This window comes from Balaenoptera ricei, chromosome 13 (assembly GCF_028023285.1).
Source record: "Balaenoptera ricei isolate mBalRic1 chromosome 13, mBalRic1.hap2, whole genome shotgun sequence".
In the NCBI taxonomy this organism is placed as follows: Eukaryota; Metazoa; Chordata; class Mammalia; order Artiodactyla; family Balaenopteridae; genus Balaenoptera; species Balaenoptera ricei.
The window spans coordinates 71,362,272-71,506,450 of NC_082651.1; the positions used below are offsets into that span (position 1 = coordinate 71,362,272).

At 39.2% G+C, this 144,179-nt stretch overlaps 3 protein-coding genes across 9 annotated transcripts; 1 reads left to right on the top strand and 2 right to left on the bottom strand.

Annotated features, from left to right (window-relative positions):
• Positions 1 to 30,159: 30,159 nt before the first annotated feature.
• On the bottom strand, positions 30,160 to 35,490 carry MORN2 (MORN repeat containing 2; the record flags this gene model as incomplete). The annotated part of the gene is made up of 5 exons (XM_059943551.1): positions 30,160 to 30,394; positions 31,791 to 31,927; positions 32,658 to 32,764; positions 33,192 to 33,242; positions 35,358 to 35,490. Coding segments are annotated over 5 exons (531 nt in total), but the record flags the coding sequence as incomplete, so codon positions are not given.
• A 37-nt stretch (positions 35,491 to 35,527) lies between these two features.
• DHX57 (DExH-box helicase 57) lies at positions 35,528 to 94,956 on the top strand. Of its 7 annotated transcripts, none has more exons than XM_059943554.1 (24): positions 35,528 to 35,586; positions 47,875 to 48,092; positions 53,560 to 53,718; positions 54,726 to 54,911; positions 55,513 to 56,351; positions 57,905 to 58,083; positions 59,875 to 59,996; positions 60,976 to 61,171; positions 61,714 to 61,838; positions 65,893 to 66,026; positions 66,940 to 66,994; positions 68,666 to 68,871; positions 72,762 to 72,878; positions 75,524 to 75,620; positions 76,682 to 76,855; positions 77,479 to 77,679; positions 78,807 to 79,083; positions 83,787 to 83,882; positions 83,968 to 84,051; positions 86,743 to 86,880; positions 87,561 to 87,635; positions 89,204 to 89,338; positions 92,604 to 92,804; positions 94,481 to 94,956. In XM_059943554.1, the coding sequence occupies exons 2-24, from the start codon at positions 47,881 to 47,883 to the stop codon at positions 94,622 to 94,624; spliced, it is 4,152 nt and encodes a 1,383-aa protein (XP_059799537.1). In that variant the 5' UTR covers positions 35,528 to 35,586; positions 47,875 to 47,880; the 3' UTR covers positions 94,625 to 94,956. The 7 variants fall into 7 exon arrangements, with proteins under 7 accessions (XP_059799537.1, XP_059799542.1, XP_059799539.1 ...); XM_059943559.1 differs by having other exon boundaries at positions 35,567 to 35,586; positions 47,875 to 47,905; XM_059943556.1 differs by lacking the exon at positions 35,528 to 35,586 and adding an exon at positions 35,603 to 35,701.
• A 37,868-nt stretch (positions 94,957 to 132,824) lies between these two features.
• On the bottom strand, positions 132,825 to 137,591 carry GEMIN6 (gem nuclear organelle associated protein 6). Its single transcript, XM_059942897.1, has 3 exons — positions 137,485 to 137,591; positions 136,783 to 136,926; positions 132,825 to 133,603 (listed from the first exon to the last, which is right to left on the bottom strand). The coding sequence occupies exons 2-3, from the start codon at positions 136,905 to 136,907 to the stop codon at positions 133,228 to 133,230; spliced, it is 501 nt and encodes a 166-aa protein (XP_059798880.1). The 5' UTR covers positions 136,908 to 136,926; positions 137,485 to 137,591; the 3' UTR covers positions 132,825 to 133,227.
• Positions 137,592 to 144,179: the final 6,588 nt, after the last annotated feature.

The following is a 144,179-nucleotide window of genomic DNA, read 5'->3' on the forward strand; positions in this document are numbered from 1 at the left end:
CATTCCCCTTATTTCCATTATTTTGTCGCTGAAACAATGCTACAACAAACATCTTGGTACATAGAGCCATATATATTGGTGCTTTTATGTATGTAGGGGTTTAATAGATATGACTAGGTTACTTTCCAAAAAAAGCATTTCTCATTTCCTCCAAGAATACTGCATGAGTACCTTTTCTCCTGCAACCCAGCCAATAGTGGATGTTAATGCTTTTTAGTTCTTGCTAGTCAGATGGGTGACAAGTGATATTTCATCTTACTTTACTAATTTCTAGTACTATTAAGCATATCTACATATACTTACTGGACATTTAGATTTACTCTTTTGTGATTATCTATTCCTCTGCTTTGCATATTTTTCTATAGGGTCATCTGCCTTTTCCTTATCAATTAATGAGGGCTTTCATATAATATAGATTAAATATTTATTTGTCACATGATTTATGAATATTTATCCCATCTATCTTTTTGTCTTTTGACTTTGTGGACACTTTTGCTATTGACACATTTTTTTATTTATGAAGTCAAATTTTTTCCTTAATTGCTTCTTGGTTTCTTGAGTTGGTTTTAAAAGCTCTCCTCAGCCCCAAAGTTTTATATATATTTTTTTCCTAAATTTTCTTCTAAGGTTTTTATTATTGTTAAGTATTTAATTCATCTGGAATTTGTTTTTATATATGGGGTGAGGGAGTGTTCAATTTCCTTATCTTCCAGATAGCTAGCCACTTGTAGCTACACCAGTTGTTACATAAATCATCATTTTCCTCCATGGACTTGAAATACCATTTCTCGTATACACTGAGATCTATTATTTTTCTATCGACTCTCTATTCCATCCTGATCTATCTAACTATTCCTATTCCAAAATCACAAATTATATGGCTCTTCAGTGTTTTAAAAATATTTGATGAGGCGAGTCAACTATTATTCTTTTTATAATTTGCTTTTCCTGACATTTATTTTTCCATATGAATAAATGTACTACATGATGATTTTACCCATTACAAAAAAATGTTGAAATTTTCATTGGAATTGCATAGATTTATATATTAATGTGGGAGAATTGGCATTTTTCTTACATCAAATCTTGTCATCCAAGAGCAATATAGTTCTTCCCATTTGTCTGAATCTTGTTTTAGCTTTTTCAATCAGATTTTTTAGTTTTCTCTTAAAGTTCCTGTACTTTTATTGTTAAATTCATTCTTAAATAATTTATACTTTTTATTGCTACTGTGAATGGCATTTTTTCCATTTCCAGTTCTCTCTAGCTGGTTTTCATATTCTCTCTCTCTTTTTTTTTAATATTTATTTTATACACAGCCACATTACTAAATTGTTTTATTAATTATGGAAGATTTTTAAAGTAAGTATTTCTAGGTGACTTTTATCCTTATTTTCAAATTTTATACTGGTTATTTCATTGTTGTATTTTATTATATTTGCTAGAGCTTCTAGAATAATGTTTACTAATAATAGTGACAGTGGATATCATTATCCATCTTCTTATTTTAATGTAAATGGCTTTAAAGTCACTTAGAATCATATTTATTTTCTACCTTTGGTAAATAATCTATATCATATTTAAGTAATTTCTCTTTAGTCTTATTTTACTAAAATTCCTTATTAGGAATTTATCAGTCCTTTTAGCAGCTATTGATAGAATTGCCTTTTTCTCCTTTAATTTATTATTACAGTGAATTATACCGATTCCCTGATGTTGAATCATCCTTACATTCCTGGAATATTTGCTTGGTCATAGGATATAGTTTTGTTGATACTCTGCTGGATTCTATTTGTTAATATTTAGACATTTTTGCATCTATATTCATGAGTGATTTTGATCTGTGGAGGATTAATTGCTTTTTTGTTTTTTATTCTATGGGGCGGGGAATTAACGTTATCCTAGCTTCTTAAAGTGAATTAAAGAGTTTTTTAATCTTTTTCTATAATCTAGAAATTTTTAAATTAAGTTGCAATTATCTGTTCATTGAAAGAGAGTAGAGCGTAGCTATGAAAACATTTGGTCTTAGTGCCTTTTTAAAAAAGTAGATCCTCTAGAGATTGTCATACAGAGTGAAGTAAGTCAGAAAGAGAAAAACAAATATTGTTTATTAACGCATATATGTGGAACCTAGAAAAATAGTACAGATGAACCAGTTTGCAGGGCAGAAATTGAGACACAGATGTAGAGAACAAACGTATGGACACCAAGGTGGTAAAGTGGCGGGGGTGGTGGTGGTGGTATGATGAATTGGGAGATTGGGATTGACAAGTATACACTGATGTGTATAAAATGGATGACTAATAAGAACCTGCTGTATAAAAAATAAGTAAAATAAAATTCAAAAAAAGTAGATCCTTAAACCCTATTCAATTTCTTCAAAAGTAATTGGTCTTTTCGAATTTTTAACTTAATTTTATAATTTATATTTTCCTAGGAAATAATTTCCTTAAGTTTGTCAACAAATCTGTAGATAGAGAATAAACATCTAACTTTTATTGAACAGCTGCTATGTGCCAAGCACTATGCTTCATGTTTTATTTATATTGTCACCTCTAACTGAATCCTCATATTGGTCCTGTTTAGTTTGGGTCATTATCTTCATTTTTCAGATGAGCATATTGAGGCTTGGGAAAAGGAGGTAATGACGTACCCAGGATCACAGATAAGAAGTGGCGGAGGGAGCCAGAATTGGAACTCAGGTCTCTGTGATTTCAGAACTGGTGGATTCAACTCCTAAATTTCTCCAAATAGTTTCACAATCATTATATTTAATTACTGAAAAATAGTCATTTGAGGAATTATATCATTGTTTTCTTTCCCTCTCCCCATTACTGAATATTAGGCTCATTCTCTATTTTTCATTATAATTAATGAATATAAAAAAGAATATAGCTTTTTTTCCCCTTTATTTAAGACCTTTTTTAGGCTAAGTTTACAGAAGAGAATTACTAGTTTGAAGAGGATGATCATATTATTGAGTAATATATTTTGAAAAGTACATCTTAAAAGGGAAAATAACAGGATTGCCTGGACAAGTACTATGACTTTTTCTGGAAAGAGCTATACTACATTATGAAATTCCCTTTGAGATTTACTTGTCATCTGCTTCATTGCCTATGGGCATCCCTCACGCTCTGGGCCCAGTAATTCTTTACTCTGCCCTTCACAGTCCTTGAATCACTGCCTACCTTTGAATAAATCAGATACTGCCATGTTCTTCTCACCAAGTTAGCATGCTTCTACTCCTCCCCAGCCTTCCTCCTTTCTTTCCATCTCTGCAATAGCAATTCTAGCCTCTAATAACATCCATCTGGGCCTTGGCAGACTCTTGAAAAAATACTGATAAGTTTTTAGAAAAAGTCTGTTTGTCTCTAAACCATGTCTGATCATTATATAGAGCAATGGTTTTTAGTCTGTTCTTTGAAGCCCTCAGGTTTTCTTGAGCCTGCCTTGGGAGGAGAGAGAAAGCCACCAAGCTGGTGGAGTCTTGGGCCCCCCTTCCCATCCCCTTCAACCAGAGTCTCTCTGTTCTCATGTAATTCACATACTATAGCTTTGGGGAAGAATTTTCTTTTAAAATGGGTTTCTGCTGTTTTAAAAAGGTTCTAAAATGATCACAATAGAGAAATAAGAATGTTGAAACATTAACCCAAAAAGTTATAGCCAGATTTTTATGAAATTAATTCAAGTAATAAAATTAGTAATATTAATAAAGTTAATAGAAGCCTAAAGAATACCGAAAAATCTCCTGACCCTCCCCCAGACTGACCTAGAATGTATACCCCACACACAAATGCAGGCATAAGACCACAAAAATTTAGGATTGTCTATTACTTTCCAATTACTGCTGTGACAGAAAAGGAAAGTTTGGCACTTTGGGGAATTGAAATTAATTGAAAACAGACTTGAGTTAATTTCCATTCCAGTGTCCTTTATTGAATGGGTCTTGAGCGCACATTTCTAATTTAGTAGAATGAGAACTTTTTATGTTAGGGGGAGGGTGATGAGGAAATATTTTCCCTTGAAACTAAAATAATTCATCAGGACAAATCTTGCAAATGGTTCCAAAGAGGAAAGTCTACATGATCTTTGTGATATAGAAAAGTACTTGGAAAAAAATTATGAAAGGTGTTGCTTGTTTTTTCCATATAGCCTAAAAGCAACGTATGTTTCATGAAATGATGTGCTTCATGACCTTGCTTGTACCTGCGTCATAGTTTCCAAAGCACTCTCGCATACATGATCTCACCTGATGATTGTAGCAATGCTGTGCAGTGGGCAGCACGCTTTACCATCCATTTTATACAAAGGGAAACGGTAGCTCTGAACAATTAAGGAAGTAGCTCCGAGTAGAACCATTATTCTTTCTATTAGTTTCTATCTTTAAGTAAACCTCTTCATGTCACAGGATTCCAAAGCACTGTAGTATCAAAAGCCACTTTTACTGTCATTAAAAACATATCAGTCCCTATGTGGGGTCTGATAGCTATTTGAAAAAGCAGATTGAATAAATTGTAAAATGAGGAAAGTTTTGACAAGTCTAATGACATACATGGAGATTGAGAGAAAGAGAAAGAATACGAAGTAGAACAAAAAAATAGGATGTAACCACCGATTCAGAGGCTATGAAATATTGTTATTTAAATTCTATGTGCATTTTATTGCCAATAACTTTTAAAGTGAAATGAAATGGACAATTTTTTAGGAAAACATAGGTTGTTGAACTTTGTTTTAAAAACTATAAAGTCAATTACAACTCTCTATAGAAGATATTGAAAGGGGGAGGTCAAATATCTACCACCAAATAAGAAATAACCCAGGATAATATAACAGGAAATTTGTATAAATAACAATGACTGTGTTATTTAATCCATACCCCAAAATAAGATATATATGTCACTAAATCCATTCTATGAGGTTCTGATACCAAATCTACTCTAGGATAGCCTAAATAAATATACAAATATTCTAAATAAAATATCAGAAAACAAAAATACAACACTATGATCAGTGGTTTGTTCTAGGTTATAAAAAGGTCTTGATGCTTAGAAATCTATTCATATAATTCATTAATCAATATAATGCAAAAAAAAACCAAAAACAAAAGCAAAGAGCACAGTGTGACCCTAAGAAGCAAAATAATGAGATTAGACAAATTTCACAATACATAAGTATATATGCAGGTGTTTAAAATGAGGATGCCTCAGTGATAATGTAACATTTTATACCCACTTCCCCCAAATATATATAATAAAATCATCCTTGAATACATAGCAATTTATGATGGTAAAGGCAATAAATTAAAGAATTAAAGAATTAAAATAGGGATCTCACCAGATGACTCAAACAATAAATAGTCTTATTTTGAAAATAGTTCTTGGTCCTCAAGTCAGCCTCTTACTTGACCTTTTCTCAAATATAAGTGTTGCTAGAAACAGGATGGCCCCTGCCACTGAGTCAGATCACAAGGCCATTGTCACATCCTTGGTTAACTGCCTGAATGCTAGTTCCCTCACCAAAGAGTGTGTTTTATTCATCTTTGTATCCCCTGCCCCTTGCCCCATTCTGAGCTTGTGCCCAACAAATGTTTATGGAAGTGAGTTGAATTCTCATCTAATAGCCTACAGAGAAACGTGATTTTTACCATGCATGCTTCACATAAGCAAAAAATAATCAGTGGTAAATACAGAAAGAGGTTAGCCTAGAGGTGATTTTTGTTAGAAAAAAGAATTTGTTTTATTTTATCAAGCAAAGTTTCACCAGCAGAAATATATCCCCCGCGCCCACCATTGGGCTTGACAAACCAAGAGAGAATAAATAGGATTTCCTAACAAATGGTCCAGCACCAAAACTATAACTGATACTCCATGGTTGCCAGCAACCTCAAAGTGCCCAGAGCCAATGAGAAGAGGGGCAAAGCACAGAGAGTGGGCAGTTCTGTAGCTCATAAAGCACATAGAGGTTCTTTACATCTGAATATGGAATAGCAGAGGTCCTCTCACCGCCACTCCACAGGCACGTTAATTTTTTTGTTTTGTCTACCAAATATCAGTCAAGATATATGCTTGAGTTGCTATGTGTCAACTCAATAAGAAAAAAAAGCAATGCCAGCATGCTATTATACATACAAAAAAATCCAATGGCCAGAGATAATTATTTTAAGTTTAAGAATGCCTCATTTAAGACATCAAAACTTACCAAAAGTTTCAGACCATATTACTTCCAGAAGCTCTTCTGACTCATTAATTGGCATACATAAAGGTATTAGAACCTGATTTTGCAAGCCTGGACACTTCAGGGGCTACGGGTCTGGTGAGGAAGATGTGCACTATCTCTTTTCTTATCCTGGTTTGACTCGCTTTAATTTCAACCTTTTAAACAGGTTCTCTCCTTGGATTTTCTGAGTAGAAGTTAAGAGCCTCCCGACACTCTGTGCAAGAGGCAGAGGGCACAGTGTTACCTGAATACAAGGTAAATACCTACTTCAAAAGAAAATTGACTGTTGCTATATTTTCACTAGGTCAGTCCTGCTTGGAAGAGAGGGAAGATGGTGAAGGGCAGGAGAGACTCCTGGGAGAATTTTGCAGGGAAGGAGCCCTGAGCCCCAGAGAAAGCTCCCTCCAGCCCTAGGGGTGACCCTAATTTGCAGAGGGTAAACCCTTAACTAGTCCTCAGGAAGTATTCTTCCGGCTGAAGCACAGGCAGTGGCCGGACTCACAAGATCTGAATCACGTAGCTGAGTTAGTAGTACTTTGTGAAATAGAGCATCAGTTACCACTAACAGCCTATTTTAGGTGAGAGGGGAAACAAGGTTACTGCTGACACTCCTGGGAGCATATTTTTCATAGTTCAGATGAAATGACATCCAGTTTGGATCTGCCTTTAGCACTTTTAGAACTGCTAAAAAGGAAACTAGAGTAAAATACAATCTTCATAATGGCTAATTTCTTACCACCTCCCAGTGAACTCCAGGACTTGGAAATCATAGACAAATCCTGCAAATCTATGATCTCAGTTAGAATAGCCCACAGCCCGTGCACCGTTTACAGGGGTCAGAAATGTTCTCTTGAAACTACAGCATTCTCCCTGCAGAACTAGTCCCCCCACAGGCCTTACATATTCCTACCTGAGGATCTCAGTCCCCACGGTTCCCCTGCCTAAAACCCTCTGCCCTCTGCCAACCCAAGTCCTGCTCACCCTTCAAAGGGCAGAGCATGACTCATACCCTTCATAAGCCTTGACTTGGCCATTCTCCTCAACTGTCATCTGTCTTCACTAGGGCAAGGATCATCTAATAACCCATTATTATTAGAGTCAAACAGCATAGTAACCCAGGTATAAGAAATATTCAACATTTTTACTGATTGATAACAAATGTAAATTCATCATTAGTTTGATAATTTCTTTTTTAATTTATCCTATTTCATACATGTCCTCCTTAGAGCTAAGGTATACTGAACCCAATCAATGGGTAATTTCTTACTACATCTGGTAAGTTTGGCACAAGGATAAAAGGCCTAGGGAATTCCCTGGTGGGCCAGTGGTTAGGACTCTGTGCTTTCACTGCTGAGGGTGCGGGTTCAATCCCTGGTCAGGGAACTAAGATTCTCCAAGCCGCTCAGCAGCACAGCCAAAAAAGAAAAGAAAAGGCCTAAAAACATTCCATAAAGAGACCAGAACACATTGGACACACTGGGTCTGGTTTTGCTAAGAAGCTATATTCTGATTCCTAAATCTCATATTGCACTATTTCAATTTCCTTTTTGGAAAAAGTTGGGACAGGAATAACGAAATAAAATATAGAATAGAAGTACTCCATCCTCCTGCCTCCAAACTGAATTACATACTTCTCCCATACCAGATAGTTGGATAGCAATCCTATTCTTCAGAACCTTTAAAAATATGTATGGAAAGACACTGAACAACCTCACTTGAAATTTATCTAGGGCTACTTAAACGTACTATAACAAATCATTCCCTGTGTAGATCATGCCCATTTCATCTTGTTCTGATGTCATTTGAAAATGGCTCCCTTAATTGAAGGCAAGTTGATCTAACAGGGCACACACATGCTGCCCCACATCATTTCTTGCCTTCGTTGCTATGTACTTAGCGCTCTTGTTAGGCCATCCATTTTGCTTTCTGATGATGCAGTCTGTGAACATTTTCCTCAGGCTTCCTACCATAGAACTATGTAAAAATGCTCCCTAAAGAGTCAGGAAGGTAGTGCACCTCATGACCAGCAGTATTGGGGAAAGGAAGGAATACTGGACTGAGATCCAACCCTGACTTCTCACTCACTGTGGGGCTGTGGGAAAGCCAGGCACCCTCTCCAGGCTTCCATTTCCTCATATCTAGTATGCGGAGTCTCTCAAAGTCCTTGCAGCTCTGAAATGCTGAGGCTAAAACCCTAGCAGGGCATCTCCAAATATTACTCAGCAATATGGTGATATGGCAACCAATGGCCTTCCTTCCCAGCCCTCAGTCCAGAGCCTTCCATAACTGTCCCTTTGTTCAATTTAAAAAACAAAAACCAGGGACTTCCCTGGTGGTCCAGTGGCTAAGACTCTGTGCTCCCAATGCAGAGGGCCTGGGTTCGATCCCTGGTCAGAGAACCAGATCCCACATGCCGCAACTAAGAGTTCTCATGCTGCAACTAAAGATACCGCGTGTCACAACTAAGACCTGGCACAGCCAAAATAAATAAATAAATGTTAAAAAAAAAAAAAGAAAGATCCACTCTACCCCAAACCAAAATGATGCTAAACAGTTCACAATTTCCTAATCCCTGTTTCTTCTGCTATGTCATTTTAGCTATCTTTTAGTATTTAGGTCTTTATTTTGAGAGAAGGAAACAAAACTGTCTGTTCTTCTGATCTTTTTCTTCTGCTAAATGAATATCCCTTGTTGGACTTATATTTCTTTCCAATGAAGATTTTCTTTTTTTTTTTAACATCTTTATTGGAGTATAATTGCTTTACAATGGTATGTTAATTTCTGCTTTATAACAAAGTGAATCAGCTATACATATACATATATCCCCATATCTCCTCCCTCTTGCATCTCCTTCCCACCCTCCCTATCCCACCCCTCTAGGTGGTCACAAAGCACCGAGCTGATCTCCCTATGCTATGAGGCTGCTTCCCACTAGCTGTCTACTTTACATTTGGTAGTGTATATATGTCCATGCCACTCTCTCACTCCAATGAAGATTTTCACTTGGCTGTTCCATGGTCACCTCAAATTCAACCTGTTTAAATCACATCAGTCACCTTCAGCCTATCCAGGTACCCCCTTCAGATTTCATTTCCCAGGCTCTGTCACTAACACCACTGTTGACCCAGACTTAAGACCTTGGAATGATTTTCCTCTCATCCTATGAGCCACCATTAGTGAAATCCTTCTGAGTCTTCCTTTATATGGTTTCTTACATTTTCTCCTTCCTTTTTTTTTTTAAAATTTATTTATTTTATTTATTTATTTTTTTGGCTGCATTGGGTCTTCATTGCTGCGCACAGGCTTTCTGTAGTTGCATCGAGCGGGGGCTACTCTTCATTGTGGTGCACGGGCTTCTCATTGTGGTGGCTTCTCTTGTTGCGGAGCACAGGCTCTAGAGCGCAGGCTCAGTACTTGTGGCACATGGGCTTAGTTGCTCCGTGGCATGTGGGATCTTCCTGGACCAGGGATCGAAACTGTGTCCCCTGCATTGGCAGGCAGATTCTTAACCACTGCGCCACCAGGGAAGTCCCTCTGCTTCCTTTTCGTTGTCACTTCTTTGGTTCAACCTGACGGCTTTGTTCCTAAACATCTATAGGAACATCCTAACTAGTTTATCAACACTCTATGCTGCTACAGTACTAGATTATTTTCCTTTAAATATCACTTTTATCATCTTTTGCCCTTGTTCATGCTCTTGAATAGCTCTCTCCTTATTAAAATATACAACAAACCTCAAGGTCCTCCACAATGTCCCTGACCTTCCTCTCCAACCTTGTTTCTGATATTTAGGAGGTATTCCAGCCCCCTAACTCTCATTCACCACTTGCATTCCTACCTTATCTCTCCTCTTCCCTGCAGCCTAGTCTGCCCTCCTCATCCTACTCCAATTGTCAAATCCTTACTCATTCCCCAAAGTCTAGCTCAGGTTCCTTCACTCTCTGGGACTTTCACCTTCAGTCCAATAGGAAATTATCCCTGTCATGGAATATCTGTAGAACTCAATTGGAACCAAAACCATGATTTTCTGCTGTATGTATCTCATGTTACGGTCTCATTTTCTAAACAGACTTCTTGAGAAAAGAGGCTATTTTTTCCAACTCCTCGTATTCTTGGTGCCTGTTTTATATTCTTACATAGAATAGAAGCTCAATAAAAATTTGTTGACTGAGATGGTAAACCTGCTAAACATTGTCAATAGTAACTATTTAGCACATAATCCTCCCCTAATTAATTAGGTGTTAATTACTTACTAATAATTACTTGTTAAGTGTTCTCTTACCTAACAATCTGGCAATCAATAGTCGTGGACATAGAGACAAAGGGAGAAAGAATTTGGCTGCAGGAAATCCAGGCCAGGAGAGTAGAACAAAGGTGGGCCTCATAAATAAGTGGAATAAAAAGGCTGTCAGGTGAAGCCCTTTGCCCAAATCAACCAACCTCACTGTCACCAACACTATGACTCTATTCCTTTGGATCTTGAGAGATTTTTTTAAAACATACTTTACTTACTCTGTCGTCAGCTAACACTTTAACTCGTTGAGGGCAACACTGAGAGCCAAGCTAGGTAGGGGGTGGGGACGGGGAGTCAGAGCTTTGAAGTATGTAACGTCTGGACTCCAGTCCTAGCTGCATGATTTAAATAGTTGATGGACCCTGGGAAAATTACTTAATCTCTCTGAGAGTCTGATTAGCTCAGTCTGTGGTATGATTATATGTCTCTGGTAGTGATTATTACTATCCTTTGCAGTTTTGCCTAGCACAAAGCTGGAGGCTCTAGCCTAAGATCGATAGAGGTGAAAGAAAAAGCAAACTTTGGATCCTCCTGAGGAGTCTAGACTCAACGGTCTTCAAAGGTAGGAACCATGTGTTAAGCTTCGTCTGTGGTCTCGAGCACTAGCTCACAGGTAAGCGCTGTGCAGGCACTGGTTACCACTTCGGGAGCCAGAATCGAGAGCTTGCATCCAAGGCAGCAGCCTCAGCCCAGCTGTGGGGAGGAAGGGAGCCCTCCCCCCAGCAATCAATTGCTTGGCAAGCTCAGGCCTGAAAATGGGGCTAGAGATAGACTAAGGAGCTGTGCATGCACCTATCTTTCAGAGGTGCTGAAGGGGCCTGGAAATGTGAGAGGGAGAAAACCATACTTACGAGGAATTCTCTCAAGGAAAGTATCTTGTGTGATCGAAAGGAATGCTTCAATAAGCATCTTGAGGGTGTGTATGTATGTGTGTGTGTTTGGGGTGGGTGATGGGGTATCCTAGATGCAGGCTTGAATAGCAACAAATGGTTGCCAGAAAGCCTTCTTGGAAGGGTGAGTCTGGTTTTCTTGTAGGACTTTTGTTTTGCTGAGCGGTGTAGCCAGTGTGAGGCCAGAGTTGAACCGCTCTTGATCCTGAACAGGAGACTGAGTACTGCCCTTGGGAGTCCTCCTTTTCCACTCTACCTCCGTGGAGGAATCAGCCTCTTTTCTATTCAAATGTTGAGTAATGAAAGAAAATCTGTTTGAATGAGTGTCAGATTTTAAGCCTGCCTCATGTCTCTTGATGAAGCTCTGCCTATGGGACCTTAATTTTATGCCTGAGTGTGGCTCCCGATATATCCCTGTAGCCAGTTAGACATTAGTTCATATGATTTTGCTACTTGTAACAGCTCATGACTGGACTAGCTGAACTTACTTGATTTGTTTCTCTGTTTCATAATGTTTCAAATAAAACTTCATAGCAGTTAGTGTATATGATACAGATGTGTAGATGATCGCAGCTCATGCATTTCATCAAATCCTTGCCTGTGTACCTTTGTTCCTTCCATCCTCTATGCCTCAAATATCTTTCCTTACCTAATGAAATATTTCTCATCCATCAAGGCTCAATTTAAGCCCCTCTTTCTCTATGAAGCCTGCCCTGGTCCTCCAAGTCATCATTAGTTGATCCCTCTTCTACTACATTCTCATACCATATTATTAGTGTCTCTCTCTGTTGGGATTTATAGGCAACAGGCCCTGCCTGTGTCCCACACGACACTATAAGCTACACTGAGACAGGGACTATTTCATATTCATATCCATTGCACCTGGTGAGTATCTGGTTCTTATCAAACTAGACTGCTAGACTTTAAGCCTCAGGATAAACATAGATTATCTCTTTATAATAGCAATTTTACTCAATGGTAAGCAATTTTTAAAAGTATTATGTATTTTAAATGTTCAGATAGTTCACAGAGAGGCATGCAAAATTAGCCTGAGTTTTAAAGGTAAATACATTTATATCATTTGTTCACATTCCTCTGATATGAAAAGTTTGAGAACTTTTTGTGGTGGGCACTCAACACAAATTTGAGTTGAATTTACTTAAATTCCAGAGGATGTTTATAGTTAATGATTTCTTTCCCTAAAGAAAACAATAGGGAGAGGCTGGTAAAAGGGTACAAACTCTCACTTATAAGAAGAATAAGGTCTGAGGATCTAATGTATAACATGGTGACTATAGTTGTTAAGATTGAATTGTAAATATAATTGAAATTTGCTAAAAGAGTAGAACTTAAATGTCCCCACCAAAGAAGGGGGGGAAATCCTTTCACAATGAATACATATATCAAATCATCACATTGCACACTTTAAATATCTTATAATTTTATTTGTCAGTTATACCTCAATAAATCTGGGGAAAAAAGAAAACAACATGGAATCTTATTTATTTTTATTAATAGCAAGGAGATGCATTTTTTTAAAAATAATGAGCTAGAAAAGCAAGCTGGAAAAATCAATGCTATATCACCTAAACTGTAAATTTTTTGTTAACAAAAGTTCACTATCTATACATGTAGACTGAGAAACCTGTCAGAGCACTACCCTTCGGCAAAGACCAAATGCTGCTTGTATTTTAAAAAGCTCTTATGATACATCATACACACAAAATAGCATATATAATATATGTACAAGTTTAGTCTTCAAAGCCTTTATAGCATCTGATAAGTAAAATTTTTAATGAACAATAAATATTTATCAAGGGAAATATCTTTGAGACTTTATAGTCTTACCTCATTTATGAAGTCACTGCCAAGAAGTAGGAGGTGAGACTAATATTGCCTTTTTAGATAGGTATATCAGGTGAAGTACAGCCAAATAGAAATGAACTAGCTATGACATTATTTGTAAGCCTGGCTTTATACCACATTACTTTAAAACAAAATTAGAAAAATAACTATAAAAGCAGTACATGCTCAGTGTAAAAAAGTTGATAACCTTACCCATTTTACCCTCTTTCTCTTTCCTACTCTTTGCAAAGTCAATAGGAAACCAAATGGTCCATCCGGAGTTACTGTAGGACAGTGGAAGGCAAGATGGTGTGGCAGACCAGGAGTGATACAGACACCCCGAGCGACTGACACTAGCTTGACTGTACATGGGACTCAGTGTGGTGAGGGGGCAGATGTACTGCCCAAATTTTAAGTTTTATCTTACAAATACAGTCTCAGAGCTTCAGTCTCCCAATCTCCTTTGTGAAAGCAGTGACCTTCCACTCAATTCCATTTGATTTTAGCAACATATCTTTTTAATAGCATATTATTTCATCAATGATCCCCCAACAAATCTGAATCAAATGGTCTTATCTCCTTTTTATATCTTATTCTATCATCCACATTACTATTCCCGTGATCATTTATTTAGTCATGCATTAATTGTAGACTTCTTACCTACCAATGAAAATCTTGATCACAATCCTTCAGTGACTACTAAAGTTCAAACATCCTAACACAATGGACAAAACCCTTCATGATCTGGCCTCTACCTAGCTCTGCAAACTCTTTAATCACTTTCATATACATACTGGGCTCCTAACACAAAGACAGTCTTGTGGTTCCCTGTCCTTTCTAGCCTCTAGGATTTATAAATGTTGTTTCCTCAGTGGACATCCTTCCCCTACCCTGGGCTAGCTGTCAAACTCCTTGTGTTCTTCAAGATTTCTGTGCAAGTATCACTCTTCCCTTTCTTGACATGTCTCAGTAAAGTCCTTGCTTTTCTGTGCTGCCATAGCATCTTGTCCACACTTCTATTATAGTATTTATGTTAAATTACTAATTTAAAAATCTTACTTCTACAAGATCAGGGGTCCGTATACTCTCAGAGTATCCATGAATCCCCTGAATTATAGGCAGAATTTTATACAAATTTATTTTCTTCTGGGGAGAAGGTTCAGAGCTCACATCAGAGTCTCAAAAGAGTCCATATTTACTCTCTCAAAACCAAATTAAGAACCACTGCACTAGATTATGAGTCCCTAGGAAAGAAAGAGTGAATTCTATTCTTTGAGTCTCGATAGTTAGATGCCTAATGTTAGCTGAATGAGCTTTTCAGTTATTATTTAAAGATAGATATTTATACTAGTACAGATATATGGTAAATTCAACCTCCTCTATTCATTGATGTTTTTAAGCAGACAGGAAGTGTGATGCAATGAAAAGCATATTGGACAAAAGGAAAGATATGGAAGGGTTTATACCAAACTACTAACAGTGGTTATGCTTGAAAAGAGGGATGGGGTAGGGGTGGGATGGGCTTAAACATTTTACTTACACTCTTCTATCTTGAACAAGTGTTTGTTTTATAATGTGCACTTTTTAGATCTGAAATTTTAAAATATTGCTTTGAACTATGAGACTTTTCTCTTAAGTGCATTAAACATGTAGCTTCAAATTCCAGCTCTGTTACTTATTTAGTTTTGTGAGCCTGGAACCTTACTTAATCTTCATAAACCTACTTCAATTGTAAAATGAGGGTAAGACTTACCAATCCCACATAGTTATTATGTCGCAAAGCCTAGCATAAGTAGGAACTCAGTAAATATTAGTTGAATGTAAAGTAAATGTTGTCATTCTTAAGGTTTTTTTGCAATCCCCGAAGACATCTAAAATATAACTCAAAACATGGTCATTATTGTCTCAATACTGTGAGTAGACATAAATGCAGTAAAAGTTTGATGTAACATGACTGGTTTATTAGGTGGCTGTTAGCTCTGACTACTAACTAATAAAGGAATCCCACAGTATGTCCATTTGTTTTTGTTTTTAAACAAAGAAGCGTTACAGAACTCTTCAAAACAATTTGTAGTTCAAGAATGAAGTACAAGTACTGATTTAAACTAAGTAAAGTACAAGTACATTGTTTTAAACTAGGCTCTCAGTTTCTGTGTTCTTACTAGTAATAAGTTCTTTGCAATTTTCACTCACCTCATGGCCTGTTTCCACCTGTAGACATCACACCATGTTTTGTGAAGCTTTCTTGATTTCTTTAGAGGTTCTATAAAAAATAAAATGCCATTGATAATGACAGGTACCTTGTAATGTATACCATCCTTTTTTCCTATAATTTCATAACTAAAAGTTTTTATTATATATGCAATTGATTGTTTAAAATTTCTAATAGTTAAAATACATAATGTAAAATGTAGAAGTTCTTGTTTCTCTTAGTCTTTTAATTTTTAAGTCACTTGGTGCTGAGTAGGCACAATGATTTGTATCTTTGGGGTGACTAATAAAAATAAATTCTTATGTATTTAGAAGTATAGCTGGAATACACTAACATGGCTTAGGGGGCTTTGCTGAATCAGAAGAATTCAAAGCAGTTCATCTGACCTGAAAATAATGAAAGCCAAAAATCTAGAGGTTTTCCTAAGTATCCCACATTAAATGAAATCACCTACATCAAGTGACAAATGAAGTAGGTTTATAAGAGGTTTTTCTTTAGGGGCTAACTGAGGTGATCTCCAGTCAAAAGTAAGTACAAATCCTTTTGGAGAACGCTCTATGAATTATATGGTTTTGTGAGCAGTACAGCAGTTACCAAGCCAGCTGTGTGTTTTATTTATTTTTTCGTTATCTGAAACCTCTTGGGCAGTTTGGCCAAGTCTCCGAATCTCTGGGCTTTCAGTTTCTTGATCTGTATAATAGGCACAGTAGTAATAATAGGCACCTCACAGTACAGAAGTGAGGATTAAGGGAGATGAAAGCTGAGGGTCAGGGGCCAGGATGCAGGAGTGTGCAGTGGGGGGACCAAAGGCTTACTCAGTCACCTTTGTCATTTTGTCACGTCCCTGTCCTTTATCCTAAGTGAATCTGTGCTTATTCCCAGCTTGGCTTGTTCTTTTTTTCCCCTTAACTTTACAGAAAATTTTCCTTAAAAGATTCTTTTTTGTGCAAATGCTGTTCTTTGTCCTAAAGGAATATGAGAATCAACGGATGGCCTTACTGGCTCTGTCAGTCACTGCCAGTTGCCACCCAATATCCATTTTCCCTGTTTCCTGTAGTAACCCAGTTAAAAAAACTATATTCCCCCTTCTCCTTCACAGGTACGTGTAACCATGGAGATAGATTCTACCCATGAGTTACATGTAGAAATAGTGTGAGTGACTTTTGGGAAGTTTCCTTAAAAGAGGAAACACATCTTTTTCTTCCCTTTCCTCCTTCTTGCTGGCTGAACACCAGTGAGATAGGTGGAGTCCTAGCAACCTTCTTGGACCAAGAGGTGAGACACCAAGGATGGCAGAAGAGCAGGATAGAAGGAACCTTGGTCTCTCACACCAGGGAGCTGCTTGAATAGCTCTAGATTGCCTATGGACTTTTTTTTTTTAAATATAAGAGAGAAATAACCTTCTAGCTTATGTAAGCCACTATTATTTTGGTTTTTCCAACATATACAGATGAGCCCAACCTTAATGATATGCTGGTCCTCTAGGAAGTTGTCTCGAACCAAGAACCATTTTTAATTCTTAGAAGTGTTCTTACACTTCCTTTGATCCTATGTGTGCTTTCTACATATCAACAGTAGATTTTCTACTCTTCAGAAGCCTCTAGTGTAGCTCTCCAGTCCTTGTTTTTACCCTTTCTCTCTTGCATCACCCATATTTTGGATATTATATGCTCATTTGAGCTCCTCAGATAGGAACTTGGAAAATGGGGCCACTCTATTGGGGAAGAAAGAGGGAATTTTGGCTAAAATTAAGTTTTTAGTTTTTTTGTGGATTATAGGAAAAGCAGAGTTCATTTCAACTCAGCAAACATTTATTAAGCACATACCATGTAAAAGGCATTGTGCCGGGAGGAAATATAAAGATGATGTTGTTCTGGCTTCAAGGAGCTTACAGTCTAGTAGGAAAGATGAGACACACAAATAACTACAGTATATGATGGATTGGGAAAAAATGCAATAGGAAAAGTATAAAGTGCCTAAAACTTTCAGAGGAGAAAAGATGAGTTCCAGTTGTGGGGATTAGAGAAAATGTCATGAAGAAGATAGGATTTGAGCTGGGCTTTGAACAATATGTAGAAATGGTTAAAAAAAAAAAAAAAAAGTGGGGGCGAAGCTCAGCAAAGGACCAGAGGTAGACAGTTACAATGCATCAGTGGATTTAGGGATCCCAGGCAGCATCGAGGATAGAGTAGAAGGTAAGGCTAGACAGGTGGATTAGAGACAGATAAAGGGTGGTGAATATCTTCTTGGGAGCCTGCTCTGAAGTGGAGAGAATAAGGAGTCACTGAAAGATTTTAAGCAAGGGAATAACCAGACCACATGTCTTCAGTCAGAAGATGACTCTTGTGACTGTAGAGGAAAGACCAGCTGCAGAGAGGCCGGGAGTGGGCACTTTTAATAATCCATGTAAAATGTAATGATGGCCTGAATTAGGGAAGCGACTATTAGAAAGGAAAGGAGGGCACAGATAGAAGCAATATTTCAAAGGTTACTACATGAGCTAAATGTATGCTTTGCTGAGGAAAAAGAGTCGGACTGTAGTTCCCTGATCCAGAAGTGGAAAATCTATCCATAAAAGAATTTTTAAAATTACTCTACAGTTACATAAACTGGAAAACTTAAAGGAGGCTGAATATGCTGTAATAATGAATTTATTGGTTCTACAATTTTAGCAGAGCCTTAACATTTATCTTCCCGAGACGTCATTTGGGGGTTGACTGACTGACCCTGCTAGGAGATGGGGAAAGAATATTGAAAAGCATCTCAGGAAAGAAATGGAACCATCACTTCTATCCCGTTGTTCATCCTTTGCTCAGGTGTTATGGTAAATAGCAGGTGGCAGGGTATTTTACAAGGTAAGGTTCTTTCACTTCTCCTTAGTTACCCCTTTACCCACCCTTATGCACCCTCTCTATTCACCCTCCCCCCACACACACACTCCGTAAGGAATCCAGTGAAAATTTAAGAGAAGGAAGTGGCTTTCTAAAGAGCATAAGAATTTTCTAATATTTGCCTCTTCATCGCTCACTAAAACCATGCCAGCATAGCCCCCCAGAAATGGAAAGGGCTGGCATAGACCCATATAAGGGCATTGCGTTCTCAAATAGTTTTCAGGTAAATAACACCCCCCTCCCCCAAATCCTAAATAGCTACTTCCTCATTCTCAGGGGATACATTCTAGAGATTTCCTCCAATGGACAAATTTGAGCATCTAATCAGCTGCCACTTTGTCTTTTTATTTTTCTGATTATTGAGGAAGATTTAAATAGGTGTTAATACCTAATAATCTCTCTTTTCTCAATAAGGGCAGGAGCTGACAACAAAATAATCATGAACCTACGAATCAGAATAGTGTCCTGTGTAATATTTTGCAATTTATGATTTAGTTCATGTTATGTGGGGCACTGAGAGCAATAAGTGAAATAAAATAATGAGGATTTTTTTCTTCCGTGATTCCCAAGGTGATTCCTGGCATTCTTGAAAGCAGAAGTGATTAATCAAGTCACTGGGGACAAACAGCAGAAATGTGATTGTCAAAACTATGGATATTGGTTAAACTGTGTTTCACTCATGTAAGTTGTGTGTGTGTGTGTGTGTGTGTGTGTGTGTTGGGAGCTGGTCAGTGGGAGAATCAGCATCTTCGACATTGTCTCTGAGAGAAGATTAGCAGGAATTATTAATTTAAAAGTTTCTTACATTTAATAAAAACCCAAAAGCTAAGAAAAATATTGAGCAACTTATACTCCAGTCCTAAAATTCAAAATCAAATTCCTTAACCTGGGGTCCACAGATTGTGTTTCAGGCCATCTGTAAATCTCCTGAAATGATATGCAAAATTTGGTGTGATTTTACATTTTTTTGCAGAGAGGGTGGGCTGGTTTCTAAAAATTCTTAGAGTGATCCTTGACCCTCAAAAAGGTGAACTCCAGTCATTAAAGAAAAGAGGAGGGAGGAAGAGGGAGAGAGAGAGAGGAAAGAGGGGAATAAAGAGAATTCAGGAGTCTCATCAATTCTGTCCCAAATCAAATCAATCAAATATATGTGAAATTTGTACAAGACACTTATCTATTAAGCTTTATATTTGTATTAAAAATTAACAACAGTATGATCATCTTCCTTTCAAAAGCCTCTGAGGTTTCAAGCTGGTTTAGATTGCATTTCAGAGCCCATGATATTAGCAAAAACATAGATATTAATTAAATTCATGGAAACTAGAAGAAACGTGTGTCAAAAAAGTTATTTCTTTAGTATGAACTTCTGATTGTTTATGCTAAATCCTTCAGAAGTGCCTTTAGTTAAATGACTATACCATTTGCAACAAATATAATTTCATATTAAAAGGAGCTATAAAAAGGACAAAAGGTTTATACAAAGGCAAATTTCTATATTTTTCAGAATACTATTGTTTCAGCATATAAAATACTAATTATAGTGGATTCCTATTCTCACTTAAGAATAGAAAGCTTTCAAGTGAAACCTAATTCTTCTCATCATGCTCCCAAAACCCCTGCAAAGGATTTAGAATTCTCACTAATGTTCCTATGTAATTAATTAGCACATATTTTTCTGTACATAGAGGAGTAAACTCTGATAGAATCCTCTATCCCTTTTCTGTGTTACAAAAGTCATAAATTAACCTCCCTACATTCCTAATCTTTTCCATTCTTTATTCTTAATCCCAAAGAGGCATACACATATTGGATTTATCTGCCATGTAAAACAAGCATTCAGTCATCCTTTCTTTAAGATTACTCTCAAATTTTAATTCAGCTTCAACTAAATACGTAAATATGCAAAACTCTTCAGTCTAAATGTTTCATTAGTTGACAACCTGCAAAGACAGATTATTACATCATACAAAAATTAAACAAGAAAATGAATGAATATTTTACAAATGGTTTTAACTTTGAATAAAAAGTAATTTCTTTAAATGACTTCCTTAAATAAAAGTTAGCATATTTTGAATCTAAATTAGTAAGGATTTATGGGATCTCTTCTCTTATGAAAATATTTGCCCTCTCAATGCCTCTCAAAGTACATAAGAGCACATACTTACCCCATGTTGCTTGCCGTGGTTATATCATCCTCAGATCAAGGCTTATCTGGATTCTGAATTAACTTAAATGTTATAAAAAGAAGCAGTAGAGGTTTGACTTCCCCGGAAACGAGACTGTCATATGCTAACTAGGCTTTTAAATGAGGAAAACTAGTGTCTCTTCCAATTATATAAGCTCCAGGTCAAATTCTAGCATCAACTAATCAAATAACTGAACTGCATTTAGTTTCAAGGAGTAAAAGAAAGAAAACTGTTTAAGAGGAATGACTTAGTGTCTTAGAAAGCTGGAGACTTGAGCATTGAAAAGTTACTTATATATCAATAAAAGTTAAATAGTTTAAAAGCAAAGTATATATCTTGCTACCTTAAATAATTTGAAGAAAAATATTGGGGAAAATTTAGTTTGCAGTAAAGCAGATATTTCTATATTTTCCAGAAGTTTTGAATTTGCATTCTATGTCCTGGTCTCTGAAAACATCCTCTCACCTTACCTTAACTTGTCCAGTATTTATCTCCTTAGAAATTCCAGTACAATAAAAGTATTTAATTGTAAAGCCATACCAGTTAATGCTAAGCAACATATCCAAAATGTCTAATTTTTAAAATGTATCTTTGAACACATATGAATAGGGTCTTTTGAAATTAATACAAAGTTATTATCATGAGAGGCTATAAAAAATACCATTTTAATTTCAACGTTTTAAAAGACATCTCAACCCAAATTTATAGTAGTATAACAAAAAATAAAAATAAAAAAGGATTTGGCAATGATATATTGAGAAATACAAATTTTCACAAGATTTTGAGGGAAGAAATATTATATAATATGGAAGTTATCTATTGCACGCACCATCTTGCGGGGGGTCAGTTTTGGAGAAATAGTTTCAGTAAAAACACTAGGGTTAGGGTCTTTATTGTAATTTTTAATATGTAGCTGTCACGTACTGCTTTGGTAATTTCAAAATTATGTTATCTAAAAGGTAAAGAAGCTTTCTAGGCATAGAATATATGAGCACACACTGATCTACTTTTTAAATATTGAGATATAATTCACCTATGTCAGAGAGAAATTTTCCTCTACCCTTCTAGATTCTTCTGGCTGGTCTAAGAATTACAATGAATTTGACATGAGACAGATTAACAGCAGAAAATCAAACAAAAGTTTAATAATGTGGGAGAGAATCAGGAAAACTGAACAGCTCACTAAGATGGCCAAAGCTCTCCCTTAAAAACCGTATCAGCTAAAGACACAAGAGGTTGTTGAGGGTAGTGGTTTGGGACTTCAAAGGAGGGCAGTTCAAGTGGAGATGGAAACACAAATGCAAACCCTTGGTAAACAACCATTTGTTGGGCCCTGTGGAGACAATGCTACAGAGTGCACTCTGATCTCTAGGCCCTGCTCAGCTTCCCTGGCCACACCTAGCCTAAATTCTTTGCAGATACCTCTGGTGATACCTCTATTCTGGGAAGAGGTCCTTTATCTAAACTCTTTAGGCAGCTCAGGGGGGGAGGTAAAAAGAAAGACTTCAGGAGTCTTCTGTTTCTTAAAAATAATCTCCCTAAATTAATCCTCATGCCAGAGAGACACATTTTGGGGTGGCAAATTTTGCTCCCCTACACATAATATACATAAAATTTGCCCTTTTAATATGAACAATGCAGTGGTTTTTCATGTTCACAAGTTGTGCAACCACTAATTCTAGAACGTTTGCATCACCCCAAAGAGAAGCCCCATGCCTCCGAATTCCTCCTCCCTGGCAACCACTAATCTACTTCCTGTCTCTATGGATTTGCCTATTCTGGACATTTCACATAAAAGGCCGTATAATATGGGGCCTTTTGTGACTGGCTTCTTTCACTTAGTACAATGTTTTCAAGGTTGATTTATGTTAGAGCATGTGTCAATACTTCATTCCTTTTTATGGCTGAATAACATTCCATTGTACAGATATATCACATTTTATTTATCCATTTGTCAGTCGATGGACATCTGGGTTTTCAGTATTGGGCTGGTATGAATAGTGCTGTTATAAACATTTGTATACAAGTCAATTTTCTTGGGTGCATACTTAGGAATTGCTGGGACATATGGTAATTATATGTCAACTTTTTTTTTTAAAGATTTATTTATTCATTTTATATTTTATTATTGCTGCGTTGGGTCTTTGTTGCTGCACACGGGCTTTCTCTGGTTGCGGCGAGCGGGGGCTACTCTTCGTTGCAGTGTGTGGACTTCACATCGCGGTGGCTTCTCTTGTTGCAGAGCACAGGCTCTAGGCGCACGGGCTTCAGTAGTTGTGGCTTCTGGGCTCTAGAGCGCAGGCTCAGTAGTTGTGCACGGGCTTAGTTGCTCCACGGGATGTGGGATCTTCCCGGACCAGGGCTTGAACCCGTGTCCCCTGCATTGGCAGGCGGATTCTTAACCACTGCACCACCAGGGAAGTCCTATGTCAACTTTTTGAGAAACTGTTTTTGTTTTTTTTAATCAGTCATCAATTTTATACACATCATTGTATACATGTCAATCCCAATCTCCCAATTGAGCACACCACCATCCCCACCCCACCGCGGTTTTCCCCCTTGGTGTCCATACGTTTGTTCTCTACATCTGTGTCTCAACTTCTGCCCTGCAAACTGGTTCATCTGTACCATTTTTCTAGGTTCCACATACATGCGTTAATATACGATATTTGTTTTTCTCTTTCTGACTTACTTCACTCTGTATGACAGTCTCTAGATCCATCCACGTCTCAACAAATGACTCAATTTCGTTCCTTTTTATGGCTGAGTAATATTCCATTGTATATATGTACCACTTCTTCTTTATCCATTCGTCTGTCGATGGGCATTTAGGTTGCTTCCATGACCTGGCTATTGTAAATAGTGCTGCAAAGAACATTGGGGTGCATGTGTCTTTTTGAATTACGGTTTCCTGAGGGTATATGCCCAGTAGTGGGATTGCTGGATCATATGGTAATTCTATTTTTAGTTTTTTAAGGACCCTCCATATTGTTCTCCATAGTGGCTGTATCAATTTACATTCCCACCAACAGTGCAAGAGGGTTCCCTTTTCTCCATACCCTCTCCAGCATTTGTTGTTTGTAGATTTTCTGATGATGCCCATTCTAACTGGTGTGAGGTGATACCTCATTGTAGTTTTGATTTGCATCTGTCTAATAATTAGTGATGTTGAGCATCTTTTCATGTGCTTCTTGGCCATCTGTATGTCTTCTTTGGAGAAATGTCTATTTAGGTCTTCTGCCCATTTTTGGATTGGGTTGTTTGTTTCTTTAATATTGAGCTGCATAGGCTGTTTATATATTTTGGAGATTAATCCTTTGTCCGTTGATTCGTTTGCAACTATTCTCTCCCATTCTGAGGGTTGTCTTTTCGTCTTGTTTATGGTTTCCTTTGCTGTGCAAAAGCTTTGAAGTTTCATTAGGTCCCATTTGTTTATTTTTGTTTTTATTTCCATTACTCTAGGAGGTGGATCAAAAAAGATCTTGCTGTGATTTATGTCAAAGAGTGTTCTTCCTATGTTTTCCTGTAAGAGTTTTATAGTGTCCGGTCTTACATTTAGGTCTCGAATCCATTTTGAGTTTGTTTTTGTGTATGGTGTTAGGGAGTATTCTAATTTCATTCTTTTACATGTAGCTGTCCAGTTTTCCCAGCACCACTTATTGAAGAGACTGTCTTTTCTCCATTGTATATCTTTGCCTCCTTTGTCATAGATTAGTTGACCATAGGTGCGTGGGTTTATCTCTGGGCTTTCTATCTTGTTCCATTGATCTATGTTTCTGTTTTTGTGCCAGTACCATATTGTCTTGATTACTGTAGCTTTGTAGTATAGTCTGAAGTCAGGGAGTCTGATTCCTCCAGCTCTGTTTTTTTTCCCTCAAGACTGCTTTGGCTATTCGGGGTCTTTTGTGTCTCCATACAAAGTTTAAGATGATTTGTTCTAGTTCCGTAAAAAATGCCATTGGTAATTTGATAGGGATTGCATTGAATCTGTAGATTGCTTTGGGTAGTAGAGTCATTTTCACAATATTGATTCTTCCAATCCAAGAACATGGTATATCTCTCCATCTGTTGGTATCATCTTTAATTTCTTTCATCAGTGTCTTACAGTTTTCTGCATACAGGTCTTTTGTCTCCCTAGGTAGGTTTATTCCTAGGTGTTTTATTCTTTTTGTTACAATGGTAAATGGGAGTGTTTCCATAATTTCTCTTTCAGATTTTTCATCATTAGTGTATAGGAATGCAAGAGATTTCTGTGCATTAATTTTGTATCCTGCAACTTTACTAAATTCATTGATCAGCTCTAGTAGTTTTCTGGTGGCATTTTTAGGATTCTCTATGTATAGTATCATGTCATCTGCAAACAGTGACAGTTTTACTTCTTTTCCAATTTGGATTCCTTTTATTTCTTTTCCTTCTCTGATTGCCGTGACTAAGACTTCCAAGACTATGTTGAATAATAGTGGTGAGAGTGGACATCCTTGTCTCGTTCCTGATCTTAGAGGAAATGCTTTCAGTTTTTCACCGTTGAGAATGATGTTTGCTGTGGGTTTGTCGTACATGGCCTTTATTATGTTGAGGTAGGTTCCCTCTATGCCCACTTTCTGGAGAGTTTTTATCGTAAATGGGTGTTGAATTTTGTCAAAAGCTTTTTCTACATCTATTGAGATGATCATATGGTTTTTATTCTTCAATTTGTTAATATGGTGTATCACATTGATTGATTTGCATATATTGAAGAATCCTTGCATCCCTGGGATAAATCCCACTTGATCGTGGTGTATGATCCTTTTAATGTGTCATTGGATTCTGTTTGCTAGTATTTTGTTGAGGATTTTTGCATCTATGTTCATCAGTGATATTGGCCTGTAGTTTTCTTTCTTTGTGACATCTTTGTCTGGTTTTGGTATCAGGGTGATGGTGGCCTCGTAGAATGAGTTGGAGAGTGTTCCTCCCTCTGCAGTATTTTGGAAGAGTTTGAGAAGGATAGGTGTTAGCTCTTCTCTAAATGTTTGATAGAATTCGCCTGTGAAGCCATCTGGTCCTGGGCTTTTGTTTTTTGGAAGATTTTTAATCACAGTTTCAATTTCAGTGCTTGTGATTGGTCTGTTCATATTTTCTATTTCTTCCTGGTTCAGTCTCGGTAGGTTGTGCATTTCTAAGAATCTGTCCATTTCTTCCAGGTTGTCCATTTTATTGGCATAGAGTTGCTTGTAGTAATCTCTCATGATCGTTTGTATTTCTGCAGTGTCAGTGGTTACTTCTCCTTTTTCATTTCTAATTTTATTGATTTGAGTCCTCTCCCTCTTTTTCTTGATGAGTCTGGCTAATGGCTTATCAATTTTGTCTATCTTCTCAAAGAACCAGCTTTTACTTTTATTGATCTTTGCTATTGTTTTCTTTGTTTCTATTTCATTTATTTCCGCTCTGATCTTTATGATTTCTTTCCTTCTGCTAACTTTGGGTTTTGTTTGTTCTTCTTTCTCTAGTTCCTTTAGGTGTAAGGTTAGATTGTTTGCTAGAGATTTTTCTTTTTTCTTTAGGTAGGCTTGTATAGCTGTAAACTTCCCTCTTAGAACTGCTTTTGCTGCATCCCATAGGTTTTGGATCGTCGTGTTTTCATTGTCATTTGTCTCTAGGTATTTTTTGATTTCCTCTTTGATTTCTTCAGTGATCTCTTGGTTATTTAGTAATGTATTGTTTAGCCTCCATGTGTTTGTGCTTTTCACATTTTTTTCCCTGTAATTCATTTCTAATCTCATAGCATTATGGTCGGAAAAGATGCTTGATATGATTTCAATTTTCTTAAATTTACTGAGGCTTGATTTGTGACCCAAGATGTGATCTATCCTGGAGAATGTTCCGTGCGCACTTGAGAAGAAAGTGTAATCTGCTGTTTTTAGATGGAATGTCCTATAAATATCAATCAAATCTATCTGGTCTATTGTGCCATTTAAAACTTGTGTTTCCTTATTTATTTTCATTTTGGATGATCTGTCCATTGGTGTAAGTGAGGTGTTAAAGTCCCCCACTATGATTGTGTTACTGTCGATTTCCTCTTTTATAGCTGTTAGCAGTTGTCTTATGTATTGAGGTGCTCCTATGTTGGGTGCATATATATTTATAATTGTTATATCTTCTTCTTGGATTGATCCCTTGATCATTACGTAGTGTCCTTCCTTGTCTCTTGTAACATTCTTTACTTTAAAGTCTATTTTATCTGATATGAGTATTGCTACTCCAGCTTTCTTTTGATTTCCATTTGCATGGAATATCTTTTTCCATCCCCTCACTTTCAGTCTGTATGTGTCCCTAGGTCTGAAGTGGGTGTCTTGTAGACAGCATATGTATGGGTCTTGTTTTTGTATCCATTCAGCAAGCCTATGTCTTTTGGTTGGAGCATTTAATCCATTCACGTTTAAGGTAATTATCAATATGTATGTTCCTATGACCATTTTCTTAATTGTTTTGAGTTTGTTTTTGTAGGTCCTTTTCTTCTCTTGTGTTTCCCACTTAGAGAAGTTCCTTTAGCATTTGTTGTCGAGCTGGTTTGGTGGTGCTGAATTCTCTTAGCTTTTGCTTGTCTGTAAAGCTTTTGATTTCTCCATCAAATCTAAATGAGATCCTTGCCAGGTAGAGTAATCTTGGTTGTAGGTTCTTCCCTTTCATCACTTTAAGTATATCATGCCACTCCCTTCTGGCTTGTAGAGTTTCTGCTGAGAAATCAGCTGTTAACCTTATGGGAGTTCCCTTGTATGTTATTTGTCGTTTTTCCCTTGCTGCTTTCAGTAATTTTTCTTTGTCTTTAATTTTTGCCACTTTGATTACTATGTGTCTCAGCGTGTTTCTCCTTGGGTTTCTCCTGTATGGGACTCTCTGCGCTTCCTGGACTTGGGTGGCTATTTCCTTTCCCATGTTAGGGAAGTTTTCGATTATAATCTCTTCAAATATTTTCTCTGGTCCTTTCTCTCTCTCTTCTCCTTCTGGGACCCCTATAATGCGAATGTTGTTGTGTTTAATGTTGTCCCAGAGGTCTCGTAGGCTGTCTTCATTTCTTTTCATTCTTTTTTCTTTATTCTGTTCCACAGCAGTGAATTCCACCATTCTGTCTTCCAGGTCAGTTATCCGTTCTTCTGCCTCAGTTATTCTGCTATTGATTCCTTCTAGTGTAGTTTTCATTTCAGTTATTGTATTGTTCATCTCTGTTTGTTTGTTCTTTAATTCTTCTAGGTCTTTGTTAAACATTTCTTGCATCTTCTCTATCTTTGCCTCCATTCTTATTCCGAGGTCCTGGATCATCTTCACTATCATTATTCTGAATTCTTTTTCTGGAAGGTTGCCTATCTCCACTTCATTTAGTTGTTTTTCTGGGGTTTTATCTTGTTCCTTCATCTGGTATGTAGCCCTCTGCCTTTTCATCTTGTCTGTCTTTCTGTCAATGTGGTTTTTGTTCCACAGGCTGCAGGATTGTAGTTTTTCTTGCTTCTGCTGGCTGCCCTCTGGTGTTTCAGGCTATCTAAGAGACTTGATGGGAGGCTCTGGTGGTGGGTAGAGCTGACTGTTGCTGTGGTGGTCAGAGCTCCGTAAAACTTTAATCCACTTGACTGTTGATGGGTGGGGCTTGGTTCCCTCCCTGTTGGTTGTTTTGCCTGAGGCAACCCAACACTGGAGCCTACCTGGGCTCTTTGGTGGGGCTAATGACAGACTCTGGGAGAGGTCACGCCAAGGAGTACTTCCCAGAACTTCTGCTGCCAGTGTCCTTGTCCCCACGGTGAAATAGAGCCACCCCCCGCCTCTTTAGGAGACCTTCCAACACTAGCAGGTAGGTCTGGTTCAGTCTCCCCTGGGGTCACTGTTCCTTCCCCTGGGTCCCAGTGCGCACGCTATTTTGTGTGCGCCCTCCAAGAGTGGGGTCTCTGTTTCCCCCAGTCCTGTCGGAGTCCTGCAATCAATTCCCGCTAGGCTTCAAAGTCATTCTCTAGGAATTCCTCCTCCCGTTGCCAGACCCCCAGGTTGGGAAGCCTGACATGGGGCTCAGAACCTTCACTCCAGTGGGTAGACTTCTGTGGTATAAGTGTTCGCCAGTCTGTGAGTCACCCACCCAGCAGTTATGGGATTTGATTTTACTCTGATTGCACCCCTCCTACCGTCTCATTGTGGCTTCTCCTTTGCCTTTGGATGTGCGGTATCTTTTTTGGTGAGTTCCAGTGTCTTCCTGTCGATGATTGTCCAGCAGCTAGTTGTGATTCTGGTGTTCTCACAAGAGGGAGTGAGAGCACATCCTTCTACTCCACCATCTTGGTTAATCCTCGAGAAACTGTTTTCCTCAGTGGCTGTACCATTTTTCATTCCCACCAGAAATATTTGAGGTTTCCAATTTCTCCACATCCTTGCCAATCTTTATTATATCTTTTTAAATATAGCCATCCTAGAGATTGGGAAGTGGTATCTTTTTTTTTTTTTAGTATTTATTTGGTTGTGCCAGGTCTTAGTTGTGGCAGGCAGGCTCCTTAGTTGTGGCACATGGGCTCCTTAGTTGTGGTAGGCAGGATCCTTAGTTGTGGCATGTGAACTCTTAGTTGCAGCATGCACATGGGATCTAGTTCTCTGACCAGGGATCAAACCCAGGCCCCCTGCATTGGAAGCACGGAGTCTTAACCACTACGCCACCAGGGAAGTCCCGGGAAGTGGTATCTTATTGTGGGTTTAATTTGCATTTCCCTAAAGAGTAATGATGTCTTTCATTTGCTTATCAGACATTTGTATATCTTCTTTGAAGAAATGTCTATGCAAATCCTTTGTCCATATTTAAACTGGGTTGTCTTTTTATTTATATATATTTATATATGAGTTCTGTATACTGAAAACTAAACCTTTACGTGATATATGATTTGCAAATATTTTCTCCCATTCTGTGGATTGTTCTTTCATTTTCTTGATAGTTTCCTTTAACACATAAGATATACTTTTTTTATATATATAAATTTATTTCATTTTTGGCTGCGTTGGGTCTTCATTGCTGCACGTGGGCTTTCTCTAGTTGCGGTGAGCAGGGGCTACTCTTCATTGTGGTGCGCGGGCTTCTCATCGCAGTGGCTTCTCTTGCTGTAGAGCATAGGCTCTAGGTGCGCGGGCTTCAATAGTTGTGGCTCACGGGCTGTAGAGTGCAGGCTCAGTAGTTGGGGTGCACGGGCTTAGCTGCTCCGCGGCATGTGGGATTTTCCCAGAACAGGGCTCAAACCCTTGTCCCCTGCGTTGGCAGGCGGATTCTTAACCACTGCACCACTAGGGAAGCCCAGATATACTCTTTAAAGATGACAAAACTCAGGCACAGGATTGGAAATTGACTTTGTCAAGATCTGCATAGTTTTTCTTAAAATGAGCAAACTCTCAATTGAATCACGTAATTTACTTTCTTTATTTTCTTTATTTTCTTTCTTTTTTTCCCCCCCTCTTTTTTGGCCACACTGTGTGGCATGCAGGATCTTAGTTCCTGGATCAGGTATCGAACCTGCGCCCCCTGCAGTGGAAGCACGGAGTCTTAACCACTGGACCGCCAGGGCAGTCCCTACATAATTTATTTTAAACTAATTATAAGATGATCAAAAGAAAGTTCAAAAAAGCATAAATGAGTGATGGTTTTATTGGCAAAATTACAATATATAGGCAGTGTATGAAGTTACTGCAGATGACATTTAGTTGTTTTCCTTACAACTAAAAGCTTCAACTACCACATTAAAACTTCAATGCAGAGTATCTACATGTGGAGCTTTAGCCTCAGGCCTGGAGCAGCTGTGAAATGAAAGTTACCACACCATTCTAGTCCTTGGATATCAGTATATTGTCCTTCACCTTCCACCCTGCAATAGTAAAAAATAAGTGTGTTCATTAACCAAGACCCAAAATTTATGGTCCAGATATGATTGTCCAGTATATTAGATACAATGTCTGAAGAATTATATCTTTCCACTATCAAATTTTGGCTTAAAACCTGACATCCTGCTTTCATATCCTACAAAAAAAAAATTACTATTCCAAACAAATTTTGTCATTATACAAATTTTGGTGTCTAAGATTTTAGGATTACATATGCTTAGTTTAGACCAAAACAGTCAAAAAGTGAAAAGTTTATATTGGTTATCTGGCTTAATTAGTTCATTCATTTATTCAACAAATGTTTATTGACCTTCAACTATGTTTGAGGTGCTATGCTCTATGCTGGTGTTTTCTGGACTCTTCAGAGTGGTGAAAATGCACTTCACATAACCAAACAGACCTTTATCCCATGGGTTAGAGTTTTCTCCCTTTATTAACATCAGTGGGAAAAGTTTATATGCTGTCATCACAGACTTGGCATCAGAATAGGTGAACACTTTCTACCCTCCTCAATATGTATCAACCACTGCATAACAATTAGGTTGCATTTTCAATTCTGGAAATAATAAAGGGGTAGTTATAAATGAACCATGAACCTCTGGATGACACGGCATGGTATTTGGTGTGAGGATTAAGCTTGTAAAGATACATGGTGGAGGGTAGGGGTAGGGATTTGGATGAAGGTGGTCAAAAGGTACAAACTTCCAGTTACAAGATAAATAAGGTACTAGGGATGTGATGTACAACATGATAAATATAATTAACACTGCTGTATGTTATATGTAAAAGTTGTTAAGAGAGAAAATCCTTAGTTCTCATCACAAGGAAAAATATTTTTTTCTTTTTCTTTTATTTTGTGTCAATGTGAGGTGATGAATGTTCACTACACTTACTGTGGTCATCACTTCATCATGTACCTAAGTCGAATCATTATGCTGTACACCTTGAATTTATACAGCGCTGTATGTCTATTATATCTCAAACTGGAAGAAAAAATAAAATCTAAAACTAAAAAAAAGTTTATCAAGATATTTCAAGTGAAAATAATTTTTGGCCTAAATTTTCTCAATAATTGCAACAAGCTTTCCATTTCCAATATGACTGCAAAAAGTTCTATAGGAACAGAAGTCAAGAGGAAATAAATGAAAAGTCTAATAGATTATCACCAAGAATGATATTTTCTTTTGGAGGCTCATGATGGCCTTAGCCTCTCTTATAACACTTTTTTCCCCAACATATAACCCAAATTTTCCAAAATATATTATAAATATATTTTAACTAAATACATTACAAAAGAAATTTAGCATTAACTAAATTTTTAAGCAAATGTGCCTGAAAAGGCTCTTTTAGAACTACAATGACATTTTATTTTAAACTTACCTATTTTCATTGAAATTTCCAGTGTACTTTGCCCCAGTTGGGAATGTATAAGTCCCCAGTCCATGAAACATATTGTCCTTAAAGTGTCCTTCATATACTGCTCCTGAAAAATGCTCAAGTCTTCCAAAACCATTCATCTGTTTGTAACAAAGGAAATTACCTCAGTAACTAATCTTCAGTTCCCTAGAACATTTCAAAAATGTACACATATGTCTATCATCTACTTTGTTATTATTTAATCTATCATTGTATCATCCTTTATTTTCACAAAAATAAGATAACATTTTATCATTGTCCTTTGTATGTATCTCTCTGTGAAACTCACCAAGTCAATGTTTCTGATCGGGGGCACTTGAACATCTTGGGGGTCCATGATGATAATAACAGGGGTCCTCAAGATACCTTGACTATATCAAAAAGCTTAAAGGACACCCAGTTTAGTTAGCCCAGAAATGGCACAAAGAAGTTGTTAAGAACAAAAATTTGTATTCAGGCAGACCCGAGAACACATTTTTATTTCATCACTTACTAGCTGGGCAAGAAATCTGAGCCTGATTTCCCTCAATTGTAAAATAGGAACATTAATGGTATCTGACTCGTGAGGCTGCTATGAGGATTCAATGAGAAAATTATGTAATGAGTTCACTTTGCTCAATGAATAGGAAATAAGAAAGATGATAATGATGATAATTAGCTCTCTGCATGAGTTTAATACTATTCTTATTTCATATATGTTAAATATAATCATTTGTTATTTTTATTGCATGGTCTACTCATATGTGTTTTTTGATTAATGGTGAAATGCCTGGAACCATTTAACCAATAGAGTTACTTATCCACTGTCAATGTTCAAAACAACAATAATACCTTGTCATCTTTCCAGCTTCCTGTGTAGACAATCCCATTAGGAGTGGTATGAATACCTATTCCATTTCTCTCAAAGATTCCAGAAGATGTTCTTGTACAATCCCCATCTAAACAAGAGAGAAATACTGAAGATTATAAAAGGGAACCCTGTTTGACTAAGTAATAAAATAGTTATGTTCAGGCTTAATCAGAACTGCATCCCGTATGGGTCTCTTTGGCTTCCTAGCACTGAAATTGATGAGACCAGAGATGAGGAGCTCCATGGACCTAGGTCTTGTAATCATTGACACTCAGGGGCCCACAAGATTGACATATGGCTATGGCCCTTCCATAGCTTTCCAAGGCACACTGTCTATACATAACATTAGAGTTTAGATTTAAAATCTGTTCCTCCATTAGTATTTCTATGTTATTTTGTTTAATGGAGTTAATATCTCAGTAGTAGTTTTATAAAGTGTAACAGTCTCAGTTTTGTACCCTTAAGCTATTTAATTTTAGTCTATATAGAAAAAAGTAATTGAAATGTATGCTTACCATACTTGTCTCCATTTGGAAATATAAAGTTTATCTTAAATACTTCTGGAGCTGTTTTAAAAGATTTCAGAAAAGTCGCATAAGCTTAAATATTTTTACATCGTAAGACCTATAACATATTTGCTTCAAGAGCTAACCAAATAGACTCACTTCATATGATCACAAGCATATCATGATTACTTGGCATTTCCATAGTCTAGTGTAGGGTCCTGGGGAAATAAATGATTTTGTCTAGATGATCAATTTTTACTTGTTTATTATAACAGCTTTATTAATATATCATTCACATACCACCAAAGTTACCCTTTAAAAGTATACAAAATCATTTTTTTTAGCATACTCAGAGTTGTGTAACTGTCACCACAATCTAATTTTTCAATATTTTAATCACCCCCAAAAGAAATCCTGTACATATTAGCAGTTACTCTCCATTACCCTAAAACTCACCCAACCCCTGGCAACCACTAATCTACTCTCTGTCTCTATGTACTGGTGTATTCTAGATAGTTCATAGAAATGGAATCATACAATATGTGGTCCTTTGTGATTAGCTTCTTTTACTTAGCTTCAAGGTTCATCCATGTTGTAGCATGTATCAGTATTTCACCACTTTTTATTGCCGAATAGTCCATGCTACAAAAATAGCGCATTGTGTTTATCTATTCATCAGTTGATGGCCAGTTGGGTTGTTTCCAGTTTTGGCTGTTATGAATAATGCTATGAACATTCATGTATAATTTTTTGTGTGGACATATGTTTTTATTTCTCTTGGGTATATGATCTATTGATTGTCTCACAGAGGTAAGGTAGAGTGAACAATCTCTGATTTGGCAGTGGAAGGAAATAGAAAATAAAGAAAGATAGTAAGTGAGAAGGGGTGGGGGAGGGAGTGGGGTCCAAACAGAATGAGATTGGAATGGAGACCAGGTGAAAAAGGGACAAAGACAACCACAGGCCTGGGGGATGGCGGGTGGGGTGGAATCTATGCCTCAGAGCCCTGGGACATTTAGTGGACTAAAACATTAGAAACTAATTTTTGCCAATACTGAAGAAAACGTATGTGAAGATAAGTAAACTATAACTTCTAGGACAATAGTCTACTAGAATGTTACTCAAAGTGTGGCCATCCATTAGAATCATCTGGGATGCTTTACAAGATCCTACGCCCTTCCACACTGCTGAATCAGAATCTCTGTGGGTGGGACAAGAGAACTGATCTTTTTAATTGAAAAATTAATGAGTGACAGTTGAGAAAGGCTGAAAGCTCATCCCCTCTGAGGAAACAGAGCTAATAACACAATAGGCAGAAGACTTAAACATCATCAGAGAGAAAGGGAGGGTATAGCAGCCTTGAGACAGGAGCGGATGCTTATGAAAAAATAATTAGCAATCTAGGAAATGAATAATATAATTGTTGAAATAAACCTCTTTAGGCTGAATAGCAGAATGAATACGGTTGAAAAGTAAATTAGTTAACTGGAACACAAGGTTGAAAATTTTTCCCAGAAAGAGGCATAAAGGAAAACAGAGATATCACCTGACAAGGCCTTTCATATCTCCCCTCACCCCCAGACTCCTCCAGGAGCCCCCAGGAGGTCTATCCCTAGTGTAGTACTTAGGGCCCTATTAAAATAACGCTTTTGTGCCGGAGTCCCTTCTCACACTCCACTCCTCTGGGTCAGGATCACGGATTAGTTAAATCTCTTTTCCCACCCTAGTGTCCAGCTCAGTGCTTAGTACTTACTGGTAGGAACTGAATGAGTGGCACTTGGGAAGCAATCGTTAAAGGCTTACGAAGCAGAGCACTAAACGTGATCATACAAGAAACCGAACTGTTTCAATTGCCCTTAAATGGTTCCACATCCGAAACTTTGGACAGTTAGAGCTAGAGGGAGGGAACCTAAGGGATCGAGGCTGGCAAAGAGAGGAAACTGAAACCAGAGACGCTGGCACTTCCCTAAGGTGTCGCAACAGCGAATCGACGGCCGAATGAGAGCTAGAATCCAGGTCTCCAGATTCCCACAGCACGGGTTCTCCGCGCCCACATCCCACCAGCTGTGTAGACGCTCAGGAAATATGTCACACCCGTACCGGAGTTGCCAGGGGCCGAGCTCCGGCTCAGTGCGAGTTCTACTTAAAGGGGCGTTGGGAGGGTGGGACACTCACTCGACACAGGGGTGCTGGAGAGATTTTCTGGACTCTGCGATCCCCCCTGGGCCGCCAGCTCTGTGGCCTGGAGGGAAGGAAGCAGTAGCTCAGCGCAGACTGCGACTTGGTTGCTAGGGCGACCAGGCACCTCTCACCCGGAAGCGAATAGACAAGGGCCCGAGGTTGAGCCAATCGGAAGGCGCCAGGGCTGGGCCGCTGCAGCTGGGCCGCTGCGGAGCCGCTCCAGGTGAGGTCGCGGTGGGTGGCGGCGCCCGGCTGGGGCCTTGGCCGCTGGGCGCCGCGTCCTAACAGACGCCCCGGGAAGCAGCGCTGCGAGCCCGGGGCGGCCTCCCCTGCCGCGTGTGAGAGATGTATTTCCGTGTGTGTGGTCTGCGCGTCGCCCTAGTAGTCAGTGTGCGGACCCTTCTACCGACTCCCTGTCCCGGAGTGGTCAGGGTCTGAGGAGCCTCCCGGCCCGGTGGGATACAGCCTGTCTGGCTGGGGCCGGTGAGCCTGGAGCATTAGGATCCCAGGCCCTGGGACCGGGCCCGGCGGGAGTCGGCAGCTGAGGCTGTCCACGCTCAGGCTGGAGGCGGGGGAGCTGAATTCAGGCTCGGAGCGGGATAAAGGGTGGAATTGGAGGGGCTCAGGTTTCGTTTCCTGTCTCTGTCTCCATCACCAATGGGTGGCTATTTGGGGAGAGGATTTGCTGCGATGTATGCTGGAAGAAAGGTACCAGGTCTGGGTATCTGCAAGGAGCTGGATATATGGGGTGAGTCAGAGATTTGCCTAGGAGGGCAATGGCTTGTGGTCAGTTTTCAGCGCCCAGCTTGGTGATTCTGTTCCTGGGAGCCAAACTTGGATGTGAAACAAAGGATACTCTTCCAGCCAAACTTAGGTTCCTGTGTCCACGGTGAACAAAGATAGTTGGAATCTTCCCAGACTAAATGGAATTATGATGTTTTGGCATCTTGTGGGCCTACCTGGCCGGGAAGAAACTGCCATTCCCAGGGCTAGCTAATTAACAATTAACCTGTGAACACGCCTTTCATATGCAAAACAACCAATCCTGCATCCTTACTTCCAACCACCTCCTTTGTCTAACCACCACGCTAGTAGTTCCCCTGCCCTAAATCAGACTGGGGCCAGGTACCCTATGCCTCAGAGTCTGTGGGAATTACTCAAACTAGCCAATCCTAAACTGATTACCCTGCCCGGCCTCGCCTTTCCCGTGAAAAACCCAAGAAAGGCTACAGCCTATGCCTTACCCTTGTTCCTTTCTGCCTCCTCCTGGCACTGGTGCTTCCCTCTGTGGCCCACCGTGGCATGGCATGCCTCTCCTTTCTAGGGGAGCTGTAGATAACATTAAACTTTTCTTTCAGTGGTATTGATCTCTCTGTGTCAGCACTCAGTCACCTTTACAAATTAAGACCCAGGCACAAATCACAGGGGGGGATGGCTTAACAGTAAGTTTTGTTGTTTTGTTTTCTTGTTTTATTTATTTATTTAGCTGCATCAGGTCTTAGTTGTGGCACATGGGATCTTTCGTTGCGGCGTGTGGGGTCAGTAGTTGTGGCACATGGGCTTAGTTGCCCCGTGGCATGTGGGATCTTAGTTCCCTGACCAGGGATCGAATCCGTGTGCCCTGCATTGGAAGGTGGATTCTTTTTTTTTTTTTTTTTTTTTAATAAATTTATTTTTGGCTGTGTTGGGTCTTCGTTGCTGCGCGTGGCTTTCTCTAGCTGCGGCGAACGGGGGCTACTCTTCGTTGCGGTGTGCGGGCTTCTCACTGCGGTGGCTCCTCTTGTTGTGGAGCACGGGCTCTAGGTGCGGTGGGCTTCAGTAGTTGTGGCACGTGGGCTCTAGAGCGCAGGCTCAGTAGTTGTGGTGCACGGGCTTAGTTGCTCCACGGCATGTGGGATCTTCCCGGACCAGGGCTCAAACCCGTGTCCCCTGCATTGGCAGGTGGACTCTCAACCACTGCGCCACCAGGGAAGCCCTGGAAGGTGGATTCTTAATCACTGGACCACCAGGGAAGTCCCAACACTAAGTTTTGAATTGAAGATACAAAGTACATGTTTGGGGGGTAAGAGGGAAATATGGGGGAAAGAATTTCAGCTTTGGAGTCGAATGGATTGTTTCAAACCCTGGCTCCAGACTTTGCTTCTATAGTTGGTGACATTAGACAAGTCATGTAATTTATCTGTTACTCTAGTTTCCTCTGCTATAAAATATAGAAAATAATATTTAACTTACAGGAGTTTTAGAGAAGTAAATGAAAAATCTTACCTTTCCCCTCAATGCAGACTTGTATTTCCAACTATTAATACCTTCTACATATCTCCATTTGAATATCTAGAAGACATCTCAAATGTAACATTCATTCTGAACTTGTGACACTCCCCGTATCTTTTCCTCCCCACTATTCCCATTTTGATCACATGGCTGAGCACAGGACCCCTATTCACCTAGTTAATCTAGGCCCTAAAATCTTACAGTAATTCTAGACACTTCTCTCTCATACCTTGCATCTAATTCATCTACTGTTAAAATACATTGAGAATCTATGGCCACTTTTCAGCTCCACTTGCTCCCACCCTAGTCCATCTCACTGTGTTTTGTTTGTTTGTTTGTTTTGTTTTTTATCTCCAGACTGAACAACTGCAGTAGTTTCTAACTGGCCTCCTGGTTCTCCTCACCTCCCTAAAGACTTTTTATTCTTCACAAAACAGCTAGAGTAATTTTTTTTTTTTTACTTTTTTCTAGATAATTTTAATGTAAATCTGAAGTTTTAAAAAATTTTTATTTTCTATTGGAGTATATTTGATTAACAGTGTTGTGTTAGTTTCAGGTGTACAGCAAAGTGATTCAGTTATATATATATATATACACGTATCTATTCTTTTTCAAATTCTTTTCCCATTTAGGTTATTACAGAATATTGAGCAGAGTTCCCTGTGCTATACAGTAAGTCCTTGTTGGTTACCTATTTTATCTTATTTTATTTTTTACAGACTTTATTGATGCGGACCATTTTTAAAGTCTTTATTGAATTTGTTACAATATTGCTTCCGTTTTATGTTTTGGTTTTTTGGCTGCGAGGCATGTGAGATCTTAGCTCCCCAACCAGGGATCAAACCCACACCCCCTGCATTGGAAGGTGAAGTCTCAACCACTGGACGGCCGGGAAGTCCCTGGTTATCTATTTTAAATACAGCAGTGTGTATATGTCAATCCCAAGCTCCCAGTCTATCCCTCCCCCCAACCCTTCCCTCCTGGTAACCATAAGTTTGTTCTCTAAGGCTGTGATGTTCTCTAAGTCTGTGAGTCTGTTTCTGTTTTGTAAATAAGTTCATTTGTATCTTTTTTTTTTAAGATTCCGCATATAAGCCATATCATTTATTTGTCTTTCTCTGTCTGACTTACTTCACTTACTATGGTAATCTCCAGGTCCATCCATGTTGCTGCAAATGGCGTTATTTCATTCTTTTTTTTTTTTTAATATTTATTTATTTGCTTATCTGGCTGTGCTGGGTCTTAGTTGTAGCACATGGGATCTTCGTTGCAGCATGTGGGATCTTTAGTTGCGGCATGTGAGATCTTTAGCTGTGACATGTGGGCTCTTTTAGTTGCAGCATGCAGGCTCTTAGTTGCAGCATGCAGGATCTAGTTCCCTGACCAGGGATCGAACTCGGACCCCCTGCGTTGGGAGCACGGAGTCTTAACGACTAGACCACCAGGGGAGTCCCCTACGTTATTTCATTCTTTTTAATGGCTGAGTAATATTCCATTATATATGTGTACCACATCTTCTTTATCCATTCATCTGTCGATAGACATTTAAGTTGCTTTCATGTCTTGGCTATTGTAAACAGTGCTGCAGTGAACATTGGGGTGCCTGTATCCTTTCTAACCATGTTTTTCTATGGATATATGCCCAGTGGTGGGATTGTGGGATCATATGGTAGCTCTATTTTTAGTTTTTTAAGGAACCTCCATATTGTTCTCCATAGTGGCTCTACCAATTTACATTCCCACCAACAGTGTAGGAGGGTTCCCTTTTTAAAGTAATTGTTTTAAAACCTAAGTCAGTCATACCAAGCTTTTGCCTCTGCTCTCTAGTGACTTTCTGTTATATTTTGAATAAAATTCAAAGTTCTTCCCAGGACCTACATGGTCGTCTACTTTCTGACCTCATCTCCTTTGCTCACTATATTGCAGACCCACCAGACTCCTTACTGTTCATCCAGCCCAGTGCATTGAAGATGTTCTGGACTTGGCCCCTTTTCACCTACTGTTGCTTCTGCTTACAATGTACTGTTCACAAATATTTCATGACTCATTTTCTGAATGTTCAGGTGTCTGCTCAATATGATCAGAAAGATGGCCACTCTAACTCGACTGCTCTATCTAAAATAACACTCTCAGAGTTTTTCATTTTCTTCATAGCACTTAACTGATATTATGTATTTATTTATTGTCTGTCTTACTCTCTAGAGGATAAGCTTCATGAGGCAGGAACTTCTGTTGTCTTTGCTGTTATATCCCTAGGACTTGGCACATAATAAGTGCTTAATAAATATTTGTGGAATGAATAAATAAATGAATGAATCTCCATTCTCATATCAGTCATTTATTCAACCTTCAGCCATTCTTCAAATACATATTGAATTTCTTCTATATGCCAGACACTGAGTTAGAGGTACATTGGTAATCAAAATAGACATAATTCTTGCCTTCAGAGAGCTTCTGGGGAGGCGGGAAGATAAACATAAAAGAAACAATAAATATGAATAATTATGAAGGATTTTGAAGAAAGGAATATCAAGAGACCTAGTTTAATTTCTACATGTTTGTGAGTTTCCCAGATATTTCCCTGCTTTTGATTTCAAATTTCATTCCGCTGTGGTTGCAAAACATACTTTGTATCATTTCTGTCTTTTGAAATTTATTGAGGTTTTTTTTATAGCCTAGCATATGGTCTATCCTGGAAAATTTTCCTTATACACATAAGGAAAATGTATATTTTTATTGGGTAGAGTGTTCTGTAGATGTCTCTTAGGTCTAGTTGGTTTATACTGTGTTTCAAGTCTTCTATTTCTTTATTGATCTTCTGTCTACAGTAAGTCCCCTACATACGAACCTTCAAGTTGTGAAGTTTCAAAGATGTGAACATGTGTTTGCGTGTCCAATCACGTAAGTTAGCTCATGTGTCTGGCAAACATCGTCACGTGTGCATCCTCTACAAGTGGTTGTGCTTTTGTGTACTTTACTGTACAGTACTGTATAGAGTACAATAGTACAGTATCTTTATTTCAAGCCCAGGATGTCCGGAAGCAAGTGTAAAAGCTGCAGTATATAGCCGATTGTGTTAGTTGGGTACCTAGGCTAATCTTGTTGGACTTACGAACAAATTGGACTTATGAATGAGCTCTCAGAACAGAACTTGTTCGTATGTAGGGGACTTACAGTAGTTGTTCTCTACCATTGTTGAAAGTGGGTATTGAAGTTTCCTACTGTTATGCATTGTCTATTTCTCTGTTCATTTCTTCTTCTTCTTTTTTTTTTTTTGGCTGCACTGGGTCTTCGTTGCTGTGCGCAGGCTTTCTCTAGTTGCCGCGAGCAGGGGTTACTCTTCGTTGTGGTGCGCGGGCTTCTCATTGCGGTGGCTTCTCTTGTTGCGGAGCACGGGCTCTAGGTGCACGGGCTTCAGTAGTTGCAGCACGCAGGCCCTAGAGCTTGTGGGCTTCAGTAGTTGCGGTGCGTGGGCTCAGTAGTTGCGCCGCGTGGGCTCTAGGGCACACAGGCTTCAGTAGTTGTGGCATGCAGGCTCAGTAGTTGCGGTGCACGGGCTTAGTTGCTCCATGGCATGTGGGATCTTCCTGGACCAGGGCTCGAACCCGTGTCCCCTGCATTGGCAGGTGGATTCTTACCCACTGCACCACCACAGAAGTCCTCTCTGTTCATTTCTGTCAGTTGTTGCTTTATGTATTCTGGTGCTCTGTTATTAGGTGCAATATATTTGTAATTGTTAATATCTTCCTCATGGATTGACTCTCTTATCATTATGAAATGTCCTTCTTTATCTCTAACAACATTTTTTGCTTTAAAGTCTATTTCGTCTGATATTAGCATAGTCATTCCAGCTTTCTTGTGGTTGCTGTTTGCATGATTTTTCTTTTTCCATCCTTTTACTTTTCATTTATTTGTATCTTTGAATTTAAAGTGATAGCATATAGTTGGTTCTTGTTTTTATACAGTCTGATAATTTGTCTTTTGATTGAATTGTCCAATCCATTCACATTTAATGTTGGTATAGTGGAATTTACATTTACCCTTCTACTTTTTGTTGTCTGTATGTCTTGTCTATTTTGTTTCTCTGTTCCTACTTTACTGCTTTCTTTTGCATTATCATTAAATGAACATTTTCTAATTCAGTATTTTAATTTCTTTAATGATTTTTTTCACGATATTTTTTTTGAGTTTTTGTTTTGTTTTTTAGTGACTGCCCAAGGGTTTATCTTGTACATCTTGACATATCAGAATCAGCTTCACATTTATACTAGCTCAATTTTAGTAGTGTATTGAAATGTTACTCTCATACAGCTGTATTCCTTTCCCCTCCTTTTTGCAGTATTATTGTTACACATATTATATCTATTAATATTACAAACCCAAGTGTACATTCTTTTCTATTTTTTATATTGAAATGTAGTTGGTTTAAAATGTGTTAGTTTCAGGTGTACAGCAAAGTGATTTAGTTATACGTGTGTGTGTGTGTGTGTGTGTGTGTATTTATATTCTTTTTTAGATTCTTTTCCATTATAGGTTATTATAAGATACTGAGTATAGTTCCCTGTGCTATACAATAGGTCCTTATTGCTTATCTATTTTATATATAGTAGTGTGTATATTTTAATCCAAAACTCCTAATTTACCTCTCCCCCCCATCCCCCTTTGGTAACCATAAATTTATTTTTTATGTCTGTGAGTCCATTTCTGTTTTGTAAATAAGTTCATTTGTATCATTTTTTTTTAGATTCCTTATAAAGCAATATCGTGTGATATTTGTCTTTCTCTGTCTGACTTACTTCACTTAGTGTGATAATCTCTAGGTCCATCCATGTTGTTGCTAATGGCATTATTTCATTCTTTTTTATGGCTGAGTAATATTCCATTGTGTATCTATACCACATCTTCTTTATCCATTCATCTGTCAATGGGTACTTAGGTTGCTTCCCCAACTGTACATTGTTATAGTTATTGCTTTACCATCTGTAGTCATTTTCTTAACCCAGTACAACTATGCTCCCACTGATCTGCTTTGTTCTGTTATTAGCAAATATATTACATTTCTATACATCACAGGTCCAATATTACATTTTGTACATATTATTTTATACAGTTGCTTTTTAAATCGGTTATGTGAAGAAAGGAGAAAAATATACATTTACACTGTTTTGTTGGCTTTGAGGGGAGGGGGTTGTTTTTGTTTTTTGGGTTTTTTTGTAATTACACAGTTACCTTTATTGGTGCTTCTTGTTTTTTGTGTGGATTCCAGTTATCATCTAGGGTCACTTGCTTCAGCTTGAAGAGCTTCCTTTAGTATTTTTTTGTAAAGCAGGTCTGCTGTCAACAAATTCTCTGCTTTTATCTGAGAAACTTTTAATTTCACCTCCATTCTTGAAAGATAGCTTTTCTGGATATAGGATTATTGGTTGACAGTTCTTTTCTTTAAGTCCTTTGAATGTATTATGTCACTGCCTTCTGGCCTCCATCGTTTCTGCCAGAAAGTCAACTGTTAATCTTACTGGGTTTATATCTGTAAGTGTCAAGTTGTTTTTCTCTAAATGCTTTCAAGATTTCTCCTTGTCTTTAACTTTCAGCATTTTTACATACTGTGTCTGTTTAGGGATCTATGGGTGTATCCTACTTGGACTCCTTAGAGCTTCCTGGCTGTGTAGGTTATTGTCTTTCAATAAATTTGAGAAGTCTTCTGCTCTTATTTCTTTTAATATTTTTTCTGCTCTTTTCTCTCTTCTCCCCACCCCCATCCTTCTGGTGCTCCTATTATGCATACTACTAACTTTGGACTTAGTTTGGGTGTAGTTAGTTTGGCTTAGTTTGGCCTTAGTTTGTTCTTCTTTTTCTGGTTCCCTGAGGTGTAAATTTAGATGGATTATTTGAGATCTTTTCTTTTTCGTAATGTAGGCATTTATTGCTTTAAACTGTCCTCTTAGAACTCCTTTTGCTGCATCCCGTAAGTGTTGGTATGTTGTGTTTCCACTTTCAATTGTTTGAAGATATTTTAAAATTTCCCTCTTGATTTTGTCTTTGACCCATTGGTTGTTCAGGAGCATGTTTTTTAATGTCCACATATTTATGAGTTTTCCAGTTTTCCTTCTGTTATTGATTTCTAGTTTCATACCATTGTGGTTAGAAAAGATGCTTGATCTGATTTCAGTCTTCTTAAGTTTGTCAAGACTTGTTTTATAGCCTAAGATATGATCTATCCTGGAGAATATTTCATGTGCATTTGAGAAGAAAATGTAGTCTCCTGCTTTGAATGGAATGTTCTGTGTATGTCTGCTGGTCCATTTGGCTTAAATTACGGTTCAAGTCCAATATTTCTTTACTGATTTTACTTTCTGGATGATATGACCATTGTTGAAAGTGTGGTATTAAAGTCCCTTATTATTATTGTGTTGATGTCTATTTCTCTCTTCAATTATGTTAATATTTGCTGTATATATTTAGGTGCTCTGATGTTGGGAGCATAAATACTTACAATTGTTAGATTCCTTTGATGAATTGACCCCTTTATCGTTATATGATGATCTTCTTTGTCTCTTGTTACAGCATTTGACTTAAAGGCTATTTTGTCTAAGTATAGCTACCCCTGCTGTCTTTTGGTTTCCATGTGCATTTACTGTCTTTTACATACTTCAGTTTCAGTCTATGTGTGTCTTTAAAGCTGAAGTGATTCTGTTGCAGGCAGCATGTAGTTGAGTCTTGTTTTTTTTTTTTAACTTTTTAAAATTTATTTTTATTTATTTATTTTTGACTGCATTGGGTCTTTGTTGCTGCATGCAGGCTTTCTCTAGTTGCGGCGAGCAGGGTCTACTCTTTGTTGTGGTGCGTGGGCTTCTCATAACGGTGGCTTCTCTTGTTGCGGAGCACAGGCTCTAGGCACAAGGGCTTCAGTAGTTGTAGCATACAGGCTCAGTAGTTGTGGCTTGCGGGCTCTAGAGCACAGGCTCAGTAGTTGTGGCGCATGGGCTTAGTTGTTCCGCAGCATGTGGAATCATCCCAGACCAGGGCTCGAACCTGTGTCCCCTGCATTGGCAGGTGGATTCTTAACCACTGCACCGCCAGGGAAGTCCTGAGTGTTGTTTTTTAATCCATTCAGGTACTCTGTGTATTTTGATGGGCGAATTTAGTCCATTTACATTTAAAGTGATTATTAATAGGTAAGGGCTTACTATTGCCATTTTTTTTTTAAAGATTGATTGATTGATTGATTGATTGATTGCTATGTTGGGTCTTCGTTTCTGTGCTAGGGCTTTCTCTAGTTGCAGCAAGTGGGGGCCACTCTTCATCGTGGTGCGCGGGCCTGTGCGGGCCTCTCACTATCGTGGCCTCTCTTGTTGCGGAGCACAGGCTCCAGACGCGCAGGCTCAGTAGTTGTGGCTCACGGGCCTAGTTGCTCCACAGCATGTGGGATCTTCCCAGACCAGGGCTCGAACCCGTGTCCCCTGCATTAGCAGGCAGATTCTCAACCACTGCGCCACCAGGGAAGCCCACTATTGCCATTTTGATTGTTGTTTCCTGGATGTTTTATAGATCCTTTGTTTCTTTCTTTCTCTCTTGCTGTCTTCCTTTGTGATTTGATGATCTTCTGTAGTGGTATGCTTTGATTCCTTCCTCATTATCTTTTATGTATCTACTATAGTTTTTTTTTTTTAAACATCTTTATTGGAGTATAATTGCTTTACAATGGTGTGTTAGTTTCTGCTTTATATCAAAGTGAATCAGTTATACATATACATATGTTCCCATATCTCTTCCCTCTTGCATCTCCCTCCCTCCCACCCTCCCTATCCCACCCCTCTAGGTGGTCACAAAGCACGGGTCTGATCTCCCTGTGCTATGCGGCTGCTTCCCACTAGCTATCTATTTTACATTTGGTAGTGTATATATGTCCATGACACTCTCTCACCCTGTCACATCTCACCCCTCCCCCTCCCCATATCCTCAAGTCCATTCTCTAGTAGGTCTGTGTCTTTATTCCCGTCTTGCCACTAGGTTCTTCATGACCTTTTTTTTTTCCCTTAGATTCCATATATATGTGTTAGCATACTGTATTTGTTTTTCTCTTTCTGACTTACTTCACTCTGTATGACAGACTCTAACTCCATCCACCTCATTACAAATACCTCCATTTCATTTCTTTTTATGGCTGAGTAATATTCCATTGTATATATGTGCCACATCTTCTTTATCCATTCATCTGATGATGGACACTTAGGTTGCTTCCATGTCCTGGCTATTGTAAATAGAGCTGCAATGAACATTTTGGTACATGACTCTTTTTGAATTATGGTTTTCTCAGGGTATATGCCCAGTAGTGGGATTGCTGGGTCATATGGTAGTTCTATTTTTAGTTTTTTAAGGAACCTCCATACTGTTCTCCATAGTGGCTGTATCAATTTACATTCCCACCAACAGTGCAAGAGGGTTCCCTTTTCTCCACACCCTCTCCAGCATTTATTGTTTCTAGATTTTTCGATGATGGCCATTCTGACTGGTGTGAGATGATACCTCATTGTAGTTTTGATTTGCATTTCTCTAATGATTAATGATGTTGAGCATTCTTTCATGTGTCTGTTGGCCATCTGTATATCTTCTTTGGAGAAATGTCTATTTAGGTCTTCTGCCCATTTTTGGATTGGGTTGTTTGTTTTTTTGTTATTGAGCTGCATGAGTTGCTTGTAAATCTTGGAGATTAATCCTTTGTCAGTTGCTTCATTTGCAAATATTTTCTCCCATTCTGAGGGTTGTCTTTTCGTCTTGTTTATGGTTTCCTTTGCTGTGCAAAAGCTTTTAAGTTTCATTAGGTCCCATTTGTTTATTTGTGTTTTTATTTCCATTTCTCTAAGGGCTGGGTCAAAAAGGATCTTGCTGTGATTTATGTCATAGAGTGTTCTGCCTATGTTTTCCTCTAAGAGTTTGATAGTGTCTGGCCTTACACTTAGGTCTTTAATCCATTTTGAGTTTATTTTTGTGTATGGTGTCAGGGAGTGTTCTAATTTCATACTTTTACATGTACCTGTCCAATTTTCCCAGCACCACTTATTGAAGAGGCTGTCTTTTCTCCACTGTATATGCTTGCCTCCTTTATCAAAGATAAGGTGACCATATGTGCGTGGGTTTATCTCTGGGCTTTCTATCCTGTTCCATTGATCTATATTTCTGTTTTTGTGCCAGTACCAAACTGTCTTGATTACTGTAGCTTTGTAATATAGTCTGAAGTCAGGGAGCCTGATTCCTCCAGCTCCATTTTTCGTTCTCAAGATTGCTTTGGCTGTTCGGGGTCTTTTGTGTCTCCATACAAATTGTGAAATTTTTTGTTCTAGTTCTGTGAAAAATGCCAGTGGTAGTTTGATAGGGATTTCATTGAATCTGTAGATTGCTTTGGGTATCTACTATAGATTTTTGCTGTGTAATTTGTTTTGTTTTGTTTTATATTTTTGCTTTTTACCATGAGACTGACATAAAACATCTTTTAGTTGTAACATTCTATTTTAAGCTGATAACATCTTAACTTTGATTGCATACAAAACTCTACAGTTTTACTTCCCCGAGGCAAAGTCTGAGCCAAGGCTGTGTTTCTGCAAGTGTATATGTAAATATAAATTTTACTTATCAAATTATGTATTAAATACATGAAAACATCTCTTCTCAACTAGAGTTTTTTAAACCCTATGGGAGACCTAACCAGATCAAAATGTAGCATTGGACCCTACACACCCTATGTATGATTTGAAACTTCTCCATGTGTTTCTTTTTTTTTTTTTTAAGTTAGCGACTATGCAAATATCCATTAATGGGGAATTTTTTTTTTAATTAATTAATTTATTTATGGCTGTGTTGGGTCTTCGTTTCTGTGCGAGGGCTGTCTCTAGTTGCGGCAAGCGGGGGCCACTCTTCATCGCGGTGCACGGGCCTCTCACTATCGCGGCCTCTCTTGTTGCGGAGCACAGGCTCCAGACGCGCAGGCTCAGTAGTTGTGGCTCACGGGCCCAGTTGCTCCGCGCATGTGGGATCTTCCCAAACCAGGGCTCGAACCCGTGTCCCCTGCATTGGCAGGCGGATTCTCAACCACTGCACCACCAGGGAAGCCCTAAACTGGCCCTTTTAAAGTATGCATTTTCCTTTTTTCTTTAAAATAGGCTATATCCATAACTTTGACAAACAAAGGAGTATTATACTTGTCTGATTTTTATAATGTCTGCATTACTTTTTTCTCTTGCAGGTGAAAATGAGTTCTTCAGTAAGAAGAAAAGGCAAGCCAGGGAAAGGAGGTGGAAAGGGGTCTTCCAGAGGAGGAAGAGGAGGCAGAAGTCATGCTAGTAAATCTCATGGGGGTGGCAGCGGTGGCGGTGGCATTGGTGGCAATAGAAAGGCCTCAAGTAGAATTTGGGATGATGGCGATGACTTTTCTATCTTCAATGAATCAAGGCATTCATCCAGGTCATTATACTCTTTAAATGTTCAAATATGAAAACAGTATCAATTCCTGATCTATGGACAACAGATGACTAAGACAAAGGGGGAAAATGCCAAGTAATTCTGGCCAACTTATCTTCCTCTTGTTTTAAAGCCCCCTCTTTGTAACCTTTTCTAAAGGCATGATGGCAAATAACACCTTTTGTTGGGCCGGGGATGGGGGTGGTGCTTTGAAATCTGAAGTTAACTTTAACTTCCACATGACACTGAATTGAGTATAATATTGTTATTGTAATCAGTATTACTAGGAAAGTAAATATTGGAAATGGTGAAGGTGATGAAAATTATTTTAAGTATTTCTTAGGCATTGTAGTTTGAAGGTCCCCAAATGAGATCTGGCTATACTCCATCTGTCTAGTTGATGAATTATCTATTTTCCAACCAGATCAACCAAATATTTACTGGAACTTCATGTGATGACCAGTGGTAGATATCATACCCAGGCTTTTCTCATGTTCAACTTTTAATTAGTGAATAAATTCTGATAATTCTAATGCATGTTTAATGAAAGTAAAGATTTTACTACTGCATGTTATGCAGTGTAAATATAAAATTCTCGTTGTTTCTCAAATTGCACTTCAAGCTGTTTACTTGAATTTTTAGAGATGGAGAGACTTCTTTAGAGCTGTGTATATACACACATACATACACACACTCTTCTGTGGGAATAATTCCCAACTAAATATTACTTAGAAAGGAATATAGGTGAGTGCTGCATCATAAATGCTTTTAACTTAAATGAATTCAACTGTATGTATTCAGGAAAAAAAGAAAAAGAAGAACCAATAGTATATAAGTAGTTAAACTTGCCGCAAAAGGAATCTGGGCTCCGCAGTGAACAGGATACGGGAGAGGAATGTGCTCATCCCTCAGTCGGTCTCAGTTTCCAAGTGCTTTTTGTAGTTTAAGCCTCTTGATGTACTGAGTATGTGATAATAATGTTTAAGTATATATTTCTTATACATGGTCTCTACCATAATCAAATATTTCACCTGGTACGCAACCAGAGAATCTACATTTTTTTTCCATTCTAAATGAAAAATGGTCATTTTGGACATACTGAGAGATAATGTATCAGTCTCAAACTTGACACTTTTTTAAGAATCTTCCAGAATAATCTAAAACTATACTTTCACCTTAGCTGCTGACTTAAGAACCTAAATGCTGAGTTAGATGCAGCTCCATTCTTTCTGAAAACACTGACTTTTTAGGTTCTTAGAGTCTCAGACATTCATTCATGCAGGAAATATTTACTCAGTGCCTACCATGCACCAGGCACTGTTTTAGGAACCAGGATTACAGCGATGAATAGAATATTGTCCTTGTCTTCATAGAAGGAGGTTTGAGGTATAAAGACCATAAACAAAGGTATTATAATAATAGGTCAGATGGTAAGTGCTACGGAGAAAAATAAAGGATAAAGGGATAGAAAAGACTGAAATAGATTGCTGGTTGCTGTTTTCTATGGAGTGATCATTAGAGAAGACTTCTCTAATGATGTGTCATTTGAGCCAGGACAAGAAAGAAGTAAAGGATAAGCTGTGAAGCTATCTAAGGGAAGAACGTTCAAGGCAGAGGGAACGGCAGGTGCACAGTTCCTAAGGCAGGAGTGTGCTTGGAAGATTTAGGAGATGGCAAGGAAGCCATGTGGCTAGCATGGATGGGTAAGAAGTGATAGGCAGTTAGATTCGAGAGACTCTACTGTATAGGATGTTTTAGGCCATTCTAAGGATTTTGTTTGTTTTTGTTTTTTTTTTAAGTTTTAAAAGTCATGTTCATGGAAGTGTAATTTACGTTCAGTAAAACTCAACCTAAAATTTGACAAATGCAATCATCGCCATAAACAGTTCTTCAAAACTCCCCCATGCCCTTTGCAGCACACTCTTCCCTGACCCTTAGGAATCCATTGATCTGTTCTCTGTCAAAGGGGTCAGATATAATCATTAAAATGATTTATTATAGAAAAAATCATAAGCATATAAAACCAAGTTTTTAAAAGGATGCTTTGGAATATATAATCTTTAGAATAGTCGAAAGAATGGGATTTTAAAATAACCTTTGAAAATTAAAGCACAGTTGAGAAAGTTATCTTAGGATAGTTGTAGAATAGCTTGTCTAGTTATTGTGTCAAGCTTCAGGCTGGGGCTGGTCAGTAGAAAAACTATTTTAAATAATGGAATTGAATTCTACAGACGTTCTCAATGGGGCAGACATACATTCTCACAGGTATTTGGCACCTTCTCAAAAGTTCACCCCTGCTACCACCAGGAAACGTCAAGGAAAGCAAAAACATCTGTTCTGTATATATCAGTCATCACATGTTCAAATACACCTTATCTACCTGAAATGCTTCTTCAAGCGCCACAATTCTGTCTTTCAAGCACCAGCCGTGAGGTTTGTCAGCATCTTGAACTGGACTGAGCCAAGTCACGTGCCATGGCCAAAAAGGCCATTATAAGGACTTTGGCTTTGCTTTGAGTAAAATGGGAAGCCATTGAAGGGTTTGAGGCAAGAGTGTGTGACATCAATCACTCTAGCCAGAGTTACTGCTATTCAGTATATCCCTTCATGTGAATTAGAAAATGGTGCCCCTTTCTTTGGGCAGTTATAGCTCCAGGGTGGATGTCTTGGCAAGCAGAGCATAGACTGGATTTTAGCTCTTGCTGTCCCCTCCTTCCCTACTTCAGGACCCTTTGCATAGTGTATAGTCTGTGCACCCATATTCAGTGGCCCTGCCTCAGTGTGCTCTGTGGAGAATAGACTACAGGGGGACATGGGTTGGAAGCAGGAAGACCAGTTAGAAGGTACACTCCAAGTGGCAATTTCATAGGCAATTTAGTATATAAGTCTGGAGTTCAAGAACAAGATCTAGGCTAGAGAAGTAAATGTATGAGTCCTCTAGGAATAAATGTGCTTTAAGGCTATGGGACTGGATGAGATAGGATATAGAGAAGAGGTCTGAACTTTGAGCCCTGGGGCACTCTAGGCTTTAGAACTGAGAGAGATTAGGAAAATGAGACAAAGTAGATTGAGGAGTTGCCAGTGAAGTAGGAGGAAAACTAAGCTTATTTCTGGAAGTCAAGGAATGAAGGTGTTTTCAAGGGAAGTATCCAGTCAGATTGGATTGGATACTTAAAGGGAATCCGCAAGTTGTATAAAAAATGCTTCTAATAGGTCAAGAAAAATGTGTTCCGGGAGTTCCCTGGTGGCCCAGTGGTTAGGACTTTCACTGCTGTGGCCCCAGGTTCAATCCCTGGTCGGGATCTAAGATCCCACAAGCTGCGTGGCACAGCCAATATAAAGAAAAAAGAAAAATGTGTTCTGACAATTGTCCACTGGATTTGGCAATGTGGATAGCATGGGCAACCTTGACGAGAGCTGTTTGGTTTAGTATACTTAGTGTGGAGAAAACCCTATTGGAGTGTGTTTCAGAAAGAAGACGATAGAAAGTGGTGACAAAGACAATGATTTAGATAACCCTTTGAGGGAGTTTTGCTCTAAAGGGCAGGGGAGGGAGGAGAGATAGGACAGTAGCTTGAGAGGGATATGCAGTCAAAGGGAAGATTTTTTTTTTAAGATGGTAGACGTTATATAGCATGTCTGTACGCTGATGGAACTGATCCAAAGGAGAATGAAGAACTGATGATCTGATGATGTAGAGGGGTGGATAAGTGCTGGAATGATTTCCTTGAGGAGGTTAAAGAGATTGTATATACAGTATACAGAGGGACTGACTTTAGGATCAAGGGTGGTTCATCCTTAGGAACTGGAAGGAAGGCAAAGTATAGGGGTTTACAAATAAGAGGTAGGTGAGATGGGAGCATATGGAAGTTCTCCCCCTACCCACCCACCCCCTTTTTTTTTTTTTTTTAATAATCATGAGGAAACAATCAGACAAGTCCAAATAGTGAGAATTCTACAAGACAGCTAGCCTAAGTGCTTCAAAAAAGTCAATGCCAGGAAATAGGTGGGGGAACTATTCTAAATTAAAGGAGTTTGAAAAACAGATAACTAAATGTCATTTTAAGCTAGATACTCAATCAGAAAATCTGTAGAAGACATGATTGAGGCAGTTAGGAACTTTGAATATGGATTATATATTAGATGATATCAATATAAAATATCTCGTGAGTGATAAGAGTATTGTGGTTATATAAAAGTATGTCTCTGTTCTTAGGAAATAACACGCTGAAGTATTTAAGAGTGAATGTGATGCCTGCAACTTACATTCAGGTGGCTCAGCAGAACATGCACGTACATATATGGGGGAGCAGATATATATGCATATATGTGTGTGTAGAGAGAGAAATAAGAAGAGAAGGGCATAAATGTGTGTGTGCATTTAAGTATGGCAACTGTTAACAATTGGTGAATCTTGGTAAATGGTGTTAATTTCTGTAGATTTAAAATGTTTTGAAACCAAAAGGGGAAATAATGAATTTGGGCTAATGTTTCTTTTCAGAGGTTGCAACTAAGTGGTTAAAAACCACAGTCTATTCTATTTTCTCCTTTGCTACCCAGTTTTGCGAGTGTAAGTGTGTGGTTCTTTTCAAAGTCTCAATAATATGTTGGATTTTCAATGCAGAGAAAGTTTCTGCCATTTCCCTAGATTTGTGAAAATGTATAATGAAACATGCCAAGTGAAAAAAAGAAATTTAGTGAGTAAAGTTAAACTTTAGAGCTGATTATTGTTTTAAATATTAATAAGTATCCCTAAAAAAAAAATCTAAATTCCAAAAATGAAAGATTGGTGAAATAAATTCTAGTACCTCTATATGTATGTGTAACCATTTAAAAGTTAAGTTGTAGGAAAATATTTAATTTGGTGGAAATGACAGTTTTATTTTGATAAGGAAATAAAGCAAATTATAAAAGATTATATGTGCTGTACAATTTTATAAAAAATGTATGTGAAAAAGACTGATGTGATTTAAGATGACTTCTGTTTTCTTCTTGGTTCTCTACTTTTCTACAGTGAACATGTATTATTATGATTTTTGTAATCAGGAAATAATAATTTAGGTAAATATTTCAAAAATAGGGCCTAATATTCACAAGATAGGACTCTCAGTTGTTTTCAGATCAAGTACCTCAAATAGAATGAAATATGTACTCTTTGTATGTAGCACATTTCTTTTGAACATCCACTAGTGCAGAAGGTGTCATCATAGCATTACTTTCTCCAGAGGACTTTTGAGTTAGTGAAGCCAGATTTAATGATGAAGCATCGAATCAGGTTTTTCTCCAGCAGTTTCAATATAATGAAGTCTGGTAAATACTGTAGAAAACAGAGAATCTCTTCACATTCATTGTCATCTTTTGTAGGGTATTTGACAGTCCAGTCATGTTGTATACATTTGGGGACCCTGAGGAGAGTGTAAAAGTTCTGCTCACGGATAAATGTGTAATTTTGTTCTTGTGTCCTTTGCAGACCTAGTAACAGTAGCGTGAGCAAAGGGGACGCACACCCCAAATGGAAGCCTGAAGCCAAAGTGCCCCTTCAGACTCTACATATGACTTCTGAGAATCAAGAAAAAGTGAAAGCTCTTCTCCGAGACCTGCAAGAACAAGATGCGGATGTTGGATCTGAGTAAATTATTTTATTTCAGTAAATTACTATATTGAGGAAGATGCATTGGCAGTGTGAGGGTCCTGTGTGTCTTTGGAATACTGTATCAGTACTGATCCTGTAGTGGCTGTATAACTAGTTGAAAGTGAGTCAAGAGAAATACAAGAATAATTATTCAGCAACAGTTTTAGAGTGAGTTGTTTTGCAGTATCTGTGAGCAATGGTACAGATCGCCTTTTCATCTTTACTTTTTCTAGGACAGTGCTAATATGGATTCAGTAGTTGCTTTCTTGATAACCTTTCAAATAAAACCTTGTAGTGAGCAAGTAGAAGCATTGTTCTAGGAGCAAATATTGAGTTGATCAGATGAAGTCTTATGATTGCACTTCTCATGACCATTTGCCTAAGAGAAAGATTGTTTTAGACTTTTGGCTATTTTGCTTTGTGATTTCAGTTGGAGAGGTTAATCCTTTCCATTTGCCAGAATTAATGAACGGTCAGCCATGAACAGCTCAGTTTCCATCCTATCTACAAATTGCTTATCTGTCTTAAATTTAGGAAAGGTGGTTATGCAGCAAAGCAAAAAAAAATAGCGATGGTTTTACGAATGAGAAGAGAGAGAGGATAGCCAAGGCTTCTATAGTTAAGAACACAGACTCTGGGTCGGACTACCTTGGTTAAAATCTCTAGTTGCTCTTTACTTTATAACCTTTGGCAGTTACTAATCTTCTCTTAAATTTTAGTTGATCATCTGAAAAAAAAAAAATAGAGATTCCAGTCTGGCTGGGTTATTGGGAAGATTTTCAAAGAGATAGTACATATAAAACATTTAACATAGTACCGGGCAGGTAATAAGTTCTGTTACTTGCTGAGATATAAATTAATAGGTCAATAAAAAATTAAATCAGTGACTGAATAGTGGTCAGGATTCTCTGTCCTTTGGTTCCTTGAATTAAATTCTTAGACTCTTACTAAATTTTTCTTTGAGGTAAGTAGAAATTAATAAATGAGAATGTTACTTTTGCCAGAAGAGGTGTTTCTGGGGAGGACGAAGATGATGAGCCTGATGATGATGACGAGCAGTACTGGTCAGCTGGACGAGAAGCTTCCCTCGTTCCCGACTCAGATCCTTTGGAATGTGCTGGCTCAGGCCTGGTGGAGCCGCATTATCCAGAATTTACAGTCTCAACACTTGCAGTGCAAAAACTTTCCAGGTTTGCTTTCATCATTTATGGGAAAATTAAAGGAAACTGGAAATGTATTATAAACGCACCTACCTCTCCTTGAATACTTGCGTGTTGTGTGTGTTCCAGCGGTACCTGATACGCCCAGTATCCTCTCTTTTAGGATAGGGAGATGAAGGAGGAGTTAGTACACTTTTTTTTTATATATATATAAATTTATTTATTTATTTATTTTTGGCTGTGTTGGGTCTTCGTTTCTGTGCGAGGGCTTTCTCTAGTTGCGGCGAGTGGGGGCCACTCTTCATCGCGGTGCGCAGGCCTCTCATTACCGCGGCCTCTCCCGTTGCGGAGCACAGGCTTCAGACGTGCAGGCTCAGTAGTTGTGGCTCACGGGCCCAGCTGCTCTGCGGCATGTGGGATCCTCCCAGACCAGGGCTCGAACCCGTGTCCCCTGCATTGGCAGGCAGACTCCCAACCACTGCGCCACCAGGGAAGCCCCTATCAGGTGCACTTTTTCAAGACACAAACCCTGCCTATGTATAGTTATGCCTTCCCATATATGTATTTAAATGAATTTCTCTTTTGAGGTTTGATATTACTCAGTCTTTTTTGTCATCTTCTCACTTGGCAGGTATGGTTTCAACACCGAGCGCTGTCAGGCAGCCCTGAGAATTTGCGATGGAGACCTGGGGGCATCACTGGAACATCTGCTCACCCAGTGTTTTTCAGAGACATTTGGAGAGAGGATGAAGATCTCTGAGGCCGTTGCGCGTATAAGCTTGGATGAGTGTGTGGAACAGCGACAGGAAGAGGCCTTTGCTCTCAAGTCAATCTGTGGAGAAAAATTTATAGAAAGAATTCAGAACAGAGTCTGGACCATTGGATTAGAACTGGGGTATTTGGCGAGTAAATTCCGCAAATCCAAGCAAAAGGAACGTACCAAAAATATACAGGAGACGTCACTTGAAATCTGTAAATTTTACCTCAGAGGAAATTGCAAATTTGGATCAAAGTGCAAATTCAAACATGAAATGCCCCCAAATCAAGTTATTGGAAAAGCAGAAAGAAGTGTAGATGATTCCCATCTAAATGCTGACGAAGATGCATCTTTTTTATACGAACTTGAAATTCGATTTTCTAAAGACCACAAATACCCCTACCAAGCTCCCCTTGTGGCATTTTATTCCACCAATGAGAATCTACCTCTGGCTTGTCGTTTACATATTTCTGAGTTCCTTTATGGCAAGGCCTTGACATTTGCAGAAACTTCAGAACCTGTTGTATATTCTTTGATAACCCTTTTAGAGGAAGAATCAGAAATAGCCAAGTTACTAACAAATACCCATCACAAGTACAGTATCCCTCCTGTGAACTTTCTGCCAGTATCCTCTGGGACCAGAATAAATAATCCTGTCTGTCATAAACCAGTGATTCCAAGTAATTCGTTTCTTTCAAATCAAATTCCAGAAGGTATGTCAGGCACTGATGCGGTGTTGTGGAGGCGGGGTTTGGAATGATGGATTACAGCAATCAGAGGCTCTGAGGGCCGGTATAGGGTCTCCCCTGAGCTGTGACCTGACTTTACTTGTAAGGCCTAATTCTGTCACTGTGTCTGGCTCCCTGAATTGAAAGTTTGTAGTGATGTATAAGTTTATTCTAGCAGTCGAGGGCTGGAAGAACCTTAAAGCATCCTTCCAGAAAAGTCTGTTTCGTGTAATCCATTTGGTTTCATGTGATTACTTCTGTTATTGTATATAGGATTACTTTAAAATGAGTTTTTAGAGATACTTCTCTTTCTATACCACCATCCGTACCCCCCTGCTTTTAGTATGCTAGACCCCCAAAAGTCATTAGGGGATGTCTCTCTTTATGGGTCCCTAAATCCTCAAATAGAGAAATGTTTGTACAAGCCTCTGGCTTCCTCCAGATCCAAGAGTGCCGTACAGATTCTTACATCACAAGTAACCCCCCTTTCAAAGTTCACCGTAGGATCTCTCTTATTTTTTGCCACCTTTCTTTTAGAGCAGCAAGTTTTATTATTTCCCAGGAGTTCCTAGGTAAATGTCAACAGGTAGAGAACAGTGAACCTGCACCGAGATGCAGATGCTGGACAGCCGGCTAGGTTCCCTCACTGGCCCCTTGACTCGCTCCCAACCTGCAGCGAGTTCTAGCACTCAGATGTGTTCCTCAAGAAATGACAAACTGTGTGTCGTGAACATTTTTTTTAAGATAACAGCTTTATTAAGATATAATTTGCACACCATAAAATTTACCCTTTTGAAGTGTACTATTCAGTGGTTTTTAGTATATTAACAGAGTTGTGCAACCATGACCACTGTCTAACTCTGGAACGCTTTCATCACCCCAGAAAGAAACTCTGTACCTGTTAGCAAGTCACTCCTCATTTCTCCCTTCCCCCAACCCCTAACAACCATGAATCTATATTCTGTCTCTATGGATTTGCCTATTCTGGACATTTCATGGAAATGGAATCATATAGTAAATATGTGGCTTTTTGTGATTGGCTTCTTTCACTTAGCATAATGTTTTCAAGGTTCATCCATGTTGTAGCGTGTATCAGTACTTCATTCCTTTTTATTACTGAATACTATTCCATTATATGGACATACCACATTTCATTTATTGATTCATCATATGATAGACATTTGGGTTATTTTGTGTCATGGAATTGTAGGTACACTTGCAAATATTTGAAACTTTCAGTTAATTCCTGAATGTACAGAGTCCACTGGATTAACAAGGCAGGGCATGATTTTCTTTTCTTTGTTTTTAATTTGGTTTAATCAAAGCCACTTACACTTGATTAAAGTTTATTTGGAGATGCATTTTAAGTTCTTTAGCAGTAGAAGTAGTAGTGTGGAAATGAATGAACTTGTTTTATTCAAGCTTTAACTTTTTCTCCATTTATGATTTTTTTGTTGTTGTTACTTTGTTAGATAGTGACTTTTCCTTGCTAAAGAAAGGGCTCTATATTGAAAACGTTTCCTTTTATCCCCTTCAAGTTGAAAAAGAATCAGAGCCTGAGGAGGAGACAGATGAGGATGAAGGTCCTGCACCAGTTATGGTGGAGAATGAAAGCTATGTCAACCTTAAGAAAAAGATTTCCAAAAGATATGACTGGCAGGCAAAATCAGTACGTGCTGAAAATGTCAAAATCTGCAAGCAGTTCCGAATAAAACAGGTAGGGTATTCTGAGAGAATAGCTAGCATTGTCTCCCTAATGTATGGATGAAGGGATTAGGAATTAGGAAGCTTTGGCTACTCTCTATGGTATACTTTCAGTTCTCTTTTACTCTGATTTGTCAAAGTTTCTGCATGCCACAGCAAACTTGGATGCATGTTCTAGATAGTTTTGGAAAATCCAATGGCTGATGAAAATGAAACACATATATACCAAATATTCTGAGAATCATGTGGCTTTGTTACTATGATAGAAATCTGATAAGTGAAAGGAAAAGTAGTACTGTGATTTACATTAGAAATAACAGTATAGTAAAGGAGAAGGATAAGGAGGGACTCTTACCCCATTTCAAAGGCTCACAGGATAAATAATTTGCCCACAGTCACATAGCTGGTAAGTGGCAACACAGGGTTTCAAGCTAATTCTCTCTGTTTTCAAAGTCCATGTTGTTTTTACCCCATTCAGGGGTAAAAATAAGATTATTTTAAAAGAACTCATAAGGGAAGTATTAGGGCAGAGTTGGATGTAGGATAAAGACGAGTTGCTTAACCAGTTTGGGGATTAGATTAGATGCTATCTAAGGCCCTTCCGATTCTAAAGTTCTGTGATTCTGATTTTTGACAGAGTGTATATATAACACTAGTACATATATACTGCAACACCCATAGAATGTCAAATTGACTAGAAAATCGCGCCATAAATAATAAGATGGTGGAAATAAAAAATTACACATTCAGTTTGAACAGTGTGTTTAGAGGTGATAAAATTACATGCAGAAAATGTGTATTTTAATATAAATGTTAGTATAAATTTCTTACGTTAGTCAAAAATACATCCACAGTTTTAACCTACAGTACAATGTTTATAGCATTGGCCATTAGATGTCAAACTGAGTTACATAGATGTGGTGATTGGCCAAAAAGAACCCTTTAAATGAGGGAGTACTCAAAAACAAAACAAAACAAAAAAAAGATGAGGGCGTGTCAGAAGGACTCAGGGATCAACCTGGAAAAGCTCCCAATGGCCAAAATGAAATAATGAGAGCAAGAAAATAAATTGGATTATATCTTAGGTATTGGATATACAGTATTGGATTATAACCCAGGAATTAAAAAAAAAGAAATCTATAAATCCATACCAGTTTATTTTTATTTATTTATTCTCGACAGATAAAAATTGTATATATTTAAGATGTTGAAAAAAAAAAAAAAGAACCATTTAGTGAGTGCTGTTACTGTTAGTGATTTTGGTAAAAATCTGATACTGTGTAGAACTACGCTGTGTTGTATGGTAGCCCTTAGCCACGTGTAGCTATTTAAAGTTAAATTTATTAAAATTAAATAAAATAAAAAATTCAGGTCCTCGATAGCACTGATCACAGCTCAAGTGCTCAACAGCCACATGGAGCCAGAGGTTGCTATGTTGGACAGCGCAGACAGAACATTTCTATCGGCACGGAAAGTTCTGTTGAACAGTGCTAGTATAGAGACTTACAAAAATAGCTGGATAGGTGCTAAGCAAGAGGGGTTATTTCTCTTATAAGATCCTTCAGTTCATTCAGATGTAGGAAAGCCACACAGATCCCACAGCTTATTCTGGCTGATTCTCTGAACAGCCTTCTGACTAAAGTCACCAGCATCCAACCCCCAACAAATCTGCACTTTCTGTCTCTAAACAAATTGGTGAAGAAAGAGCAGAAAGGGTAGGTCTAACTATGGGATTCCACATTCAGAGCTTTGTGAAAGGTGATTGAAAGTAACCAAACTGATGTCTTATCTTTTATTTTATTAGGCCTCCAGACAGTTCCAGTCAATTCTGCAAGAAAGACAATTACTCCCTGCTTGGGAAGAAAGAGAAAACATTCTTAAATTGTTGAGCAAGCACCAAGTGCTTGTTATAAGTGGTATGACTGGGTAAGAATGTGATTTGTTTGTAATGCAGCTTTCATCTATAAATACAGTGTGTGCCCTGGTTACCACCACCAATTCTACTTTTAAAAAAAAACAGTTGCTGGTGTTATTTGTGCTTTTTCCTGTCAAATATTAAATAATATTTCACAGAGGCAAATAATGTGGCAACTGTAGCCAATAGAGCCAAATTACAAAAAACAAACAAAACTCAGAAATTTAGGAATTTATAGATATTGTATACCTCTGCCTTAACATGATTTTAAGGCAAAAGGCCTAGCTGAAGGCTTTTAACAAGGCCCATTTTAAAATGTAAAGGACAGTTCCAGAACATTTAGCTTGAAACTTCAGAAATAAATTTTCTAAATTTATTCTGATTTCCTTAAAGCTTTTGTTTAAGAACAACTTAGGGTACATTATTTTTCCTGTTCCACACTCTCCATATGTTATCCAAACCTATTTAGCAGGGACAAGTTGCAGGCTTAATCTAGTTCTGTATTCAAGGGTCTTCAGTTTAATAATTACATTTGTGCCCAGATTCACAGATATAGTAGTAACTTTGTATCTTCCAGTTTCTTATCTTTTTAACCTCAGTCAGTACTTTGGTATAGCCACAGCAATACCACACCAATGGGAAAAATATAAAGTATTTTAATAATCATAATACTCCTGTTTCTTTAGAATTCATATGTAGAGTTCACATTCCTGGAGGCATTTATAGACCTTAACCTAATGTTTATTCAGTAGTCCCAGTTTTACAAATAATAGTAAACTATTATTTGATTGCCCTGTTAACCTAAGTGCAAATTCCTAGGAGTTATCAGCTGTAGGTTATAGGTCAGTAGGTAGGGTTAGAAGATAGATGAAGGTGAACAACTTTTATTCTAGTTAGCTTCTTACTTTCCTTATTGGATATGATTGCTTCTTTAGTTAACTAGAGCACTTGAAAACTCTTATTTTAGGACTTATTTGTTTTGACATACAGATGTGGGAAAACCACACAGATTCCACAGTTTATTCTGGATGATTCTCTGAACGGACCACCTGAGAAGGTGGCTAACATCATCTGTACCCAACCCCGACGAATCTCTGCGATCTCTGTCGCCGAACGCGTTGCTAAAGAAAGAGCAGAGAGAGTGGGTCTGACTGTGGGATACCAGATCCGGTTAGAAAGTGTCAAGGTTTGTATGCTTTTCTTATTTCCTGATGACAGAAATTTACAATTTTCAAGTATAAAGCGCCCTTGGGGTCTGGAGATTCTGGGCAAGTTGGAATATATACTTCAATAGGGCTGAAGTCCTTTTAGAAATATTTTGGTTTAAACTCTTATTGGGGTGTACTTAATTTCCTCTGTAAAGACCTTCTATTCTTTATTGGCAGAAGTGACCTAGTAGGTGCTGCTTTGTTCCTAAACTGGGATTTAATCCATTTAACCAAATATGGAATGAACAAAGGCAGAATTGATTTCATCACTCACTGTTATTTTTATGTTTTATAATAATTTTTGAATGCTTTCTATGAGTCTTAAAATTTTGATGTAAAGTAGAAAAGCTTTGTTGTTGCCAGCAAGAAACTATGCATTTAGTTTCTTGGTTTATATTAAATAGAACTGCTGGTGTTTTCAGTATTCTTTATCCCTATCCATTAAAAATGGCTTTGCCAGGAAAGTGTTTCCTTTTTTCAGAAAGTTCATTAAAGCTTTCTATGCCCTTTTACGTGTAAGTCCTCAGCCACCAGACTGTTATACTGCACCACAGGAGTGCTGCTAAGAAGGCTAGAGGGGGACACAGCGCTACAAGGAATCACCCATATCATTGTTGATGAAGTCCATGAGAGGACAGAAGAAAGGTAAGGCAAAGGTTTTCCAAGTGCATACCCACACACATCAAATGAAGACATGGCTGAGAGAATTTTATTCTGCTTCCAGTTAAGTTCCTAAGAGCTAGTAATGGTAATTGCCATAGAGAAGGCTTAAGCTAGAGAAGAGGAACTGCCTTCCTGGTCTCCAGGGTCTGTGACACGAAAAATGCTAGGAGAGCACATGTTCATCACTGGAAGAGTCATCCTATTAGATGGACATCGTCTAATAAGAGGCAGCATGCTGAGCTGGGTGCTGTACTTAGCAGGAATATCAGATGTAATGCATGCTATAGCTGATGGATTGGTCAATATGTGCTTCCTTCTTTGTGCATTTGGTCAGTCATTCAGTCCTGACATTCATTCATATATTTATTGAGCCTGCATTAAGTGCCAAGTGGCCTATTAATTGCTGGGGATACTGTAGTGAACAAACATATATGTTTCCCCTTTATCTCTTATGGTCTGATAGGAAAAACAAATAATGAACAGGTAAATAAATAAGTAAATAACTACAAATTGGAATAAGTACCATAAAGGAATAAACAGGATGCTGTGTTTGGGGGGAGAGAGCCATGAGATAGTCAGAGATTATATCTCTGAAGAGATTACATTTAAATTAAAAACAGAAGTGTGAAAAGGAGTCTTATGAGACATATGAGGGCAAGGTCATCATTTGCAAGGACTCTGCAGTGGTAAAGGGCTTCATGAGTCCAAAAACTGGAGGAAGGCCAGTGCACCTGATATGTAGTGAATGAGGGGAAAAGTGACAGCTAAAAAAAGCAGGAGACTATGCACCATTAATAATAAAGCATTTGGATTTTACTTTAATGGAATTGGAAGTCATTAAAGGGTCAAGGTATAAAATCAAAATTCTCAATATTTTAAAATGAAGGGCCAGGTAAATAGATGGCATTGATCATAGTTTGTCGTGTAGATCATGCTCTAAAGTAGTAAAAAAGTAGTGGGAAAAAGAGAGATGATCCTGTGCAAATCATGAGGCTTTCCCAAAAAGGACTATATTATTATAAATATCTTGAGAAGAAGAAAGTCTGAGTAAAGTTGATGGGCTGACAGAGAAGCAGAAAATAGATCATAGCAAAACTAAAAAAAAAGAAACAAACGTGAAAAGAGGTCCCAGCTATTGCTGATAAAAAGTTTTTAAAAAATGAACAGGGAAGACATGTAAACAGAAGACTATTTGTTAGAAGAAATAAATACACTAATATAGTAGTAATTAAGAAATATAAAGAAATTTGAAACTAAAGAAAAATATTTTTATATAAAAAGAATATATCAGGGAATTCCCTGGTGGTACAGTGGTTAGGGCTCTGTGCTTTCACTGCCGGGGCCCTGGACTTGATCCCTGGTGGGGGAACTTAGATCCTGCAAGCAGCACGGCGTGGCCAAAAAATTTTAAAAAGAATAGATCAAACTAAAAAATATTTCTTAGAACAAGACAATAATAAATTTTAAATAGCTATATAGAAAACACTGAAAATCTTTGAGGGGCAAATAATCTTTACATAGAGACTCCAGAAAACAGTAGGGAAAAAAATAAATGGTAAATAATGTCATTTTGCACCTAAATGTTAAAATGAACTTTTGAAAGAATTTATTTTAACAGAATCACTGAACAACCTGGAAGAGGGAATCAAATAAAACATTCAACCAAACTAATAATATTTAAATGATTGTATTGTAAAAATAAATTTTTAATTTTAGGGGAAATTAAATCCAATGTAATTTTGAACATAAAGAATAGCTTTGGGTTTCATAACATCTATACTTCCACAAACTCAGTGAAACTGGAAGATAGCACTGGATCTGGTTCCTGGCTGCAATGATGCTCTCAAAAAGAGATTTTTATAAAACCTAATGACCTATAGAATATCAACAGTTATAAACAAAGTATTTTCACATCCAAATAAAGATAAATTACACACTGGAGAAGGGAGATTTGAGCATTTACAAATACCAGTCTTTGGAAATGGAGTATACAAATTATAAGAAAAAGTAGGGGAGTATTTGCTAGCTCTGACTGAAAAAGGCAGAAAATAGGGGGTGGTGGTGTGATGAATTGGGAGATTAGGATTGACATATATACACTAATATGTATTAAATGGATAACTAATAAGAACCTGCTGTATAAAAAAATAAATAAAATTTAAAAATTAAAAAAAAAAAGTAAAATCTAGGAACCAAGATCAGTTAAAAAATAGATAAGATAAAAGGTTGAATATAGAAAAATTATAATTATATTTGTTTAAAATTTTTAATACATTTTCTGATCATAGAGATAATGACATTATTCTGACACATTTAGGCAATATTAAATGTCAAGAAGAAGAATTTCTGTCCCTTATAGAATTGCTAATTACATGTTAACAATTTGTTCTGTTTTCTTCTGGGAGTATATTGGGAGTTAGCAGAGAGATGTATATCCACAAACACTATTGGGATTATATAGTGCTGTGTGCTGCATTTGATCTAATATTTAATATGACAGCATGAACTGTCTTTGAAATTATTGCTAATAATTGCATGAGGAAATTCTAACGTGTGGATGTACCATAAATTACTTAACCATTTACCTATTGTTATATTATTTTCCTTTTCCCTAAAAAAGAAACAGAATAGTCATAAATGTAATTAAATTAGCTCATTGAAGAAAACTAAGTAGTTCAAGAATATACTCATTAAAAATTCAAACAATACAGATAAAGTGAAAGTCCCCTGTAACACTCCCAAACCATTCCCAGTCCCTGCCCCAGAGATAACTACAGTGATCAGATTGGTGATATGTCCTACTATACATTGACATATATGCTTGCTTTGTCAGAAATAGGTACTTTTATTTCCAGACCTTTTTTTTCTTATACAAATTATATATTCATTTAGTAAATTAACAAACATTTATTGAGCACCTACTATATCCCAGGCAGTGTTCTAGATACTGAGTAGTATCTTGTAGAACAAAATAACCAAAATCCCCATCCTCATGGAGCTTATATTCTAGTGAGAGAGCCCAACAATAAGCAAGATAAAGAAGTAAAATATAAAGTATGTTTGTTAAGTGCTAAGAAGAGAAAGGGTAATATGAAATGCAAGGGAGGGGAACATTTGAAATTTTAAACATGGTGGCCAGGGAAGGCCTAGCTGAAAAGGTACATTTTGAGTAAAGACTCCAAGAAAGTGAGTGAGTGAGCTACCTCTTGAATGTCTGGGAGAAGCCCTTTCTAGGCACATTAATAACATGTGCAAGGGACCTGGGGTCCATGTCTGAAAGACAGCAAGGAGGACAGTGTGGCTGGAGCCAAGTGATAAAGGGGGAGAGCGACAGGAAATGAGTAGTGAGGGTACAGATCATGTCACATAGGGCCTCGTTAGTGAGGACTTTGATAAGAAGTCGTTGAAGGATTTTGAGCAGAAGAGTGGCACAATCAGATTTACATTTGTGCAGAATTATTGGTCTACCAAACTGAGAATAGATTTTAGGGGGGCAAGGGCTGAAACAGGGAGACCAGTTAGGACATTGCTGTTCTGCGGTACATATTGTTCTACAACTTGGGTTTTTTTCACTAACAATATCTCTTAGAGATGTTTTCATGTCTGTATCTAGAGCTCTACTTTATTCCTTTTATCTGCCTCATGTTATTCCTTAGAATGGATGATAACTGTAATTAACCATTTCTTGGTTGATAGACATTTCGGTCGTTTCCACTGATTTACAAACAATGCTATAATGAAAATCGTTGTATATACCTCTTTATGTACATGTAGATATTAAGAAGTGGAATTATCAAATGCAATGATGAATGCTGTTGGTATTTTGATTGGCACTACACTGAATTTAGTTTATTTGGTGGGAAATTAATATCTTTATAACATTAAGTCTTCACATCTAGGAACATGACACATCTTTCTATGAGTGTTATAAATTTTTTTCACATAAGTCTTACACTTACTTGAAATATGTCAAAGGTTATTAATTTTCATGTATTAAATTTGTTTGATCCTCAGGTGTTTCTTTTATTTCCTCTAGTGACTTCTTACTGCTAGTTTTGAAAGACATTGTGTTGCAGAGACCAACTCTTCAAGTTATTCTGATGAGTGCAACTTTAAACGCTGAGCTCTTTTCAGAATATTTTAATTCCTGCCCAGTTATCACTATACCAGGTGATTAAAATCCATCAGTAAATATGTATTGTCCTAATAAGCAAATATAATTATTTTAAAGTTCACTTGAGATATAAATGAATATTTATACCTCTTCCTAGAGAAGAATTGATTAGTTTATAACAAATAAAATCATAACCATATAATGAAATTAATAAAGAGGTAATGTTATATTCATTTGCTGGGAGATTTTAATTTATATGTGCTTTAAAAAAAAAAGTCTGGGTTATTAGGATTTCTAGCATTCTGTTGTGTTTAACATCAAAATGTGTGTTTATAATGGTAATCTATCATAAAGGGAAAAGTTTTATCTGTGTATAGCATATTTGTTCATTGCTGGTTCTGCTAAACTTCTGGATATTGTTCCACTCTGGGAGTAAGTGAAATTGGATAGTCTGTGTCTTCTTTTGGTGCTTTCACAGTCTCATTGTGGGATTAATTTATCACCTTGGGCTTTGGTTTATCATTCTGCATTTGATTGCTAAAGAACAATTTGGAAACACTGAGTGGTGAATAATTCGTTCTAGTTATAGAGGATATCGACAGTAGATTTAAAGATGAAATTATATGCTTGATCTAGAATACAGTTGTTGACTGTTTAAAGGTCCCCTGCAGGGAAGAAGAGGGGGATAAAAAGGTTTAATAGATTTCTTTTTTTTAAAGGTTAAAAAAAGTCTTATTAGCAAATGATCATCTCTCCAACTATGCACTTCTGTTTTATTTACTAACTGGAATCTACTCCTTCCATTTTTATCATGAAAAGCTTGTTTTGAATACTTGTAAGACCACAGAGTAAATATAGTACCTTATTGTGCCAAGCTTCGTTTTAAGACAATTTTGCATATACAAACAGTTTCAAGATAGTTGAACGGGTATTCTGAGACTTTCCTGTTTTATTTTCTTGTTTTCCTAGGTCGTACATTTCCTGTTGATCAATTTTTTCTGGAAGATGCAATTGCTGTGACAAGGTAAGGAAGATATTAATTGAAGTTTGGTGAAAGTCCTTGAAAACAGAATTACTGTTTTACCTCAGTGTGCCTGGAGACTAATAAATGGGTTAATTTTTCTTCTAATTTTTCAATTTGAGCATTTTGTTTTCCCCTTTCAGCGAATATTTATTATACAAATTATTTGAATTCAAAGGCAATATTATATATTAAGAGTACTGACTCAGGAATCCCTAATGTAGACTAAGGACCTTGGGTGATAATGATGTATGGATGTCGGTTCATCAGTTTTAACAAATGTACCACTCGGGTTGGGGATATTGCTAATGGGGGAGGCTGTGCGTAGGGGAGGGAGCAGGGGGTATATGGGGAATCTCTGTACCTTCTGCTCAGTATTGCTGTGAACCTAAAACTGCTTTAAAAAGTAAAGTCTGTTTAAAAAATGATGGGGAATTCCCTGGCGGTCCAGTGGTTAGGACTCAGCGATTTTATTGCGGTATCTTGGGTTCAATCCCTGGTCGGGGAACTAAGATCCCACAAGCCATGTGGCATGGCCAAAAAAAATCAAATAAAATGAAAATAAATAAAAAATTAAAAATGATGGACCAAATCTATGGAGAATTTAACATGGAAAAAAAGAAGTACTAATTCTGCAGACAGACTGCTAGTATTTAAATCCCTCTACTTACCAATGTAACATTGGTGAGTAGCTTAATCTCTCTGTGACTTAGTTTCATCATATGTAAAGTGAGCATATTAATAGTAGCCTCTTCAAGAGTTATGAGGATTAATTAATACTTGGAGTTGATACTTGCAAAGTGCTTAGAACTGTGCCTGGCATATATCAAATGCTTTATATATGTTAGCTATTATTATCATTATTATTCTGCCTTCAAGGATTTTGCAGTACATATGAGTGTATAAGTTCTATACCGGATAGAAGGTGGTAATGTCTATTGGATACCAACCGATTTCTCCCCTCTGAAAGCTCTGCTTCCTCTTCCTACTCTTTGACCCTGAAGATTCCCCAGGGTTTTATCCTTGCACTGTTTCTTCTCACTGTTAAATTCTTGCTTGGTTCTCTAAGACTCATGTGATTTCAGCTGTCACCCCTGTGCTGAGAACTCCCAGATTGGTATCTTCATTCCTGACCTCTGAGCTCCAGAATGGAAACACCTTTGATGTCTGACACCTTAAACTCAACCCAGAATTTTTTCTTTCTCTCTGCTCCTTCCATTCCTAACAAGCCCCCTCCTAATTCTACGTTATTTAGTGATACAGTATTCTCAAGCAAAAAACCCCAAAACAGTGGCTCTCAGACTTTAGTGTGCAGTAAGCATACTTGGGGAGCTTATTAAAATTGTTGTTTTGTGGGCCCAATCCCACTTCCATTGAATGTGAATCTCTGGGGAAATCATCTTTCAGCTAGTTTCCCTGTCTTTTTTCTCTCACTTTTCCAAATTCACTGCCTCCAGAATTATCTTAAAACAGAGCCAAAAGCATTCCAGTGTGTTCCCCACCAGTAATAGGGCACGGCGGACAGAATCCTGGACTGGTGGAAGAATAGCACATGAATTGGGCAGAAGCAGAGCAACATTCTGCTGAATGAGCACGGAAAACAGGTGAATAGTGTCATTCCTCACCAACAGACCCGCATCCACACCCACACATTTCTTTGTCTTCTTTCCTCAGGTATGTGTTACAGGATGGGAGCCCATATGCGCGCTCCATGAAACAGATGTCAAAGGAGAAGCTCAAGGCGAGGCGCAGCAGAACCGCATTTGAGGAGGTGGAGGAGGACCTGCGCTTCTCCCTGCACCTCCACGATCAGGATTCCACCAAAGATGCCGTGCCAGATCAACAGTTAGATTTTAAGCAGCTCCTGGCCCGCTATAAAGGTAATGTGCTTCCTGGGGGGAATATTACAGTTATGCCAAAGATAACTAGTTTTTCTCACGCCATGATCCAGAAGAAGAAAACGGTGGCTCTTGTTTCATAGTTACCTTGTCTTTAGTTCATCAGAACAACCTTAAACTTAGAAAAATAACAGTTCTAATACATACTAGATTAAAATTGTTATTATATTTACCAGTGGGTTTTTTCCTGATTATAAACGTGTTCATTATAGAAAAATTGGGAGGTAGTAAAATATAAATTATATTCTTGAGTGTTTTGTACCTTTGCATTTTGATATGATTTCAAATTCAGAATTAAAAATTTGCAAGACTACAGTGAACTCTCATATATCCTTTACCCTGATTCACCAATTATTAACATTTTGCTTCATTTGCTTTATTATTTGCTCTGGGTGCATATATATTTTTTTTTCCTGAATGTTTTGAGGGTAAATTGCAGATATGATGCTCCTTAACCCCCAATATTTCAGTATGTATTTCCTAAGAACAAGGACATCCTCTTACATAACAATAGGATATGGGAATTTTCTGGCAGTCCAGGGGTTAGGACTCTGGCGCTTTCACTGCCGGGGCCCGGGTTCAATATCTGGTTGGGGAACTAAGACCCCACAAGCTGCACGGCATGGCCAAAAACAAAAACAAACAATAGGACATGATCAAAATGAAAACATTTAACACTAATACAGTACTACTGTTTAATCCACAGTCCATATTCTAATTTTGTCAATTATTTCAATAATGTCCTTTATTTTTTTAAGTGGTACAGGATCCAACCCAAGATTATATATTGCATTCAGTCATCATGTATCTTTAGTTTCCTTCTATCTGGAGAAATTTGCCAGCCTTTATTTTTCTTCTATGATTTACATTTTTAAGGAGTTTGGGCCAATTATTTTGTAGAATGTCCCTCTGTTTGGGTTTATCTAACGTTGCCCCATGATTAATTTTAGGTTATGCATTTTTGGTTAGAAAACCACAGAAACCATGTTGAGTCCTTCTCAGTGCATCATATCAGGAGGCACATGATGTTGGTTTGTCCCATTATTAGCAGTATTAACTTTGATCACCTGGTTAAGGTGATGCCTACGTTTCTCCTCTGTGTAGTTACTATTTATTCCCTGTTTAGTTAATAAGTCAGTTGTGGAGAGAGATTTGAAACTATTTATCCTATAATATCCTCAAAATTTCACCCACTAGTTTTAGCATTATTCAATAGGCCTCAAAAATGACATCTTTTTTTAGGGCCCACCCTGTGCTGAGCATTTTTTTTTTTTTTTTTTTTTTACACATGTAATGGGCTTACTATATTTCTTTTTATTTATTTATTTATTTTTATTTTTGGCTGTGTTTGGTCTTCGTTTCTGTGCGAGGGCTTTCTCTAGTTGCAGCGAGTGGGGGCCACTCTTCATTGTGGTGCGCTGGCCTCTATCGCGGCCCCTCTTGTTGCGGAGCACAGGCTCCAGACGCGCAGGCTCAGTAGTTATGGCTCACGGGCCCAGTTGCTCCGCGGCATGTGGGATCTTCCCAGACCAGGGCTCGAACCTGTGTCCCCTGCATTGGCAGGCAGACTCTCAACCACTGTGCCACCAGGGAAGCCCTGAGCATTTTTATATATGTTGTTAGGTGCTCCCTCCTCCCATGCCAGACTCCACCCAGCTTTGTTCCTAGATAGTCTTCCATACGTTCAGCTGGGCTGAACCCATAGAAGCCCTAAGGTTACTACTTTTGCTTTCTTCCTAAAGCCTAGACAGGTCTCAGTTGCCTTTCCTGCTCTCTTTTCCGTGGACTGCCACCCCAACTCCTCTTGGTCCTTCCAAAAAAAAAAAAAAAAAGGTGTTTACCTTTCAAGGAGTAAGAGCCCTCAACCCCTGTTACTGCTTCTATAGCAGAAAAGGCAAGTGAGTTTTCCTTTTTCTCCTTCCACCAAAGACGCAGTCCTGCTTGGGAAATGGTAATCATAAAGGAATTAGGGCATTAGCCATTTGTTCTGCTGTTTAGGAAGATATACGTGGCTCCCAAACATTTCACTTAATCTTCCCAACATCCTGAGAAGTAAGGTTAAGAGCATAGACTTGTATCTTACAGACCTGGATTCGACTCCCCAGGCTCTGATAAAACCAGTTATATGCAAGTTCCTCATCCTCTCTATTCCTCAGTTTCCTGATCTATAAAATGCCTGTTATTTAGGAGATTAAATAAAATAATACAAATCCACAGCATAGTGCCCAGAGCTAGTAAGTGCAGATTTGTGATTCTAATGAAAATGTCTGACTCAGATGTTTGTGTTCTTTCTGTACATCATACCAGCTGACAATTCCCATTTCCTTATTCTATTAAATTAGTTAACAGGAAAATCTCTTTGGTTTCTCTTTTGAAATTCCAGAGTTTTCTTTAAGAATTATGACTGGATCTAAGCCACGGTCTTTCTAATGTCAAGCACAGAGATATCAAAGTTCAGAAAGCACCTCTGAGAACTCTTTTCTAAGGATTTGAGGTTGGGAAACCTGGCTGTACCACTAGCTTCTGTATGATGCTGGGCTGATTGATCACTTAGCTTCTCCGAGTCTCCTCTTCCCTGTGAAACCAAGACTTTATCTAGTTGATGTCAGTGCTCTCTTTCAGAAAATAAAAGTGTTCCCTAGCTCGATTTTTAAAACTTTTTCTAGTTAAAAAATAATAATAATCAGTCTTTTAAAATATATAAATGATTAGTAAAACCTGCCAAACTATTAAAAAAATTTTTTTTAATGATTTTCATTTCCCTTTTTTTCAGTTAGCTGATTCGTTCTCCTTTTTGAAAAGTCTGGCTATTTGGAATCTTGGCAAATAAAAATGATTCCTGCTCTGCCTTCCACACCCAACCACACTTTTGCTTGTGTAGCTTATTTCTTCCTTTCTTTCATTTTTTACCAACATAGGGTTCACTCTTCAGAACAACATTGTTTAGCAACTGCTTTTGCCTCTCTTCAAGCTTTTCAGCAAAGCGTAGAAAGCTTCCCTTCCTTCATACCAACTACAGTTATTTTGCTCCACTTAGACTCTATTTCAGGTGATGGGTCATTAGAAAGAACTAAAAAGAAAGGGCAGCCGTCTTCAGAGAATTAGTCTGCCCAGGCATATGCTGTTTGTTTTTAAAAGAGCTGAGGCTTATAGTACAACACAAGGAAGTATATCTTTTACTAGGCTTCCGATGAATTAGAAGGAGATTGTAGACCCTTAACCTGAGGGTCAATGGGTAGACTTCAGGGGTACTGGTGAAGCCATTAAAATCACATGTATTTTTCAGGGAAGATTCATAACTTTTATGATTTTCTCAAGGAACCTAAAAGTTAAAAGTCACTGTTGTAAAGTTGCTGCTGTAAAGTCACTGTTGTAAAGTAAAGCTGTGGCCTCTGTGCACTGATTTTCACAGTTACTGTTGCCTGGACTTTTGGCTGATCTGACTCACAAGTTGATTGAATCTGGAAGGGTTTTCTGAAATATATTTGATATATTTATATATCAAATGTATTTGAGATGTATATATATATAATATATATTTATATAATATATAAATATATATAATACATATATATCTGAAATATATATAAAATATATTTTATATGATAGATAAAAGGGGAAGGAAAGAGAAAAGTTAAACGTTGCCTCTCGGTCTTTCCAGCAGGGGCAGGAGCTTGCTCTTTGGGTCACTGTTCAAGCAGAAAGTGCTTCTAATGAGCCTGTATTTTCTGAGAGACTGAAGGAAAAAAGTTCACTTCAGTACATTAAATGTGAACATCTATGTTATTAAATGAAATCAAGACACCCACCTGGTTCCCAGGCATATTTTCTTCAATAAGGTGTAACTATCCTGATTTTTACCTTTCTTTCAGGGGTCAGCAAATCAGTCATCAGAACAATGTCCATTATGGATTTTGAAAAGGTTAATCTTGAATTAATCGAGGCCTTGTTGGAGTGGATTGTGGATGGAAAGCACTCCTACCCTCCAGGTAACTGCTGCCTGTCTTAAGTGTGAGATGGCAAAGGGCAGGGAGTCTACCTCCTGAGATGGTGGGGACTGTGGGGACAGCCTCTCTTCCTGGAGCCCTCGCCCCAGTTCCTCACCTTTTCACCCCCAGTTGTGTGTAAAGTTGCTTATTAGGTTTTTCAGGAGGAAATTTTACCGTTTACCTTTTGAGGAAGTTTCACCTTTTACCCACTGAGCAAAAAGATGTTAACAATACAAAGTCCAAAATGAAGAAGGCTGAAAAGAAGGCCTGGGTGTCCACATGTCAACACTCAGTCCCTGGCTAAATGGGAGTCTAATAATGAGTGTTTGAATCATGTGAAGACTCTACACCTGGAGGCCACAGGGCAATGGGGTTAAGAGAACAGGCTTTGGAAAGTCTGATAAAATTCCCTGCTACTCCGAGCTCTGTAACCTTGGATAATAAAGTCCTTATCTTTTCTATGCCTCAGGCTCCTTGTTTGTAAAATGAAGACAATAATAAATCCTCTATGTTGAGGATTAAAAGAAACCATATACAAAGCACTTAGCACAGTGCCTGACGTATATTTAATGCCCAGTAGCTACTACCCCTAACAATATTATAGTTATGCTAGTATATTTATCATTGTTATTATTATCACTGTTACTACTGCTACTCCTACTATTAAAACACAGAGCAATCCCTACTTTCCCCTTGCTCACTGTCTTCCCAGTGGCCTTTTTACCTCATTTGTAGTCCCTTATCTCCAGAATGAATGTCCCAGATCTTCTCATAACTGAATCCTTCACATCATTCAGGTTTCCAACAAATGTCTTCTCTTCAGAGGAGTCTTCTCTGACCACCCTATCTGTTGTCTCTCCCCTCACTCTATCACAATATCCAAAAATGGTTTTCATTTTCATTATAGCACTTAACACTATCCAAAATTATAGTTCCGCTTACTGATGGTCTCCTTCAGTAGAATGTAAGCTCTTTAAGAATAAGAATTTCTTGTGCACCACTGTATTCCTCAGACCCTAGAACAGAACCTGGAATCTTTAGGTATGGAGTAAATATTTGTTGCATGAATAGATGCAGCCATTGTTGAGTGATAATTAAGTGGAATCATAGATCAGAAAACTACATTATATGCTCATTACACAGTGCTTAATGACTGCCCTCTTCTGATTAGATCTTAATCATTATGTGGTATTTTCTAAGGAAACATGTGAGCCACATAAAATTATTGAAGTGCCTTGTTTCTCATTCCTTGGCAAGTAGCCATTGTTTGCTAATGCATTATCACTGGATTGAATATCTTATTTCATCCCAAAGGAAAAGACTATTATTGAAAAACATCAAGTATAGCAGCCAAAAAGAAATGTTAGAAAATTATCTGAATTCAAAGCAAAGTTGATGTAGTGATTAGGCAGTTGGTGATATATTTGTGAATATTAAAGATATCCTTGATACACATGGCCAAGCCATGAGGGCAGAGCAGATCAGAAGGCACATAAAAATACAGACAAATTTTCTTTTCCATCCATATAGATTATTTTACCACTCTTAAATTTTGTGCTACTTTAGTAGAGAGAAGCATGGGGTATGTAATGGAAAAAGCATGGATCTGGTACCAGAAACCCTATATTTGTTTTCATACTCCCCTCTTATTAAGTTCTGTGACCTGACCATGTTACTGAGCCATCTTAAGGGTACTGTTAATCTTCTTAACGGGTGGTTATGAGGATCAAATGAGATAATATATGTGAACATTCTTTGTAAACTATGAAGTACAGTATTAAAACCAACCCTGAAAGATAATCTTTTGTCCTTCTTACTTCAGAGTTCAATTTTTGTAATAATTTAGTTTCCTTATTTATTTAGTGGGGAGAATAACCGTGATAAATTATTGGTCATGAGTTCCTTGTGGGCAGATCTTTGTTTTATATTCCATTGTACCTAGCACAGAGCTGACAAAGACACCCAATAAATATCTGTGGGATTAAAGGCGGGGTTAGTGAAGACAGTGTCAATTTCCTCTGTGAATAAAGCACAAAAGGAGGTGACTGTTGCTGAGTGACTGCTCTTGGCACAGAAATACACTGTAATCAGTTATCATTGCTTATTTTCTTTGATGTAAAATTTTAAAGCCCATAAACCATTATTATGGCATGGTAAGTTAATATACTGCCTCTTCAACACATATCTGAATTTAGATTACCAGACTGGCTGGCCAATTATAGTTTCTTTTTCTCGTTTCCAATAAAATGTTTATGGATTTTATTTACTAATGGGGAGAAGAGTCTTCCTGTCATATAAGATTAGAAGGATAACTCTTTCTACAGAAACAGAATTTCAGTGGCCAGTGCACTGAAGAAGTATGTTTAAAGAGCTTTGCTAATGATTCTTGTATAACGTAAGGCATTATATTTTTCTACACATCATTTCTTTTTGTTTTCAAAAGATATAGTACCTCATTCATTCTGTAGTTATTAAGTCAGAAAATATATTTTAAAAGTTTGTTTTCCATTTAGTTCCCTGGGGACTTTACAAAGAAAAGAAAATTGTGAAAAATCTCAGATTATTACATTTTTCATTTAAAATTATAATCTGTATTAGTTTTTTCTTTTTCACACCTATCAGATTGATTCTTTTTATATACCCAGGTGCTATACTTGTATTTTTACCGGGACTAGCAGAAATCAAAATGCTTTATGAACAGCTACAGTCTAATTCTCTATTCAACAACAGACGTAGTAATCGGTAAGTTAATTGCTTTCTACATTCTTAATCATCTATTGCAGTTATGTGTGAAAATGAATAACCAGAAAGATCTCTTTGACTGTCAGCACCCTCTTTCGACCCTGGTGTCACTGCTCAAGAATATGTTATGCCAGCTGGGAATAGACAAAGCAGTTGGTTCCAGGGAGTCAGTCATTTCCATTCCATTATATAAAAACGCTTCTCTTCACGTAGCGTAGTGACTCAGCAAAATTGCATGCGCAGTTAACCCTAGAACAACACGGGTTTGAACTGCATGGGTCCACTTATACATGGATTTTTTTCAATGGTAAATACTGTAGTACTACATGATACGTGGTTAGTTAAATCCCTGGATGCAGAACCACAGATACAGAGGAACCACATATACAAAGGGCCAACTATAAATTATACATGGATTTTTGACTGCACAGAGGATTGGCCTTCCCTAATCCACGTATTTTTTGAGGGTCAACTGTAATTTCAGTTGCCAGATACTGGGGATTGGAGAAGCCAGTATTAATAACAACAAAGAAATGCTACCATTTTGAGAAAAAATAATTTTCAGTGGTTCCTATTCCAGTAGTAAGACAGACTGGGTGTGTCTTCATATCTAAGGGGACACTACTTGACAGATGAACACCCCCTAGAAATATAAGACTGAAGTTTCTTAGCATACGTGACTGTCTCTGTCTCTCTTTCTCTGAATTTAAAGGTAGGGAAAAAAATGATTCTTTGTTGATTAGTGTGCTCCAGGCTTGTTACTTGTAGAATGTCAACTCTTTAGTCCTCTTGTCAACTATTTAGTCCTCTTGATTATTTACTAGTGAATTACACTCCAGTTTTTCCCAAGTTGATGCAAGGTTTTTAGTTCATAGAACTGAGTAAATATTTTTTAAGGGTCAGAAAGAACTTTCCCATTTAGAAGACCTGGGCCTTGAGGACAGGTTGTGGAGAAGCTGCTGATTTTTGGAGTCACATTGTTAGTTTTAATAGAAATTCACCCATTATAACCCAATTTCAGTGTTTTGTACTAGAACACTAAATCCTTTTTTTTTTTTTAGATGTGTTGTTCACCCACTTCATTCATCTTTATCCAGTGAAGAGCAGCAGGCTGTGTTTGTAAAACCGCCTGTGGGTGTAACTAAGATTATAATTTCCACCAACATTGCTGAGACATCCATAACCATCGATGATGTGGTCTATGTCATCGATTCTGGGAAAATGAAAGAAAAGAGGTATCTTTTGGTGATGTAAGAGAGGGGCTAACGATGCCTCATTTGGAGCAACACAGCTGTTAAAGGCTAATGCTATTAAGCTACATGGATTACTGTTTGAAAAAATACTTTATGAAAACTCTCTGTAGATATATGAGTGATTCTGTAGCTAGGATCATGAATCTTATATTCAAACAGAGGTAGAAATTTTAAGTTTTTACCTTAGAAATAATTATTTTTCCTCTTTTTCTTATATGCTTTACATGTGCTTGAATGAAAAAGAATTGGTATGGGAGGTGATGGATATGTTAATTACCAAAAGGTTGGTAATCATTTCACAATGTATACATATATCAAAACATCACATTGTACACCCTAAATATATATAATTTTTATTTGTCGAAAATAAATTAAATGAAAAAAAAAATTTTTTTTAATTGAATAAAGAAACTATGTAGTATATAGTACAGAAACCATTTAAATTAGCACAAAGTGCTCCCACCAGGGACTCAACTACCCCAGAACATGCGGGACACTGTCCTTCTACAGAAGTAGGATGGTTCATCTATTCTGTCCATGCTAAGTAAAATTTTGGCCACATTTTTATGAAGTAACTGCTTTCTACCTTTTCTTTTACTTTATAGATATGATGCTAGCAAAGGGATGGAAAGTTTAGAGGATACTTTTGTCTCTCAAGCCAATGCCCTGCAGAGAAAAGGTCGAGCAGGTCGTGTTGCATCTGGGGTCTGCTTCCATTTATTCACCAGCCATCACTTCAGTCACCAGCTTCTAAAGCAGCAGCTACCAGAAATACAAAGAGTGCCATTGGAACAACTCTGTCTAAGGTACATCTTGATCCTTGTGTTCTGCTTCCAAAAGGTCCCAACGTTTCTCACCCTAAGTTCCATGTTTTCTTTTTCTTAGTAGAAGATGTTTTGCTAAGCGTGGACTTGGATGTCCACGCTTCAGTGTTGCCTTTACCATTCCTTTTAACTTTCTACACATAAAGATCTCTTGCATTGCAGAGGATGGCCCTAAAATAGAGCTTAAGAATACATTCATAAGTCAGGAAAGTAATCTAACGTATCAAGAAATTTCTGCTAGGGCAACACCAATATTAAATCATCGCAGGGGGAAATCTGCACCCTCATTATCAGAACAAAGTGAACAAAAGCAATTTGAAAACACCGTTATTTACCTGATGAACAAACAAGAACAAATAGCATAAAATAGGATTTAATGAATGAATGATTAAACTCAGTGTTATTGAAGCTGGAGAACCTTTGGTTCAACCTTTCTGAAACTTTGCATAGCATATATAAGAGCTCTAAAACTATCCATGCTCTTTGACCGAGTCATTATTTTGAGGGAGTATGCCCATAAAATGTTTACCCAAAGGGAAAAAAGTTACTTGTACAAAGATGTTACAGCTCTTCTTTTATCCAGTAGGTGTATTTTGAGAGCCTTCCATTACATTAGTAAAAATGTAAAGGAATTCTAAGTGAAATAAATAAACTTTATATATGTTAGATTTTTCTCTTTCTAAAATTGCCTAAATTCATAATTTAAAACAGCTTTTCAAGAGCTGTCACAAGGCAGGACACAATGCAGATTAATTTTATAAACAATTATTATGCAATTTCAGATGTGGGAAAGAGAGTAGGTGGATCACTTGAATTTTATTTCATGATTTGAACCCACTGTTATAGAAAAAAGCATTTTGGAAGTTTATAGAGAGAAATTTATTCTGAATCTCCGTAAATTTCAGAATCTGAAAGTGTTTCTGTAATTTATTGCTAGGAGAAGTAAAAGACAGAGATTTTTAAAAAATTTATTTAAACTGGCATTGTTTGGTTTATGAAAGCATATATTTGGGAAATTATAAATTATTTTCATTCACAGAAGCAGCTTACTTCTTTGTGTCATCCCACCAGAAATAAAAATGACAAATTGTTTTGTTTTCTTTTTTCAGAATTAAAATTTTAGAGATGTTTAGCACTCATAATCTCCAATCTGTGTTCTCTCGGCTCATTGAACCCCCGCACACCGATTCTCTCTGTGCCTCAAAAATACGATTACGAGACTTGGGAGCATTAACTCCAGATGAAAAACTGACCCCTCTAGGGTATCACTTGGCCTCTCTGCCCGTAGATGTGAGAATCGGAAAACTAATGCTGTTTGGGTCTATCTTCCGCTGTTTGGATCCTGCTCTCACCATTGCTGCGAGTTTAGCTTTTAAGTCTCCTTTTGTAAGTAAACAGCATTCATCTGAACTGGAGTCTGTAAGTCTCTAAGGGGACCATGGGGGCTTCAGGGTTATGTGAGCCCCCTAATACTTTTCTTGTGAGTATATTATATGTGAATCTTTCAGGGCACAATGTCTCTTAACTTTTATTGGATCCTCAAAGAAATCCATGCCCCAAATAAAGATTAAGAACTAGAGAGCCAGCTTATTTAAATCATCTAAACATGCTTTTTATGTATCTGCTTTACTTGCTCATTATAGGAAAACCAGAAAAGCAAGTAAGCAAAAAGTGCCCCTGCCTGATTTTAAAAAACAATAAATATATTGGACTACTTTTTTCAACAGCTTTATTGAAATATAATCCACCCATGTAAAGTGTACATTAGTTTTTAGTATTGTGCAGTCATCACTCTAGTCAGTTTTAGAACGTTTTTATTACTTCATTAAAAAAAACCTCTTAGGGGCAGGACAGGAATAAAGATGCAGATGTAGAGAATGGACTTGAGGACACGGGGAGGGGGAAGGGTAAACTGGGACGAAGTGAGAGAGTGGCATGGACATATATACACTACCAAATGTAAAATAGATAGCTAGTGGGAAGCAGCCACATAGCACAGGGAGATCACCTGTGACCACCTAGAGGGGTGGGATAGGGAGGGTGGGAGGGAGACACGAGAGGGAGGAGATATGGGGATATATGTATACATATAGCTGATTCACTTTGTTATACAGCAGAAACTAGCACACCACTGTAAAGCAATTATACTCCAATAAAGATGTTAAAAAACAAAAAACAAAAAACAACCTCTTAGCTGTCACTCTCCTATTTCCCTCCAACCCCCCATCCACTCCATTCATAGATAACCACCAATCTCCTTTCTGTGTTCATAGATTTGCCTCTTCTGGACATTTCATATTAATGAAACAATATAATATATAGTGTTTTGTGATCGGCTTCTTCACTTAGCATAATGCTTTTAAGACGCATCTATGTTATAGCATGTATCAGTGCTTCATTCCTTTTATGGCCAAATAATATTCCTTTGTATGGGTATACCACATTTCATTTATCCATTCAGCACTTGAAGGACATTTGGGATTGTTTCCACCTTTGGCTATAAACATTCATGTACAAGTTTTTATGTGAACATATGTTTTCATTTGTCTTGGGTGTATACCTAGGAGTGAAATTATTAGGTCAAATACTATTTAACTTTTTTTTTTTTTAATTAATTTATTTATTTTTGGCTGTGTTGGGTTTTCGTTTCTGTGAGGGCTTTCTCTAGTTGCGGCAAGCGGGGGCCACTCTTCATCGTGGTGCGCGGGCCTCTCACTATCGTGGTCTCTCTTGTTGCAGAGCACAGGCTTCAGACGCGCAGGCTCAGTAGTTGTGGCTCACGGGCCTAGTTGCTCCGCGGCATGTAGGATCTTCCCAGACCAGGGCTCGAACCCGTGTCCCCTGCATTAGCAGGCAGATTCTCAACCACTGCGCCACCAGGGAAGCCCCTATTTAACTTTTTGAGGAACTTCCAGACTCTTCCAGAGTAGCGGCATTTTACATTCCACCAGCATTTTATCAGGATTATAATTTTTCCACATCCTTACTAACACTTGTTATTATCTGACTTTTTTTATTATAACTGTCCTAGGTGGTGTGAATTTGTGGTTTTTGAGCTGTATTTCTCTAATGGCTAATGATATTAAACATCTTTTCATTTTCTTATTGTCCATTTGTATATTTGTCAAGAAATGTCTATTCAGATAGTTTGCCCATTTTTTAATTGGGTTATTTGTCCTTTTATTATTGAGTTATAAGAGTTCTTTATATATTCTGGATATAAGTTCCTTAACAGATACCTGATTTGCAAATATTTTCTCCTATACTATGGGTTGCCTTTTTCACTTTCTTGATCTGTTCTTTGAAATACAAAAGTTTTTATTTTTATGAATTCCAATTTATCTAGTTTTTTGTTGCTTGAGCTTTTGTTGTTGTCATGGTTAAGAATCCATTGTCAAATCCAAAGTCATGAAAATTTATTCCTATGTTTTTTCCTAAAAGTTTTATAGTTTTAGCTCTTACATTATGGTCTTTGGTCCATTTTGAGTTAGTTTTTGAATATAATGTGAAGTAAGAATCCAACTTCATTCTTTTGCATGTGACTATCCTGTTGTCCCATCACCATTTGTTGACAAGACTATTCTTTCCCCACTGAATGGTGTTAGCATTCTTGTCAGTAATCAACTGACCATACATAAATACATGGGTTTATTCCTGGATTCTCAATTCTATTCCATTGAGTTATATGTCTATCCTTATGCCAGTTCCATGCTGTCTTGATTCAAAATACAAAACTCCAGTTTTGTAGTAAGTTTTGAAATTGGGAAGTGTGAGTCCTCCAACTTTGTTCTTTTTATTAGTGTCTTGAGGATTTTTACATTCATAAGAGTTATTGGTCTGTAGTATTCTTTTCTTGTGATGTCTTTATCTGGCTTTGGTATCAGAGTAATACTGGCCACATAATGATTTGGGAAGTGTTCCCTCCTCCTTTAATTTTGAAGATTTTGTGAGAATTAATGTTAAGTCTTATTTAAATGCTTGGTAGAAATCAGCAGTGAAGCCACTTGGTCTTTTCTTTGTGGGTCGTTTTTTTTTTATAATTAATTCAACCTCTTCACTTCTTATAGGTCTATTCAGATTATCTGTTTCTTTTTGAGTCACTTTTGACCATTTGCTTTTTCTAGGAATTTGTCCATTTCATCTAAATTACCTAATTTATTAATATATAAACATAGTATTTTATAGTCCTTTTTATTTCTGAGAGCTTGTTAGTAATATCCCCTTTCATTTCTGATTCTAATAATTTGAGCCTTCTTTTTTTCTTGATCAGTTTAGCTAAAGGTTTGTCAGTTTTGTTGATCTTTTCAGAGAACCAGCTTTTGGTTTCATTGGTTTTCCCTGTTTTTCTGTCCTCTATTTTATTAATTTCTGCTCTTTGTTTCTTTCCTTCTGTTTGTTTCAGTTTTTGTTTGTTCTTCATTTTCCAGTGTCTTAAGGGGGAAGTTTATTGATTTGAGATCTTTCTTCTTTTTTAGTATAGACATATACAGCTATAAATTTTCTTCTATGGACTGCTTTAGCTGCATCCTGTAAGTTTTGGTATGTTGTGTCTTCATTTTCATTCATTTCAAGTTTATTTTTTTTTTGGCGCATTGGGTTTTCGTTACTACGCGTGGGCTTTTTCTAGCTGCGGCGAGCGGGGGCTACTCTTCATTGCGGTGCGCGGGCTTCTCTCTGCAGTGGCCTCTCTTGCTGTGGAGCATGGGCTCTAGGCATGCAGGCTTCAGTAGTTGTGGCGCATTTCAAGTATTTTCTGATTTCCCTCTCTAGTTCTTCTATGACTCATTGGTTATTTAGGCATGTGTTGTTTAATGTCCACATATCTATGAGTTTCCCAGTTTTTTCCTTTTATTGACTTCTAATTGCATTCTGTTGTGGTCAAAGAACATACTTTGTATTATTTTAGTCCTTTAAAACTTACTAAGCTTTGTTTTATGGCTAAGTATATGCTCTGTCCTGGAAAGTATTCCATGTAGACTTGAAAATGAATATTCAGCTGTTGTTGGGTAGAGTGTCACTCTGCGTTTATTTTCACCATGGCTTATCTCAGATAGATAGGGTAATAGATGTAATAATTTTCTTCAGTTTTAATGTTATACTTCATGGAATTGTAAACTCACAGATCTGCAAAAAGATCTTAGTTCAGCCCCCTCATTTAACAACAGATGACAAAACCAAGGGCCAGGCTAGGTGATGTAGCTTGCTCAGAGACATACAGTCAGTGTTATTGTGAACAAGACCTCCATTGCCTATTTCTCAGATCATCTAAATAACCTCTCACTGGCTGTTTTCTTTTATTGGAATGCAGAAATTGTTCATTAGAAATATTGATGTCATCCTTAGCCAAAACTGAACACCTGTCCTTTGCTGGGTTCTGTAAACATAGTTAATTCCCAAATATGATCCTTTTCCCACTAGTCTTCCTAAAAAGGAAGAAAATTTATTTTCAAATAGAAAATAAAATTTTATTATCGTTGTGTTAGCTATAAAGGTGTCCAAATGTATGAAAATTAGAGAGAAGCACCATAGTTGGTTTAGAATGATTTTCAGTGTGATACAGCTTGGGCCTCAGTGTAACTTGCTCTTGCTGGTGTCTTTAGTACATGTGTATGTTGCAGCAAGAGAAGGCAGTGAAAATTAAGTTCTCAGCTGATTTTACTAATTTGTAGGGAAAAGGAGGACCTGTAAACATTATTTTTAAAAGGAAAAAAACATGAATTATGGGTATAGAAATAGGGGAGACTTAAGTATAGACGATGAATAAGAATCTGTAAAATAAAGATACCACAGAGTTAACAGAATCTTAGATTTTAGAGGTAGCTTTTAGAATGAGTGGCTCTTTGATGACATCTTGCCACTAGGAAGTAGAAGACCCAGTAGAGGTTATTTTGGGTGGGCAGATGGACTCACAAGGACAAGCAGGACTGTTAGCTTGGCACTTAACCACCATAATTACTTCTAACCAGCCACCCACCATGTACTCTGTTGCACGCAAAATACTTCCCGAGGCACCTGGCTTCAGCAGTAGGAAAGTGCCATTTGAAACCTTGGGTAAAATGTGTCCTTCAAACCTGGTTTTCCTCATTTAGGTATCTCCCTGGGATAAAAAAGAGGAAGCTAACCAGAAAAAGCTAGAATTTGCATTTGCAAACAGTGATTATCTGGCCCTTCTACGAGCATATAAGGTAAGTATAGAACCTAATAGCTGAGATTTATTACCAGAGTTGGCACTAAAGACAGAGTAACATTTTGATTTTCTCCAAAATTTAGGGCTGGCAGCTAAGTACGAAAGAAGGTATGCGTGCAAGTTATAATTACTGCAGACAAAACTTCTTGTCAGGAAGAGTTCTTCAGGTGAGTTGTTTCTGTGGAAATTTGTTTTCATTCATTTTCTATTGTAGTAGCGCACCAGAGGGTGTTGCAACTTTATCTTGCTTGTCCCGCCTTGACATTGAAAATGTTATTTTTGGAATATGCTTGGCTTTACCACCTGTGTAAAACAGACTCCTGAACTATGACAGCAGGCCTTTTGTGCTGAACCTTTCAACTGACCTGTTCTTCCTCTTTTCAATGAATCTGTGTTTAACTTATGTGGAGGCTAGGGGAATATAGGCACTCTGAAGATTACTGCTTGCTGGAAGTCAGTTTTTTCCATAATTATACCAAACATTCTTAACCCGGATCCATAAGCCCCTGAAATTGTATGCAAAGTCATACCCTTATACATACGTGCATTATTCTGGAGAAAGGGATCATAGCTTCATCAGATTCTCAAAGCGGTCTATGACCATTGCCAAACCCCTTACCCTCTCCCTAAAACCAAAGACTGAATACTGAACCAGGTTTTCTTTGTTAATTCTTCTTCTGTCCATCAGAGGCTACTATGTCAATAACAAGTACACAAGAAAGGTTTATTATCTTCTGTGTAATAATAGGCAGGGCTCTGTCTTCTGTTGTAACAGTATTTTAGGCCCCCTTCCAAAGTGGCATGAAAAGCCAGAATAATAACGGTGCATATCTTTACAAAGCATCTATTTCATTCAAAGATTTTGAGGCTGGGGAGGCGGAAGGACTTTATTTCTATATTAGAAGATGTCTTGGAATAGAACACAAAATTAATGTTCATAGTACTTACCACTACCTGACAGCTAGTTATCTCTCTACCCCATAAGCTCCATCAGAGCCGAGATTTTGTGTTTTGTTCAATACTGTATCCCCAGTGCCTAGAATAGTACTTAGCACATAGTTGATGCTCAGTAAAATTCATTGAATGCATGAATGAATGGTTATTTAAAATGAAGTAAGAGACCTGAAAACCATCCCAGTATTTGCCTTTATTCTTCTCTGCCTTTAGGTGTACTCCAGTGAGACGTTTTCAGAAGACATAAAGCCTCTAGCTTTATTCTAAGTACAACAAAAGCAATGATTTTCAATCCTGGCTACACATTAGATTCACCTGCGGGAGCTTAAAAAAAAAAAAAGTAAAAATACCCAAATTCTACCCCAGGCCAATTACATCTGGATCTCCAGGGGTGGAGCCTGAGCGTCTGTTTATTTTCCTTGTTGTTGAGTTCACCAAGTGATTCTAATATGCTGCCAGGGTTGAGAACCACTGGTCTAAAGGGTATTTTATATGTAAGGTGCAGTAATAAATATTTTCTTGAGTCATTAAGAGTTTTAAGTGTAAAATAATATTTCTTTTAAATTACATTTTTTACTAAATTTATTCTTTTTCTTTAGGATATATGTAGATTTTGCTGTGATCTATGAGGGCCATCAAACAGCTACCTCTTTTCACTAAAGTCCAGCTTAGATTGTATTGTAGAATTTTTTTTGTTTTTTTTTTTAATCGACTTTTTTTTTTTTTTAAATTGATTTTTGGCTGCATTGGGTCTTCGTTGCTGCATGCGGGCTTTTCTCTAGTTGTGGTGAGCGGGGGCTACTCTTCACTGTGGTGCGCAGGCTTCTCATTGCGGTGGCTTCTCTTGTTGCGGAGCACGGGCTCTATGCACGCGGCCTTCAGTAGTTGTGGCGCATGGGCTCTAGAGCGCAGGCTCAGTAGTTGTGGCACGCAGGCTCAGTAGTTGTGGTGCACGGGCTTAATTGCTCCACAGCATGTGGATCTTCCCAGACCAGGGCTCGAACCCATGTCCCCTGCATTGGCAGGCGTATTCTTAACCACTGTGCCACCAGGGAAGTACTAGAATTAGTTTTACTAAGATATTAAAACCTTGTCATGAAATGTAACTCTGGTATATTTAACTCCTAGTTATATTTTGCCATGTTATCCATCTGTATTTGAGACAGTCCAAGAAAATACTTAAATTGTCATCAGATACAGGGTAGCATTGCTTAGCTTTCCATTCCTTTGTCATTATCTGCTTCTCTATTGTCTGATATACGGCTAATATTTGAACAGATGCCAGACAGAGGTTTGTGCTTTTCGTTCTCACACTTGTGCTCAGCTGCAGAAAGGGGTTTCTAAATCTAAACCACTTAATAGTATTCCTATTCGTAGGGAGAACGTGAGCCAGCCAAGTCCACAAGGTAAGAGAAAGAGGGAAGGTTCTGAGGTGGGTGTTGTGCATCTTTTAAGAGAGAACACTACCACTCTAGGCTCGGGTAAGGCACTAAGAGGCCCTGAGCAGAAAGGAAGTAGGAAAAATTAGACAGTGTCACAACACCTTGAGCTGGAGTTCCAAACAAAGTAAACTATGTTTTTGGCCGTCCTAAGAATTGCGAGGAAAATCAGACCTACCCAAAATCCAATTAATGGTTTTTTTTTTTTTTAACGTAATCTAGAATTAAATGATCTCTGAGTTTTCTGAAATTTGTGAATTTCTGTGTAACGGTTTTACACTGCTGGTTTGTGTAAGTGAAAACTGCCCTTTTGGGAATGAGCAGACAAGATAATCTTCATACCTGTTTGTTTGGTAAACCCATATGAGTCTCATTACTATACGCTGAACTGATTCGTTTTTGTAGTCATTCTTACCTTTGATATGTTGATGCCCCTGCTTAAAGATTTTTTTCCATTTCTTTCAGGAAATGGCCAGCCTCAAACGACAGTTCACTGAACTGTTATCGGATATAGGCTTCGTAAAAGAGGGACTCAGAGCAAGGGAAATTGAGAAAAGGACCCAAGGAGGAGGAGATGGTATCTTGGATGCCACAGGAGAAGAGGTAAAGAATGTGTAGTTAGTTCTTACTTCTCTTTGATGATCACACTCATAGTCTATTACCTCAGGAGCACTTGTAGGCCTTGTTCACTTAAGCCCTATGAGCAGTGGGTTAGTGGCATTCTTGATTTTCTTTCCACAAATGTCAGCTAACACTCATAAAAACAAGTTTTTCTGTTGATTGTTGCTTCTGTTTGTTTTTTTTTTTTTTTTTAATTTCACATTGGTTCTTGGTAGGTCCATCAGAGGTAGAATGGACTTTCCAATGATGTCTTCTTAATCAGACCAGCTTTTTTCAAACCCAGGATAGTTTTGTATATAATAAGTATCAGAAGAACAATTCAAGATGAAACCTGATGCCACTCTGTTCTAAGTACAGTTAGTACTTTCTGGAAATTGTGAACATCTCATGAACCAGAATCTTTCTCTCGACTGATCCTTAGGAACACTGGCTTTGTAACTGCTTTGCAGAGATCTAGAAAGTAATTGTGGGCTTCTTGGAATGGGTACTGTGTGAATGTGGTCCAGTAGATTTATTTTTTACTTAGAAATAATTTTTCTAGCAAAGTGATAGAAATTAGATGCTTTTAAGATAGAAATCAAGAGAAATATAATAATAACTTCCAGGGAATAGACAGAAATAGCCACATTACTTATAAGATTAATGCTGTATTTCTCTCATAGGCTAACTCAAATGCTGAGAACCCCAAGTTGATATCAGCAATGCTGTGTGCTGCCCTGTATCCAAATGTAGTGCAGGTAAGGAAACATTTTTCCTGGGTACTCCCACTTCCTGTTTGATTTTAGCCAAGGGATGTAAGTTAAGACATGCACATTAATCATCTTAAAGACACACACACACACACAGCCTTTTAAACGTAGTATATATTTCCAGTTCTTCAATTCCCCAAATGTGTTTAGATACATCATTCAAGAACACATTTATTGTATAAAATAAGGTGCCTTTTTAATCCTTCTGACATTATGACATTCCAGAAATTAAAATGGACATAAATGTCACTGTCAGCCAGTCTGTGCATAACTAACCTATGTTAGGTAGAAATTTGATTCGACTACAATTTCCCTTATGCCCTCTACTCTGGACTAAAATTAGATAAGAACAAACAAGTCAGTGCCTTGTCATGGGACCACCTATGATCACCCTCTTCTGGAAACCCTACCTGAATGTACTGTCAGACTTTTACCTGAGATTTGATTATCCAGTCCTTGTCAAACTTAGAATGTGAATTTGTCAGAGTACTGAAGCATTTCTCATTTAACTTTTTGATAAATGTTCAGTTCATGTCTGCTGATTCATTTATGGCTTATTTTTGCTTAGTGCTTGCATGCTTTTCAAATCATTTGAAATTTACTTTAAAAAAAATCATTTGGAGAAAAGCTATGGAGACAGTTAAAAAATCAGGGGTGACGGGGATGAATAAGCAGAGCACAGAAGATTTTGAGGGCAGTAAAAATACTCTGCATGATACCATAATGATAGATAACACGTCATACTTGCCCAAACCCATGGAATGTACAACAAAAGTAAACCCTAATGTAAACTATGGACTTTGGGTGATGATGATGTGACAATGAGGTGCTATATAGCCACTGAGAATTATGTTTTAGGAAAATATTTATAGAAAATGATCCTATATTAGTTTTAATACATACATATTTTATTTATGTTTATCTCCATTTCTATATATAAATACAAATCTAACAGAAAACTAAAATGATATTTGTCAAACATTAATGTTAGTTATTTCTTAATCATGGGATTACAGGAGTTTTTATTATAGGTTATTACAAGATATTGAATATTGTTCCCTGTGTTATATAGTAGTGATGTTATTTTCTACAGTAAATATGGAGGTGTGTGTGTGCACATAAGCTTTTCATTTTTTTGAGTGAAACAATCTGTTTTTCACTATTTTGAAAAATTCATTTGGAAATATTGGATTGGTATTGGAATTGCCAGCAGATTCCTGGTCCAGTGTTGCCAGCTGAATCTCTTGCCCTGATAATCAGGGCAGACCTGAAACATCAACGTGGTTTCTCCCCCCTGTGGCTGGTGTGTGGTATAGTCACCCAGAACTGCTGCGTTTACATCCACACCTCCTCATGGTTAAAAGAAAGAAAAAGAAAGCATGCTTATACTGCTTCCAAAAGGAAACTAAGAGAGAGGGAAGCAGCAACAAAGGCATTCAAACAAGACTGGTTTTGTGTCAAGGGATACATCCTACAATGGAAATTACATATATATATATATATATATATATTTTTTTTTTTTTTTTTTTTTTTTTTTTTAAATACCTGTTGTTTAGGTGAAAAGCCCAGAAGGGAAATTTCAGAAGACCAGTACCGGAGCTGTCAGAATGCAACCGAAATCAGAGGAATTGAAGTTTGTCACCAAGAACGATGGATATGTACACATTCACCCTTCATCAGTGAACTATCAGGTCAGGATGGCTGGGTATACTTACGGTCAGGTTCCACATCCACAGATTCAACCAATGCGAATTGTGTAGTACTGTAGTATTTAGTACTGAAAAAATCTGAGTGTAAGTGGACCCTGCAGTTCAAAGCCTTGTTGTTCAAGGGTCAAATGTATTTACACGTGGCAGGTCCTGGGGTGAGAAACAGTCCCTTCACTTCAGCCAAACCTTGTTCTATCACTCACTGTCTTTAGCACTGACTTGGGAAGTGGAATAAGCACAAACGTACTGGAAATTGAACTATTAAGGCTGCTTTCAGATATAAAATTGTTTCTTTGTGGCGGTGATTTAAGAGGTCATGATGTAATTCTCTCACTCCATCTGTGCCTTAAGAGGCCATGACCTATGTTTGCTGCTCCAACTTCCTCAGCTCTCCTTCCTCCTTCAGCCAGTTGCTGGGAGGCTTCTGCTCCCACCACGCCACTGAATTCCTCAGAAGTCATGAATAACCTCCTAGTTGTCTAATATAGGGAACAGATTCTCTGGCTCTCATCATGCTTGACTCGTGAAGTATTTGACATTGCTGACTTCCCTACCTCTTGACGCTATCTTTGATGTTTTCTGCTTCTGAAATATCACTTTCTTCTCTCTCTCTGATCATCCCCCTCTAGCTCCTTTACTAGATTCTCTTCCCTTCCTCTGAAATCGTGGTTCTGTCCTTGTTCTCTTATTATAGTGCACATGATCTTCCTGCACCGCCAGAGCACAACATCGTGTTCTAACTGCCACCTACATGCTGACACAGACCCCAGATCTCTCTCTCTCATCCTGGGCTTTCTTTTCTGAGCTGTCTTGCTAGAAATCACCACCTGGATGCCTTCTAGTCACCTCAAACTCAAAAGCTGAAAAATCAAACTCATTATCTCTGAATTCACTCCTCTGTGTTCCCTGTCTTGGTGAAATGGGACCATCCAAATCAGAACCCTGGAGTCAGATGGACCCTGCTTCTTTTCTCCTGATGCCAATCTAATTGGTCACCAGGTCCCAACAATTCCACCTTTTTGACATGTCTCAGATTTGCCTACTTCTCTTGTCCCTGCTGCCATTTCCTCAGTTCAAACCCCAAACATCTGTCTCTTGCCTGAAGTACTAATCTTACTTCTGGTGCTCTCTCTCCAACCTTTTATACTACTGCTGCCAGAATCATCTTTACAAAACACACATTTGATCATGTCATACCCTTGCTTAAAACTCTTCATAGATGGAGTCTACTGTAAACTCTCCTACGACCCTTCACATCTAGCCCCTTCTTAGCCCATGTCCCCTGCCTCAAATCCCTCCTGTCATTCTTTATGCTCCAGCAATACCAGACTACCAACAGTGTCCCCCAGTGCCATGACACAGGACACACTGTCCTCTATGCCTGGAATGGCATTCTAATTCCTCAGCAGACGACTCCTACTCATCCTCCAAGCTTCCATGATATATCCCTGTCCCAGTGTCCCTCTCCAAGTTGCTCCTTACTTCTGCTCCGTCACTGTATAGTGTGCATTTTTCCACTGTTGTACTTATCACATTATTTTATAGTTTATGGTATGTCTCATTCATGGACTTGCAAAATTCCTGAAGACAGGAATTGAATTTTATTCATCTCTGTGTTCTTGATGTCTAGCACGGTGCCTAGCCAGCATAGCTGAAAGCAGATGCTCAATAAAGCTTCATCTCGATAAAGAGATGAAGGAGGAAAAGAGAAAAGGAGAATGGAGGAAGAGAGTTTGAAGTGTTAGGGCTGGTCAACCCGTGAAACTACTGAGTAAAGTGTCAGCAAAGCATGAAAAAAAGTGTTAAGCTCAGAAGAGTCTGAGAACCAGGAAGTCATCTGCCCTCTTGGCTGCATGTGTACTTGGGAACCAGGGGCCCAAGTAAGTTACCTCCACTCGTCCTCTCCTGCGTTTACCGTGACATTTCTGCAGTGAATCCAAGTCATTCATGCATCCACTCAGTATCTGCTAGCACCTCCTCTGCGCCAGGCATTGTTGCAGGCCATGAAGGACAGCGGATGAGCTAGGGAGACAAGGTCTCTGCCCTCAGGGAACTTACATTCTAATGGGGAAGTCAGGCAAGAAATAAGTAAACAAATAATCTCAGGTTAATGACAAATGTTATGAAGGAAAATAAAACCATAAGAGATCGAGAGTGACAGGAGAGGGGCTTTTTTTTTTTTTTTTTTTTTAACTATAGTTGATTTACAATATTGTGTTAGTTTCAGGTATATAGCTTCAGATTCGTTTCCACTATAGGTTATTACGAGATACTGCATATAGTTCCCTGTGCTATACAGTAATCCTTGTTATTTATCTTGTATATACAGTGGTGAATATCTATCAATATTAATCCCGTACTCCTAATTTATCCCTCCACCTCCCAAGAGGGGCTACTTTACATAGAGTGGCCAGGGAAGAACTCTGAGGAGAAAACAATTGAGCAGATCCTAAATGAAGTAAAGGGCAAGTCATGCAGATATCTAAAGAGAGGACATTCCAAGCTGAGGAAATAAGTGCAAAGACCATGAGATGGGAGCATATTTGGTGTGTTCCAGGAAATGCAAGAAGGCAGCCAGTGCACATGGAGGGGATGGTTAGGGGTGGAAGTGATAGATGAGTCGGGACAAGCGGGCAGGGATCAGGTCGTGTGGGACCCTGTAATCCACAGAAGGATCTGAGATTTTTTCCTTGGGAAATCTCCGGAGGGCTCTGAGCCCTAACTGGTTTTTAAAAGATCACTGTGGCCTCTGCATGGAAAAGAAGCTGTGAAGATGCAAAAGGGCAGGTACACCGGAAGCCATTGCAGTGGTCTGTATGAGATGACAGTTTGCACGAGGTGGTAGCTGTAGAAGTGGTGAGAATATTTCAGTTCATCATGTATTTTGAAAACAGAGCTGACAGGACTTAGTGATGATATAGATGGAGTGAGGGAGAGAGAGCAATCAAGGATGGCTCCTAAATTGGGAGCTTGAGCAACTGGGTGAATGGGAGTATCATTTAATGAGACGGTGAACACCACAAGGAGGGGAAAATTGAGAATTCCTTTTGAACACAAGACGCCTGAGATGCTCGTTCGATGTCCGAGTACAGACATCAAGTAGGCAGTTGCACATACAAGGCTGGAGCTCAGGGGAACCTACAGGCTGAAGATAATTTTGGGAGTCATTGGACAGGTGATGATTAAATCCCTGGGACTGGTGGAGTTCCCCTTATGTTGCCAGTGACATAACTGTCTTATGTTTCAGGTCAGACACTTTGACAGCCCCTACCTGGTGTACCATGAGAAGATCAAAACTAGTCGGGTGTTCATCCGAGACTGCAGCATGGTGTCTGTGTACCCGCTGGTCTTGTTCGGAGGAGGCCAAGTGAATGTGCAGCTCCAAAGGGGAGAGTTCATTGTCTCCTTGGATGATGGTTGGATCCGTTTTGCAGCAGCTTCACATCAGGTAAGGGATAACAAGTCTGTCCCATGAGAGTCAGGCCATGAGGGGCTCTGATAATAGGAAGTACAGGGCATTTCTTCAGGGAACAAGGACCACAGAGCTGAGTAAGAGTGAATGATGGGTCTGCAGGGGACACTAAGCAAGACTGAGGCTGAAGTGAGGCCGGGGTGGGGAGCCTTCGTAAGAGTTTAGGAAGCACACTAGGAGGGGAAGCCCAGGACAGTTGGTGTGAAAGGCTTCGGACAGAAGCTATGAGTGAGGTACTGGAGCTTCCTAATTGTTATACAAATACAAGTTCAAAGAAAATCAAAATATAGATGAGCAGAACTAAGTAAAAATCACCCTGACTCCACAACCACCACTAAAAAAATAATGTCTCAATTATTCACTATATGGAGTCTCTAGAAAACGTTTAAGGGGGAGTATATTTAAGAAATAAAAATTGTTAATATTTGCATCTCTTAGAAATCTTCTCTTGCAGGAGGCAGACACACCAACTCAAACATTACAGTTAAATTCCCTTCACAGTCTGAAGCAGCACAGTCCAGGAGAAATATATGTGCCACATACCTAATAATTTTCCTAGTAGCCACATTAAAAAAAAGTAAATAGGTGAAATTAATTTTAATATATTTTATATAGCAGAAAACATCTAAAAAGTTTTAATTTCAACATGTAATCAATATAAAAAATTGAGATTTTTATACTCTTTTTTCATACTAAGTCTTCAAAATCTGGTGTGTATTTTATACTCACAGTGCATCTCGATTTGGATCAGGCACATTTCATGTGGTCAGGAGATTAGCCACGTGGGACAGTACAGGTCAAGAGGGCCAGGCAGGCAGGGTTGGTTTGATTCAGCTGCTTAACAACAAAAGCCCGTCTGGCCCTGTGGTAGCAGGATGGCTGTAGTAGCCCCTGGGTCACGTCCATGCAGCATATACTGTCCAAAAGGGAAGACAGAACGCTTCTTTCCTAAAAGTTCCAGCAAACCTCCTCTCCTAAACCAACTCCTGTGGCTGAAGAATGTCATGGACTCTGAGGCCTGGACCACCCGAGCCATTCACTCTGGCAGGGCGCGTGGCGTGAGCCTGAGTGATGCCGACAGAGTCCTCACTGCAGGGCTGCCAGACTGTGGAGGAGGAGCCAGACATGTCGGCAAGACAACCACAGTGGCACTGCATCAGCACAAGCAAAACGCCAGAAAAAATGTGGGCTATCTCCCAACCCCATCCCCACCAACAAAAGCGTAAAAATTCCAAAGTTAAAGAGCTTTTTTTGGTTTAATATCTGCCATTTTTAATTCTCCATTTTCCTGCTTCTCCTCTCGGAGCAAATTGTAAAAGTTGACCAAGCTTTAATATGGAGAACACTATATGAAAGCCATATTTCCGGATTTAATCTTTTCTTTAAATGAGATGTGATAGAGGAGGCTTTTTAAAATGGACCCCACTTAGTATATTACAGAGCTGACGTCGAGTGTATGTTCCTATAATTGCATCAAGAAATTTTAGAAGCACTCTTAGAAAAAAAATATGTTTAGTTCCCCCACCATGGAATTAAAATTAATAGCAGAAATCTGGAATAATGATAATCATAACTGGAGAACTTCCTTTTAATAACCTTTCCTCCCCTGTTGGTCCAAGCGCTGCTTACATTGATTGCAACTTTCATTTTAGGTGGCTGAATTAGTAAAGGAACTTCGCTGCGAACTTGACCAGCTTCTCCAGGATAAGATAAAAAACCCAAGCATAGATCTGTGTACCTGTCCTCGAGGGTCACGGATCATCAGCGTGATTGTGAAACTTGTCACCACACAATAAAGACAGACCAGGCTTGGGAGAGTGCTTGCTACTCACCTGCTTGCTCAGCTGGGAAATGACGGCAGCACCTCTACCTCGAGCTGCAGCTCCGCGATGGGGCTGCCCTGGTGAAGGAGCCCAGGGCAGGCACTGCCAAGTCAGCTGAGGCGACGCACACCTTTAGGGAAATTTTCCACACTAAGTATTTCTAACCAAGCCGTGGGCACTCCCAGCACAATTTGGAGTGTCGATGTGAGTTCAAAAACCAACTTGCCTGTATTTTTCTCGCTCTCTGACTGCCCTGGAATGAATGAAATTCATCTGATTAACAGGAAAGTAAATGTTTAATACAATTCTGTTTTAATCTATGTATTATTTTTCTCCTGCTTTTTACTGGGGTGAGATAAAGGGCATGAGGAGAAATATCAATTGTTCTTTTCTGTCATAAAGGCTCAACTGAAAGAAGTCAGAACAGAGAAGGAAAAAAATCAATCATGTGAGCAAGAAAAATTAAAATTTCATTTCGGCTATAGGCCATTACATAAACTTCATTTGTGAGGGATTTTTACTCATTAAAGTTCAGCTTAAAAAAACCAGACTTAATGAGCACTTATTTGTTATCAAAATGTGAGCTGGTTTTATCCATAATACACTTACTCTTTTTTTTTTTTTTAATAAATTTATTTTATTTATTTATTTTTGGCTGAGTTGGGTCTTCGTTGCTGTGCACAGGCTTTCTCTAGTTGCAGTGAGCAGGGGCTACTCTTGGTTGTGGTGCACGGGCTTCTCATTGCGGTGGCTTCTCTTATTGCAGAGCATGGGCTCTAGGCGCATGGGCTTCAGTAGCTGTGGCACACAGGCTCAGTAGTTGTGGCTCGCGGGCTCTAGAGCACAGGCTCAGTCGTTGCGGCACACGGGCTGAGTTGCTTCACAGCATGTGGGATCCTCCCGGACCAGGGCTCGAACCCGTGTCCCCTACATTGGCAGGCGGATTCTTATCCACTGTGCCAGCAGGGAAGCCCCACACTTATTCTTAAGAGCTGAACAATCGGGGTGTTTTCATTCTCTTGTAGGTTTTCTATTTAGGAATCTTATGAACCCTGTCTTATGAACTCACCTGGATCTAATGGCCACATTTCACATTGCCCGAAGGAGAATTTTAATGGTATTCTCAGAACAGAGTTGGCATGGTTAAGGTAGAAAAGGTTGCCATACTAGTGTCAGATTTACAGCCATAAAAATACCTTCCATGGGACTGTTATTTTCAACCACCACTTAGGGTAATGGGGCACTAGCATTCTGAAAAAAAAAAAAAAAAAAAATATATATATATATATATATATATATATATATATATATATATATATATATATATATATATTTATTTACACTTTCCCTGGACATTTTTCAAGTGTGACCAAGAAGAATCCCAAAAAGCTGGGTGGAAAAAGTATTCCTGTATTTGGGTAGTCCTCAGGTAGAGAGTCACTACAGGTTTCCCACTATACATGGAATTCACACTAACTCGACAAAACCACCACAGTGAAGGATGTTCACTTTTCAAGGTATTACTTTAAGTTTTCAGGAAACCACTGAAACTGTCCAAAACAGTCATCATGAAGTGTGTTTAAGCTTCGGTGCACTTAAAGATCTTAGGCTCTAAGCAGTGTTTTTAAAAGGCATTAATTCATATCATCACTTTAAATAAATACATACATATGCATAGCACTCACAGTATCCAAGTTCTGACTTGCTATTGAAACAAGGCTCACATTACAGAACCGATCAGGCTGGGACATTTAGGAGAAATGAAGGAGAAAACTGCACTAACCCTCTAAACCAGTTTTTTTCAAACCAGTTTTGACTGTTGGTGCTATAGCAGAGCTCATGCTGCCCTAACTAGAGCCATCTGCCCAAGTGACCTTGCAGCTTTGCATGCAAGTTTGCAGCAGAGCACGCAGCTGCAAGGTAGTTAATAACAAAACTTTCCATTCAGAGTGCTGAGAAGTTGCTCTCTCAGGGAAGCCGTGCTGGGCTGGTTACTTTCAGCCACATACAAATGCACAAATCCATAGCAGCACCATTTACAACAGCCAAGGCACAGAAACAACCTAAATATCCATCAACAGACTGAATGGATAAAGGAGATGTGATGTATATAGACACAGTGGAATATTGCTCAGCCACGAAAAAGAATGAAATAATGCCATTTGGAACAACATGGATGGACCTAGAGATTATCATACCAAGTGAAGTAAGCCAGACAGAGAAAGACAAATATCATAGGATATTATATGTGTAATCTAAAAGAGTGATTCAAATGAACTTATTTACAAAACAAATAGACTCAAAGACATAGAAAACAAACTTACAGTTATCAAGAGGATAGCCAGGTTGGGTGGGGTGGGCGTGGGGAGGAGAGATAAATTAGGAGTTTGGGATTAACATATACACACTACTATATATAAAATAGGTTAACAAGGACCTACTGTACAGCACAGGGAACTATATTCAATATCTTGTAATAACCTATAATGGAAAAGAATCTAAAAAAGTATATATATGTATAACTGAATCACTTTGCTGTACACTTGAAACTAACACAACATTGTAAACTAACTATAATTCAACCAAAAAAACAAAAACAAATGCACAAACCCTATCATTCTGTAGATGTGCCAGAATGTGAAGAAGGTTGGAAAGCCTTGACTGAAGGCATTCATAAGAAAATCCTCACCCCCAAACTAAATTTCTTTAAGCTCATCATTAAAATTATGAAATAAGAAATGAAATAGGATTATCTCTTTTTGATTAAAGTCAGAATACAGTAGTATTTCAAGGTGAAACTGGATTTCTAAGCCCCAACAAGATGGTCAGAATTTAATGTTAATTTTATGGAGAACTCTGTAAATGTGTTCTTAAATATTTGTTTTACTGGAATCTAGTTAGGGAACAATATTAATGAAATACTCGCTACAAAATTAGTCTGCACTGCTGTTTTGTAGTACATGTAATTGGGAAGTTCTCAGGAAATGAGACTATCTCAACACTTACAGAGGGGGTCAGATTGATAAAACTTTGTCTTCTTCTAGCTTTGTCTTCTTCCTCAAGTTCCATATCTGAATGTTACCATTCAAACTCCCTGACAAGTAATGAACTTTGGCCTTTAAACTGCTCAGGTAATAGAATGGGGAGGATAAAAGTATATCAAAGCATGCAGCCTGTGGATCTATAGGCATGGTCATTGTTTTTTCTTTCTAGGCAATGGTTTGAATATGTCCCTTAGAGGTTATCATAAAATAAGATCTTGTGAAAGTGAGATAGGCTGGGACCTGGGACCCTTTGCTGCAGTGCTTGCACCTGGACAAACATCTCCTCAAGCAACAAAATACAAAAAAAAAAAACAACAACAACTATGAGGGACTAAAAATAACTGTGTGCATGAGCAGTTGGGGCAAATTATGATCAACAAGATACAAGAAGACAAAAAACCCAACAAAAGCAGGGTGTCAGGAGCAAAAGCAGGGTAGTGCACATCCCCTCTGCACACAGCACCACCAAGGGGGTGGGCAGACCACCTCAGCCACCCCTCTGGCCCAATCCCTGGACCCGCCCCTACCTTCACTCCCATATAAGGAACCAGCTCGCCCCCCTCAGGGAGCAAGCAAGGGGAGCCCCAATAAAGCCTTGCTTGAATTTCTTGTCTGGCCTCTTGTCAATTTCTACTGATTAAGGAGGCCAAGAACCCTGGTCGGTAACAGGGACAGAAAAGACTGAAAAAGAGAGATTGCCATTTCAACCCACTCCCTGCGGGTATCTATTCAGGCACCAACCTGCAAACTTCCAGAAAGGGCCAGTGAAGGCGGTAGCACCCTGTCCACTGCCCACCAGGGTGATCAAGCCTGGAAACCAGCCAGTTGTATGTTGTCTGTGGGTCTCTGACCCACAGGTCGGACTCTCACCCACGCATACACCAGTATATAGAAATCTGCCTTTTCAGCCTGTTCCCAATGGGACTTCTCTTGGTGGCAGGAAAATAAAGGAGAGAATATTGGGACAATCATACTTCCAGGCCCTACACGATATGAGGTTTGAAATCTATTACTCTCAGAAATCTTCCATCAGGGAGAGACTGCTGGACCAAGATCTGCAAAGTGTGAAAGGAGCCTCTCCCTGCTCTGCTTGTCACCTGCCAATGTGAGCTGTTACCTGCCAGAGGGAGCAGGTCTCACAAGCTGAGAGGAGTGATGCTGTAGCTGCCTGATGTCCACTCTCTCAGGATAGGAGAGAAGAGAGGACAGAGAGAGGAGAAGTAGAGAGATTTCAGGAGAGGGAAAGGGACAAAAGGGAGGGGAAAGTGGTGAGGGAAAAAGGACTAAGGGGAGGGGAAAGCATTTCCTGAATGAAGGCACTGAGGCCCTCAGGGGCCAGGAAGGCAGACTGACCAAATGTGGTGACACTGAAACAAGAGGTTCAGGCAGCTTTGTAAATTCAGCACCTGCGGAACATCCAAATGGACAATGGGTGCTCTTGCAGCTGGGACAGGTCTGGCCTTAGCAGCTATGGGCTTTGTGGGCATGTTCATGCAGGGGCTGGGCTGGGTCAGGGTCTGAGCTGCCTCCATAGCTCCCATAGCGGGCCCAGGTGCATGACTACTGCAGTCCTAGGACCGGCTTCAGTGGACTTGTGCTGGTAGCCTTGTGAAAACAAAGCCTGAGAGGCACCAGGGCCAACTGCCAGCATACAGTGGATGTGGGGCCAAGGGCAATGCCAACAACAGTGTACTTTGTGAGCCCACACAACGGGTTGTGAAAGGTGACACAACAGAGCACAGCCACAGGTGAACAGCTCCAGTGGAGGAATACTCAGTGGCTCCTCTCCCAAAGGGAGCGCTCTAATCCCACCTACCTTGCACCACAGATTAGAAACTCAACTCAGAATGGATCTGGCGGCTTCTACTCCATCAACTAGGGAGCAGACCCTGCTCCTGACAGGGCAGTGGCAACCACAGAGCAAGGAGGAAGGCCTGCTCAATATCCATTGCAGGCTCTGGCCACCACGACATCATTCACACCTCCTATCAAGGGGATAACGGCCAGTATACAATGAAGAAAGAAGTGACAGCCGTCCATACTAAAAACAGCCCTCGCACCAATAAATATTAAACCCACACAGGCTACACAGGAATGTTCCCACATAAAAATAGCCCTCCAAGACCACAGTAGATAATTGTTTCCCCTAAACTCACAGAGCAAGAGAAATATAAGTAAAATGAAGAAGGAAAAGGAACCACTCCCAATTAAAAGATCGAGAGATTTCCCCTGAAAGAACAATAAAACAGACCTCTTCAGTCTAACAGACGCCGAGTTCAAAAAGGAGATAATGAAAATACTGACGGAATTAAGAAAGGCTATAAACAGAAATGCAGATTACTGTAAAAGGGAACTAAAAACTATAAGGAGGAGCCAAGAAAAATCAGAAAATTCATTTAAAGAGAAGAAAGCTGAACTAAAGGCTATAAATAGCAGAATGAATAATGCAGAAGAATGAATATGTGATCTAGAAGATGAATAATGGAAATCATCCAATTAGAACAGCAGACAGAAACCAAAATTTTAAAAAATGAAAGCAATATAAGAGACCTATGGGATAATATAAAGCATGTCAATCTACACATAATAGGGATCCCAGAAAGACAAGAAAGAGAAAAAAGGGTTTAAAATGTATTTGAAGAAATTATGGCTGAAAACTTCCCAAACCTAAAGAAGGAAATAGATACCCAGATACAGGAAGCACAGAGGGTCCCAAACAAGATAAACCCAAACAGACCTACATCAAGATATATTATAATAAAAGTGGCAAAAGTTAAAGATGAATAGAGGATTCTAAACGCAACACGAGAAAAACAAAGAATTAATTACAAGGGAACCCCCTTAAGGCTATCAGCAGATTTCTCTACAGAAATGTTGCAGGCTGGAAAGGAGTGGCAAGACATATTCAAAGTCCTGAAAGGGAAAAATCTGCAACCTAGGATACTCTACCCAGCAAGGTTATCATTTAGAATAGAAGTAGAGATAAAGAATTTCTCAGACAAGCAAAAACTAAAAGAATACAGCAATACTGAACCTATCCTAAAGGAAATATTGAAAGGTCTTCTCTAAATAGAAAAGTAAGAGTCTATAGGAAAGAGAAAATCACAATTAGAAAGTAAATCACTTAAATAAGCCAGTACACAGATTTTTTTAAAAATCAAAAAATTTCTGTGAAAGCAATGATAACCACAATGAACAGCAAAAGGATGAACATGAAGATGCAAAAGAGGATGTCAAAATCATAAAATGTGGGGGAGGAGAGTAAGAAAATGTAGATTTTTTTTTTCTAGAATGTGTTTAAGTCTATATGACTACCAGTGTAAAGCAAGTAGATATAGGAAAGGGTTAACATACTTGAAAAACAGGGCAACCACAAATCAAAAACACACAATAGATTCACAAAAACCAAAAAGAACAGAACATAAGCATAATACAAAATAAAATCATCAGGGCTTCCCTGGTGGCGCAGTGGTTGAGAGTCTGCCTGCCAATGCAGGGGACACGGGTTCGAGCCCTGGTTTGGGAAGATCCCACATGCCACGGAGCAACTAGGCCCATGAGCCACAATTACTGAGCCTGCGCGTCTGGAGCCTGTGCTCCGCAACAAGAGAGGCCGCGATGGTGAGAGGCCCACGCACCGCGATGAGGAGTGGCCCCCGCTTGCCGCAACTGGAGAAAGCCCTCGCACAGAAACGAAGACCCAATGCAGCCATAAATAAATAAATAAATAAATAAATAAATAAAAAATTAAAGTTGCAAGAAGGCTGGGACTACTTTAAAAAAAATAGATAAATAAAATAAAATAAAATCATCAAACCACAAAAGGAAAAAGAAAAAAAAAAGGACAAAGAAGAAATATAAAATCAATGGGAAAACAAGGTTTAAAATGGCAATAAATACATATCTATCAATAATTATCTGTCAGAGGACTAAATGCTCCAATCAAAAGACACAGAGTGACAGATTGGATAAAAAGGCAAGAGCCTACAATATGCTGCCTACAAGAGATCCACTTTAGGGCAAAGGACACACATAGATTAAAAGTGAGGGTATGGAAAAAGATATTTCATGCAAACAAAAATGACAAGAAAGCAGGGGTCACAATACTCATATTAGACAAAATAGACTTTAAAACAGAGGCTATAAACGAAGATTAAAAAGGATACTATATATTGATAAAGGATCAATACAAGGAGGGGATATTACACTTGTCAACATATATGCACCCAATATAGGAGCACCCAAATACATAAAACAAATACTAACATACATAAAGGGAGAAACTGACAAGAATACAATAATAGTAGGAGACTTTAACATCCCACTCACATCAATGGACAGATCTTTGAGACAGAAAATCAATAAGGCAACATAGATTCTACATGATACAATAGAACAGTTAGACTTAATTGATATCTTCAGGACATTACAGCCAAAAAAAAGCAGAATACACATTCTCTTCAAGTCCACATGGAACATTAGCTAGGACTGACCACATACTAGGACACAAAACAAACCTCAACAAATTTAAGAGTATAGAAGTTATTTCCAGCATCTTTTCTGATCACAACAGCATAAAACTAGAAATCAACAACAGAAAAAGAAAGGAGAAAAAAAAGTTTCATGGAGACTAAACAACATGCTACAAAAAACCAATGGGTCAACGATGAAATCAAAGAAGAAATTAAAAAATAACTTGAGGCAAATGACAAGGAAATACAACCATACAACATCTATGGGATGCAGCAAAAGCAGTTCTTACAGGGAAGTTCATAGCAATACAGGCCTTCTTTAAGAAACAAATCTCAAACAACATAACCCACTACCTAAAAGAATTAGAAAAAGAACAAACAAAACCTGAAGTCAGCAGAAGGAAGGAGATAATAAAGATCAGAGAGGAAATAGAGTTTTTAAAAAAAATAGAAAAAAAAATCTATAAAACCAAGAGCTGGTTCTTTGAAAGGGTAAACAAAATTGACAAACCTCTGGCCAGGCTCACCAAGAAGAAAAGAGAGAAGACTCAAATAAACAAAATAAGAAATGAAAGAGAAGAAATCACAACAGATACCACAAAAATATAAAAACCATAAAGAGAGTACTATGAACAATTATATGCCAACAAATTTGACAACCTCGAAGAAATGGACAACTTTCTAGAAACATACAACCAACCAAAACTGAATCAAGAAGAAATAGATAACCTGAACAGATCAATCACTACAAATGAAATAGAATCTGTAATAAAATAAACTTATAAACAAAAGTCCAGGGCCAGATGGCTTCACTGGGGAATTCTACCAAACATACAAAGAAGAACTTCTACCGATCCTTCTCAAACTCTTCCAAAAGACTGAAGAGGAAGGAACACTCCCAAAGACATTCTATGAAGCCACCATCACCCTGATACCAAAACCAGACAAAGACACTACCAAAAAAGAATATTATAGGCCAATATCTTTGATGAATATAGACACAAAAATTCTCAACAAAATATCATTAAATCAAATCCAATAGCACATAAAAAAGGTTATACACCACAACCAAGTTGGATTCATCCCAGGGTCACAAGGACAGTTCAACATATGCAGATCAATCAATGTGACACACCACATCAACAAAAGGACAAAAACCACATGATCACCTCAATAGATGCAGAAAAAGCATTGGATAAAATTGACCAAAACTCTTAAGAAAGTGGGTAGAGAGGGAACATATCTCAACATAATAAAAGATATTTATGACAAACTTACAGCCAATATAATACTCAACAGTGAAAAGCTGAAAGCCTTCCCACTAAAATCTGGAACAAGACAAGGATACCCACTCTCACCACTTCTCTTCAACATAGTATTGGAAGTCCTAGCCACAGCAATCAGACAAGAAAAAGAAAAGGTATTCAGACTGTTAGGGAAGAGGTAAAATTGTCATTATACGCAGATGACATGATAATATATAGAAAACCCTAAAGACTCCACACAAAAACTATTAGAACTGATAAACGAGTTTAGCAAGGTAGCGGGATACAAGATTAACATACAGAAATTGGTTGCATTTAGTGCACTTTACATTAACAATGAAATATCAGAAAGAGAATGTAAACAAACAATGCCTTTTAAAATCACAACCAAAAAAAAAAAATACTTAGGAATAAACCTCACCAAGGAGGTGAAAGACTTACATGCTGAGAACTACAAAACATTAATAAAGGAAATTAAAGATGATTCAAAGAAATAGAAAGATATCCCATGCTCTTGGATTGGAAGAATTAATATTGTTAAAATGGCCATACTACCCAAAGCAATCTATAGATTTAATGTGATCCCTATTAAATTACCCATGACATTTTTCACAGAAATAGAACAAATAATACTAAAATTTATATGGAACTATAAAAGACCCAGAATTGCCAAAGCAATCCTGAGGAAAAAGAACAGAGCAGGAGGCATAACCCTCCCAGACTTCATATAATACAACAAGGCTATAGTAATCAAAACAGCATGGTGAGCTCTACCCACCACCAGAGCCTCCCATCAAGCCTCTTAGATAGCCTCAACCACCAGAGGGCACACAGCAGAAGCAAGAAAAACTACAATCCTGCAGCCTGTGGAACAAAAACCACATTCACAGAAAGACAGACAAGATGAAAAGGCAGAGGGCTATGTACCAGATGAAGGAACAAGATAAAACCCCAGAAAAACAACTAAATGAAGTGGAGATAGGCAACCTTCCAGAAAAAGAATTCAGAATAATGATAGTGAAGATGATCCAGGACCTCAGAATAAGAATGGAGGCAAAGATCAAGAAGATGCAAGAAATGTTTAACAAAGACCTAGAAGAATTAAAGAACAAACAAACAGAGATGAACAATACAATAACTGAAATGAAAACTACACTAGAAGGAATCAATAGCAGAATAACTGAGGCAGAAGAACGGATAAGTGACCTGGAAGACAGAATGGTGGAATTCACTGCCACGGAACAGAATAAAGAAAAAAGAATGAAAAGAAATGAAGACAGCCTAAGAGACCTCTGGGACAACATTAAACGCAACAACATTCGCATTATAGGGGTCCCAGAAGGAGAAGAGAGAGAGAAAGGACCAGAGAAAATATTTGAAGAGATTATAGTCGAAAACTCCCCTAACATGGGAAAGGAAATAGCCACCCAAGTCCAGGAAGCACAGAGAGTCTCATACAGGAGAAACCCAAGGAGAAACACGCCGAGACACATAGTAATCAAAGTGGCAAAAATTAAAGACAAAGAAAAATTATTGAAAGCAGCAAGGGAAAAACGACAAATAACATACAAGGGAACTCCCATAAGGTTAACAGCTGATTTCTCAGCAGAAACTCTGCAAGCCAGAAGGGAGTGGCATGATATACTTAAAGTGATGAAAGGGAAGAACCTACAACCAAGATTACTCTACCCAGCAAGGATCTCATTTAGACTTGATGGAGAAATCAAAAGCTTTACAGACAAGCAAAAGCTAAGAGAATTCAGCACCACCAAACCAGCTCTACAACAAATGCTAAAGGAACTTCTCTAAGTGGGAAACACAAGAGAAGAAACGAACCTACAAAAACAAACCCAAAGGGCTTCCCTGGTGGTGCAGTGGTTGGGAGTCTGCCTGCCAGTGCAGGGGATACGGGTTCGGGCCCTGGTCTGGGAGGATTCCATATGCCACGGAGCAACTGGGCCCGTGAGCCACAATTACTGAGCCTGCGCGTCTGGAGCCTGTGCTCCGCAACAAGAGAGGCCACGATAATGAGAGGCCCGCGCACCGCGATGAAGAATGGCCCCCACTTGCCGCAACTGGAGAAAGCCCTCACACAGAAACGAAGACCCAACACAGCCATAAAAATAAATAAATAAATAAACCCAAAGTTAAAAAAAAAAAAAAAACCCAAAACAATTAAGAAAATGGTCATAGGAACATACATATCGATAATTACCTTAAACGTGAATGGATTAAATGCTCCAACCAAAAGACACAGGCTTGCTGAATGGATATAAAAACAAGACCCATATATATGCTGTCTACAAGAGACCCACTTCAGACCTAGGGACACATACAGACTGAAAGTGACGGGATGGAAAAAGATATTCCATGCAAATGGAAATCAAAAGGAAGCTGGAGTAGCAATACTCATATCAGATAAAATAGACTTTAAAATAAAGAATGTTACAAGAGACAAGGAAGGACACTACGTAATGATCAAGGGATCAATCCAAGACGAAGATATAACAATTATAAATATATACGCACCCAACATAGGAGCACCTCAATACATAAGGCAACTGCTAACAGCTATAAAAGAGGAAGTCGACAGTAACACAATCATAGTGGGGGACTTTAACACCTCACTTACACCAATGGACAGATCATCCAAAATGAAAATAAATAAGGAAACAGAACCTTTAAATGACACAATAGACCAGATAGATTTAATTGATATTTATAGGACATTCCATCCAAAAACAGCAGATTACACTTTCTTCTCAAGTGCGCACGGAACATTCTCCAGGATAGATCACATCTTGGGTCACAAATCAAGCCTCAGTAAATTTAAGAAAGTTGAAATCATATCAAGCATCTTTTCTGACCACAACCCTATGACATTAGAAATGAATTACAGGGAAAAAAACGTAAAAAGCAGAAACACATGGAGGCTAAACAAAACGTTACTAAATAACCAAGAGATCGGGCTTCCCTGGTGGTGCAGTGGTTGAGAATCTGCCTGCCAATGCAGGGGACACGGGTTCGAGCCCTGGTCTGGGAAGATCTCACATGCCTCGGAGCAACTGGGCCCGTGAGCCACAACTACTGAGCATGCGCGTCTGGAGCCTGTGCTCCGCAACGGGAGAAGCCACGATAGTGAGAGGCCCGCACACCGCGATGAAGAGTGGTCCCCACTTGCCTCAACTAGAGAAAGCCCTCGCACAGAAACGAAGACCCAACACAGCCAAAAAAATAAAATTAATTAATTAATTAAAAAAAAAATAACCAAGAGATCACTGAAGAAATCAAAGAGGAAATCAAAAAATACCTAGAGAGAAATGACAATGAAAACACGACGATCCAAAACCTATGGGATGCAGCAAAAGCAGTTCTAAGAGGGAAGTTTATAGCTATACAAGCCTATCTCAAGAAACAAGAAAAATCTCAAGTAAACAATCTAACCTTACACCTAAAGGAACTAGAGAAAGAAGAACAAACAAAACCCAAAGTTAGCAGAAGGAAAGAAATCAAAAGATCAGAGAGGAAATAAATGAAATAGAAACAAAGAAAACAATAGCAAAGATCAATAAAACTAAAAGCTGGTTCTTTGAGAAGATAAACAAAATTGATAAGCCATTAGTCAGACTCATCAAGAAAAAGAGGGAGAGGACTCAAATCAATAAAATTAGAAATGAAAAAGGAGAAGTTACAACAGACACCGCAGAAATACAAAGCATCCTAAAAGACTACTACAAGCAACTCTATGCCAATAAAATGGACAACCTGGAAGAAATGAACAAATTCTTAGAAAGGTATAACCTTCCAAGACTGAACCAGGAAGAAGCAGAAAATATGAACAGACCAATCACAAGTAATGAAATTGAAACTGTAATTAAAAATCTTCCAACAAACAAAAGTCCAGGACCAGATGGCTTCACAGGTGAATTCTATCAATCATTTAGAGAAGAGCTAACACTCATCCTTCTCAAACTCTTCCAAAAAATTGCAGAGGAAGGAAAACTCCCAAACTCATTCTATGAGGCCACCATCACCCCGATACCAAAACCAGACAGAGATACTACAAAAAAAGAAAATTACAGACCAATATCACTGATGAAAATAGATGCAAAAATCCTCAACAAAATACTAGCAAACAGAATCCAGCAACACATTAAAAGGATCATACACCACGATCAAGTGGGATTTATCCCAGGGATGCAAGGATTCTTCAATATACGCAAATCAATCAATGTGATACACCATATTAACAAATTGAAGAATAAAAACCATATGATAATCTCAAAAGATGCAGAAAAAGCTTTTGGCAAAATTCAACACCCATTTATGATAAAAACTCTCCAGAAAGTGGGCATAGAGGGAACCTACCTCAACATAATAAAGGCCATATATGACAAACCCACAGCAAACATCATTCTCAATGGTGAAAAACTGAAAGCATTTCCTCTAAGATCAGGAACGAGATAAGGATGTCCACTCTCACCACTATTATTCAACATAGTCTTGGAAGTCTTAGTCACGGCAATCAGAGAAGGAAAAGAAATAAAAGGAATACAAATTGGAAAAGAAGAAGTAAAACTGTCACTGTTTGCAGATGACATGATACTATACATAGAGAATCCTAAAAATGCCACCAGAAAACTACTAGAGCTGATCAATGAATTTGGTAAAGTTGCAGGATACAAAATTAATGCACAGAAATCTCTTAAATTCCTATACACTAATGATGAAAAATCTGAAAGAGAAATTAAGGAAACACTCCCATTTACCATTGCAACAAAAAGAATAAAATACCTAGGAATAAACCTACCTAGGGAGACAAAAGACCTGTATGCAGAAAACTATAAGACACTGATGAAAGAAATTAAAGATGATACCAACAGATGGAGAGATATACCATGTTCTTGGATTGGAAGAATCAATATTGTGAAAATGACTCTACTACCCAAAGCAATCTACAGATTCAATGCAATCCCTATCAAATTACCAATGGCATTTTTTACGGAACTAGAACAAATCATCTTAAAATTTGTATGGAAACACAAAAGACCCCGAATAGCCAAAGCAGTCTTGAGGGAAAAAAACGGAGCTGGAGGAATCAGACTCCCTGACTTCAGACTATACTACAAAGCTACAGTAATCAACACAATATGGTATGGGCACAAAAACAGAAACATAGATCAATGGAACAAGATAGAAAGCCCAGATATAAACCCATGCACCTATGGTCACTAATCTATGACAAAGGAGGCAAGGATACACAGTGGAGAAAAGACAGTCTCTTCAATAAGTGGTGCTGGGAAAACTGGACAGCTACATGTAAAAGAATGAAATTAGAATACTCCCTAACACCATACACAAAAATAAACTCAAAATGGATTCGAGACCTAAATGTAAGACCGGACACTATAAAACTCTTACAGGAAAACATAGGAAGAACACTCTTTGACATAAATCACAGCAAGATCTTTTTTGATCCACCTCCTAGAGTAATGGAAATAAAAACAAAAATAAACAAATGGGACCTAATGAAACTTCAAAGCTTTTGCACAGCAAAGGAAACCATAAACAAGACGAAAAGACAACCCTCAGAATGGGAGAGAATATTTGCAAATGAATCAACGGACAAAGGATTAATCTCCAAAATATATAAACAGCTCATGCAGCTCAATATTAAAGAAACAAACAACCCAATCCAAAAATGGGCAGAAGACCTAAATAGACATTTCTCCAAAGAAGACATACAGATGGCCAAGAAGCACATGAAAAGATGCTCAACATCACTAATTATTAGAGAGATGGAAATCAAAACTACAATGAGGTATCACCTCACACCAGTTAGAATGGGCATCATCAGAAAATCTACAAACAACAAATGCTGGAGAGGGTGTGGAGAAAAGGGAACCCTCTTGCACTGTTGGTGGGAATGTAAATTGATACAGCCACTATGGAGAACAATATGGAGGGTCCTTAAAAAACTAAAAATAGAATTATCATATGATCCAGCGATCCCACTACTGGGCATATACCCAGAGAAAACTGTAATTCAAAAAGACACATGCACCCCAATGTTCATTGCAGCACTATTTACAATAGCCAGGTCATGGAAGCAACCTAAATGCCCATCGACAGACGAATGGATAAAGAAGAAGTGGTACATATATACAATGGAATATTACTCAGCCATAAAAAGGAACGAAATTGAGTCATTCGTTGAGACGTGGATGGATCTAGAGACTGTCATACAGAGTGAAGTAAGTCAGAAAGAGAAAAACAAATATCGTATATTAACGCATGTATGTGGAACCTAGAAAAATGGTACAGATGAACCGGTTTGCAGGGCAGAAGTTGAGACACAGATGTAGAGAACAAACGTATGGACACCAAGGGGGGAAAACCGCGGTGAGGTGGGGATGGTGGTGTGCTGAATTGGGCGATTGGGATTGACGTGTATACACTGATATGTATAAAATTGATGACTGATTAAAAAAAACAAAAAACAAAAAAACAGCATGGTATTGGCACAAAAACAGACATACAGATCAATGGAACAGAATAGACAGCCCAGAAATAAACCCACACACCTATGGACAATTAATCTTCAACAAAGGAGGCAGGAATATACAATGGGGAAAAGACAGTCTCTTCAGGAAGTGGTGTTGGGAAAGATGGACAGTTGCACATAAATCAATGAAGTTAGAACACACCCTCATACCATACACAAAAATAAACTCAAAAGGGCTTAAAGACCTAAATATAAGACAAGACACCATAAAACTCCTAGAAGAGAACATAGTCAAAAGTTTCTCTGACATAAATCGTAGCAATGTTTTTTTAGGTCAGTCTCCCAAGGCAACAGAAATAAAAGCAAAAATAAACAAATGGGACAATCAAACTTAGCTTTTTCATAGCAAATGAAACCATAAACAAAAAGACAACCTACAGACTGAGAGAAAATATCTGCAAATGATGCAACCGACAAGGGATTAATTTCTAAAATATACAAACAGCTCTCACAACTCAGTAACAAAAAAACAAACAACCCAATCAAAACATGGGCAGAAGACCTAAATAGACTTCTCCAAAAAAGACATACAGATGGCCAAGAGGCACATGAAAAGATGCTCAACATCACTAGTTATTAGAGAAATGCAAATCGAAACTACAATGAGGTACCACCTCACACCGGTCAGAATGGCCATCATTAAAAAGTCTACAAATAAATGCTGGAGAGGGTGCGGAGAAAAGGGAACCCTGTTACACTGTTGGTAAGAATGTATTGGGCTGGCCAAAAAGTTCATTCGGGTTTTTCCATAACATCTTACAGAAAAACCGGAATGAACTTTTTGGCCAACCCAATAAATTGGTGCAGCTGAGACAGGCTGGGACCTGGGTCCCTTTGCTGCAGTGCTTGCACCTGGACAAACATCTCCTCAAGCAATAAAATACAAAGAAATTATAAGGGACTAAAAATAACTGAGTGTATGTGCAATTGGGGCAAATTATGAACAACAAGATACAAAAAGACCAAAAGAACCCAAATGCCATTTCTGAAGAGCCTGGAACAAAAGCAGAGTACTATGCCTGCCCCCTGCACACCCACCACCAAAGGGGTGGGCAGACCACCTCAGCCACCCCTCCGGCCCAACCCCTGGACCCACCCCTACCCTCACCCCATTTAAGGAACCAGCTCGCACCACCTCAGGGAGCGAGCAACGGAATGTGTTACTTGTTTTCACTCTCTCCTGCTGCAGCAGGAGCCCCAGTACAGCCGTGCCTGATTTTCTTTTCTGGCCTCTTGTCAATTTCCATTGATTAAGGAGGCCAAGAACCCTGGTCGGTAACATACTTTGTGATGACAGCTTGCAGGGACAATTGTCCCCTTCCCAGGAGAGGATCTGGGCACCTCCGGGAAGACCAAATGCAGCTTCCCCGTGGGTGACAAGTGGCTGCCTGAACCTCTTGTTTCAGCATCACCACATTTGGTAGGTCTGCCTTCCTGGCCCCTGAGGGCCTCAGTGCCCTCATTCAGGCAACGCTTTCTCCCTCCCCTTTGTCCTTTTTCCCTCACCACTTTCCCCCTCCCCTTTGTCTCCTTTTCTCTCTCCTGAAATCTACTTCTCCTCTCTCTGTCCTCTCTTACTTCTATCCTTGTGAGAGAGTGGACATCAGGCAGCTACAGCATCACTCCTCTCAGCTTGTGAGACCTGCTCCCTCTGGCAGGTAACAGCTCATGCTGGCAGGTGACAAGCAAAGCTGGGAGAGGCTCGCCTCGCACTTTGCAGATCTTGGTCCAGCAGTCTCTCCCTGATGGGAGATTTCTGAGAGTAATAGATTTTCAAACCTCATATTGTGTAGTGGCTGGAAGTCCGATTGTCCCAATATTCTCATCTTTATTTTCCTGCCACCAAGAGAAGTCCCACTGGGAATGGGTTGAAAAGGCAGATTTCTGTATACTGGTGTATGCGTGGATGAGTCCCACAGACTATGTACAACTGGCTGGTTTGGTACCTGAATAGACATCCACAGGGGGCGGGTTGAAAGGGCAATCTTTCTCTTTTTCAGTCTTTTCTGTCCCTCTTCCCTTCACCTCTCCCTTGGTCCTCACCCCTAAAATCCCACCCCCTTTATCCTAAAGACTTCTTGTCTCTGTCTTTAAGTTTCTGTCACTGGTATCTTTGTTTTATGTAGTATTGTTTTTCCAAATGCTCCTGCAAGTCTCTGCCGAAATTGTGGGCACAGTGGATCATTTAATCCACGAAATACAAACACAGCCCACATTGCCCAAACTCTAGCCTTGGGTTACTTGGCGGGATTTTAAAGAGGAAAAACTAAATAAGTAAATAAATAAGAGGAGCTTGCATCTCTCTCTGCATTTGCAGTGTAACTATTCTGCCTGGGCTCTCAGGAGCTACCTGATCCATCTGTAGCCTCCCAGACTGAGGGGGAAAAAAAAAGAGGCTTTTTAAATTCAAGCAGGAAAACTAGGAGACCTCTGGTTCTGTCTTTATGTAAAAAGTAACTTGTAAATGAGCTGTATTTAATTGGCTTAAAGGAAATTGAGTGCTTATATACATTCTCAGAAATATAACAGAAACTCACCAGAAAACATTTCAGGTTCATGTGATCTGGGAAATATTCAATATTAAATTAATATCTGGTATTAAAGCTAGCTTGAGCTTATGGGTTTAATTAATACAGACCCGTCTTTAGAGCCATCAACATTAAGTATAATACTTTTAATGTACCTAGGGTTACTGGAAGTCAGTAAGTGCATATTGTTTATGTTATCAAATCCGTCAACAAGGAGACTAACCTGACATGGTTAAACTTTTAAGTAAGTATAACTGGGATAAGAATTTTTTGGTAAATTCTATAGGAGTAATTATATTTTGGAAATGTCCATCTAAAATAGTCTCTCCAGATTTTGGTAACTTGAAACTAAATTAAGTTAAATGATAGAAATTCATTGAATAAATATCCAGGCCATTTCAAATAAGATGAAATATTGGAACATTAATTGTTGAACAGGTCTAAACTTACCTACTTTTGTCTTCTTGTGAGAGGGAAACTAAAGATGTTTGTGGGACTTCCCTGGTGGTCCAGTGGTTAAGACTCCACGCTTCCATGGCAGGGGGTGCGGGTTCAATCCCTGGTTGGGGAACTAAGATCCCGAATGCCATACGGCCAATCAATAAATAAAGATGTTTGGGTTTATCAGACACGTGTTTGTATCACATACTACATTGAGGAAGTTGTGCTTTGGGATGATGCACGTTTCTAGAGGTCATGGAATATTGCAGTCAGGGAATGCTAGTGTAAAAGACAGTTCATGGTTGCTTAAGGTAAGTAGGATGTATGTTTTCAAGAAAAGATGGTATGAGGAATATTTTGTTAAAAGAAAAAGGGGGATTTTGCCCTAGAGCTTGTTATTTCTGAATGGGAAAAGAATAAGGGAGAAAATATGGCTAGAGAAAGTTGCAGAAGGTTTGTGGAAAAGGAACATTGGGAAAATAACTTTTATGTGGTCAGGACTTTCTAAGTTTGGATTAAATTTAATTAGGTAAATGGATTTTATTAAGAGTAGGCTGATGCAAGACTGGATTTGGTTTCTCTCTCTCGTAAGAGAACAAAGTTTTTCCTGGAATGCTGCTTTTGATAATAGAAGGCGTGAGTTCCTGTGACAAGTTTAGGGACGACTTTATCAGGCTGGGGTTGACATTCTCTCTTACCTGGCAGGACATCATAGTTATTCTGACCCACTGTTGCACCTTGGATGAAAAGGAGCGTATATTGAGAAAGGCCAGGGAACACACAGATGGCCTACTGGCCACCAATCCACACCACCAAATTTATCAGGTGGATGGGAATGCAATCCCAGAACATGACCCACACTGGGACTATGAAGATCGTGCAGGCCAGGCTAGTACTTGTCTATCAGAGGGAATGAAAAGGTGTATGGTGAAGCCTGTAAATTATGATAAGGTCCAAGAGGTTACACAAGAAAAAAAAACAAAACAAAAAACAGGCAGTCTTCCTGAGCCAGGTGACAGAGGCATTCAGGAAGTATGTGAATACATAACCTCAGTCCACAGAAGGGAGGACACTACTAGCCATGCATTTTATCATCCAGGTTACTCCTGATATCAGGAGAAAATTACAAAAGCTTGAGGCTGGGTCCCAAACACCGCTGTCAACCGTGGTAGAGGAGGCCTTCAAGGTCTATAACAACCGAGACTTAATGGTGGAGGCCAATAAGAATAAGAGGCTAATAAAGAAAACACAGCTTTTGGCTGCTCTGATTTACCCACCACCCCGAGGGGACCCTGGAGGGCCGAGAAGACTGGACAGACCACCAAGAAGCCACCTGGACCCAAACCAGTGTGCCTTTGGTTGGAAGGAGGGCAGTGGAAGGGGGAACGTCCTGAGCGCCCTCCTGTGGGATTGGGCAACCCCAACTGGCCCCAGTTCCTTGTGAATCTCTCAAATGAGAGATTCCTGCACACCAACTGACGGGACCTGAGTGCCTGCCCGGCTCCAGATCCCACTCGATCCATCCTCATCACTCCAGCGGGGCCTCAGGTCACCCTCAGTGTGGCAGGTAGGAGAACTGAATTTCACTGGAGCCACCTGCTCTGTTCTGACTTGGCCGGCTGGCCCCCTCTCCAACCGTGACTGTACTGTGACGGGAGTTGAAGGACAAACAAAGGTAGGACGATTTACATCTCCCCATGCCTGTGGAATCCAGTCCATTATTATTCTCACTCCTTTTTGTATACGCCAGAATGCCCTGCCCCTCTCCTCAGGAAAAATTTGCTAAATAAGTTAGGAGGTAGAATATTCTTAGGACATGGCGAAGTCCAAGGAGGTAGAGAATTCAAACAGAGAATGCATCTATTAGTGGCCCCAGATGACCCACCTGCTGGCCATCAAAATATTCCAAGACATCCCTCAAGAAATTAGAAAACAAGTAGATCCTGCAGTTTGGGATACCTCAGGGCCAGGAAGGGCAAAACGTGTTCCCCCAGTAGAAATAAGGTTAAGGCCTGGGGAAAAATACCCCTGAATGAGACAATATCCTTTAAAGCCTGAGGCCCTGAGGGGAATCCAACCGGCTGCTCAGCAAATTCCTAAAACACGGACTCATTAGGCCCTGCCAATCCCCTTACCACACCCCGACCCTCCCCATTCAGAAGCTTCACGAGGAATATCAGTTTGTGCAAGATTTACGAGCAGTGAATGAGGCCGTTATCCCTATACACCCACTGGTGCCAAACCCATACACCCTTCTGTCCAAGTCCCGGGAAGCGCTCAGCATTTCTGTTTTGGACCTCACAGATGCATTTTTCTGTATTCCCCTACATCCAGACTCTCAATACCATTTTGCCTTTGAATGGAGGAACCCTGACACCCTGGAGGCTACCCGATATACCTGGACAGTGCTTCCACAGGGATTTCCAGACAGCCCCCATCTTTTTGGGAACGTGTTAGTAAGGGAACTGAGGGAACCGGGCCTTGAGAAGGGAACTCTGCTTTAATATGTTGATGATTTATTGATAAGTAGTGAGACCAAACAAGATTCAGATCAAAATACTGTTAGGGTCCTAAATTTTCTGGCAAAATGGGGATATAAATTCTCCCCAAGCAGGCTCAGATCTCACAGCAACAGGTTCAATATTTAGGTTTTGTTTTGACCCCAGGGGCACGAACCCCGGCCATAGATGGAAAAACAGCAATTAGTGCATTACCATCTCCAACCACGAAGAGGCAATTCTGAGGCTTTCTTGGGATGGCTGGGTTCTGTCGTAGTATCTGGATTCCAAATTATGGCCCTATAGCCAAACCTCTATGTGAGGCTCTAAAGGGAAAAGAAAGGGAACCCTTCCAGTTGAATAAGGCCATCAGCGGGACTTTGAAACTCTAAAGACTGAGTTGAGTAGAGCACCAGCACTGGGGCTTCCAAATTTGGACAAGCCCTTTACCCTATACGTTCATGAGAGGTCAGGGACAGCACTAGGAGTCCTGACTCAAAAGCTGGGAGCGGATCAGAGACCAGTGGCTTGCTTTTCAAAACACTGGACTCAGTAGCCCTGGGATGGCCAAGCTGTCTGCAGGCGGTAGCAGCCACAACCCTGTTGGTTAATGAGACTTCCAAGCTCACTCTGGGACAACACTCAGATGTATTAAGCCCTCATCAGGTACCATCTGTGCTGGAAGTCAAAGGACAACATTGGTTGACTGGAGGATGGTTAACAAGATATCGGGCCCTCATAATGGACACCCCCGACATTACCTTAAAGGTGTGCCAAACCCTGAACCCGGCAACTCTGCTTCCATCAGTCGACAGTGAAGCCCTACTGCATCAGTGTATAGAGACCAGAGAACAAACTTACTCCAGCAGGTCTGATCTTCTAGATGAACCTCTTAACAGCCCTGAGGTTGAATGGTTTACTGGTGGGAGCAGTTTTATAGAGAGAGGAACCCAAAAGGCGGGGTGTGCCATAGTTAGTTTAGATGAAGTCATAGAAGCCAAGACCCTGCCACCCCAGACATTGTCCCAGAAGGCTGAACTTATTGCTTTACTGAGAGCTTTGCAATTAGGGAAGGATAAGCAATTAAATATTTTTACTGACTCTAAATATGGGTTCCACGTGCTACATGCTCATGATGCCATTTAGAAAGAAAGAGGAATGTTAACCGCCTGAAATTCCCCCATAAAACAAAGAGTCGTTTTTGGCTCTTTTAGAAGCAGTGCAGGGGCTTCCCTGGTGGCGCAGTGGTTAAGAATCCGCCTGCCAATGCAGGGGACACGAGTTCGAGACCTGCTCCGGGAAGATCCCACATGCCGCGGAGCAACTAAGCCCGTGCACCACAACTACTGACCCTGCGCTCTAGAGCCTGCGAGCCACAACTACTGAGCCCACGTGTCACAACTACTGAAGCCCACACGCCTAGAGCCCGTGCTCCGCAACAAGAGAAACCACCGCAATGAGAAGCCCGCGCACCGCAACGAAGAGTAGCCCTTGCTCACTGCAACTAGAGAAAGCCCGCGCACAGCAACAAAGACCCAACTCAGCCAAAAATAAAAAAATAAATATAGATAAATAAAATTTAAAAGTTAAAAAAAAAAAAAAAGAAGCAGTGCAGCTCCCCACCCAGATAGCAGTAATCCACTGTAGGGGCCATCAGAGGGATGGAGCCTTTGTGAGCCGAGGGAACAGCAAAGCTGATCAAACTGCAAAACAGGAAGCTCGATTGCAGGAGCCTGAGCAAGTTATGGCCCTAGTGATTGGCCCCCCTGAAGTCCCTAGTCGCCCCCAGTACTCCCGAGAGGAACAAGAAAATGCTGAGAAATGGGGCTATGAGAAAGGAAGCACAGGCTGGTATAAAAAGGAGGATAAGGTTCTAATCCCTGAGGCCCAACAATGGAAACTTACTAAGAGCTTACATGACGCCACCCACTATGGGAGGGATAAGGCTTGATACAAAAGGCTTTTTCAGGGAAGGGGCTTAAAAGAACAGTAAAACAAGTAATGCTTGCCTGTGATTTATGTGCCCATAATAACACAGGCCCATCCAACACCTCCTTCATTACTCAGGCCAGAGGGACATATCCGGGGGAAGACTGGCAGCTAGATTTCACCCAAATGCCCCCACGATCAGGACATAAATATCTTCTGGTGTTTGTTGATACTTTCACCGAATGGGTTGAAGCTTTCCCCACCTGATCTGAAAAGGCTATGGAAGTCTGTAAGTCCCTTTTTCTTTATTTAAAGAAACAATTCTTTGGTTTGGACTTCCAAAGTTCCTCCAGAGCAATAACGGGCCCTCTTTTATAGCTGAAATTACACAGGGGCTCACAACGGCTCTAGGGATAGACCACACTTCTTGGCATGCCCAGTCTTCAGGGAAGGTAGAGAAAATGAACCATACTTTAAAGAAAACCATAGCAAAGCTCTGCCAAGAAACTCATGACTCCTGGACCAACTTGCTTCCTACTGCACTCCTCAGGTCCGTGTAGCCCCCAGGAGTGGTCTGAGACTCCGCCCATTTGAAATGACCTATGCAAGGCCTTTTCTTACTACTGACATTCTACTGGGTGAGGAAGTGAACCAGGTGCTGAGATATATTACTAATTTAGGACAAGTTCAGAAGGCAATCCAGGACTAGGCCCACAAGGCACGGCCAGCTCCCAATAAAAATACAGATGAAGGAGCATTTCCTTCACAAATAAACCCCGAGGGTCAAGTTCTTCTTAAAACCCGGAAAGACAAATCCCCCAAAGACCAAATACTGCCAAAATGGAAGGGCCCCTATAAAGTAATTTTAGGCACCCTCACTGCTATCAAACTGCAAGGGATATCTAGTTGGGTACATTTGTCCAGACTAAAGCTTTTACCTCCAGAAACCCTGCAGGTCACAACAGAAGAACAATACACCTATAAGCCGGTGGAAAATCTCAGATACCTATTCAAAAGACAGGCACCGGGACTTCCCTGGTGGTCCAGTGGTTGGGACTTTGCTTTCCAATGCAGGGGGTACGGGTTCGATCCCTGGTCAGGGAGCTAAGATCCCACATGCCTCGTGGCCAAAAAACCAAAACATAAAACAGAAGCAATATTACAACAAATTCAAAAAAGACTCTAAAAACAAACAAACAAACAAAAGACAGGCACCATCGACAGATAAGTAAAATGATGTAGTGGGTTGGACTCCTATTGCCATTCTTGCTATAGTACTCAGTGGGATCATACACGAGCATCTTGTTAAAATTACTGTAGAGCTTTATACGCTTAATGATCAACATACTGGTCTGCTGTCCCCTAATTGTTTAAGTACTAACAACATCTATGTCCTTCAAGGACTGTCCACGCTTAACAACTGTGAGACAGACATTCAGGTCTGCACCCCTGAAGGGTTTGCGTTCCTCTGCAGACACCCAAACCATCATATGTTATGGAATTATGGCCAGGCCCTGTCCTTTTCCAACTAAGCTCTAGCCTGTAAATGCTCTGATAATGTCCACTTCATAGGAGCGTGCACTCTAGGGACTATAGGAGGGATTTTCATCTCTAACAGGATCACTCCGGGTAACCACCAAACCCAGGGAGCACCACAAATGATCTAGGCAGGGGCGGGGCTGGCAGCTCCATGGGGAGGCTTTATCTATCATGAAGCAACGACGGGAAATCCCACCAGACAGCTTGCTTATGTGATGGAACAGACGGGACAAGCCTTAATGAGACTTTAAGTCCTCTCGTTTCTTTGGCTAATGTAGTTCTTGACAATCATCTAGCTCTTGATTACCTTCTGGCAGAACAAGGTGGAGCTTCTTGATAATACTTCCTTCTGCACCTGGATCAATGTGACAGGACAAGTAGAAATTAATATTAAGGAAATACACACCCAGGCAGAGTGACTTCACAATTTTGGCGGGGGAGATATTACCTCCACTGTCTGGTCAGCAGTTAGGGAAGCCCTCCCAAAGTTAAGCTGGTTCCTTCCCTTTCTAGGCCCTTTAGTGGCTATTGTTGTGCTTCTCCTTTTTGGCTCTTGTCTGTTTAACCTTTTGGTTAAGTTTGTGTTTTCTAGGCTCCAACAGTTTCAAGTAAGATTCATGATGGCTCAAGGATTTCAACCCATTCCAGCAGAGGGTGGCCCAGGTCCCTATAGGTCCTTGGAACAGTCGGTGAGGGACTTCTATACTTCTAGGGTAGTCTAGGGTCTGCGGCCCCTGTCCAGCAGGGGCCTTAACCTTCGTCCCATTAACCCTTAAGAATAAGGGGTGTAGAATCCCTCAGGGGGAAATGAGACAGGCTGGGACCTTGGACTCTTTGCTGCAGGGCTTGCACCTGGACAAACGTCTCTTTGAGCAACAGAATACAAAAAAAAAAAAAAAAAAAAAACCAAACCTATAAGGGACTTAAGATAACTGTGCATGGGCAGTTGGGGCAAATTATGAACAAGATACAAAAAGACCAAAACCCCACACAGCACCACCAAGGGTGTGGGCAGACCACCTAAACCCCCACTCTGGCCCGACCCCTGGACCCACCCCTACCCTCCCTCCATGAAAGGAACCAGCTCACCCCCCGCAGGGAGGGAGCAAGGGAACCTGTTACTTGTTTTGCTTCTGCCTGTGGCAGCAGGAGACCCAATAAAGCCTTGCCTGAATTTGTCTGGCCTCTTGTCAATTTCTATTGATTAAGGAAGCCAAGAACCCTGGTCGGTAACAAAAGTACTTTTTACAAAAGTAAAATTAAAATATAGCTAATGTAAGCAAATCAGGACTGAGGGTGTGGTTTTCAAATGCAGCCCAGGCTGTGTCTGTGGGGAGGCACTCTGTTGTGTTTTCAATTGCTGGGCTGAGAGCTGGTGAGCTTGGGCTTCACTCTCTGAGGGTGTCTTGTGGGTGTCACCCAGTTGCCACATAAATAATGGATTCCTGGGGACAGCAGAGTATGCTCACGGTGCCATTATTTTGCTTGAACAAGCCTAGGCAGAGGCTGGCTCTTTCTTCCTAAATCATGCTAGAATTAAGCATAATTCCTAGGGTTTATTTTCCCCAAAATGCAGGGAGAAAGTTTGCTTGAAATAATACATACAAGGTGAGCTGTTGTTTCAGAAATTAGAGCTTGATCGTGAATCTGTGTCAGTCAGTATTTGAGTGCCACAGTAGAGTGCCGCGGGTAGAAACAACGAGTACAATTTATTATCACAGCAGTAGTTTCAGACCATTCTAGAGAGATGGGCTTCTTCCATGTCTAAAACTGCAATGACTGTGTGAACAGTAAACCACAATGAGTCATTAATAGGGAGAGACTTTTCTTGCCATTTCCAAGTTACCACCCCCAAATGGTATATCAAAGAGACTGGTCTTAAATAGGATTTGCAGTCAATTACTAATCCTTAAGGTGGTTTAAAATCTTTTTCATAATTTCTTTTATCAAAGAGCAGAAAAAGAGTTCTTTTGAAGAATAACTCGAGCCCTGTATATGAACCATCAGGAAAGCACAGCATCAATGTTTCATAAATATACAGGACAGCAGCCCAAACATGAACTTTTTCCCACAGACGGTTTGGCCTCTGTGCTCCATCTGTGCCCGAACTGGGCCAGCTCCAGGTCTGCTCCGGAGTCAGTTCTAACCCAGCTGCTTGGGTAAACAAGCCAGAACACAGTGCCCCAGCGAGATAGCTAGGAGGAGGATGGCTTAGAATCAATAAACTAGGTTTTTTCACCTCTATTTTAACCTTTTCAGAAAGAAACAAATGGCAACAAAAGCCAGCATGAGAGGGGTTTGTTTGGAAAAGCAACTACCCAGGGGTGGCCTTGGAAATTCAGCCCAATCCCATAACTACCAACAGTGAGAATCAGTGTTTAGGATGATGACCCTGACATGTTACAAATACAATATTGCTAAAAATGGTATAATAAAGTAAAAAGTAAAGTGATTTAACATTTCAACAGCAGCATTTCAAACAGCGAAGTTTTAAAAAATTATGCCTTATGTAGAAAATGCAGTTACTGCTACCTCTTCCAACCTAGCTTTTACTGAAAATGGCCTGAAGGAGTTAATTTTCCTCTTATGTTGAATGATTTTACTTTAATCAAGAGACTAGGGCTTCCCTGGTGGTGCAGTGGTTGAGAATCTGCCTGCCAATGCAGGGGACACGGGTTCAAGCCCTGGTCTGGGAAGATCCCACATGCCGCGGAGCAACTAGGCCCGTGAGCCACAACTACTGAGCCTGCGCGTCTGGAGCCTGTGCTCCGCAACAAGGGAGGCCGCGACAGTGAGAGGCCCGCGCACCGCGATGAAGAGTGGCCCCCGCTTGCCGCAACTAGAGAAAGCCGTCGCACAGAAACGAAGACCCAACACAGCCAAAAAATAAAAATAAATTTAAAAAATAAATAAATAAAATAGAGTACTTGAGAATTTGAGGTACATGTATGTATGAATGGCAAAAGTCATGCACAGATGGGTAGGGATGTATTTCCTTTAAAAACATGTTCTACCATCAAATTTTGTTTCTGGGTTTGGTTTTTTTTTGGCCGTGCCTTGCAGCATGCGGGATCTTAGTACCCTGACCAGGGATCAAACCCATGCCCCCTGTATTGGGAGCGCGGAGTCTTAATCACTGGACCGCCAGGGAAGTCCCGAAATTTTGTTTAAGTCACTTTTTTTGAAAATGTGAAAATAAGTCAAAACATGCTTTTTTGAAAATGTGACTTGTATGTGACACTAACACTGCTAGCACTTTCCACTACAAAAGTTCTCATACTTAGGCCCACATTAAGATGTTTAAATCACACACACACCCTTACCTTATCTTTGTGTTATTTGAACAGAGTCCAACCTAGTAGACTTTGGCCAATAAGCTAAAACACAAATAGTGTTAATAAAAGGAGGGATGGCAGTATACAGCACTACAGGTGTATGACTGTAAAGTGTTTAAATCTAACATGAAGACTAATTAGGAACTATAATTTCTGTGCTCAGTAACCCATCTCCCATAAATTGAGCTGGAAAAAAAATCAGCTTCTCTTACGATTTATTAGTAAGATTACCAGACTGAACGTCGAAAATGTGTTATGTGCTTTAGAAGACAGATGTCTTTACAAATCAGAGGCCACGCTATACCATGGGCACGAAGGGACTATCCCATGTGAGGAAACTAATCCACTACTTACAGACCCAGCACAAAACAATCTGTAATTAAAGACATTTCTGTTAATGCCACCCTTCTGTCTCTGAAATTCACCTGCACACTTTCCCATTTCAACTCAAGCTGTCCCCATTATTTCTAGCCCATAAATCTTTACACCATCCTTTTCCTTTTCTTAAGCATGGCTAAGCCTGGATTAATTGAAGCATGCAATCTGATTAGTTAACAAGAAGGCCGATTGTCCACTTTATAACTAATGTGTGCTACATGGCTAGTTTGAGACCCATACTGGGGTTGCAGAAATTCCTCCCACATTTATTTACTCATAATTTCAATATAACCAATTTATTTTAATCAGGTACTATGTGCCAGTCACCTTAGGAACTCTGGATACAAAGATAAACAGGCACACAGAAGAAACAGGACAAGAGAGAAATAAAGTTTACTTGAATAAATTCAATCAGGAACTAATTTACCCCCCTGCAAGAACCTCTGAAGGTTGTAAGGAGATGGAATGCCTGAATGTTGAAATTAAAAGAAATGGTACTGAATGCTTCAACCAAGCCCCTTAATTCTGTTTTTCGAGACTCTCATCTCATTCAGAAATTAGGTGTGCTTCTTTAAACTTTGTGAACGACTTCTGCATATCAAGGAATCTGCAGGGAATAAATTTATGGCCTACTCGCTCTTCAAAATGTATTTGGATAAGGTTAAGCAAATAAAGAGGAATGCAAAAGTGTGTGTGTGATAAATGAGCAAGGCCATGGGATACAAGATCAATATACAAAAATTATTTCTATATACAAGCAATCAATAATTCAAAAATGAAATTAAGAAAACAATTCCATTCACAATGGCATTAAAGCAATACCAGGAATAAATTTAGCAAAAGTAGCATGAGACTTGTTCACTGAAAACTATAAAACACTGTTGTAGGAAAATTAAAGATCTAAATAATAGAGACATTCCAAGTTCATGGAATGGAAAATTCAGTATTATTATATAAGATGACAATTCTCCTTAAGCTGATCTATAGATTCAACACAATCCCTATCAAAACCCCATAGGCGGGACTTCTCTGGTGGCATAGTGGTTAAGAATCCGCCTGCCAATGCAGGGGACACGGGTTTGAGCCCTGGTCTGGGAAGATCCCACGTGCCGTGGAGCAACTAAGTCCACGCGCCACAACTACTGAGTCTGTCCTCTAGAGCCTGCGAGCCACACCTACTGAGCCCACATGACACAACTGCTGAGCCCGTGCACCTAGAGCCCGTGCTCCTCAACAAAAGAGGCCACCGCAATGAGAAGCCTGTGCACCGCAACGAAGAGTAGCCCTTGCTCGCCGCAACTAGAGAAAGCCCACATGCAGCAACGAAGCAGCCAAATAAATAAAATAAATAAATAAGTTTATTTTTAAAAAACCCCATAGGCATTTTTTTCAGAAATTGACAGCTTCATCCAAAGTTTATATGGCAATGCAAAGGAGCCAGAATAGTCAAACAACCTTTAAAAAGAACAAAGTTGGAGGACTTATATCAAATCTTATTGTAAAGCTATAGTAATTAATACAATGCATTACTAACATAAGGACACACAAATGGATCAATGAACACAATTGTAAGCCCAGAAATAAACTTTTATAGTTTATGATCAACTGATTTTCAACAAAAGTGCAAAGGCATTTCAATAGAGAAAGCAATCTTTTCAACAAATCGTACTGGAATAATTGAATCTCCCCATGTAAAAAAAAATTTAGACCTTTACATCAGACCATACACAAAAATTAACTCGAAATGGAGCATAGGACTTCCCTGGTGGTGCAGTGGTTAAGAATCCACCTGCCAATGCAGGGCACACAGGTTCAAGCCCTGGTCCAGGAAGATCCCACATGCCGCGGAGCAACTAAGCCTGTGTGCCACAACTACTGAGCCTGCACTCTAGAGCCCGCGAGTCACAACTACTGAGCCCGCGTGCCACAACTACTGAAGCCTGCGTGCCTACAGCCCATGCTCTGCAACAAGAGAAGCCACCGCAATGAGAAGCCCGTGCACCGCAACAAAGAGTAGCCGCGCTCGCCGCAGCTAGAGAAAGTCCACATGCAGCAACGAAGACCCAATGCAGCCAAAAATAAAATAAATTTAAAAAAAGAAAAAAAGAAATGGAACATAAACCTGTTTAAGAGTGAATTAAAACATTTAAAAGAAGAGATAGAAAATCTTTGTGACATTGGGTTAGACATAAAATTCTTAGCTATGAGACCAAAAACATGATCCATAAATGAAAAAAATTGATAAGCTGCACTTAATGCTATTTCTGAAGTGCAAAAATTTTTTGAATTCAGAAAACTCAACCTACTGTATAGCACAGGGAACTCTACTCAATATTCTTTAACAACCTATATGGGAAAAGAATCTGAAAAAGAATGGATGTATGTATAACAATCTCTTTGCTGTGCACTTGAAACTAACACAACACTGTAAATCAACTATACTCCAACATAAAATAAAAATTTTTAAATAATAAAAAGAATTCAAGACAAGCCACAGACTGGGAGAAAAAAGTGCTTTATCAGATATTTAATTTGCAAACATTATCTAGAATATATATAAGAATTCTTACAACTCAAACTCAATTTTTTAAATGGGCAAAAATTTGAGTAAACTTTTCAGAGAAGATACACAAATGGCTTAATAAGCACATGAACACCACTGAACATCATTAGTCATTAGAGAAATGCAAATTAAAACCACAATGAGATACCACTTCATAACCACTAGAATCACGCTAACAAGTGCTGGTAAGGATGCGGAGAAATTGGAGCCCTTGTGTATTGCTGATGGAGCGTAAAATGGCGCGGCCACGTTGGAAAATAATGCGACACTTCCCTGAACCGTTAAACATAAAGTTACCATATAACCCAGCAACTCCACTCCTAGGTTTTTCACCCAAGAAATATGAAAATATATGCCCACACAAAGACTTGTCATGAATGTTCACAGCAGCATTATTCATAATAGCCAAAAACTGGAAACAATCTGAATAATCCATCAACTGGAGAATGAATAAACAAAATGTAGTATATTCATAATGGAATAGTATTCAGTAATAAAAAGAAGCCACTCATACATGCTATAACATGGACATCAAATTAAAGATTTAGGGGAATATTTTAGTAAGTTGTGGTTCAACAACACAATAGGATATTGTCCTAAATATTCTATAAGTGAAGAAATTTAAGTAGAAGGAGCCAGACACAGACTATATGTTGTATGATTCCATTTATAGAAATGTACAAAAAAATCAAATCCACAGGTACAGAAAGTAGATTAGTGATTGCCTAGGGCTGAGGGTGGGAATGGGAATTGAGTGCAAATGGGACAGGGGGATCTTGTGGGGATGGTGGAAATGTTTAAAAAATTAGATTGTGATGATGGCTGCACAACTCTGTAAACTCTGTAAATTTACTTAAAAAAAGTCACTGAATTAAAGTGGATGAATTTTATATGTTAATACCTCAATAAATCTTTTAGAAATATGAAGATGCCTTTGATTAGGAAGAGAAAAATAATTAACTTTACAGTGGAGAAATCTGACGAACACCACCTAAACCAAGTAATCACAGTTAACATCACCAAATATGGGGCAACTCAACATCATATGCCTCCTGATAATGAGGCACTGAGAAGAACACAACTATCATTTCCAGGGTATTCCTACCCAAAAAAAAGCATACCGTATTGGATCATTAGGAAACAGACAAACCCGAATTATGGGATATTCCACAAAATAACCAGCCTGTATTCAAAAATGTCAAAGTACGATTGAGGAGCTACTCCAGAGTAAAGGAAACTAAAGGGACATCATAATTGAATGTAATACATGATCCAAATAAGTCTTTTTTTGATACAGTGGACATTGAACAATAGGCAAAATCTGGATGTCTGTATTACATCATCCTACTGCATCAATGTTAGTTTCCTGATTCTGATGATAACTGTACCATGGTTATTTAAGAAAATGTCCTCATATTTCCATTGCGTCCACAATTTATTCTCAAACAGTTCAGGCAGAAAAATGAACACACTCATACACATGCACAAAAAATGCAAATGGGTAAGATGTTACCATTTGCTGGCTAGGGACATATGACAATTCTTTGTCCTGTTCTCGCAAATTTTCTATAAATCTGAAATTAGGTCAAAATAAGTTAGAAGCAATGCATGTATAATTACAGTTGCTTGTTAACATATGTAGCCATGTAGTAAAAATTAGAAACACAAACAGATATGACAAGATGAGTATGGGGGAAATAACTTTTTGAAAATGAAGATTAAAAAAAAAAAAAAAAAAGATGTGAATCAAACAGTTCCCATACTGGAAACACATGGAAAAATGCTAATAAATACAAATTAAAGCAACTTTAAAACACCATTTTATGTTCAGTTGTAAAAATTAAACAAAATATTAATACTCTAAGGGTGTAATGAAATTTGTATACACATTATTGCTCTTGTTTACGTAAAGCAGCACAAAATATTTAAAGAAGAAAAACCTACGTGTGTTCATACTCTTTCACACAGTACTTTCATTTCTAAGCACTAGCTTTTGAAAATAGCAATAAAGACATATTCATGAAGATATTCTTTAGCACCATAATCTACGATAGCAAAAAGAACAAATGTTGGGACTTCGCTGGTGGCACAGTGGTTAAAACTCCGCACTCCCGGGACTTCCCTGATGGTGCAGTGGTTGAGAATCTGCCTGCCAATGCAGGGGACACGGGTTCGAGCCCTGGTCCGGGAGGATCCCACATGCCACGGAGCAACTAAGCCCGTGTGCCACAACTACTGAGCCCATGTGCCACAACTACTGAAGCCCGCACGCCTAGAGCCTGTGCACCACAACAAGAGAAGCCACTGCAATGAGAAGCCAGCACACCACAACAAAGAGTAGCCCCTGCTGAATGCAACTAGAGAAAGCCCGCGCACAGCAAGACCCAATGCAGCCAAAAAATAAATAAATAAATAAATAAATTTATTAAAAAAAAAAAAAAAACTCCACACTCCCAATACAGGGAGCCCGGGTTCAATTCCTGGTCAGGGAACTACATCCCGCATGCATGCTGCAACTAAGAGTTTGCATGCCACAGCTAAGGAGCCCACCTGCTGCAACTAAGACCTGGTACAACCAAATAAATATTTCTTTTTAAAAAAGAACAAATGTCAAAAATTTAAGGAAATGTTTTAGTAAGTGTAGTTCATCAACACAATATTGTCTTAAATATTAAAATTATGAAAACTACAGAAACAGAAAACTAAACTGTATACATTGATTACAGTTATGTAGACTTTTAAAGGATTCTACAGTAACACACAAAAGTAAAAAGCATGTTTGGGTAATGGTATAATTTTTTTCATAGAAATCCTTTAATGTCTGAAAAATCAAAACCAGTTGTATAATAATAAAGGCAGGAAAGGCTGTTGGAGATAATGGATATGTTTAGGGCATAGATTGTGGGGATGGTTTCATGGGTGTATGCTTATCTCCAATTCATCAAGTTATATACACTAAATAGGTAGCTTTTGTATGTTATTCTTACGTCAGTGGTTTAAAACAAAAAAAAAGATTGTATTTGGTAGTGGAAGCAATTAAGTATGTTTAACTATAGTCCTTCACTGCTCCAATTTCTCCCAAAATTTATAGTAATCCATAGCCTTGACCCCAGTATTCTAGAGTCTACTTCAAGAGGCATCATGAAAACTCCACCAGTTCTCAAGTAAAACTGCAAATGCTTTAAATTTCATTAATTTTATTGAAAACAATTCATGGAAGAAATCAATTTCGGCCATAACATTTGGAAGAAGGTGGAGAGTTTTAGGAAACCAGGTGAACACTGGGATAGCAAGATACACCACAGAGGCTGGAAAGTTTGCTCCAAGATCAAAAGATACGCAGCGAAAGTCCTAATCACCTTTTGTTCTGAGAAGTATCCTTCACACCAGCTGTGTTCAAGGACTGCCCTGGCTACCGCTTCCAGCTGGCAGAGCCAGCTTTGGGGAAGGATCTCCCTCCAGGAATCTGGAACCAGAGGAGGGATCAGAAACAGGTGAGTTAATTCCTGGGGAGAATCTGAGCCGAGGGACGGGCTGGCCCAGCTCCCTAAGCAGGCAGGTTTCCACAGCAGAGCCAGATCACGTACCCTCTTTAGCACTCAGGTTTTGTTCGCAAGGCAAATTTTTAAACAAATGAGATATCTCAGTTGCCAAGAAAGTCTCTGTCTCCAGCTCACTAGTCTGACAGCAAATAAATCTACCAAAACCAGTGCACCTGTCCCTAGGTCACGGTTCACTCCTGACCAAACACTGGATAATTTCCTACAGGTCTTCTTTCAAGGCCTCCCTCATTCTGTCGGAATCCTTTCCATTTAATTTAAATTTGTTTTTATTCCCCTTCCCCTATCCGCTGTCCAAGGGCATTCCGGGGTTTGAGGGGAAAGGCTATGCGCTAAATTTCACTTTTAAGATTATGGAACTTTACAAAGTTGTGAGGGAAGGCCTTTCTGTTCCCCAAAGCTTCTAAACTGCTTTTGCAAGTGTGATCTGGGACCGGTAGCACTACCATTATCTGGAAGTTTGTTATAAATGCAAGTTCCTGGCCCCTTACTGAATCAGAAGCAATTGCTGAGCCCTACTCCCAATATGTGTTAAACAAGCCCTCCAGCTGATTCTGATGCTTGCAAAAGTGCAAGAATCACTGGGTTACATCCTGTTATTAGACAACTATGCAGGAAATTAACAGCTATGTTATCAAACTGCTTTCAAAGACCCCCTAAAACCTGAATATTTTAAAGTATTTCTTCCAAAAATACCACAAGATTCTTTTTGTATGGATGACAGGGTACATAAGTCCACGTTGACCCCTGGCAGACCAGGCTAGTTCAAGGATCTCCTAGGGAAAACCTTTCTGTAAAGAGCCATATCTTTCTGTAAATACAAGCCATATCGTTTCTGCCAATATTCAACTCTGCCACTATGGCTCAAAAGCAGCCACAGACAATACACAAACCAGTGGGTATGACTGTGTTCCAATAAAATTTTAATAAACGGAGGCAGTAGCCTGGATTTGTCCCCATGGTCTGAAGTTTGCTACCCCTGTCTTAGGGAGTAAGCTGCTTGGGGTTCTAATCTGATGAACCCTGGGGTCACTGTAGACGTTCCCCTGAAAAGACCCCACAGGCACGCAAGCCTTGTAGTTGCCCAGCTTTGAGTCCAAAGAGAGAGCCCGGAAACAGCGACAGAGGCATCAATGGTTTAATAGATGGGGATCTTACACATCTGAAGCAAAGTCCTGGAGCGACACCCTCACTGTGCATGGCAGACGGCGAGCAGGACATGACGGCAGTCTTCGCTACCCAGGGGAGGAGGCTACCATTTATAGGGGGAACTGACATCAGGTTGGCTCATCAGTTACCAGGGAAACCAGCAGCTGAGACCCATCCCTTACAGCCCCTCAGGTTAACTACCATCATGGGGGCAGGTGTTTCCCTTTAATAAACTAGCAGGTGGAGCCATTCTGGCCTAAGGCTTAGAACAATCACTGGCAGGGGCAAGGGGCGAGCACGCCCAGGTGAGCAGGGTGTAGGCGCAGCAGGGATTGGTCACGCAGGGGATGCCCAGAGAGCAAGAGAAGAGCCATCTTGAGCCATCTGACCACACACTCCACCCCTACACACCCTGCACGGCCCTTACCATCTGGGTCCGCCCCTCTTATGTGATATTCCTGGGGTCAGGTATGTAGAGGGGCACTGCAACCCAAATACCACACATGCAGTACACACAATAGCAGCCGAAGAGTATCAAGAGTGCAAGACGTGGGCAAACTTTGACGCCAGGCACTTTATCCGGTCAATTTTTCATGGAAATCCCGAGGAGGACATCCTGCTGTAGATCCAGCAACCAAACTCATTTCACAGTGAGGCCACTGTTATCACCCAGTCCGCGAACAGATTACCTCTGCTCGGACTAGGGACAAAATGTAATAAGATGTTTCACAGGCACAAGAGATCATGACCATTAACCAAAATACAAGCAGTAACGGCATCCTCAGGTAATACCACCCCTGCCTGTGGCTTTTGTCCTGGCCTGCAGTACCATCCCACCCGTGCACCCTCAGTATCCAGAGCCAGTGCCAAGTACAGGCGAGGTGGTAGAACAACAGACCTCAAGCTTAATATAATGGGGCCTTCCTCCAGTAGGGGCCTGGATTAACTACCTTAGTAGTGGTAGGTGGGGCAGGTAGAAGACAGGTGAAGTCTGTAAGTCCCTTTCTAATCCTATTCCCCACAGGGCAGCAAACCCAAACCATGGGGGACTTACCTGCCAGTCCCAGGGCCATTTATTTTATAATGTGTTCTCCTGGAGGTAGATCCTGTGGCGAGGGCAAACGTGAATTATCACCCTGACCAGTAGTTGGCAATGGTCCCTGCAGTGGTTAACAGGTGAACTCAGATGGTGCCGACTAGCTGCTTCTGGGTGAACATGGAGTAAGCACTGTGACGACTGCTCCTGGGATCTTCAGTTATAGTTCGTAGGGCCTGAGTTAGCCTCCTGGTCCACACGTAGAGAGTGGGTTTCCCGTCTCAGCTTCAGTCCACTCATCCTTTCAACTAGCCTGGTAGCAGTGGGGGCGTAGGGTAGGTAGAAATGACAGTGTGTCATTTTCATTGGCCCATTTCTGAATTTCATGGCCAGTAAAGTGGATTCCTTGGTTGCTATCCATGTCCACAGGGGTCCTATATGTCACACACAGCTGTTCTAGACCCTGAATAGTGGTTTTGGCATTGCTCCACGACTCGAGTAGGCCTTTTATAATGTCTTCCACCTGTTGTAACTCTTTGTAGACTGCTTATAGCTGCTGTTCCATCACACTGCATCACTGCTGTACCCCCTTCCATAGCTGGGAACAGAAGCCCAAGGGTACATTTTGCCGTTGCCATAGGCCTGAACCAAACCCTTCCAGGTAACTGGCCATGTCCAATTCACAAACCTGTCCCTAAGTTAATACCCCTAAAGCCTGTCTGTAGTTGTTTAAGGGTGGTGGGCTGGGGGTGTACTTGCCCTTTGTGGATAATTCAGGTCCTTACGTTTTGTCTGTATTCACCAGCCATACCCGTGCAGATGAGCCACGAGCACAGAGCTGCTTTTAAACTCAAAAGAGACTGAGTTTAACAGGATATCATCAATACAGTGGAAGAGAAAAAACACCTTTCATGGTCGTCAGCTGCCCCAGGGCTCCACGTTAGTGGGCGGCCACCCTGGGATCTCCCCCCGACTCCCCACTGCCTCCCGCAACTTTCCGTCCCGGTCCTTCCTTCCCTACATCTTGGCACTCGCGGGAGTTCCCTAGGCCTCCTGGCCGGCTTGTGAATTGTTGGGCTGCACCTCGCAGGTCTGCAAGCCTTGTGGATGACCAGCCTCGAGACCGAAGAAAGAGCCCAATGACAGCGCCAGCTTATTGGACAGGGCATCTTACACGTCGGAAGCAAGGTCCTGGAGAAACACCTCCACCGTGCGGGGCAGGCAGCAAGCGAGACGCAGCAGCAGCCTTCGCTACCGGGGGGAGCAGGAAGCTACCGTTTACAGGGGGAACTGACGTCAGGTTGGCTCATCAGTTACCAGGGAAACCAGCAGCTGAGACCCAACCCTTACAGCCCCTCAGGTTAACTACCGTCATGGGGGCAGATGTTTCCCTTTAATAAACTAGCAGGTGGAGCTGTTCTGGCCTAAGGATTAGAACAATCACTGGCGGGGGCAGGGGGCGAGCACATTCACGTGAGTAGGGGGTAGGCGCAGCAGGGACTGGTCACGCCAAGAGCAAGAGAACAGCCATCTTGAGTGGCCTGACCATACAACCCCCAAACTAACAATCTGAGGTGCTTCTGTAGGCCAGAAACCTCCCTGACTGGCTTCCAAGGGGTAGAATCAGATGTAGTGAAGTGTCCTTCCTGCATTCTCTCCCCTCAGTGAAGCCTGACAAGGGGAGTAGAGACTGTAGGAAGAAAGCACTGTGACCCAGAAGCCTGGGCTGAACCCATCAGGCAAAAGAACTGGGTTGAGCTCAGCAGCAGAATACCTCACACTTACCTTTTTCCTGAGAGATATCAGCCAGTGCTCACTTTTTAAGGCTTTGAGAGTTTATAAGGTTTATGTGTTAAGACTTTACCAAAACGTTCAAGTTTCAACCAAAAAAAGCATATATTCTGATTCAAAAGCTATTACATCATTACACCAAAAAATTTTTTTAAATAAACGGTTTAAAACAGACACATCTAGTTAGTGCAAGGGATGTAACAAGACTGTGATTTTACCTTAGCATTTTATATTTAATCTAACATGTTGCATCTTTTTCACATACATTTCTTGCCTGACAGAAATGGAGGTGTATCCCCATCAAAAGGAAAGGCTCTTATAATTCTGATGTCCCTATGTTAATTTTACTTGTTTGTGATGTCATCCTTGCCCAGTTCACTTATTAACACTGATAATCCCCAGCTTTGATTTTACCAAAAACAACAAAGAATTTTCAAAAAATGAAGTCTTATTTCAATCAGTGCATCCATAGTTCTTGGCCTGTCATTGGGAAGCCGCAAGGTGTCCTTGAATAAGATCCTGAACACGGGACAAAATAATTTCATTAGAACTGTTGCAATTTTCTGGACCATATGGTGGGTCTATAGTCAAGACCCCAGCCACACAGAGAGTCCTTCGTGAATCTCCCTCTTCAGTGATTGGGATGTGGTTCTTCTCCAGCCATTTCTTCAGGCTGTTCTTTCTCTTTTCCAGATCCTCAGGGCTGTACGCCTTACAGTCTCCAGACATGAACAAATGCATCAGCTTCTCTCTCACGCTATGGTCCCCTTCATTCACAATTTCAACAGTCTGCACAGCATGTCCCATAATTCCGGTCACAGACATGCTGCCATCTTCAAGGAAGTTCACAAGGACAATACTTTGGAGGAAAAGTAAGTTCAGAGCACAGTTGCAAAAGAAAAACCAAAAGGCCCATAAAACTATGGAAGAAGCAGTGAAATGAGAGTCAGCATCAACCCCCAACAGGTCACTAGAACAATAGGGAATGCTCTTCCCCGTTTTAAATTAATCCTCTCACCACCAAATGTATTCACTTGTTCAATATGAATTCTCTGACGGTCCTAAACATCTAAGCCTTTTGTCCAGCCTAAAGCTAATCATTGTGGGATGTCATTAAAGCACTACTTGAACAGTTATGAATGCTTTAAATGTGTATTAGGAAAGAAGATAGGGTACAGATTTAAATTATAGAGTTAAAAAGCAACTGAATAACTCTCCTTCAGAGCAGACCAAAGAAAATAACACAGCACAAAATTAATGAGAGAGAAAACAAAAGAGTATGCAACTAGAGATTGTCATACTAAGTAAAGTAAGTCAGAAAGAGAAAGACAAACACCATATGATAGCACTTTTATGTGGAATCTAAAATATGGCACAAATGATCCTATCTACAACACAGAAACAGGGAATTCCCTGGTGGTCCAGTGGTTAGGACTCTGTGCTTTCACTGCTGAGTGCACGGGTTCAATCCCTGGTTGGGGAACTAAGATCCGTAAGCCACCTGGCATGGCCAAAAAAAAAAAAAAAAACAGGAAAACAAACAAACACAGAAACAGACTCATAGCCATAGAGAACAGACTTGTGGTTGCCAAGGCGGAGGGGGAGAGGGACAGGGATGGACTGGGAGTTTGGGGTTGGTAGATGCAAACTATTACATTTAGAATGGACAAACAGGGCTTCCTTGGTGGCGCAGTGGTTGAGAATCTGCCTGCCGATGCAGGGGACACGGGTTCGAGCCCTGGTCTGGGAAGATCCCACATGCCGCAGAGCAACTGGGCCCGTGAGCCACAACTACTGAGCCTGCGCGTCTGGAGCCTGTGCTCCGCAACAAGAGAGGCCACGATAGTGAGAGGCCCGCGCACCGCGATGAAGAGTGGCCCCCGCTTGCCGCAACTGGAGAAAGCCCTCGCACAGAAACAAAGACCCAACACAGCCAAAAATAAATAAATAATAATTAAAAAAAAAAAAAAAAAAGAATGGACAAACAACAAGGTCCTAAGGTATAGCACAGGGAACTACATTCAATATCCTGTGATAAACCATAATGGAAAAGAATATAAAAAAGAATGTATATATGTGTATAACTGAGTCACCTTGTTGTACAGCAGAGATTGACACAATATTGTAAATAAACTATACTTCAATTAAAAAAAAGAGTCAATAAGAGGATCATCAAAGCCAAAAGCTGGTTCTTTGAAAAGGATACATAAATTTCACAAAACTCAGGCAAGATTAATAAAAAGAAGGCACATATAAATAATATTAGGAATAAGGTAGCAAAAATTAATAGTATAAAATATTAAGAACAAATTTAGGCCAATAATTTTGAAACTGAAAACAGAAAACTTCCTAGAAAATATAAATTTCTACTACTGACTCAAAAAAAAAAAAAGAGAGAGAGAGAATGTAAATAGTACTATAATCTTTTTAAAAAACCTGAAATAACCAGTTTAAAATCTTCCCATGGAGGGGGAAAAAAAGGCCTGGACAATTTTACCAGGAAGTTCTATAAAATTTTCAAGGACCAAACATTTCTAATTCAACCAAATTCTCCTATGGACTATAAAAGGAAGACTATGCCTTAACTCATTTAATGAGGCTAATATAACCTTGATACCAAAAGCAGAGAAGAACAGGATTAAAAAATAAAACTATAAACTAATCTCACTCATGAATACAAATGGAAAAATCCTAATTAAAATATGATATGATATGGTATATGACATGATGTGATGCAATGTGACGTGATGTGAATTTCATTTCTGTGGTACTTTTCCCAAAAACCTATAACCCCAGTCTATGAGAAAACATCACAGGGAATTTCCTGGCAGGCCAGTGGTTAGGACTCTGCACTTTCACTGCCGAGGGCCCGCATTCATTCCCTCATTAGGGAACTAAGATCCCGCAAGCCATACGACACAGCCAAAAAAAAAAAGAAATCATCACACAAACCCAAATTGAGAGACATTCTATAAAATACCTCACGAGAACACTTCAAAAGTGTCAGGGTCATGAAAAACAAGTAAAGACTGAAAAACTGTCACATATCAGAGAAGACTAAGGAGACAGGATGACTAAATGTAATGTAGGACCTTGGACTGGATTCCAGAACAGAAAAAGGCCATTATTGGAAAAACTGATAAAATCCAAATGATTGTAGTTTAGTGAGTATAAATTTTTAATTCCGACAAATGTTTGAGAGTTTTGTAAACTGTTAACATTAGGGGAAGCTGGGTATATAGGTACTCTGTACTTTCTTTGCAATTTTTCTGTAAATCTAAAATCATTCCAGAATAAAGTGTGTGGATCACCACCTTTAAAGTTGTCTTGCAAAAAATAAATCTGATCCTAATCAAACCTCTAGTTATGAATACCAGTTTATAGGAAATACGAAGGATAAAAGAATATGTTAAACTACGCCATGATAAATGCAATGAGCTAAATCCAGAGTGTGTTCAATTCTATAGACAAATGACTCCATTTCTTCAACAAATAAATGACATGGAAAACCAAAGAGAGAGAAAGTACAGTTATAGATTAAGATTCTTCAGAGACATATCAACAAATTAATATGCTTAAAAAAGATACTTTGGAGACAAATCAGGAAAATCTGAACTCAAACTAGGAATTAGCTAATATTAAAGTTATTATTACTTTTGCTAGGTGTTATAATGGTATTGTGGTTACATTTATTAGAGAGTCCGAATCTGCTAAGAGATATATTGAAGGATTTATGAACAAAATTATGTCTGTAATTGGCTTTAAAATATTTGAAAGGGGGAATAAGATTAGTGTTCATTATACTACCCTCTTCACATTTGTGTATATTTGAAATTTTCCAATAAAATGTAATAAAAAAGGAGTGTCCCATTTCTACAAACTTGGTTGGTCTGACAGAAATCTATAATTAGAACAGTACTTAGATTCAAAGGAAATTAAATTCTTATGTGGGAATAATTAGCCTTTCATTTATCTGCTTTCTTAGTACGATGTAGCAGTGCAAAAGGGTGATTTCTGGGAAGCAGGACCCATACTCACTTGGTAGAGACTGGGTCTATGGTTAAAACCCATCCTTTATACTCCTTCTCACTGGCTGTCGCTCTGACTTCTTTGTAAGTGTAATCTTGCCATTCTAAGGGGCCTTTCTTCATCCATTCATTCATGGTTGCCAGCTGGCTAGATCTAAAACAACCACCAGTTCGGATTAATATATATGTTCCACCCAGGCAAACGTCTTAACCCAATCTCAAGTTCCATATCAGGAAGACAATTAAATTTTACTATTCAGTCTGAAAGCCACGGGGACATCGAGTTGCCGCGGGGCCCAGTCTGGGGTAACTTATCTGGCACACTTCTATTTCACCTCCCAATCCCGTTCCAGATCGCCTTCACGCTGGCTTTGATCTCCAGTCTGCAGATGCTCAAATCCTTGAACTCTGCTCTCCTTCGATCAAAGGAGCTCACGCCACACGACTCTCAGCCAAAAATGAAAAAGAAAACTCCTCTGATATCCACCCATTCCCTCTCTGGCTCTGTGTCTCCGCTGGATCCCGCCAGGGAGAGGCCCCCGGATCTGTGACACTTTCACCTTAAAATTTGTTTGGAGGATGCGTAAACGAAGGGACAGCAGCTAAGGCTCTAGAGCTGATGCCCTGGCGTAACCCGAAGCCGCATGATACTTAGAGCTGTACTCAAGCCAGGTGATACTTAACGTGTAATCCTAACAAATGAGAAAAATACCAGTTAAGACTCCTAGCACCGCCAGGCCCTCAGCAACCGCGCTGGAAGGAAGGAGTCTCTTGAGCCGAGCCTGCCGGAGTCCAGCGTGCTTTGCGCCGTGTCGTCACTTCCTTTCCCCAGAATTCTCTGTTTTGTAGTCCGTGGCCTTGGTCACACCTCGAAGTCTGAGAGTCTCGAGGCCTGGGGTGATGAAAGCGGGGTGCAGGTTGTGGAGAGGGGCTAAGTTTTTTTGTAATAATAATAAGAAGATGATTTCTTGTTCGATAGGGTCCGCCTTTCACTGCCACGATGGACATTTCAAGATAAAAATTTTAAGAGGAAAGGCTCGTGCCACCTCTTCCTTGGGAGTGGAAGTGGAATTCCACTTTTGCCATGAACCCTCCAGGTAAATCCTAAAGCTCTAGAAGTGTGAGGTGACAGTGCCTTGGAGAAGAGCCACAGAACCAATGTATTTCTTCTTTGGCCTGTGTAAGGCAATTAAGACACCTACTCTTTTGGGATGTGCCTTTGGTACAGTCCTGAGGGTGTGCAGGAGCTGGAAAGAAAAGCGTAGGATTGGGTTGAATAAACGCGGGAGTGGAAAAGTGCAAGAGACTCGCTTCCACCACAGATTTCTGGTCACCGGAGTACTTCGTTGGCTTCTGGCATGGTCCAGAATTTTTTCCGGACTATGATCCTGAAAAATGGTACAAGGTGGTAAATGTTGATTGAATTCCTGCAAATGTGAACACCAAGGGAGATTTACAAAAACTGAGTTAGAGGACTGTCAAACCACTGTACAGAAAACACCGACAGTTAATCCTCTTTCCCCTCCCTACTTGGGATTTGAGTTGCATATAATCCTTGAAGTTATTGTTTCTTAATGTCATCATTTCAAATAATCGTTCCCCAAACCTCCACTCATTGAATGATTGGCTTATGATATTAATGTGACTTTCATAGATTAGATTTTGCCATCTAATCTACAAAATCTAACTTATCAGTTAAAGTCCTCTATAAATCTACAAAGAGCTAATATAAATAGCAGTTGTTATTATTGTTACGGTACTGTGAAGTAAAATATTTGAACTCATAAAAATTCAGTCTAAAAGAGATACAACCTATTTGTGACAATTGGTCATTTGCATTTTAAGCCTACTATCTACACTGCAGAATGAAAGACTTTGGCCTTTGTTTTCTACAGGTAAAAGCTAGCCTCAAGCTTAAAGTTACCCCCTGTAAAGCAATGAGTGAGACAGGGCCATTTCCCTCCCTTCTCTCCCCTCTCCCTTTAGGCTCCTAAGTAAACTAAAGTCTCATTCCCAGTATCCACTGATACAAATCACTGACTCCTAACAGAATGAGTCCAGCGCATTACCTTACACAAGTTCTCAGAAAGACCCTCTCCTGCAGCCTGTCCTCACTGAGTTCAGAGAGTGTGGCACTTCCTTTCCCTGGTCAACTCCTGCTCTCTGTCCCCCTGGAGCCTCCCTCATCTCCAGTTGATGTCCCTTCTTCTCTCACATTCTCTACTCTTCTCCCTCTCTTTCCCCACCCACTCCATCCATCTCCTTCCTAAAATCTACCTCTCTCTCAAACCTTCACATTTAACCCTTTCCTCTGCCAAGACCAAAACTGCTTATTTTAGATTTTGGAGCACATTTAGTTTAGTAAGAAAGACATTCTAAAGAAACTTTTCTTAAATTCCCTGAGGAAAATCAGAAGTTAAAAACATTGTCAATAGTCTTATGCTGTTTACTTTATCATAGTGCAAAGATAAACCCGCCCTGCCCTGGCTAAACTATCACAAATTTCAGTTCACAGTGTTGAGTCTTAAAAGTAGGTAAAAAATGAAGTGGAGGTGAGAGTGGTAATTTATTGAGTATATTTCATGAAAGGTAAGGTCAGAAGAAAATAACCCTGGTCATTTTGGCCCAAGATTTTTTTAGTGTTCTTGCTTTTTCATTCATTCAATAAATAGAACCCATTAGAAATATCCATTCTTTATCTCTGTTTATTCATCAAGCATATATTGTGTACATATACATGCTACGCTTTCCGTTGAGAACTAGGAATTAATAAACTAATTGTAAGAATGTTTTGCCTTTGGGGAGTTGATAATGTCTTCTTGTACTTGTAACCAAGTAAGCTAGCATACTACCTGGAGGTGGTAGTAAATGTGAAGGGGCGGGGAAGGCATTCTTAGAAAAGCTTTTTAAACACGTACCCCTTGAACTTGATTTATAGGCAATGAGAAACACCCACAAAAAATTCTGCGTCTATGGGATACAGAACCTGATCAAGGGAGGTGTGGGTTGGATTGAAGAACAGTGGACAGGGGGTTTTAGCAACACTGGTTTCAATTTGGTTAAATCCTGTAGTGTCCTGGCTCCTGCACACCTGACTGTGCTCCTACCAGCTGTATAATTTTGGAAGTCATTTGCCTTCTTAAATTTCAGTTTCCTCATCCATAAATGAAAACATGGGATTAGATGACCTAAGATCCTGTCAGTGCTAAATTTTCATGACTGAGACATACACAGTCACTTAGGAAAGCCCTGTAAACTCTCAGGGCAGGGGCCACGTCTGTTTTATTTACTACCATATACACCACCTCTAGCAGATTGCTTGGTATATAGTAAGATACTCAATTTGAATTGAATTTTTATTTCTTAATAAAAATTATATTTTATTAAGTTATATAGCACCTAATATGTGCCATGCACTATTCTAAGAACTTTCAAATATTAACTCATTTTTTATGAGTGAATAAACAGACCAAAGACAATGGAAGATATGTGAGTAATGGAATGATATGGTTAAATTGGTGTATTAAAAAGGATGCAGAGAAATTGGATGTGGGGAAAATAGGGAGGTATAGAGCATATACAGCATACAACTTTATGTAAAATGTAGCCTTTCTACTAAAACAAAGCAGTGGTATTAGGCGGAAAAAATTCCAGAACCACTTTCCAAATGGAAAGTCAGTTTTTGGGAGGCAGCGTCTCCAAATTGATTTATTATCGGACCAGCCCAGCCCAGCCTAGCCCTACCCAGCCCTGTCTACCACAAAGAGGGCAGATCTGTTTTCCTAGCAGTAGAGTGAAGATAGAATTTTTTCCTAGGATAAAAATGATTTGAACAGACTCTGGGGACTCTAAAGAACTAAACAAATGTAAGGCATAAAAGTTTAGAAAACTGCTTCTGTACCGTTGTTTCTCAAATATGCCCAGATAATAATTTTATGGCTAAAAATCAGTGCCTTTTTTTTCCCATTGAGTTCCTCTTATTTAACCAAGTAATCAATCTAAGTGGTAAGATGTACGTGTTTTACACAGATTTTTTTTTTAATTTTTATTATTTTTTGGCTGCACTGTACAGCATGTGGGATCTTCATTCCCCCACCAGGGATCCAGCCCACACCCCCTGCAGTGGAAGTGCAAAGTCTTAACCACTGGACCACCAGGGAAGTCCCGAGATTTTATTTTTATTTGAAAAAAGAAGTGGAGTTAACCATTTTAATTTTTCCCTGGAATTGCCTTGGAACAAAAAAGGATGTTCAGTACTGAGTTCCTAAGAACTACTGCAGTAGTCCAGACAGGAAATAATAAAGTCTTAGCGTAAGTTGATAGCAGTGGAAATGAAAAAGAGAGAAAAAAAAGAATAGCTTCAACAAATATTTCAAAGGAGAAATCAAAGGATTTAGTGACTGTTTGGGGGCAAGGACATGTTGAGAACTTTGACACTAGGCCTTTAACAGAAATTCTCTTTGTTCTTTTATTCATTCATAACTTCCTCTTCCTTTTCATTTTTCAAGTATCTCAGGCCTCCAAATAGTTATCTACTAAATTAGATAAGAAAATTTCATCATTAAATAAAAAATGCTTCAATAGGCCTATATCTGTGTTTATGACACAGGAAGGCAATAGTGAGGTACCTCCTCCAAGCTCTTATAAACTAACCCTCAACATTAAATAAAATGGGTGTGATTAGATCTGATACATTTGCACAAGGAGACCATCTATATCATCTGGGTAACCAAGAATGTGGAAATGACCAAATTCCAAACTAAGTGAGTTTGTTGTACCCTCTGGAAGCAGGGCTGGAATGGAACTATATTTTAGTAAATGGGAACAGTTATATTGTATCCTACTTGGACTGAGTAACCCAGGGTTGGCAGAAGGCATAGAAGAAGGAACGTCAGCAAGCAAAAGGCTGGGAGGTATTTCTTAGAGACCCTGAATCTGGAAGGCAGGGGCTTTCCAGAGATGTAAGCATATTGTGGGGAATGGATGATTCATGAAGTCTCACCCTGGCCTGGAATAGATGTTTCTAAAACTATCTGCCTCCTTATACTCAGATTCCATGCCCACCAGATTGTCTTGTGACTCCTCTACTGGTTTTCTAGGTACACAGTTTATCAGGAGAGATGGTTCTCAAGACAGAAACATGAACACTTTCTAGTCAATAGAAAGGAATAGACCAGAAGTCTCAAACTAGGGCCAAAAAGTCTTATCAGGAAGTGCAGATAGGTTTAATATCTGCACAGTGTTTAATTTTGCCTTTCAGTTTGAAATTGGAGTCCTCCTCCAATTATCTTCAAAAGGTTTAAGTGTGTGTGGAAGGGAGGCCTCTTTCTTCTCTATTCTGTGGCAAATTATAGGCCCATGTTTGAGCTTCCTAATGAAACAGGGTAAAATATACCACTGGTCACACAGGGGAAGATATCTTCTCTGGTATAAAAAGCCAATAAAAAGCATTGTGTACAAGGGAAAACCATTCAGAGTCTATGCTATTCAGTACATCGTTTTGAAATGTAAGACCTTAAAGTCTTTCTTCTTTCTTTAATGATTAAATAAAAACATTCATAGGGCACTGGGATTCCTAGTATAGCTACTTTCCCTATTTTATTTGTGAGCTGTATACATTACCTAGTGAGACGTTAAAAAATATTTTTTGTTTTTAAAAATGTTGCCTAACTTAATCGATAAATTCATAACATATAAGAGAGCAGTACATTTTATAATGTACATCATTTGCCTTCCCTTTTTTAAAAATGCGCCTCACTCCATTTGCCAGTCTAAGACATTCCATTTTATAGGTATGCAGAAGGAAAGAGGGAAAAGTAATGGCCAATTCATTTCTTCCTGGTTACTGGTCAGATTCTTAGCAGCTGCCTCTTCTTGGATTTCTTCCACAAAGAAATTATTTTTCTACCTGTTAATTACCTTGCTGATTGTAGATACTTCACCCATTAAAAAACAAAACCACACTTTGTGTCTAAATCACTTTTCTTTAGCTATTTGTTCAAGGGCTATGTGAGCCCTAAACTGTAATCGGGCTTCCATGGAATAGTCTTTGTAGTTTTTTATGTTTTCTAGGTTTTTTATTGCACTGGCATAATCTCCTTTTAGATAGTATAGAATTCCCAGTTCATAGTATGAATACGGCACCAAATAGTGGTCATGTTTTAACAATTTCTCCTTTTGAATGACATGATTAAAGTAGTGCTTGGCCATCGAATATTTGCCTAAGTATTTCAGGCACAGACCTTTCAGTAAATTTAACAAACTTATGTCATCTGTGCCATGCTCTTTACTTGGATTTTCTCGTAAGAGTTCTCCTCCTTTGTCAATTATTGATAGCCAGGTTGAAATAAGCTCTAGCTTTTTGCTCATGACTCGGAAACCACTCCAGGCATACATGAGATCCAAAATGGGCTGTGCTGTAAACCAGCCTGCAGTGGTCGCATAGCGCTGACCCTTCTCAGCAACAAACTTTTCTATTGGCACAGAAGTTCCTAAAATTCTGATTCTCAGGTTATCCACGTTTAAGAAGAGCGAGCTCATGTCCTCACTTACCAATTTCACAAAATCAGAAGGAAGCACGGCCAGTAGGGAAGCTTTAGCGAACAAATATATTGCCTTGGACCACCTGCTGTGTTGAAACAGTAGCTCGGCATAGTGGTAAGCCTGCTTCCAATCCAGCAGAAAAATGTGGCACCACATGAGTTCCCAGTAACAAAGGTGATGAACCTGCTTCCATTCGTTCTGAATAAAAATGAACTCCTCTAATGTTAATTGGGCATGTTTAAAATATCCTTTCAACATAGTAAAACATGCATGAAAAAATTTAAGTATGACACAGTTTGGAAATTTCTGGAGGTAGATTAGGGAGAGATTCTCTACAGCAGAACTGTGGCTCTTTTCAACACCAAAAGCTACGGAGATATAATTGTAATAAAAGAATAGAGTCAAAACACTTATGATATTATTTATATGGGATTCAGATGCACTCTCATGAAGCAAAGTCAAGCCTACCTCTCTATTGCCAGAATATCCAACAACATTGAGTAGTTTAAGTGTCTTTGGTGGCACAAGTGATAATATCAAATTGAATACTCCAAGTCCAAATTTTATGCCTCCAACCAGGTGTCTGTAAGTTTTACTTTGGTAATTAGGTATCTGTGTTAATACTCACTGACAGTCTTTGTATATTTGGTAACTTAATCCAACGTTGATCCCGCTTTTAAGGAAGCACACTGTCATCCTGTATAAACGTTACAGTGGATTTCAAGATCAAACACGCAGCATAGCAGACTTCTGCATGCAATTCCTCTTCTTTGATAGCATTTATTCCCTGCTTATTCACTAGACGAGAAAAACTCATCATCCTAGATTTTCTTCGGAAACTATTACAGGTTCTCAAAGCTTCCT

Excerpts from the sequence above, each read along its gene's own strand:
- DHX57 (XM_059943552.1), top strand. The coding sequence starts at position 36,058 with ATGCTGGAAGAAAGGTACCAGGTCTGGGTATCTGCAAGGAGCTGGATA. Across the intron at positions 68,872-72,761 it reads GCTCCTGGCCCGCTATAAAG|GGGTCAGCAAATCAGTCATC; the intron begins GTAATGTGCTTC and ends CCTTTCTTTCAG. Across the intron at positions 76,856-77,478 it reads GGGAAAATGAAAGAAAAGAG|ATATGATGCTAGCAAAGGGA; the intron begins GTATCTTTTGGT and ends TTTACTTTATAG.
- GEMIN6 (XM_059942897.1), bottom strand. The coding sequence starts at position 136,907 with ATGAATGAATGGATGAAGAAAGGCCCCTTAGAATGGCAAGATTACACT. Across the intron at positions 133,604-136,782 it reads ATAGACCCAGTCTCTACCAA|TATTGTCCTTGTGAACTTCC; the intron begins GTGAGTATGGGT and ends TTTCCTCCAAAG.